This window comes from Homalodisca vitripennis, chromosome 4, assembly GCF_021130785.1.
Source record: "Homalodisca vitripennis isolate AUS2020 chromosome 4, UT_GWSS_2.1, whole genome shotgun sequence".
NCBI classification, from domain to species: domain Eukaryota; kingdom Metazoa; phylum Arthropoda; class Insecta; order Hemiptera; family Cicadellidae; genus Homalodisca; species Homalodisca vitripennis.
In genome coordinates this window covers 97,831,029-97,975,207 of record NC_060210.1, presented here as the reverse complement: position 1 = coordinate 97,975,207, position 144,179 = coordinate 97,831,029, and the positions used below count along the sequence as shown (strand labels likewise).

The window sequence follows — 144,179 nt, the reverse complement described above, 5'->3', positions numbered from 1 at the left end:
TCTGGACGTCGTTCGAAAACGAGTCTTCATATAGTACCAGCATTACTCCTGTGACTTGTGCATTTAGTTCTGTTGTGTTGGCAACATTATTATTATTATTATATTCTATTTGGTGTCTAGCAGACGGCAGACCTGTGTGTTGTTGTTATTGTTTATGTCAGTAAATATAGTGGACTTTACAACTCTTAACATTACAAGTACAGTAGAAGAATTTTGTTAGTTGTTTTTAAAAGAAGATATGACGAAAGAAAAGTCAGTTTTTAAGAAAAGAGCCTTTCAAGGTAACAAACATATAAAGGTTATAGTTCAACAGAGTTCTACCCCTAGTGAAACCAGTGTTAGTCCTGCTTCCAACCAAAATGTTGTCAGACCTAGGCCTACTCCTCCTAGTGCTAGTAGAAAGAAACTAGGCCTAAGCCTTGTTAGTGAGTGTGATCACTTTGGTGAATTTGAAGCTAGGTCTAGAAATTTCATTGTAAATTTTGTTGCCTTGGAAACATTGATTAAAAATTTTGGATGTAAGAAATGTGGTGGTGTTGTAAATATTGAGGAAGTTGAGGGCGAACGGAACGGCTTGGCAAATTTTGCATTATGTGTACTTCTTGTCATCATGACTTTAGTGTGTGGACTTCAGACAAATGTACTGGTAGGCCTAACATGTTTGAAACTAACATTAGATTATTTTATGGCCTACGCTGTATTGGTCGAGGACTTGATTCTGGGAAGGTGTTATGTGCTTTACTCAATCTTCCTCCTCCAAGTACTGCACGCGGTAAGTACACAGATTTACTCCATGAATCGATTGAAACTGTTGCCAAGGGTTCAATGGCAGCAGCTGCTAAGGAAGCTGTGGAATTGAATTTAAATGAGCCCAACACAGATCTCTCCATTGCATTTGACGGAAGCTGGCAGAAGCGTGGGTTTAGATCCAAGAACAGTTACGCTACTATTACAAACTTAGATACAGGAAAAGTGCTTGATACTGAAGTTTTAACCAATTTTTGTAGTGGCTGTTCAAAACTACCACCAAAAGACAATGCTAAAAAAATTCAGCATGAAAGAAACTGTGTTAAAAACTATGAGGGAGCTAGTGGTGGAATGGAGGGTGTAGGCGCGGTGACAATGTTCAACAGGTCGATAGCAGAGAAAGGTGTCCGGTACATGGAAATGTTAGGCGACGGTGACTCAAAAGCCTTCGAGCGGGTTAAAAGTGCACAACCTTATGGCCCTACCTTTGATATACGCAAAATTGAATGTGTAGGCCATGTTGAGAAGCGAATGGGCACACGCCTTAGAAACTTGAAACAAAAAATGAAGGGAATCAAACTTAGCGACGATAAGCCTCTAGGTGGAGCCCATAGGCTTACAGACAAAAGAATTGATCAGTTGCAATCGTATTATGGCAAAGCAATAAGGGACAATTCTGGAGATTTACAAGGAATGAGAAGGCCAGTGTGGGCAACTTACTGTCATTCCCGTTCAACGGACGAGAAGCCAGAACACCAGCTATGCCCAGAAGGCCCAAACTCTTAGTGTAAATACAACATTGCCAAGCATGAAGGTACCCTCAGCTCTTTTCAGCACAAAAACTCTCTTCCTGAACCAGTTGTAGAAGCAATTAGGCCTGCATACACAGCTTTGGTTGCCCCAGATTTACTGCGGAAATGTTTACACGGCAAAACGCAAAATGTCAATGAGTCATTTAATAACGTCGTGTGGACCCGTGTGCCCAAAGGAACATTTGTTGGCAAAAAACATTGGAAATAGGTGTTTGGGACAGTGTTCTGACTTTCAATGATGGAAAAAAGGGGAGGCTTCACACTCTACAGCAGTTGGGTGTGAGAGACTTGGGAAAGTTCACCGTTCGAGCACTGCATAGCTTGGATCTGGAGCGCCTACGTAAAGCTGAAAAAGCGGCTGAAGACATGACCAAGGATGCCAGAGTCAAGAAAAGGAGACAAATGCTAGCTGAGGAAGAGGACCTTAATGAAGATTATTGTCCAGGAGGATTTTAAGGTAACTTTTTAAAAGTTTTGCATGTTTTAAAATAACATTTTACTTTGTCGCCAGTTTTCCGGAAATCAATTTTTTTCAGGACTAAAAACCCATTTTCTCAGAAACTACTAAAGATATCTCTATGAAATTTTTACTGATTATAAATGAACCATATATTGATACACTGTAGTAGATTGATGTGTAGTAGACAGAAATAAAAAATGTTATGAGCAAAATTGTTTTCAATTTTATTACAAAAAATTATATTAAAACAAACAAAAACTTTTTTATATGAAATTGTTAATGTAACAATCTAATTCTACTACAGTACCTTTATAAAGAGTGTATCTATGCTGTGCCAAAATTTCAGTTCTGTGGGAATAAGTGCTGCTGAGGTGATGGGTCTTAAAGTATTCAAATTTAACATGGAGTCTTATGAACCGTTCAGCTCCCCAGACTATTGATTCGAATTCATCCATCACAGGCAAGAAATTGCTTCAGGAAACATGTCTATTTCTAGTCGACGATAATCCCTGTTCGCGATACTCAGAGAGGTGTCGTCATCTAAAAAACAATTTTTGAAATTTGAGCACAAATAAAATGTCATTAATTAAAAGGAGAAACAACATTGGCCCCAAAAACTGATCCCTGAGACACCCCAGGTTTCACAGGCCTCGACTCGGAATTTTTAAAAACCAAGATAGCCTCTACCCTTTACATAATAAATTACACTAATACGACGACGGTAGCTCAAACATTACGAGTTCCAGTCACGAGCAATAACCATAACCCAAAGAGACCCCAACTTACTGAGATGAAGACCATGATTTACCACAACAAACCCCTTGCTCAAATTCAAAAAAAGACCAGTCGTGTAAATTTGTTTGTCCAATGCAAAGGGGATAGTAGATATGAAATCAAAAAAGGCGAAGAATGATTTGGTTGAAAACTGAAATATTTGCAATAAGAACATTATTATGCGTCGTGAATGAAGTAAGCCTTATATAAAATATATTTAAGAACAATTTAGAATAGGTAGGATTGAGATTGGTCGACAACTCTCAGTTACTTGAGGATTGGTTTTTTGACGATAGAAGACTTAACAAGACTTAAACAAGAGGGAAACTTTTCCTTAGCAACATATTCATTAATTGGAAGTGTTAGAGGTGGAGAAAGTACCGAGGAGCAAGATTGAAGAACGTGGGAGGAAATTCCATCTTTACTAGATGGGCTACGGACCCTCAGCGATTTTATAACCTCTTCAGCACTAGATAGAGTGAGATAGAAAGTAGATTTTACAACAACGCTGCTATCTTAAAGTTGCAGGGAAATCCCATTTAGTGTGCATAGTTCCTTTTGCTATGCTAGAGAAGAACTCGTTGAATTGAATAGGCTACACACAGACTTTGGGTCCCGCAACAAATTTCCATAATTACTCAAAATGTCACCTTGGAGTATATGAATGAACTCTTCTCAGGAACAAAATTGTAAACGACGACCCACACAGACTTAGTTACGTTGGTCGAGCTATTCATTTTGGCTTTCTACAGCCAAAATGAATAGTTCCACCAATATGAGGCCAAGAACTTCATGTAAATATTACTCTCAATGAATGATGCAGTAAATACAAAAATGAATGAGTTCTTAACTTTTTATTTTTGATTAAATTGCACGTGCCTTTTCCCTTAATCAGTTTGCATTTTATAGTTAATGTTTTGGCTTAAAAACATTTAGTTTGGGTTGTTTATGCTGGTTTTTTGTATGAATTTGAGGTAAATAGTTGTGGCAGCATTATTTTATGGTCTCTAACATTCATGGAAATCATCTTTATATCACTTATTACAATCATCGATACGTTATACATAGAATAACAGAACTATCAATCGATATCAACCTATATAAAATACCAAATTAAAGTCACATGGTTCAAATTAATAGAAAAGATTTAAACAATTTACGTAACGTCATAAATAATAAAAAATCCAAAACCATTATTAAACGAAAAATTGGCGAAGGTAATAGAGAAAATGTTTTTTCAAATAATAAAGGGAACGCAATAACAAAACAAACATCTTGAATCCGATAAAGACACAATAAATCATCTTTTAATATTATTTTGCAGTTTTATAAATTTGACAATTACATTTTTTTTACAAGTTAATTAAGAACAAATTGTGTTTAGAATATGAACATATGTATAATAACTTGTACATATGATTTATTTATTATGTAAGTTGTTTACTCTAGGTAATTTCGATAGATAGGTAAGTTTCGGTATAAAAACCCGAATCCGCTTATCGTACTCTACCCTTAAAAATATTCACATATTAAATGACATACGACTTTAATGAAGCTTACTGCAAAATTAACTATACAAAAGAAGTTAAATAATTTTAAAAGGTCATAACTTTTTCAATTGTATAACCTTAAATAAGTGTTACAATGAAGGTTATCAATGGTAAAACTTGGCATTTGTTATTTTAGTAGGCTGCAGCTTTTAAGTTCATAATATGCCCTACAATACTTAAAATAATAATAAAAAGGAAGCCAACAAGAAGTTTTAAAGTTTGCCACCATTCGGCTGAGTTATAATTAAAATTTGTAATTGTCTCTAAAACTTTGTGGAATCTCCCATTTACATTTCAGTTTATTTTTAGTTGTTTTGAGGTACCAATGATCACGCAGTTAACATGGACATCCTGTTTATTCTTGTTTACAAAACACTATAGAACTACTGTATTCCTGGCCTTACTTCTTTGTTTCTTAATACATTCATATGTGCACAAGTTTCAACTAAAAGAAAGAATCTTCAATTTCGAAACTTACTACCTAGGTTATGATTTAGGATAGGAGATAGAATTGATTTAATTTGTACTATTTTTTTTGCTAAAGCAGCACAAGTCGTAATAAATCATAATCAATACAACTATATTCTTAATCAAATGGTTTTGTAAATTTATTGTTGTAAAAAATGTTGTAAATTTATTTTTATTGCAAGTTAACAATACCAAGATAAGTAAATAATATCTTAATAAATATAGATTTTATTATTGTATAGTAGCATTAATTTCTAGTTTTGCTTAGCAAATCTAAACTGAATTGAAATTCGTTTTACCACATATTTGACAGCAAACACATCGCTTGGATGAATAAATCTCTTTTTGGTCGCATAACCTTTTACATTAATGATATTAGATTGATTTTATAGTATATTGAAATTGAGTAATTAAAATTATTGAATCATTTAAACTTACCTACATAATAAACATTTATATTTTTTAACTGACAAGATTTCTTACATTTATTAATATTAATTGGCCATCGTTATAAAACCACTCTTAACCAGGTCTATGTATTATTACACCTTGCATAATCAAATATTTTTGATTTAAAGAATAATTTTACTGGTAAATTTTGTTTTATTCTACGAAAATTGGAAAACAATTATTATGTTCAGTTACACAGTGTATGTAACAAAATGGGTTTATGACATAAATTATAGGCTGCATGTAATCTTTTTACTTAAATAATACCAGTCTATATCGAATTTTGAAGATTTATGCCTTGTGAAGAATGAGCTTTCAGAACCGACTGCTGTATTTGTAGATTGTCCTTTTAGAGGAAACATAAACCACAAGGTTTCTAGGATTGATCCAGGGGATTGACCTGGAACGACCATGCATATACGTCTGCTAATTCATGCTATGGCATAATTCATCCAAACTTAGCGTATGGAGTGATAATTTACTGAACCTGTGCTGTGAACAAATACAAGCAATTCTTCAGACTCCAAAAAGCTACTGCCAGAATAGTTTGAAAGTTAAATTACAGAGGGTCGTGCAGGAAATCTTTTGAGGAGCTTTAATTTCTGACTTTTCCCTGTCTCCACACATTTAACGTGGACATGTACTGCAGATCAAAGTGCACTTTGGTCCGTGTAGGGGCATTCCTCGACAAGAGGCAAGGACAACTATCGAGCCCAACATCACAGACTGACACTGTCGCAGCATCTGCCAAAACAATTTGGTGTCAGGTAGACCAATAAGCTCCCGGAAAGTATAAAGAAATCCAACAACAAAAATCAAATAAAAACTCGTATAAAACAGCTATTGGTGTCTAGTAAGTTTTACTCTGTAGATGAGTTCATGATGAGCCGCTGCGATTTATTGAAAGGCATATGGTTTGGGGTCAGTGAGAGTGTACTTAGTGTAGAAGTGTAAGTTTGGGCGTTTCTGTGAGTTAATAAATATTTAAAATTAATTATTTACTGACATTTGCCAAGCTATTTAACATTGTAGAAATTCCGTAATATGTGATTTATGATCAGAGTGCGCCCACTGCTGTTTAACGTTTGCTGAAATAGAAAGAAAGAAGAAAGTAAGAAAGAATGATTTTATTTCTTGAGAACACATTTTTACAACAAATACAAAATACAGCACTGATCAAGAATTAGTTACATTTGAGTATTCAACTACACACTAATAACAATGTATACTTATAAACTACTAATACGTATTTTTTTTAAAAACACTGCAATTTTTCTCAAGAAAATTTCTTTCTTTCTTTCTTTCTTTAAAGTTACTGAAACCTTGAAGTTACAGTTAAACTCATAAACTGTTCAGTACCCTCAATTTCATAAACGATGTACCATAGGTCAGCAATATAATCTAAACTAACTGTAACTTCATAGTTCCAATTATCCATATTAATTAAAAAAAAGATCCAACAAGGAATTACCTATTGCAGGATTAGCCACTGAGTACTAGAAGTTAAGACTCTGGCAGGCTGGTAAAGTCTGTGGTGTGTTTATTTGGGATCAACATATCTACATTTTGATCAGATCCAATTACATCCATCATATCCAGTATAATGAGGTAACTAAGGCACAACTGGAGCAAGTAAAAATATCTTTCCAAACAACCACTAGGAGATATGTATATAGTCACTGAATTGGCGTAAGTTCAAGGGTTCACAATCGTAAGAGCTATTTACATATACTGCCACCCATCCTCTGGAACTGTTATGGCAAAAAAGTTGCAATTTTAAGGTGATATAAAAAAAACTTAAGTACAAAGTTTCATCTTCTACTCTCTCTTCTACTCTCTCTTCTACTCTTCTACATAAAATTCATTAACCATCTCCCCAGAATCCATAAATATTAATAGTTTCCTTGGACTGCAGCACACGAAACTGAGATAGAACCAGAGTCGTCGGGGTTTATAGCATCAATTGGTGTACGCCTAATGAGTCTTATGCTTGTGATCTGAATGTGTCTACTACTACTGTTTGATTTTCACCGGAGATCCTGACCAGCTCTTTAGCAACCATAACTACTATATGTTGTTAGTTTGATCTACAGTGGGTTTGAAGTAAAATCTTTTAACTCAGAACAAGTGTTTGTGTGAAAGGAATTATCAATCTTTGGAAAAATCAGACGAACTTCACGAATGTAAAGATATGAAATTTTTTCATAAAACTTTTATAAATACAATTTTGCTGCAATTTTTAAACCTTGTGCCTGAACTTGTGTCTACTGATAATTGACAAAATGTTTATGAAAAGTTATGCAAACATTGGTCTGGATTTTACGGTTTACTAGACAAGAGAGAACGCGGCTCTGGTGACAGCATGGCGGTTAATGCTCATATTTTTTGATGAGATTGAGGTTACTCCCTGTGGTATATTCAGCAAAATACGTGTTTCCCTTGAAAACATAAAACTTCAATGCCACTAATTCATGTTTTCTTTACAATTTGGTACAATATTTTGTTTTGAGTCTGTTCTAACTCAGTCTTCAGATAAAAAAAAGTATTTTAGAGGTTTCGAATAATATGCCTAAATATAAAAGAATACCTTTATAAAATCACATACACACAAACATAATTAATTTTCATAGGTAATGGAATCTAGCAGCAAATAACAACTTAAACGAGTAATTCTACCCAAATACCACGCTACGTTTTCACATATTTTCAATTTGAAGGTGGTAAATATTATATAAAAATTATATTACAACTATTTATCCTTTATTGACTTAAGTAATAATTTTTAATACTACTATTTAAGAGAAGAAATTTTTGAAAATATTGTAACTGAACTTGCTGATCTCATGCTTTTAAGGTTAACAGTTTAAACAATATATCAAAGTTTACATGTAATAATTTTTAAAGAATTAAACACAATTGTGATAATTCTATGGTAATTTAGTATACACTTAATTTGAAGGATAGTTTAGTTACGTGGAACTTTTGCATATTATTTGAACAGAAAGTTTTCAGAAAATAAAAAAAACCCATTAGATGACGAAATTTTTCAGAGATCTAGAGTTTTGTTTATAATAAGGTTGGAAATTTCATAAATAGAATGTCTTTGAGCACAGGAACTTCAATACGTACACAAAGCTTCACGTTGAAGAAAGGTTTCAATGGACGGACGTTCACTTCTAGAGATTTCTGACAGATTTTAGAAGCTCAAAGAGGCTTAGTACTCGTAGGTCAGGAAAATGTATTAAAGCAAGAAGTTCTCAGTAGTTGGAGACGAATTTAGTATATTCGTCAGAGTAAGCTGGAATTTTCTAAAACCTAAACGAAACAATATATGTTTGATGCTAATAACCGCTAGGTAGTAAAGGTTTTGGAGCTCAAAGGAATGTTATTAATGAGGCAGTGCACTGAAGACATTACGTTCGTATACCGAACACATAGACTAGGGTTTTGGGTCTTGTACATTTAAATTGTTAGTTCAGGATGAAATACAACGAAAACTTTCCTAAAACTTGTTTCTAGCGATCCTGAATAAAGAAGTTTGTTACAAAATTATCCATATTTACAAATATGTTCTTTATGTTGTATACATAAAGAAACTAAATAACATTAGTTATTGTAAGCAGTAACACAAAGATACCTTAGATCAGCCAGCATCTGTTCGGTCTAATTCAAGAAACAAAGGACTATCGTGGCCAATTTCTCTCGACATGTCTCCAGTTCCAGTAGCAATCCCAAGCTGAGCTCGTTTCCCTATATGGCTCAACTAAGATTTGTGCATAATTAAAAAAATACTATTTCGATTTATAATATGATTTGTACTTAATTTTTATCCAAACAATCAGTATTTTATATTTTTCGGTTGTCTACTTATTTTAATTTTTCACATATTAGATATAAACTCTGAAAAAATTTAAATATTTTAAAATTATACGTATACCAATACGAGTATGCATTAACAAGTAGGGAGGTAAATTATCACTAGCCATGACCAAAATAGTCAGCTGGGCTGACCTATTAGTCATAACTTTAACAATGGGAGCCTCTGCAGTACTGTCTGCAATACTTCAGGACTGGTTCTGGGAGGCATATTCCTGCTAACCATAGACATGATATCAGGGCTGGTGTTATGCGGCTATCGTATGGAGTAGGACGGGTTGTTGCGTAGATTGTGTAGGCCCAAGTTCCATAATTAGAAAACGTTCAGAATTATATCTAAATTATTAGTGTTTATTAATCTTATCAAAGCTGATTAGGTGTATATAGAGGAAATATAGGGCGTGGATCCACTTTAATCTTTAATCCACTTCATCCGGTCGCGACAACAAAACTTTCAACGGAGTCATACCCAAACTATAAGAGATTACAACACGTGTTGCTAAAATGACAGAACTTGTTCTAGTTAAATTAAACATCTTGAGTCTGGCCCACCTCCTCTACTGCATACATCTTGAGTCTGGCCCTCCTCCTATACTGTATACATCTTGAATCTGGCCCACCTCCTCTACTGTATACATCTTGAGTCTGGCCCACCTCCTCTACTGTATACATCTTGAGTCTGGCCCTCCTCATATACTGTATACATCTTGAGTCTGGCCCACCTCCTCTACTGTATACATGTTGAGTCTAGCCCACCTCCTACACTCTACTCATATTGAGTCTGGCCTTCCTCCTCCACTCTACACATCTTGAGTCAAGCCCACCTCCTATACTGTATACATCTTGAGTCAGGCCCACCTCCTCTACTGTATACAACTTGAGTCAGGCCCACCCTATTTATTGTAGGCTATACACCTTGAGTCTGCCTCACTAGTTTTACAACAGGTCTGGTTTATTACAAAAAATTACAATACTTTTTACATTTTTTAATAGCATTTTATTACGTTACAGTCATAATCTATACACAATTTAGTACTCAATACCATATCTTGAATAATATACCTAAATAAATACTGACATTAAGGTGCAACAAAACCGTTCGTTAAATAACCAGGCTGACACCATTCCTTCAATAATCAGATATTATAAATGTTATTAAAAATAGCAACAGTCATAATGTAAATACCAGCATTAAAATTTTTATTCTGTACAAAGGTTCTCCAGAATATTAAAGGGATTAATCAGAAGGCACTGTTATAATTGCAGAATGTAATATGCAATAATGTTAATTACGTTTGCTATGCCACACCCGTTAACAAATATTCCCTGTATGATTAGTTTTATTTGCTTCCTCAGAAGTAGGTTTAGTGAGAGTGTTTGTTTGTTGAGCTATTTACTTACATTAGCTAGAACGAAAACATTGCAACAAATGTGTACACTAAAATCACGGACCCATCGTTTCAGAAGTAATTTTATATTTTCATGAATTACTAAACTCTTTGCTAAACAAGATACCGCTAAATCCACAGATACCGAATTTCAATAACTAAACCATTGTGTTTAGTTTAAATACTTAATTACACCAGATACGTATAACATTCCTACTTAAAGGGTGCTGTGCTACCAAAGCCAAAAATGGAGGATGTGTTGATATTTACAAACCAAAATGAAAACTATTGTTAATCATGTTACAACTATAGCCACAGAAATCAATATTTTTATGATAATTTATTTTATTAATTTGTAAAATTACAAATATGATTATTTTACTTACCTTTGAAAAAAAAGTCTCCTACCATTCCAATTTCATTAAAACAATTTCAGTTTTTATTTATTTAATATTACTGTTTCAAAACAAAAAAAATTAGAGGCTTTATTCCAAATTTTATTTATTTACATCGGACTTTGTTTAGTGAGTTATTTACTTAGAAAGAAAGAACAAATAAAACCAAATTTATATTACTACTAAGACTACTAAACTACATAACTTCATCTGAATGATATATTACATTAATATTGTGTATAAACTAATGTAGTTCTAATCGGATTATTTCTTGAGTCATATTACCATCCTAGCAAAGCTTTTAAGGTATAAATTTGTTATAATTATAATGATCTTTTACATTGATTGTGTAGTATGTAAGTTTATAATGTAATGTTTGAATGCAACTGTATGGTTGCACGCTATGGTTGCCGGTATTGTACCATCCAAGCTAACTTTATGAGATAAAAGTCATATGATATTTGTGGTTTTGATTATTTAGTATGTAACGTTCTGATCTAACTGTTTTTATAAATATACTGTTTCTGTAGGTATCGCACCATCCAAGATAACTTTCTAGAATATACAATCATATTACTTTACTCAGTTTTATATTGATTATATTGTGTGTAATTTATATATTCAAAACTAGATAGATATCTTACATTCCAATACAAATCTATATGCTATTTAATCACACTACATTATTGATATTTTTCCCTCGTATTTAGTTTTTAGCTTGTTTATAAATCCATATTACTCCTACAAACTATGTCAAATACTCGTATAAAGCTTCAAAGGCTATAAGAATATGAATTCTTGATCTTCATTATATCTAACTTTCCATTATTTTACTTACTTTTACTTGTAATATAACATTACTTGAGCGATACAAACTGAAAGTTGATATTTTACATTACGTATTTAGTATTTTTCTTATTTAAAAAAACCACAGTACTACTCCAAATTATGTCAAATACTCGTATAACAACTTTGAAGGCTATATGAATATGAATTCTTGATCTTCATTACATCCAACTTTCCATTATTTTGCTTGCTTTTACTTGTAATATAACATTACTTGAGCGATACAAACTGCAAGTTGTCTCGTTAGCTCAATACACCGTGATGAGTTGTGAATTATTGTTAGAAGTCGTGTTGGAAGTTAAATGTATAGTAGACTAAAACTTAACACTTTTTAATTCTTTATAAATTATTTGCAGATTCATTGAAGGAATTATCGATTAATAATTTTAACTTAAACGTATTGTAGTAAATACATGATTATATTGCTGGGTTTCTTTAACTTTTTATTTATTTTAGATAAATAAATCTCAAAATTTCGGTATTCACGTACTGTATGACACATATTGTCTCTTCAATACGTTTATCAGAAATAAATATGATCTTTTGTGTATTATCTAAATTAATTAATAGAAAATGAGTCATGATAGTAATTGTAATTAAACTTATAATTAAAATGTGATTAAATATTAAAGTGACACAAAAAATACAACAAACTTTGTAAAAATCATGAAACGTGCTAATTACACCTCTATTTGACTTTTACACGGTGCCGGGTTAACATTTTGTCGTGTCGACTTCTCATTCCCCTCTAGTAAGTCTCGAGTTTTACAGTTGAAACCTAACTATTCATCCACTTTTCCCTCAGTATTAACTTTGATATGGTTTGCTGTTGCATAATGTACCTAGTCCTAATTAAATAAAGTTTAGTATTAGAAACATTTGAAATTCTAATAATTTAATTTTACATAGTATAAAATATACATTACAGATAATTCAACGGTGAATTTTCAAACTATAGGATAAATAATTACCTTCGTTCTAGTAAGTGGAATAGGCTAGAGGCGATTCACAAAATACGGGAAACTAATTACAAAAAGTTGTTGAAGTACAGAACCAATAAAAAAACAATTTGTTTATTTATATTCTTGTATTTTATTTTATATTTTCAAACATTTGAATATTGCATTCAGATACCAGTTTCTTGATATAAAGTAACGAAGTACATAACGATCTGTGGCTTAGTACCCATTGTTAGGTCAAAATGAAGAATGTCCCAGGAATTGTAAAAAACTACTAATAATAAGGAGCATCCTTTCAGGAGCAATAATTTTCATGACTGGCACAAAAACGTAAACCCTAAAAATGAGACTAGAAAATACATTATATATTGTTAAAATTATTATTATTATATAAAATACAAATATATTGTAATAGCTGGTAGTAGTCTCTTTTGGTTTTAAAAAGTATGCGTTTTCCTGTCCTTGGCACAAATGCCACGCTACTATGGTACCGAAAACACCTCAGATCAGAACTATATTACAATGGCTGAAAGCAGAAGATTTTTGATTGACCAAGAGCTTTTTGTCCAACGTGTGTGTATATATATTCATTATCGAGGTAACAATAAACACACTAACGTTAGGTATATTAGATTAGATTAGTTTACTTTTGTTTCATTAAACTAGTAAATGTTAATTTGGGTTGGAACATTATACATATTGTAAGTTAACGAGAAGACTTTTTATTATAAATATTCGTTCAATATATTTTGGAGACAATTAATAACCATTCCCGAACAGTTTTAGTTTTTATAAGTTAATGAATAAAGGAGTTTTTTTGTGTGTTTAAACGCCATCATATTGAGACAAAATCCGTACCAACATGGCCAACGAATTTAGGTGACATATTTATAAGATTGAGTTTCGTACTGAGCCACTTTATAAATCATACATCAAACATTTTTGCGGACCATTTTTAGTTTTTTTGCCTGGCGTCATTTTTGGTTAAATTACAAAGAAGTAATTGAAAGTGTTACTGTGAGGGCAGTTTTAATTCCAATTGGACGACTTAAATAAAATCTACTTAATGTAGTACACTTATGTGAATAGTTGCTTGCATGTGTTAAATGAAACAAAGCTTTCGGGTATTAGCCAGAAACCAAAATAAATTATTTATCGAACATTTATCTTGGATACTGCAATATATTTGCAGGAACTTTTATAATAAAGTAAAAATATATAGTTAAAACTATTTTTGACAAACTAGCAATACATAAGGCTACATTAAAGTTATATTGTATATAATAACAAATCGACCGAAAATGTTGAACATAGATTGGTTAACATTACACCTATTCTGTAATTAAAAGTTTATTTGCCAGTTAAGAAGCCCAGGGTACAATAAAATATCCACCGTGAGGCTAGGAGAAATATTGCAAGAAAACATAAAATATTAATTTTCCTATTTTACTTTGTTTCTTTCTCCAAAATATGGAAAAATATCAAATAAATTACAGAAATATTGTTGAATTCTTTCAGGATGTTTTACTATAAATTTACTGAGGAAACTGTACTATTAATAACAGTGGATATCAATTATTGAGAGTTGAATACAAGTTGGATAATATTTTGTTTAGCTCGCTTATAAGACAGTCGACAATTGGACTACAACATTACCTTGACCCTGTCCTTGATTGCCTAATGCATACGAGAAGTTGCCTTACCTGTCCCTACATACATTTCATGTTACAATACGATTCTCTATACTGTGTAGATCTCGTATTGACCAATTTTAATCTATAAAGAATGGATAATAAAATTTGTAACAAATTAAATATTTCTATTTATTTCCATGAAAGACTTTTTCGGTCTCATAGTCACTCCTAAAGAGCAAAAGTTATTTTCATTATTTATTTGGTTGAATAAATTTTCGGATATTTGTTCCATTAATCAAGGGCTTTGTCAAAGGACTGTTTTGTCCATTGTTTATTTATTTTGAAGTTTTAAAAGCTTCAGTTTGTAACCGAAAACAGTATGTGTTTTCTATTCGTCGCATGTTTGTAAGACCGTCGCATCATAAGTCTTCAGAGCTCTTCAGCGCTTTTCGCACTCCTTTCCTCCAGACATTCATATCACTGGTATCTAAGATTATAAAGTTCATCTGATCAAAATGTTCCGTCACTTCGGAAAGTAGGCTACCAATGAGGTCAAATTTCATTTTATGACCAAGCCGTCATATTTAATTTATTTCTATATATTATGAAATATCTGTGCTATATTCATCTATCTTGAAACAATTATTTCACATTTAAATCAGTCCTTTAAAGTTTACTGGGACTGGGGTTTCATCCGGTATACTATATACTTGCATCCAAATAATACAGGAAAATTTAGTGTTTGTTTGAATTCCAAACACTAGAGAACATAATACATTATTAGATTTATGGACGAAATTGGGTAACCTAGTAATAAATCGATGGGCACCTATGAGTAAAGTTGACGAAGACTTGAAAAATCCGAAGAATCTAACTTTCCGAAGACAAATAGTTTTTACACAACGTAGCTATGGTGGGAAGGGTTAATTCAAAATGAATGTTGAATTTAGATCCAGTTCACCTACTTCTTAGTGCAACGTCTGCAACCTAAGGCTGTCACAGACTTGACTCCTATTTACTTTTGTGGTTAAAACAAGAATCCTATACGGAGGTTTTTGGTTTTTCAGAGGATATATTCTGTGCATTCAACTAAGTGGTACTAAAATAATATATTTATGAAACATAATAATAGACGAAATGATTTACAAATAATATATGGATTTGGTGGTTTCCTTATATTTACATCGTAATCATGATTTGTCATGGTCATAGTAGTTTTACTAGGTTAATGGAGATAGAAACACTAGTATAGGAAATAAATAACACTTACAGTTTGATATTAAAAATAATGTGAATATGTAGCACAAAGAATATTGTTGGAATGTAGTGGACACATTTTTTTGTGAACGATGGATAAAAGTATTGTAATTCATAATGCTTCTTAAAAACTGTATTATTAAACAAACCTACTTTATGGGTTAATGACAATGTAGGCAAACAGTTCCGTCCGAAATAACAGATTAGAAAATACAGAAGGATAGTTATATTTAGATTTACCTGTATATCATTATAAGTAGAAAATAAGGTTAGATACAATATGAACAGTTACAAATAAGAATTGATAATTATTGATTATTAACAAAACAATTATTCTTTTAAACGTACAGTATAAAGTAGACTATATGAGAAGGTCACGTTAATATTTAGCGATTTCTCCATAAATTTATCTATATAATAATGCATGTAAAATAATAAAAAGAGATCAATGCATTTATACTAAGTATTAATTATTTTATAGATTTTAATGTCATAGTAGTTATGTAATAAAAGGAAATTAGCTTTAACATAAAACAGTTTTTATACATAACTGTTTTATCAAGAAAAACCAAACACCCCGAATATCCCCATCTTAGCACGGCGCGGGAAAAGCCCCCCACCACGCGGCCGAGTGAGGCTACCATAACGACAGCCGACTCCTCGGGGGCCTAGTCACTAGCCGCGAACGTTCAGGGTGAACTACTGCGATCGCTGCTCCTACGATACGACTCAAAGATTTGCGGCACGAAGCAAGGGGCATTGACTGTCTTTAATACATTATTTCAACAATAAATTATTAAAAAATTTTTTATTGAAATAGATTTTCATATTTGTGTTTGCCATCTAGCATATTTAATAAATTTAAATAGAATAAACATTATATTCTCAACGCAGTCCGAAAATATTAAGTCAACTGTTCCTTTCAATTTAACTTAAATGTTTAACTCCATTTAATTAGATTATTTTTTAATCCAATTGAATCTTTATTAAATATCTTTCTAATTTTGTTTCTAATTTTCTCAGGCAATTTTTACTATTTTTGTTTTCTTTCCAGTGATTGTCCTGTAACCTCATCCTTAACGAGTTTCCTTTTAAAAGTATCTATTTCCAGCCAATGATTTCTTTGACAAAAAAATTATAAGTCGGGACACACCTTGCTACTTGCTTTCTTTCTGGTGATTTTCTGGCATCCCACGCTTTCAACTCCCTTTAAAGTATTACTTAATTTTATACTATTCGATATTAAAGTATATATTTCCTCAAATTATTTCTTTGACAAAAAACATTTACAAGTCGGGACTCACATTGCTACTGCTTTCTTTCTGGTGATTTTCTGGCATCCAACGCTTAGAACTCCCTATAATATTGTTCAAAACTATTTCATACACGTTTACGTTAATACGTTTCCCCGGTGATAATTGTTTATTGTGTATTAAAAAATTGTTTTTTTAGACCCACTAAACACACTATTCATTGAACTTATATTCCAATAATTTTAAAGTGAATTCGTAAATATCTTCCAATAACCTTAACTTATCTAAGCAGTCTTAGTATATCGATTAGGCTTTGTTACCCCTGTATTTATGTGCTTTAAAGATGCGTAAAAAGCTGGGAAAACCAAAATAATCAATGTCATAAAACGAAACAAGGTTTTCTCATGGAAGTTGCCTTGATGATTGATTTTCCCTTTATGGTTTAAAAGGTTATAACATAATACTTATTAGAAAAAATACTGCTCAGTTATACAGTATACGGGCAAAAAGAAAACTTATAACTTTAGCACTTTATATACTTATGTAAAGTATAATACACTAAAGCAAATAGTTCAGCTTCACATAATATATATTAAATGACGTCGAAATTCCGGGGCATTTACATTTATGAGTATACAAATCAATGATATTTCACACAAAATTTATAAACCACAAATACTCATTATTTTGCAAAATTATATGTACGCTTTCAAATAAAGAAACAAATATATCAGAACTTTAGATTCCTTACATGAACTTACTGAGTTTTTGTTGATACTCAGTTCGAAAATTCAGTATTATTACTTTGCAAAAGCCAGTTATTTAGGGTATGACAAAACGTTCTTAGTTTACTACATAATTTAATTGTATTTGAAAACTGATCAAAGTAGCCTATTTCCAAAACCAGTATATTCCAGTGTATATTACAGTATGTCGATTTTATTCCAATCCTTGCATAAAACAGATATATTTACTTTGGGTATTCTAAATATATTGTGATATATATTTCAATTTTTATATATATATACGAATATTGCATCTTAGCACTCTCTTTTCTTCAATAAAATTGTATTTACCTTGTACTAGTTATTTTACACGTATCACTCACTATATATTGGGTTCCATTTTAAACCTCCAATGACATTGAGAATACATATACCAGAAACACGTTAAATATATACCTCATATCAGATATATTACATCAAAATAAACTACTTATGTACGCGAGAAGAACGTGAGAACACCATTAAATACAGTTATGTGTATTTATCATTAAATTTATTTCTCGTTTTGATCATCCAGCACTTTCAAAAAAGGCCTTTGTACTCCGTATGATATACAGAACCTTGTTATTACTCTTACTACAGTTCTATAAATATGCATAGTTTTATTGTATATGAACCTTACTTATTATTTGTAAACCGTGTCTATAGAAGTAAGTAAGTACCGATTCAATACCAAGTGGTGAGATTTATGGCTCCATTTACAGACCCAGTATCAATGAAAAGAAAACATTTGTCTGGGTTTTCCAATATTGTGCAGCAATATATTTCAGCAAAACTTGTTTATAGCCAGCTTAGTGTGGCTGAGTGGACATTCTTCATTAATAACAAAATTTATATGAAATACCTTAAATTAAAATAAGCAAGCAAAGATTCATAAGTAAATACGCGTAATTGTTCCAATAAATAAGTATTTATGACGTACTTACAAGAAATGCGATATCCGTTGTATAACCGTCATGAGGAACCACTTCTAATAGGTCTAAAATTAGTTACAGGATTATTATAATATAACTAGTTTTTAATTTATTGAAATTGCATGAAACTAGTTCTTTTCGAATTGCAATACAGGTGTTATATATTCCTAGAAATGCTTTGCTACAGAAAAATAATATGAATCATTAATTTAGAAAAATAAGAAATATTATAAAACGTCAAAAATTTACGAGGTTACCTTTTGTTAAGGGAATTATATCGAGGTATAGGTGAAATTAATCGTAATATCAAAGTGTGTCCAATTTAGATAGTTTAAGAATCTTCATTGATCGTATTTTTATCACGCTCAGTTTTTACGCGTTAAATATTAGAAGATAAGTAAAACAAGTATTGTATTTGATGTCTTTGAATACTGTTGGTACAAGACGATACAAGAACCGGGCATTATCAAAATTTACATAGTACATAGTATGTAGCCTATTATATAAAAACCTTCGTATTAATATATAAATAAAAAGGTGCTGGAATGTATACAAGAATTGATTGAGATATAATCTTTGATATTGGAGTAGCATTATAACGACACAATGAAACGGAAGTTTTGCTCTAAGAGACTTGCAACTAAGTTATATTTAAATTTCAAAGGTTCAATCAGTTCTCTCACTGCTGAATCTTCCCGTTACATGTTACTTTTTTACATACAAATTTAAATATCGATTATTTTCATTGTCAACAAAGAACACATAATGCGTTTTTTTTCTTGACATTACAGTATAATATAGCGACTTGAGTTTTATAGTAATCTAAATTTAAATTAATTAAATAATTGTTTTACCAACTGACAGGTCCGTGTTCCGGATATCACTGATTCCCCGTCTTAGCGCGGCGAGAGGGCAAAGCTCTCCCCACGAGTGAGGCTACAGAAAGATATGTGACTCCTTGGTCAGCAAGTTGCTAGCCGTGAACGTTCTAGGTGATACTAATGCGTTCGCTGCTCCTACGACTCGACATTTAATGGTCTTTATTCGGTTTTTATGGTCAAATATGCTTGTCGTATTTGTGCGCATGCGTGTGATAGTAGTGTTATTCTTACAACCAATATATGACGTCATTTAATTTATTATTGAGAGAACTTGGATTAGTCCTAGTTCAATCAGATGTCTCGTTCTAACATGTCGAGAAATCACCCGGAACCTGAAGTCCAGACCAGATCATCCTCACATTACGGCCGGACCGATCTCCCTTAACACTTCTCTACCTCGCCTATGTTCATTCTGCGATTTACCTAATACTTACGGATATATATATATATATATATATATATATATATATATATATATATATATATAACCTATAGAAAGTACTCTAAATCCTGTAGAGCTCCCAGGTTAGAACCATCTCATTGTATACATATACTTACGGTGAAAATTAACCGTATAATACAGTTATAGAGTTTTTGTATTCGCTCATTGTCACTCCATGAAACGTTATTGCCATATGCAGGACATCAGTAAAGCACAAATAGGAACAGTGACTGCATAAGCTACAGTTTGGTAGTCTCTGATAGTAGATTTTGTTACCTGTAAAGGACTCTGAGCCTGTCTAATGCACGTAGGATGACGTTTGTGAAATGGTGAGCAAAAATGAGGTTACTATCCACATAAGCTCTCAGAATTAGATTGATCAACTCTTAAGGAGCTTAATTTTTCTTTCAACACACTGTGGTCGTTGGTCAAATCATTTAGTTTTACAATTAGCAAATAAATTTTGAGGATACGAGTTTTACAATGTCCTCACCAAACATACAAATAATTGGTCTGATGATGGTAAAACATTTAGATTGCCTTATTAACCTATAAAACCGCGGTCAAGATAATACAAAACATCTTATGCATTCAGCTGCACTTGTAACGGGAGGCATTTTAATTAAAAAAAATTATCTATCACTAAACTAATATACTGAAATATGTTAGAATTTCAATACATAATAGTAGAAATCTAGTTATACAATAAATTAAAAATGAAATAATAGTTTTTTAACCAATACAAATTTTAACCAAACCACAAAAAACTAATTAAGACCAACAACTTTTAACACAGTATAATAAATAAAGTATTTAACAAAAATACGCTTCAAAGTAAACAAATGTCTAACAAAAAAATTAAAATAAATAAAATCTTACATAAAATTTTAAAAACAAGGTTGTGATATTTAAAAAGCAGCAAATTCAGAGTGGTAGTCCTGTATATATATATATATATATATATATATATATATATATATATATATATATATATATAAACATTATCTATATAGCAACAAACATGTAAGGCGCAGGATCAATCCACCGCGACGGAGTCCTGCCAAACATCGCAGGATACCTACGGTAGTGGGGAGTCAGTTGTAAACAGATTTGGCAATGCTGGCAGTAGCACGGACTCACACAGAGGATAACAGTCCGTCCTGCCAAGATTTAACCTCCCCCCCCCACTTCACCCTTTCACAGTGTTTCCTCGTACAAACTTATTCAATTAAATTAGAAAATTCCCCACGTAACATATCTAACTAAAGGGAATTGAACAAAAAACTTTCTTATAATAGCAAAACTTTGTTTCTATACATTACTGTTCCTTTCTAAAAAAATATAAATAACGGGTGGCCAAAAACATCTTTATTAGCAGGAGATAATTGTTTACATTAAAGTTCCCAATTCAGCACCAAACCACTAACTCAGAGATCCAAAAAGCAATGTAGGCCTACGCCATCACACATATTAAATTAGAGGTCATTAAAAGGATTGTTGGAAACACAAATTTAAACGAATAGTTCTTTTAAAACCAAAATATATTCAAAACTAGCATCTCAACGTCAATTATATGCCCTGTATATAATTTGGTTCTTTCTAGATCATCTACATTACGTAGATAGTATTTCGATTCTATCTACATAAGTTACGCGGTAGATATGGCTGTTTGAGCTGCACTGTTCCCAAGACGTTAATGTAATATGTGTGGATTTGCACAGTTGAAAGATTTCTAGTTGAAACTGAATAGTAGAGAACTATTTAAGACTTAATGATTATCGATTCCATCTACAGAAACTATACGATAAATATGGTTGTATAAACTGTACTGGTCACTGGTTATGGAAGAGCTTAAGGGAAGGAGTCATAAAAATAGCTAGAGGTAGATTAGTCCTCTTTGACTGGGTTTATTCAGTGCGAAAAGAGTCGTATTTTGATGAACGTTCTCGTGTTAAAATGACTAAGTATCGAGTAGTAAGAATTAATGGAAACCGTATGCACTTGTTCTTTTGCAGGAAACTAATTAAAGTTGGATGGGCTGAATATCTATGAAATTATTTCAATTGAATTAAAACATTTAATCTTAAATATTAATTAAGAAGTTACAAATGAAGATCTGAACTCAAGAAAACTGTGGATAAATAATTACAGTGACTTAATTCTATACATATTTAAATTACGTACTTTTTTATACGAGCAGATATTCAATTTCAGGAATTCTATTTTAGTTGATAATTTTTGTCTTGTTTAAAATATGATATGATCGTATGTTTATTTATCTTAGATATTTGAATGTTTAAATTCTTTCAGTAATTGAGTAGAGAATTAAGACCCTGAGTATTGCCTTGCGGATAGGAAGCAAGTCAATATTGTTATCTCGGAGTTTACTGATTAGTATGCTCAAAGCAGATCTGATTGTTGTGCAATACGCTTAATATTGATACATTTAGGTTACAAGTTTCAGCAAAGTGAGCACTTTGCTCCTAGTGGGAACGTTATTTTTAATCTCATAAGAATGTCTTACAGGAACGGGATAATCTTTACATTATATATTTCATCGTACATTATACAGTATATATATATATATATATATATATATATATATATATAATATATATATATATATCATACTGCTCAATCAAGCAAGGAAAATAAAGATGGGAATAAAAACATTATCGTTTTGAGGGTGCAGTTACCTAGCAAAAAGACTCTACTCATAAATTTAATAGGTATAATATTTTATAGGCGTACTAGTTTTACTGAAGTATTTGTACAGTCCTATTTAAAGTACTTTTTTCTTACTCCCTTCTCATTACCATAAAAAGTAGGCTACAGTTGAGGAACCGATGGCATGTGAGACAAAAATGTAATTTTAAACTGATAGTTACTAGTTTGTTAATTTGAAAGTAGATTGTATTAGTTACTAGTTTTAGCCATTTAATTTTTTAAATGATGATTGCGATACAGTAATCGTAAATAGCCAATATTGTTTCCCGCTAAAGATGTTATTATTACTATTATGACATAATCGATCCTGAAACGTAACGGATTAGTTTCAATCTCGAACTTTCAGAAATTGAACACCTAAGGAATAGCGGGAAGTGTTTTGTGTCGTAGCCACCTGTCGTTCTCGCGCAGACCAGCGGCGCAGACCACGGCTGTCGTTAGTTAGGCAGGGAGCTGTAGGCGTGCGTGGGCGTGAAATAATTTGCGGCTGGCATCCGGGGCCTATTAAGCGGATTTAAAGTTGCAGTGAGAGAGGGATACTGAGGCCGACATTCCCAAAATATCATATTGTAGACAATAATGCAGCTCTTACCTTATCGAATTGAAACTACTTATGAACGGTCTAGAGAGTTCAGACACTGGCCCCACACACGAAGTTAATTATATTACTTATTAATTAATAGAGATCGGTATAATGAAAGCCATTTTTGTAGGACCAGGCCTACCAACCCAATAATATACGATGGGTTTGAAATGAACATGGTAGGACGTCTTTTAGAAGCTAGAGATGCGGCAATAAGGCAAAGTTTAATAATGAAGCTTTACGAATAAATTCCTTGTCGTCGTCTCCTATAAGTTATCCGCTATATATTAAGTATCGGATTATCTGCTGTTTATTTAAAATGAAAGGAAAGTGGTTTTAGTCAGTTTAATCATTACAGTTATAGACATACAGACTCATCTACGCTTGATATAGATCCTATTCGTTTCCATGTTTGTATCTGTTACTACTGTAACATTTCCTAGAAAGTCACAGAAGGATACAATGATGTACGTACAATGTTGAATGAGACCACAAAGAGAAGTCTTTATGACAAAATATGCTCTCACTCTACCTTTATATTCATCAGCTGGTATATATCAACCTTGAAGTTATAATCATACCCTTCCAAAAACGAAGTAGCCGAGTTGCATATTAGTAATATGATTCCAATACAAATATACTGCATAACTAAGCCCAATATTTACGTTTGAATGTCTATAAGTATGTAACAAAGGTGTCTTTAACGACTCTTGACGAATTTGCTTTTTTCATGACTTCCAGGTGTACTTAGAAACAGAGAATATCATACAAATCTCACTATCGACGATAACGTAATTTTATGAGGTTATAAGTTGCTGGGATATAATAAAAAACGTGATATCTCTAATAACAATAACAGACCAAAGCGATGTTCAGAGACCTCCTTCGTGCGCAACTTGCATGCACTCATGAGCTTCCTAGTGTTTGCAAAGATTATTTACAACTGCCATCACAACAGCACATATTCTTTTTCCAGTTAGGTTTTGAGTATGAAACTTAAGTTTAATGTTGGCTCTACACAGTATAACATTTAATATTAACGATTTACCAGTATATTTAGTATAAAACCGGCACGTACGTGTTGGTGTGTTCAGGTCTTTTCTATACATCTTTGGGTAATTAATATTGTTAAATCTTGTAACATAAATACTAAGCAATCATAAAGCACTTTGATAGTAATAAATTAAAGTTTGCCTTAGTGTGCAATAATATAGCGAGGCGAATGTAGCGCTGGAAATTTATTATCAGAGTTAACCTACTTAAAGGAGTCTTTATTAAGATAATGGACATTTCCTCTGTTTAACATTCTACTAACAAAAACGTAATATTATGGAGATTAAAATACCAGTCCTTATGATCTACATTTATAGAGAGCTTCTAGTAATTATTACTCCTTCGACAGAAAAGAGTTATAAAATATACTACTAAGCTCTGAGAGGCTGTAGCCGATTATAATTCGTGTAAATTTAACAGTATGATTTTGCAAGAATAATATTTTCGGTTCATTGTATTTTAACCCGACAAATCCGAGATTATTATTATTCATGACTATGTTCTCTGTAAGTACTGAGTGTTCTACTGTGTTCATTTGGTTACACTATGCTATTAAATATGAAAATATTTATATATTAACTAATTAGATCCGTAACTGCCAATATTATTATTGTTCACAATAATGTTCTATGAAGTATTAGGTGTATTCAATTTTTGATTTGATTACACCAGGCTTTGTTTACAAAATTAATATATTACTTTTTTGAACCCGTCACAGCCAAAGTTTATTATTGTCTATGACTCTGTTCTCTGCAATTATTGGGTGTAATAATGAGTTCATTTGTTTACTCTAGGTTAAAAATCATTCAGTAAAATTATTTTAATTTTTAATTTTGCATGAATGTAGATTTTTTGCACCTGCTTGTGATAAATACAATCCTCATTTCAGGAATATTTTGTATAACTTCTAAAAACAACTTTTAAAATGCATGAAGTGATTGTCCTATGACAATTTCGTTAGGTTTAAATTGGTGTTTTTATGTCAATATATAAATAATAATAATACTGTGTATGAATGAGATAACATCGCCAATAAGAATGTAACATAATATAAAGATTACTTTTGTTTGCATTTTTCTAGCCATATAATTAGAGGAATTCTATATTTACAGATAAATAATAATTTAAAACTGTTATATTTGAAGGAATACTAATAATGCTTAATTGTTTTTGTTCTAGAACAAGATAGTGTCCGTTTTTATATAGTCCATGTTATATTTTAGCTCCATAACATAATCAGCGAATTAAACTGTTGAGTAGCACAGTTGTTTATTGCTTTGATACATTACACTTCATTATTCAGGTATGTGGCGCATATTCATCTAGTTACTGATAAATTGTTTGATCACGAGATACGGTAAAAATATGTTTGTTTAATTGTGGTACTTCACATTAAAATATTGATTCCAATGAATTAAAAATTTACTAGAATGAAATTTTAAAATTCAGGCATGGTCAGGTTGACTACTGAGGAATAGAAGAGAAGGGTTAATATGATGATGACAACTCACAGATATTGTTCTAAATTCATGCCTGGGGTGGCATATGCAGCTCGTCCAGGACCTCAAGGGTGTTGACCCGACGTTCATTAGACAAACACGTCATTATAACAGTCATTGGCTTCAGGGTGGCAGACACGAGATTTTGGCGGCACTCATACTACACACGACGGAACAAAGAATGGTTTTTGGAATTGGTTTTTAGAATGACCTCCACCCGGAAATGTCATTCTCAGAACACCTTCAACAATACTGGCAGGTCGGGCGTCTAAGGACGCTATCTTGGACGAGGATACGGGGGAGGGAGCCACGCGAATCCACCAATGAGAAACGGCCGTTATATCGGACTATAGGGGCAAAGTACACTAAATCAACTAAATGGAATTCCCAGGACTAATTTAAATTATAAAACTAAGACATAAGCTATCTTTATATATATAATATATATATATATATATATATATATATATATATATATATACATATAATATCATGGATTGTTTAAAAATTGAAACATATATAAGTACCTTAAAGTTGCTATTAGTTGCAATTATAAATGATATTTGAACGATTAGACCCTTTCTCACATTTTTCCCAATGGAATAAATTATTTTTAGTTTAATAATTTAAAATAGGAGTGTACATTTGTAACTACATTTATAAGTGACATGTTCATTATATGTTTTATTATCCAGAATCTTTTAGGATCTACGGAATAAGTGATAACACACGATAAACTGTCCAGGCTCTTTTCGCAAACCCCTCTAGACATCTAATAGATACATTTCTTTCCACAAGCCCCTCTACACATCTTATAGGTACATGAGTACGAAACAGAAACTGGCATACATGTACTATAAACAATTTTTTACCAAAGATTATGAAGGGTTATTTTATACCAAAGACTTGCGCTCTATCACCTAAATAATTTGTTCTAGAACTTATACAATACAATACAATATACTTTATTGCCAGAAACAATTTTAACATTGCATAGCATGCGTCACATAATAATAGTTGTATATTCATTAAAATAATGAAATGTCTTATGCTAACGAATTAATTTTTAAAATATTGTAAACAATATCGATTTAAGTTAACAATAAAAGTTGTCAAGCAGTAAAATTAATATATAATAAAAATAACTTTGGATGTCAGCGCCCCTGTACTACCGCACATTGGAGCTAGTGAGATGGTCCATGAATTCACTAACTGTATAAAAAGAATGAGACACTAAAAAGTGTCGCAATGTAATTTTGAACCAATTTAGATCATTTATTGATTTTATTTCTTCAGGGAGCCCATTTAGAAACTTTATGCCGGCTTGAGAAGGAAGTTGCTCGTATCTTCTCAATCTATGCTGAGCAGGTCTGACATTTTCTCGATACCTCGTATCGTAGTTATGAATGTCACGACCTCGAACCATTTGGCTCTTAAACCGACAATGTACAGTAGTCTCCAGTATATACAAACATGGCAATGTTAGTATTTTGAGCTCCCTAAATGAATTTCTACACGACTCTGTAAAGTTTAATTTAGCAATAATTCTAATAGCTCTCTTCTGTAAGACAAAAAGTCTGTGAAAGTCGCCATTTGAACAGCCACCCCACAATATAATACCGTAGGATAAATGTGGGTGGACCAAACCGTAATATGCAATTTTCATTATTTGATCTGAACAGTATTCGGCAAGACCTCTTAAGAGATAAATATTACTTGATAGTTTCGCACAAACACTGTCCACATGGTTCCTCCAAGTCAACCCTCTATCGAGGTATATTCCCAGGAGTTTCGTACAGTCAACTTCATCCAGGACCTTGTCGTCCAACATCACAGTAGGTCTGTACTGAAATGTTGCAGTGCTTCCACCAAAAACCATGTAATTTGTTTTCGAACAATTAAGTTTCAAGTTTATGTTTTCAAAGTATTGTGTACATACATTTAATTCTTCGTAAGCTTGAATTTCAACTTGAAATTTTGATTTGCATGTGAAAGAGAGAGTCGTGTCATCTGCATATTGGACTATGTGTCCTTTATGAATCTTTGAATTCAAATTGTTTACGTACACCAGGAACAAAACTGCTTATTAATTATACCCCAAGCGGTTTTTTGTACATTTTTTGTTACCTTAATTGCTTTATTAAATTCATAGGCTTTGGCCGCTTTAACAACCTTTCGATAAATTAATTTATACTTTTTTACAACATTTTTGAATTCTACACTTGTTGATAGTTTTGATTGTTCCCAATACAACCGTAAATTATTTCTAGAAACAACTATTCCTGGAGTAATCCAATTACTTTTTCTTTTCTCTTTATAATTATTTTTTTTTAATGGAAAATATACTGTAGATTGTAAATGAAGCAATCATTTAAATAATCGAACATTTCCGACGAGTTTTGGGTTTTTTTGAATTGCCAAAGTTCTCGATTCAACCGTTTGTTTAACAGGTTAATGTTAGAAGGACGTGTATCTCTTCTATATATAGTGACGTCTTGTGTTTTTTTAACCTGTTGACTGATTTTGATTAATTACGCATCATGGTCAGATATGGCAGTGGCTACAACGGACACGAACGTCCCGGGTATGTCGGTCACAACTTTATCTATAGCTGTCTGAGAACCACCAAACACTCTCGTAGGTGAATTCACCAACCATCCCAGATTGAAGCTAGCCAGTAAATCTCGGAACATTTCTGGTTTTGCTACAACCCCGATTCAATACGTTAATATTGAAATCTCCAGCTATCAGAAATTGTCGATTTTTTGACGTTAACTCTACTAGAAAATTCTCAAGATATTCAAAGAATTTGCTTTCCGAGCTTTCTGGAGATCTATAAATCACATAAACCGAGATTGAGCGACCATTGCTGAGACTAACAGAAATACCCGAGAGCTCAAATACCTTTTCCTCCACTTGAGTACCATCCAACTTTTTAAATTCAAAACATGGTTTGACAAAAACAGCAACGCCGCCTCCTTTAAAGTGGGTCCTATTAAGACTATTGGCAAGTGTGTAGTTTTCTATAACAAAGAGATCAATATTTTTGTCATTAAAACCGTGTTCGGACAAAAGCAGAATTAATATCCGGTTTGAGCTCGTCACAGAGTAACTCCAGCTCCTGGAGTTTATTAGTTGCTGATTGCGCATTTTGGTGTACGATAGTTAAAATTCCCGAGCTTGAGACACTTTGCAGGGGCGATGACAATCCTTTATATGTGTTAAAGGCTCTTTTACGTTTACTAAAAAATGTTTCTTTGAACTTCTATGGTCATCTAATGAAACTGATTGTAGAGTTGATAGTAATATTTAAAAATACTAGTGAGCGTATTAAACAACAGTTTAAATTCAGTATTGTTATTTTCTTGTTAGAAATTAGAAATATCAAAGCGAGAAATCAATATCGATTGTTATATGTATTTGTTTATACGATCACATGTGTTATGAAAGACAAATACAACAAAAATAGGTAGATGGACGTAGGACCAAAGTTAAAAGTTCCGGATTACTAAATACAGTCTCTGATATGCATCGATGAACAATCACGCCTGACAAGCCAGTGCTCCCTACTCGAATATCGAGCGTGTACTTTTTGTTCGATTAATGTAAAGGACATAATTAGGTCTGCTCCACTTTGAAAAATTAAGTTACACGAGTAAGTAAAAATTAAACTCTACATTGTATATTGGCTGTGCTCTAAAACTATAAGAAAGGAAAGCAGCTTACATAATCAAACTCTTACTCTGGGAAAGCTTATTTATGACCGGATGCAAGCTTAAAGGCTTCCGCTTGGCCTCTACCCGCAAATTTCCTCCTTGGAGGTGATCTTCCTTTTAAGTTTTGTTTCTCCAATACCAACGTAAGCATTTTGATATTATTATTTCATCAGTATTATTAAGAAAGTGCAACCACACACAAAGCAAATTTAAATAACAAAAAATCTAGTATGGTATAGTAATATTTATTTAGAACCCGTAATGCAGGTTTTATAAACAACTATTCATTTACAACATTAAAATTATTCTTTAAACTACGATAAAACATCTTTTTTTTTCAAATGATACCTAATATAATTTGTACAATAACTTATTTGTATAATAACTTGCACCTTCTTTATTATTACAATTTTATTTCATTATACTTAACCACTAACTTTAAATATTTTGTTTTAGATCTCAACACTATAAATCAGCAGTAAAAATACGAAACTCATGTGAACAAGTGGTTAAAAACATGTTACTTTTATTAATTAAATACAGTATTAATCTTTTTGTTAAAAGCAGACTTTTCGAACAGTATAAAAATAATGTTAACGTGTGTAATTTCTTGAATAAAACGTTATATTATGTTTACGAGTATAATATGATTATTATTATGTCATCAGAAAACTTTATCTAGATTTTTCCCCAGATATTCATCCAAAGACAACGTAATCACCTGAGATTTTGACATAACTTTGTCACGAATAATATCATGATTCTTGATTTATTAGTAAAATTAAATTAAATTTAAGCTTGCGCAACAATTCAGACTTTTAACTAAAGAATTTTCACGTATATAACGGTTGAAGGTTATAATGTAAATATAGATTAAAAACGTAACAGTATTTCGATTGAAAATTGTGACATAATATAGAGATACCTTATGAATGGGAAGTTAAATTTCTTTGATATGGCGTGATGCGAGGATCAGCCACATTTTGTTGGCAGTATCTGATCAGTGGTGTTGTTAATGTTGTTTTAAAATAAAAACATGTTTTAACTGGTAATCCAGTACACTTTTAAACTAATTTGCAGTGTTCTTAGTTCATCTAATAACATGGAAAAATCTGGAAACCTCCAGGGAAACTAAAGGGTCTTTTGAGTTTAATAGTGAAAAGAGAATTTAGTATGGGTAAGGGGGCAGAAATCATAGGCAGATAGTCATGAGGATAGTCTCAACCTCATCAACTGGTTGCTGAAGTGAGGGTAGCACTGTGTTAGTGGCCATGATTATAGCCTTTTGGTGTTCTCAGTAACAGTGTCTCAATAAAAAAAAATAGTATGGGATTTGATTGAATTCATGACATAATTTTAAATACATTAATTTGTATTTTAGTTAAATACATTTGACGTAAAAACCCTAGGGTAAACTAACGGATATCAGGAATCTCCTGAATTTTAGGTATGTTATTTAATATGTATGTTAAAAATTGCTGTATTTAATGTATGTACAGCTAATGTAAAATTGCTAAACGCCTTCGGTATGTTCAGGTTGTTCTGTAATATACGGATGTGCATGATGCTCAACTCGGCCGCGCTCCCATTGCGTTTTGAACCGTATTTTTATATGACGAACCCGCCAGTTTAAATACTTATTATAGTATAACACTGTTTAAATATAATTTCGGAGAAAAACCTGTCATTGGTAATAGTAGTAAAATTGAATATAATATATGAAGTTCGTAAAACTTAAGTCAGTTTTATCTGAACGGAATAAAAGCTGCTAATGCATAGGAATACTGTAATTAGAATAAAATCATAGTACTTGTATTTAACATGCAGAACGTATTGAGTATTAAAACTATTAAAAGGATACGTTTGAGTTATTAAAAGGAACACGATGTCCAAGTTCTTAAAAAATGTTCTTTTATGACTTAAATTAATTAAGATACGAGGTTTTCATTCGAAAAATAACAAAAATATTACTAATAACTTTGAAGCTATATAACATATCGGGATTGTATGATGGCGCCTAAGAGTGGTTATATCTGTTGCAAATATACGAATAATTTATTTCAAAGTGCTGACCTAATAGTGACGTGAAACTCATTTCGAGTGCGAAAATTTGATTTATGACCACTTTCAAACCTTGCAAATGCTTCAAGGTATTGTGAGGCAGGTGTTGCTAAAGCGAATTATATCTTTTCCTATGTTGATAACAGTGAAGAAAACTTTATGTTACATTCCGTGATTGAGAATCTTAAAAGATCGGTGAAATGAATTGTGAATTACAACTCTTTATGAAATGATCGTGTATATTAAGTTTAATCAAATTTAAGGTTAGTAATTACTAATGTAAAGACCACTCCAGTATTATCAGCAGTCGTAAAATATGAATTCCAGCCTTTTCTGCCATTAGTATGCAGTCACAAAAAACAGACAACCCACAACACGATCCATGTCTAAATCAAAGACCTCCAGACAAATCTAAATTTTTCTACATAAAGGTAAGGCCAATACTGATTGCGCCATTACTAGTAACCAACTCACAGAAACTCAGACCGAAAATTCAGTTGTGACGACACTAAATTGTAAAATGAAAGACACCGAAATTGAAGTTAATAAGAACATAGGCAAGTTTGACTTTGATGATCTGAGTAGTGTTGCCAATCACTCTGCACCGAGTTACGTAAATTATGATTTACAAGTAGTAAATCATCAAAATAAACGAGAACAAAAGTACAGTCACGCTACATAGTCTAAGCGTGATCTATTTGACAATGATGCAAGTGATCGTACCAACATTGCACTTCAGCAGACGGGTTTTCATGTGGAATGGGATAAGAGTTTGAAAACAAAGATTATTTAAATCGACAAGCCCATAATATTAAATCTAATAAATTGAAATCATCTAAGAGTAATCATATTATTGAGGGTAGTGGTGACATTAATGTATTATCAATGGGCGAGAAACGTGCATGGTTTCACTTGGGGAAAGTGAGAAGAGGACTGACCGAGGAGTCGGTAAGAACTTGTCTTACTCTTCCATTACTAAATACTACTAATATTGTGGTTGAGAAACTTACGATCAAGGGCCTATATGAGTTTAAAACTAGGTGTGGAATTTTCAAAGACGTATGAAATAATTAAAATTAAAAAGTTGACTAGAGTTTTAGTTAATAAGCACTTTTTTATTCCAGAGATATCCTAACAACACAATAAAGTAGATAAAACACCTGACGCATCCTTAAATTTGCTTCAACCGTTAAAACTTTTACTAAATCTTAGAAGTAGGAGCTAAAACAATGTAAGAAAAATTAAGCTCCTGAACTTGAGCTCATTTGCGAATGAAACGACATAGATACAATATGCATACATTAACACCGGTGAGTAGAAGATGAAACTTTGTATTTAAGTTTTTTTTATATCACCTTAAAATTGCAACTTTTTTGCCATAACAGTTCCAGCGGATGGGTGGCAATATATATAAATAGCTCTTACGATTTTGAACCCTTGAACTTACGCCAATTCAGTGACTATATATATATATATATACTATATATATATATCCTAGTGGTTGTTTGCTTGCTCCAGTTGTGCCTTAGTTTTCTCATTATACTGGATATGATGGATGTAATTGGATCTGATCAAAATGTAGATATGTTGAACCCAAATAAACACACCACAGACTTTACCAGCCTGCCAGAGTCTTAACTTCTAGTACTCAGTGGCTAATCCTGCAATAGGTAATTCCTTGTTGGATCTTTTTTTAACTAATATGGATAATTGGAACTATGAAGTTACAGTTAGTTTAGATTATATTGCTGACCTATGGCACATCGTTTATGAAATTGAGGGTACTGAACAGTTTATGAGTTTAACTGTAACTTCAAGGTTTCAGTAACTTCAACGGTAACTTCAATAAAGGTATAACTTATGTCTAGCTAATCAAGGAGGATAAGTTCCAGAATGTTAATGACTGTTTTGCACTGCACATTGCATGCTGGTTTAATATTGCTCCCCTCTTGGTGAAGCTATTACATATTTTTAAATGCTTTAAACTAACCTTTGATATTTATTTTCCAGGTAAACTAAAATCCGTTAAAATTATACTTTATAAAGCATATCCCATTAGTTCTAGGATTATGATATAGGACTTGTTTGCACATGAGTGGTCAAACATGGTGAAATATGTATATCGGACTATATCAAATCTCACCAACGACTTATTACTCTCCTTCGCAATATGAATACAAATTATAAGTGTAAAACTAAAGAAGCCAAACAGTTAGCCTATGGTCGTTTTGTCGTTTGTTCAAGTAGTCCCTGTAAGGCTGTGATAGAACTAAAGCAGACGCATCAAACAACGACTTTTGCTAGTGCCTATGATTTCAATGACTATTTTATCACTTCTGTCGGTGACATTATCTCTGGTATATCTCACAGTAATATCTCCACAGAAGTGTATTTTGGGCTAGCTCCAGCAACAAACTCTTCTTTTGAATGCCGATTTGTAAATATTTCTGATATTGTAAATAAGTCTAATGCTTAGTGTTGAGTTGCTTATTATATTTGTAATACAGGACTTTTTGTGTTCTTATATCCCATGTAGCTTATGGTATTGTACTCTGGGGCCATTCTTGCTATGTACAATTTTCCAAAGCATTGTAAACCACTATTTGTAGAACACGAAATTGTAACAGTAAATAACCTTTATGTTTTATTGTGCTTGTTAGCTATTAAGAAGGAGCATGTACTATTACCTCTTAATAGTGATGCTCACTCATATGATGTCAGGTTTAGGAGCAATATTTGTATCCATAGATGAAGATTACCTAACCTCCAAATCATTTCCTGTAACTGGTAAGAAATATTTAAATAAACTACCAGCTGCCAACGAAATATATTAATACTAAATAGATTTAAAACTCTTATGAAGTCTTAACTTTTAGACGATATTTTCTATAATTAAAAAAATTTTGGAGTAGTAACTACGCTAATATCTCATCCTATCTGGAGGACAACTAAAGTGTCATTTGTAGTTTACAACGGATTTTGAAAATGTCCCTTTCAATGCTTGGCATTGTAATGACTAATAGTAGTTGTATTCTAAAGTTGTATCACAAAATAGTGCAATTAAAAAGATAAAATGGGTAAGAACACTTTTTGTGATACTGTAGATACTTTTTGTTTAACGCTAGTTCTTAAACAAGAAAGGCAAACTTTACTTCGTAAATAACAGTGGTGTATGTGTGGTGCAAGGAACAAAAGAAAATAGTCGTTCCGCAAGTTTTGTTACCGTTACATTACAAATGTCTTATAATTGACGTTTCAAAACTTTTACACATAAATGGTAAACCAGCTTTTTATTGATAAAATAATAATGTATTCATTTATTAAAATCTATTTTAAGTAGTACTTCATATATTCATAAAATTATCTCTTGTAACATGCAAGAAGGTTATTCAATAACTACAACCAAAGTGATGTGGAAACTATTATACGTTTAATAGTATAACATATAATAACTAGAAAGAATCCACTTTCGTGTGACTATAACATCTTTCATTTTAAATTAGGACAAGTCTTGACAATTAAATATTCAAGAGAGGAAAATATAGATTTTTAGTGCATCTCAATGATACTTTTACATTTATTTCACTGATAAATTAAGGGATGAAATACCGATTATGATTTCCTTTGTGTGATTGCAGCAACATGTTGGCTTATTTTAATTCTATATAGTCATATTAAAAAAACTGTCATATTGAAACATTATAAACATAACAAATAATCATACACACGCCAAAACGGATATCAATTATTTGTCTTTTAATATCATTTTGGTCTTTTAGCGTGATAGAGGAATGTTAGTTATCTTTTTAATTTTTTAAATAGTATTATCAATTTCCATCTAGGAGGAATTATATATAGTAATAAATCATTTATAGTTGGAATAAACATTTTGTGATGACTTTCATCAACAAATGATTGTCTCATCAAATATTTGTACTTGGAAAGGCGACTGGAGAAGATTTACAAGTTTGAATACGAAACTAGTTACCGTAAAGGATGAAAGAGAATAAGTAATGCTACAGTTAAAACTTGTATTTGAGAATTTCAGTCTTTCAGACAGAACATCGTGCATGAACTTAAAAAAGAACGTTCGTACAGCAGTATTATCACTATAAATTTTATACATGATTTACTTTGTAAAAGTACAGAGGACATCAAATTTGGCTATTGCTTGTAATAAAGTTAAATATATAACTAGTTACATTTTCTAAGCAAAATGCAAGTTCACCGGCTAGAATTGCACACTTGACTAGAGTTGTACAAGCCAGTCTCGGTTAGGATTCCTGTCCAATAAAACCCACTACCTATTATAAGCGGCCTGTTGTTGGCCATAGCCAATATAAGTCACTGTTATAGGCTTGCGATCATAGACTATTGGTAGGGCCAATAAAACCCACTGTTATAAACAGTTGGTTATAGTTTAACAGGCATGGCCAATACAACCCACTTTTATAAGCTGACGATTGTAGACTACATGTTATGGCCGATAAAACCTATTTATCTATGCTGCCGGTTATAGGATAGGGAGTGCGCGATTAAGAGTAAATGACATGTAATAAAATATTATATTTTTGTTTTGGTCATAATTAACATCCTTTCGATAATGAAATATTATAGTAAAATATTTGATCTAACATATGTTTAAATAATGTATTAAAGAACTAAATGCGTTAATTATTCAAATAAATATATTTTTAGAGGTAGTGAAAAAAATCTAGAAAACTGAATGTGAAATATATTAATGTATTTTAATTTGTACATAGAAAACGAGCAATAGTCATCTTATAATTATTTAATTACATATACTACGCTACTAACTGTTACATGAAATGAGGTAAATTGGTAATGAACTGTTCTTAATTTTCGTTCATTAGAAATGATTTTATTAGCACTTCAAACTGATGATAGTTTGTCACTTCATTATCGAGTAGCATATCGAAAATCACAAATATGAAACAACATGAAACGCGTTTATAAAAGTAAATCGAGATTAAGTCAAATATTAAACACTTTATTTTATTGAAAACTATATAAAACATCGATTTTTACGAGTATATTACGTCAGTATTTCTTAATTCAGAAAGTATCTCAACATGACATATCACAAAAAGGAACGAGTGAATTTTCCTACGTAGTTATGATGTACACTTGGTTGATACATTTAGGAAAGGGTAAATAAACCCCAAAATGTCCTTATGTTTTCTCATATAAAAGCTTCGTTATATTAAAAAAATAAAATATCATATGAATTAAATGCAATAAACCTTGCATTATAAGTAGGGTTTATATATGTTAGGACAAAAACTGTTTTTGATAGTAGTAGATTTTAAGGTGACCAGGAAATAATATTGTAATTTATACACATGAAAGTTTTGTAGTGTCATTACGATTGCTATATATAATAAGAACATGAATTATTATATTTCCATTTAACACTAAACTGTCAAAAAATGGAAGGTTAAGTAGAAGGATTTTCATGTTTGCATACCTCATTCCTTGGTAGGGCTGATAAAACGATGTGCTTTTGCGATGCCTTATATTTAAAAAGTGATTAATTGATCAATAATCTGATAAAAAAAAAAAAAACAATTGAAACTTAGATAACATTTGGGAAAATATTAAAAGAACTTTTGGCCAATTATTAATGCGAAAAAGTTAGCCTTATATCTCACTGCTTACAAGAACCAATAAACTTATGCCTTGTTGGATGTCACTTCATACAACCAATCAGTGTATGAGCTGTGAGTGATGAGAATACCAAACAAGTTCAAAGTACTTGAAAACAGCTCTTAAAAACATGAAGAGCTTCCCCTGCATAATGCGAAAGAAATTAACGTAAGATCTCATAGTTTGTAATAACCTATAAAACCATGGCCTGTAGGATGTCACAAAATACACTATAAACAATACCTTGAGCTGTGAGTGACGTACATGCAGAGAATTCATCAAGACATGGGAACAGCTGTGACTAAACATCAAGATTGTTGTGTTCCTCCCACAATGGGGACTATTAATGGTGACTAAACATAGATTTCCATTAAAAATAGTTTTATTTAACTGTTAAATAACATTATCTGAAATTATGTATCACTAAAACTATCATATAAACTAAACGGTAAATATATTTTTAGTATTACTTAATGTTTCGATTTAAAAATAAATAAAAAACTGCTAATGGAAGAGACAACTACTATTATGTTACTCAACTCTTATATTTGTTATTATAGCTATGTTAAAGTAGTAGGCGATATGTATGCATATGTAATTCTAGTTGTGTCTCGTTTTTCAGTAAAAGGTTTGGTACCATGTAACAGTCCTCATACATAAACATGGTGGCTTTGCACCTGTCATGTAGACTGTGGAGACGTTTTATCGATAAATTGCGCCTCTACCTCTTGCCATATCATGCCATTGGTTACTCTTTACAAGTGTTGTTTACTCTCATACATAACCATGGAGGATTTGCGCATGTAGTGAACACTGTGGAGACGCTGTAACCTTCTACCCTTCGGTGAGTCTTTCCAGTGTGACTCTTTAAAAGTGTTGCCTACTCTCATACATAAATATGATGGCTTAGCTTATGTAGTGAAAACTGTGGAGACGTTGTAACCTTCTACCTCTCAACGCGTTTTTCCATTGTTACTGTGTACAAGTAATGTCTACTCTCATACATAAACATGGTGGCTTATTGCTTGTCGTGAAGACTGTGGAGAGGTTTTATCGATAATGTACCTACCTCTTGCCTTATCTTTCAATTGGTTATAAGCCTTTTCTACTTTCAGAATTTTTGGAAAATACTACACTATCATTTTAATTTAGATACTTTAATAACACTATTTCTCATTTATACGTTCAAGAGACTTATTTATTTTCTTTATAAGCGATGTCTTGCCGTGTTTTGAAAAATATTCACACAAATCGTTTTCATATACTCACTGTTTATTCATTAGATGGTAAATGGATTGTAACTCAAAAGCTTTAGTGATATCATAGTGTCCTCAGCCTTTCTTTACCAACTTTTATAGCAGTCTTAGCTTTCAAACCCGTTATCAACACACAAAGATATATGCATACATGCATGCTATATTGAGCAGTTTTTTAGAAAATAGTCTATTTTATATTTTCAGTCCAAGCTATTATAGTAAATTACTCTTTATCATGTTACTGCATCCTCTTCGAAATGTATATTATTACCTGTATATAATCCAAGCAATAGCTCTAAAAAGTCCCTAAGCATATAGTAAAATGTTATTGTTAAAAACCTTGAACTGAAATAACAGTTATTCTCAAACATTGTATTAATAAAAAAGCGCATAATAATAAAATAAGGTAGAAAGGATGCATTTCATTTTTAAATCAAATTGATTCTTGGAGAAGAGTGGGAGCTGAAAGTGACAGTAAATCGATATAGTTTCTGCTGCCATTAAAATGATAAATTCAACAACTTATATTTTCGAAGTAATTTATTTTCAACAATATAATATATCCTTATATTTATATTATTAGCAAGATTTATTATATCTATTATTTACTAATAAATCACACGTAGAGGTTTTAAATAGGGCAATTTCCCTGTTTATGATGAGCCATTCCATTAGTCCTTCTAATTACAAAATACCAGAGAATTATTAGTGACAATTGTAAAGCTTAATATCTGTATACACAATTAAATAGAAGAGTCTACGTTCATAAATAATAAAAATGTGCTTATTTAAAAATTGAAAGTTAGTTTTCACAAACATACAGGAATATGTTTTTATATTTGTCATATTATTAAGGATACAAAAAGGATTCTCTAATTACAAAATGATTGACGTACAAAGCAGTAGTTTCGAATATCACAGCAAGTACCATAGCAATAGTTTAAAAACATTTATAAATTATTATTACAAGAAAACACTGTGGAAGTGAAATGTACCGCTTTCGTGCTGTTATATGCTTTTTTACTTATTATTTTATTAAAAAAAAATAATATCCGATCTCAACGAACGAGTGTCAACGACAAATGGGTCTGCTCTGTTTATGAATTATATGAATGGTTCTATTTAATTAATTTTCTTTTTTTTAATACGAAGTTTCCTAGATTCTTGCAATTTGAAACCAATTACACTTGTAACTAATCACGTCAAGTCAAGTCCCGCTGGGATAAATATAAATTCGTACTTTCTATTTCTATAAATTTCAGTTCGAATCCTCGACCTATGGATAGATTAAACACATTTACAAATATTTTATATGTATATAAAATATATATATATATATATATACAGGGTGAGGCAAACCACCCGTATAGCGGCCAAACCAAACGAGGTAGATTATTCGTAACAACTTAAACCCCCCTATTTCCAACCCAAAGAATTTGTAGAAATTATTTTGAAATCTCTAAAACTCCCCAAAAGGGTAGTTTTTGGGGAGTAGGGGTGGTTTTTAGAAAATTTTCAAATATAAAGGTATGTTGAGATATACCTCATTTTGAAGGTATTTCTTCACTGATTATTTTGATGCAAAATCTTTGAACCTATCTTTCCGCTTATGTACAGGGTACACCAAAACGTTAAAACATCAGGGGTTTGTGGGTAAATGTATTGCAACTACCTGCACAAATGTAGATAGACGATATTTTTATTGAAAACTAATGATGATATGGCTTATCGAAAAATATCATCAAATGCCACCCTACCCCAAAATTTACACATTTTAAAAATACATAGAATTTTTAAATACTTAACAGCCCCAATCTACTAATAGTATTTACGATTAGTTTAATTCCCTAAAATAAAATGTATCTATACTTTGTGGACTCCTTTCCCAGCTGTTTTTCTTTGTACCCTATTGTTAGGTATTTGTTCTTCGAAAGTATAAATATCGATAAACCTGATACAATACAGTTAGTTCCCCTGCTTCCCAATATTAGTAAGGTAATTTATCCGATTTTCATGAATCAGCATACAAATTATATCTAATTATCATAACCATCAATATATATATATTCGATATATTCTGTTAGTGCTCGCTCGTGCGTTTTTGTTTCTTCAGCTACTGTAAACATGTACTCCCACAATGGCAAAAGAAACCAATTTCTAGCATGTTACACGCACGCATTCATTATTTAAAACCTAGAATAAACTGGTTGGTTTGAATTTGTCACTGCTGCCATACATAATACAAGCTAGATAATATTATTTGTCATTACTATACTATATGCATTCTACTGTGACAAATGATACTTTACTAACAGAAAACCTTGGGTCTCTCCGTTATAAGTCAACATCTGTGACTGGATTAAGTGTTAAAGGTTAAAATTATCTTTACGGTTAATAGATTTTCTTTAAATTGCTTATAAGAATATTTATGGCTGGTATTTTAGAATAAATTATGTCTGTGTTATATTCTTATATCTAAGTAATGTTTACGCAAAATACCGTCCACACCTGTATACAGTTAAAGTTTGATGTAGGAATTGGTCTAAACGCATCTTACTACCGAGCCATAAGAAATGGCAAAGTAGCAGGATTAAAAACAAAATTTAATTTTGCTGTGATTAATACAACAAATTTATATATATATATATATATATATATATATATATATATATATATATATATATATATATTTACATATATATACATATAAACGGTCACATACGTCGTATTTTGGATCTGAGTTCGAGATAGCACAAGTTCAAATCCTGTTCGTGACACTTAGACCTTTTATCCGTATCATTAGCCTTGTACCGTATCGACTCTCCCCCTTATTCTGTTTAATAAGATGCTCGCCCAGGCCAGTGGCACATGATGACGGTCAAGATAAGCCTTAAAGAGAGTCGGCCTCTCCTTATTAAAACAATTTTACGAATATTACATTTTTTATAGAATAAAAATTAATCCTTAACGTTTTAAAATCCAAATCGTTCTGTTAAATTGTAAACGAGAGTGTTAGTAAAATAAATGATATTTCTATATTTAATTTCATTGCTATAAATATAGCATAAAAGTTTCGAAAACCTGTTTACTTTTTTAGACGCAGTTGAACATTGTTTTCTTTAATTACATATTTTAGCTTTTGTTATTATGTTTGATTTTCCTTCAGTTATTTAATCGTTTCTTTTATAAAATTCTTAAACTTTCATGCCATGTTCTTATTCTACTCTTCCTATCCGATTATATTAGTTAGTTTACTTATATGAATAGAATTTAGTTCTTGGCGAAATATTATGTAAAATATTGAATACTTTGTAATATTTCTAGCAAATCTCTGAATTTGTTACTTTTCAGATTTTTATTTGAATAATTATATTGAAGTATTTTAGAACTACAAGAAGCATGAAGTTGAACATTATTACTTGCAGCAATTATGTATTATCCTCATCTTCCATTTTTCGTTTGGATTAAGGTAAAAAAACAAAATAATATAGAAAATAGTATATTAAATATCACAAATATATAAACACATTTAGATTACAAATATACAAAAGCGCCCAGGCGTCACCTGATTGCTAACACAAACAGCACTGAGCCTGTCATAATCGAAGTGTGATGAACGATGGGGGCGGAGGTGGCCGTGTTGTTAGGGGCGGCAGCAGTGGTGGCGGCTAGAGGGGCGGCTGCGGTGGCGAGACAGTTCTGATACTCCAAGTAGTCGAGGCGGGTCACAGCGCAATAGTGTGAGTGAGCACCCGCCACGTTGGTCTGAGGACTCGAACTGTATACGGAGTTGGCCTGTAGGTACCTGCAACACAACGGATACTGTGCCATAGCTCAGTCAGGTCGGAGCGTAACAGACTATATACGAACATTATAGACCCGCTCACGTGTCTTTTTCATATGTGTAACTGTTACAGCGATTGTATATATTTTGTATATTATTTGTGATTAGTGCATTCAAGTATCAATTGTTTCCTTCATATATTTTACAAATTACTATATTATAGTTTAGTTTCAGTTATAATAAACGGACAAATGCTCCAACATCTACGCATTTTAAAATTATAACTATGCAGTAAAATTATCTAGTACCGTATTTCATATCCCAAAATATAAACTAAAGATAAAAAGCTTCTATATTTCGTGCGACTCTACACCCACATATTCAGGAAGCAAAATAAGAATATAAAAAGAACAGTAAAAACAATAATTAAGAAACAATAACCAGAAAATTAATCAATACGCAATTTAAACATTGACAGACCCAGCTTTTATACTATTATAGGCACAGAAGGAAATTAGGAAAAGTTACTTTTATCTTAAAATTTAAACCATTTGGATGTTTAGATTTTTGAGTTAACTGATGGGTTTGTTTTACAATTTTTATTATAACCTATTTAAATTTTCTTCAGGACTAGGGAAGACCTTATTAATTCCTTTAAGATCCTAATATACTCTTTAATTTTGTATTTTTGTGCTCAGCAGTATATTTGGCCAATGGCTTCTCCTTGAATTTATGAAAAATATCAAATCTGTGCCCTGTTATTCTGACGCTAAGGTGAATACATGTTTGACTAACTTACTGTTTGCTACAAAATTTAAAACTATTTAATAAAATACACTCATAGAACAATAGTTTACTTTATTTAGAGTTACAATTTAATAAATAATGGTGGAAAATGTTAAAACGGTTATGCTGCTTTTAAATTCCCTAGACTTTTTCATAATTTTGCAAGAACCATAATGTGATTTGTTGCACGATTCACATCCATGGGTAACATGTTATGGTACTTTAGGTAGTTTAGGTTGGACAGTTTTTTTTTTTTTTTTTTTTTTCAAATTTGGGGGTTTGTGAAACATTACATTATATGCTTCAACTATAAAAGTTTGGCTAACTGGAGAAAAAAGTAAGACATAATGGGCAACTTTCACAATACTGATTTTGTAGTTCTAAAAAAGTGATCATTCCATCAGCATAGTTCCATGTACATTTCAAAGGTGTGTAACCTTAAAGACTATTCAGAAACTCTTGCAAGATTCCATCTCATTATGCCTCATGAAAAATATATTATCGATGAAACGTAACCATTTCAGTGATTGAAGATTTTTCGAGCATAGAAACTTTTTCTCAAATTCGCCCATGAATATGTTGGAGCATATGTAGGAGCCATCCTGGTGCCCATTGCTATGCCACAGCAGTATCAGAAATATGCAGATAGTTTTTGTTGTTAAATTTTAAATTCTTCATTGCGAGGATGAATAGAATTAAATTAATCAAAAAATTAGTTGACGGAATAATATTATCTTTTCTAGTGAGTGAAGTCTTTTGAAGTTCATCTTTGTTAGGTTGACAGTTCGATATATTTTCTATGCATGTTTAAAAAAGATCACTGGCATTATTTATATCTTGGTCTAAATTTGTGTTTGGTGAGTGTTCTACACAAGATTTTGATTCGTCGTATAAGGGTGGTGTAACATTATTAGAATCTGTATCACTGAAGCATTTCTATTTATTGGGTATTTCATCGCCATTATTTATGGGTTTTATACAGACTTTTAACAGTTTATTTGAAAGTTTTGCAGTTTTGAAAGTCATGAAATGTGATTATGATGAGTATTAATATCACATTGTGATAATAGACAATCATATATTATTATCAATTCTTTACCATTGTTTTCTGCCATGGGTTTATATGATTTTCAAACTAATTTAGAAATTTTTACGTAGTCTCGATAGTAAGAATTTTAACAACTTGAAGTATAGCAGGTGCTAGACCTGAGTAAGGGAATTTATGGCTGAGACCTTGAGGGGTTTCAGCTGAAATGCAATAAAGTGCCAATGAAAACACATGACAGTTTATATTAACAATTTCTTATAATTATTATTTGATCTTTTTTATTAAACGCTTTTGGCTAGTTTACGTATTCAATTTCATGAACAGCTATTGAAAGCTAGAACAGAAAATAAACGTTGGTGGAACACAATTTAGAAGAAGCCACAGACGTAGTCTTTAACATTAATTATACATTATTGTTTTTACAATGAAAATATATATTTTCATAGTAAATGTTTTGTCCTCATCATATTACTTAATTTATGTTCACAATTTTCACCCATGCGTTCACCGCATCATAGAATTTTCCGGCTGTGAATAAGTGAATTCTGTTGAATTGGAAAAAGCGTAATCAACAAGATATAGGAGTACGCAATACCATGGTGTTTGCGTGCAAACTGTCCAATCTATAGGTCATTTCATTATTGAGATGTCCTCAGGGCGGAATAACAGACATACAACCGTACATAAAATACTTTTTAACATCAATCTCCAGACAAAAGAGATATTGCATGAGCCTACTAAGTGATAAGCTTCAATGACGCTTAGTCAAATTCCATGGTTTCACATACATCACCAATGACCTACTCGTATTTGTGGAAATGAATTTTCTATACACAATTAAATGTATGGGGATGGAACTTTTCTAGATAAATCTTTCCAGATGATCCACCCGCATTTTTTCATTAAGTTACGGCTAAGGTAGGGGTGTTCGAATAATACAATTCTGGTTAACTAGAGAGAGTACTATAACGCTAGAGTGCTATGAAACCAATCTTGTCTCTAACATTTAATATTTACTTTCTACTCTATAATTTATCCTTTTACTCTATGCGTAATAAGATCAAGTGTTACTATGCCATATGATTAGTCTCAGATTAATTTACATATTATGTATTCTGCAATTTTCCCGTAGCCGCCACAGTAACCGTAATATCAATGAAAAAATATTTGTTAGCTTTCAGCCAAATGCCATTGAGTAATATTTACCATCGCCGAAGTCAGTGTTGCCAATATAGAAATGTAAATTCCTGCAAGATTTCAAGTACAGGTAAACTGTCATATACTGCGTGGTCAGACAGACATAGAGAAATGAATCTTTATAACCCCAAGTGCTTCACTAGTGCTCAACTTAACCTTTACATCACCCACTCTCTCCTTATTATGTTCATAAATATTTACATATAATACTTTATGGTAATACAACGCATTGTATTGATTACTACTAGAGTCCGTTCAAGACTCAGCAATAATACTAAATATTTAATTACTCCATATATTACGTAAAATATTGTTACACCAATAATCATAATTATATATTGTATAAATGCATACAACATATAGCTGGGGAAATAATGAATTGGGTCGCACTTACAAGTTTAAAAGTGATATTGGACTATGTGCTTCTAAAATGGTAACAAAAGTTTCTCTCGACTTTATTCCCATTTCTCCAGTACACGTGGTGATATAATCATAATATTTTTGTGGACTGAGAATATTAATAATGTTTATGCAAATATTTTTTAGACATTTTCTTGACCAATCTCTAGATTTATAAAAATTTCTTGCAGAATATCAATGTATCTGCATTCATAACAAAATATTCACTCTTTAATATTTTGTTTGTATTTGAGTAACTGTCTTTTCTGTTTACAGTATTGTTGGTGAACATAAACTTTAAGATTGTGTGTTGGATAGAAATTAATTATTTGTTAAAGTTCGTAATTGATTAAGTTAAAGTTATAGTAACCAAAGTAGTTACTTTCAATACAACCAAACCATCAACTAATTGTTACCCAAACAGTTGCAATTATGGACAAATAACTAATTTTAATAACAAATTTTAAATTACAGTCTTGGAAAACATGGAGTTTAACCCCTATTGACTTTTTATAATATAAATGTCTTTTGTACCACTTATTTGTTCAAAAATAATATAAAATATATATAAATTTCATATACAAAACGTCATATAAGGATAAAAAGGAAAAACAATGTCACATAATAATGTATAAATTATTAAGAAATAAGTATGTATGAAAATTTTAAAACATGGATACATGAATGCACAGAACTAAAAATTCTAAACTTGGCGCTAACTTAACAGATATGCTGATAACCAAAATATAAATCGAATAGAAGTATAAAATTCACAATATTATTACAAAAAAAAAAAAAAAAAAACAGAAATCCAGAAAGGCCACAGAAGTGCTGATGCAACACGCATTTGTATATTTAATCTGGACTTTGTATATCATTATAAAAATAAAACATAAAAAAGATTGTTAAGAACAAGTCTGACTACATACTTGTTTGTATGAGAATCTCGACAAGAGCAGTGTTTGAACACTAACAGCAACACCTTTGAGTTTAATATTAACGATCAAGAGCGGCAAGTTTCACGGCGGCAAAGAGAACAGAATCCTTAGAAGATGCGTTTTATTGGAGCGCAGCGAATCATGGGATTGGACATCAGTAAACTGACAATCTCAGGTACGTGTGTATAGCCTGGGGGGCTAGGTGTACAACTCTATATGAGGTAATATCACTAAATAATTATTGTTCTTACACTGTAATGTAAACTTTTTATGATAAGAATTTTTTTTATATAATATATATATAGTATATTGTATATAGTATATAACATGTTGATAATAATTTAGGCTACAAATTAAATATTCCAAGTGACAACAGATAGTTACAATAACATATATCAACAGTGTATGAATAGTTTTTATATATTCATTTACAATATGTGTTAATATTGCGCGATTCATGACCTAGAACACTATAGAATAACGGTGGGCGCCATTAGTGGTGTACCGACGTTAACGTGTCCTTACCAATTCGTGGCTTTGTGCAAATGGTCACTGTGCAAAATATTATTATTTATCTCTACATTACCTCGTTGTAAACATTGCTAGACCTATAGGTCTACCATTGTCACGTTTGAATATGAAATTGTTCTAATTTGCAACTGAAGTCAAATTCACCACCCCGAATGAACTCGTGAGCTGAAAATTTGTTTTTACAAAGCAACATTTGCTGAATACAAATTTATTTATATTAATTAATAAAGTCATATGAGTTAATAAAGTTCAAAAGAGAAACCTACAGAAGCTCAGGGACTCAATTGACGAGAGAGGGATCTGGGATGAATGGCATGAGACGCACATTTAATGGGTTCTCGGACAACTTTTTCACATATCTGTGTGTCATTAAGTATTAGAATAAGCTATTTCTCGTTCACAAATATTACTGGCATAATTAGTATTTGTTTAGGTTCCAAATTTCAATACGCTGTCATTTTATTTCTCTCAGATGTTTTGTTACAAATAATGCATTCGTTACTATTTTTGAGAAAGAGGCAAAGCAGAACTATTATTGAATATATAGGTGCGGCGCAAATATAAAGATGAATTTTCTTGGTATAAAAAAAAGGGTTCCCTATAAAAAGCTACGCTTATAGAGTGTATTGCGTAAAGTACCTCATAAACAGTGTCAGGCCCTCTGGCACTGTAAAGCTCTCGGCCAATTCGTGAAACTCCTCCGGAGAACCGTGGCGAAAGCCGTAGTAATCGGTAAGGTTGTACAGCACAACCCACTCAACGTCGGAAGCATCTACGTTTTCATCCGGGTCGGCGGTGGGGGCAGCAGTAGGCGCGGCATTTGCGGCCGGCAAGTCCAGATAGAACTGAGAATAGTCCAGTACCTGCGGATAAATTTCGTGACTTCAGCAGTTTATATCATAACTAGCACATTTATGTAGTGTGTCAGATTTGTGGTATATATACAAGTAAATGGTATAAAAATGTGGTATAAAGTTGTTACCTGGCCAGTATCTATCTCTATCTTGTAGAGCCTGATGGCGGGATTGTTGAGGCCTGCAGAAGAGCGGCGGGGTGTGACGGAGGGAGCGAGAAACAGACGTGATATCGGGAACCCTGCGTCATAAAACAAGCGCACTGAGAAAACTTAGCACTAAATTACTATCACCTGTGTATTAGCGAGTCTCCTTAGCTCAAATCGTTCCGGTCATTACAGAGTCATATTTAGTATTCTGCAGTCGTCTGGATAAACAGGCTGCTTCCACTGAGAGTTGTTTAATTGGATTTGTTCACAGGTAATTTGTGACACAAAGTTCCGTTAGTCGTAGTGAATTTGTGACAAACAGTGGGGGTCATAAGTGTTGTAGAAAGCCCAGTACAAAAACCCAATATGATCTAGAAGTAAAACATATTTAGTTTTGTATTGAATTTAGAATATTTGAACAATTAACCTACAGAATAAAATAATCTAACACTCAAAAGCCTATATAACTTTTAAGAACAGTGACTCTCATTTCCAAAATTGTAGTCATGTATGTATACTGTAAAAGGTTTACATGTACTCTTAATTATATTATTGTGTTGTAAGATAAAATTAAAAACAGGTGATATATTGCAATATAGTAAATAAATATACGCATTAAATGTTACGTTTGTATAAGTTCCCATACATAATGTTTGCATTTGATTTTGAAGATTACAATCAATTATGAACTTTTCTCGGCAACTAATAATAAAAAGAACTTTTCAATAAGTAGTGTTTGAAGACAATACGTATCCTATATCACGGAAAACCGTTCCTGCTCTTATTTATAATATTTTATATTTAACATTTATATTTAATATTATGCGATATACCGTGTAATCTATGAATTAATCGCTGAGCTTTAATCACTCGAAAGACTGAATATTTTCATTTCTCTGTGTCTTTTTCACTGTCTGTCAGACTGTCCACACGATATCTTGAAAACTAGGTTACGTATATTTTAAATTTTGCATGAATCTTCATTTAAATATGATTTATGAGTTTGAGTTGTTATAATACTATACTTGATTGTACTAAGATTGTTAAAGAAACTTTATTTATTCTACTGTTTTATCGTTTGTGTAATGGCTACCCCAAATACAAATAAAAATATTTACCAACACTGCCAAGTAACAAGGAGTGATTTATAGGATCATCAAATTAGATTTTGTCTGTAAAATTACTAATCAATAGGTCAGTTGTTCTCATCCATACGTGCTGAGATATAGACAATCACAATTGACATTTTTCCATACCTTGAACTATAGGTTTTCCTACCTGTCAATCAATACAGGAATAAATCGATAAGACACGACCTTCAGTTTTATTCAGTTTCTAAAATTCATGAATATATTCTCGTCTTATTTAAAGTAATTGCAAAAGTTAAGAGATGTATATTTTAGGAAATATATTGTTTTTTTTTCTGCAACATGATTTTTCTTTCAATTTATAATAATTATAAATTTCTCTGGTATAACATTTTTAAATGTGGTATGATTTATTCAGCTAAACTTGAATGAAAATTTCCTTATTTAGGTATATTGATAGGTTCGATTTATGAACTCTAACGGTTCAATAAAATAATAATTATTGTCAGAAATTAATTTCGAGACCATATAGGAATATATTGCATAATCAGTAAATTTGTTGACCGCATATTAAATAAATAAATATTATTTTATCAAATAAAATATTATAAATTTTATTGATATTGAAATTTCAATATTTATTTACTATATGTTTTAGGAGTAAATATTTTTGAAAATTACTGTTATTACATAGTCATATTTTTGGCATAACGAAATGATGAACGTACAACTAATTATAGTTTTTAATGGATTGATATTGTAAACCCTTGGAACGTATATTAACATTTACAATTCGTAAAATATATCGAGATAAACTTTGATGTATTGCTGAAGAGATAAATCTTCGGCCCAATTTCAAAGAAAAGAAAGGAAGAGTAAACAATTTCTAATTACTTCACGGTACGTCAATATTGATGGAGTTGATTGGCACTTCAAAGCAGTTGTATTGGTGCTGTTTCTTGAAGATCAAATCTTTACTTACTAGAATTATCGAAGAATATGTGTAACTTTAAAAGAACAATGATTTCATAACCTTATAAATATGGTTTTTTTTGACGTAATAATATCAGTACAGATAAGTAACCACTGGTTTTCGCTTGATAAGCTATAAATGAACCTGCAGTTACCGAGTTCGCTGTACACGAGCCTGAAGGTGTCGGAGTGCAGATGCCCGAAGAACTGCCCTGTGATGATGTCTGCGTACTTCCTGATGAGGGACAAGAACTTAGTGTTATGGTAGCTGGACATAGAGGGCTTGGGGGGACTGCCGACTCTCTCGTCCACACCTGGAGCTATGTGGCCCGCCAGGTACACCTACATATCATCCAAGAGAACAATGAGGAGAAGTTGTCTTATAGCCCTTGAATATACATTGAATAGCAGTTAATATTTTCAGAAAAAATTAACTTGAAATAACAGAAAAACACGTATGTTATAGGTTGCTTCATTATTGATATAATACCGAATTGATTACGTTAAGTAATAATTGAGAGCTGCTTAAATAGTAACATTATTTCCAATCAAAAAGCTTTCTATTTTAAATCTAGTAATTTATCAGTCGAAGTAGGAATATAGTTCTAAACAGTTATTATTCAGTTATTGCACAGATTACTAAAATACACTAATTCACTCTAGTAAAGCACTTTATAAACTCTTTAGTATGAATATTTTCAAGTACACAACATCTTTAACTCACTGTTTCGCCTCGCAGCTTCGACTTTGCTAGGACTTTCTCCAGCCATGCCCATTGGCCAGCCGGATCTAACTCGGGTACACTTCCGGTACACAGGTTCGTGTTGAGCGCTACCAGTCTGAGTTTTCTCTGCCTCCGCTCTATCGTGTAGTAGCCACCTAAACAGAAATAAGAAATTGCAATAAATAAATAAAATAAAATTGTTAATAACACTTAATCCACAAATGAAAATACAATATAAGACAAAAAATAAATATCAGAACGTACAACGTCACGAAATTCCAAGTAAATCCTTGTATCAGATGAAACATTAATACAGTACACATTATAGAGTCCATCCTTATCGTAAGGCATAGGTACTTCGTTCGGTCCTTGCCAACTATTGCTTATTTTAACTTATATTTAATTAAAATGCAAAATTAAATAAACAAATAATGCTTGAAACCTGATTTGTTATTAGATGTTTTTTAATTAGAATAATTGTTTTAAACAGTCTACGATTGCGTTGTAAAGTAACAATTCACAGTTTTTTTACAAATTCTTTGCTCCAGTTACATCATTTAAATTCACCAGGCAATTCGATGCAATATTTTAGTGTTATGTATTCCTAACAATGATTAAATATTGATTTCTTTACTTTAAGACTTTAAAAGACGTTATTCATTGAATTTCTAGTATTTGAAGCAAGGTTAACTGTTCCATTTATCTTACAAAACTTGTTCAATACTTTAAAAACAAATAGGTATATAATATTATACCAATACAATATATGCGGTTGGTGAAACAATGGAAAAGACCACTCTTTCCTATATTTCTTTATAATAATTTTAACTAATTGTTTTTAATTTGTTCATAATTGTTCCAAGTAGTACTTGAAATGAACTCCCTAACATTAAACAAAAATCTGCATTCTCTAATTAACTAACGCGTAATGTAATGTTTCTTTAAATACGCATAAAATTTTCTCATCGAATATAATTTAGAGAATTAACTACTTGCTAGTAGATACTAGTAAAAGAAATCCAGTTATAATATTTAAATTACGCATCAAAACCATAATCTTTAATATCAATATTTATATATTGATACACACACACACACACACACACACACACACACACACACACACACACATATATATATATATATATACATATATTTTGATTCATGAACAATAACTTTCTTTCGATTGTCATGACACCAGCCAGCTCCTTAAAAGTCTAAATCCTGTGCAATTGCCCTCCTAAATACAGCTTCATCGATAGAATATAAAATGCAATTTCATCTGCAAACACGTTTGGAAGACCTGCGAGTCCCTTTCCAAGTAAACATTTTTAAAAACCAAATAAAGAATTACCGACTAAGATGAGCCTTGCGGCACTCGTAACTGAATGTTCAGTTGTTAGTTAAATGAATTTTTATATATATTTTTCTTTCCGTTTGTAAAACGGAATATATATGTATGTTACTATATATATATGATTATTACATATACAATTATCATATAATAATTCTGCACTGGTTTATTTATAGCTTTGTGAGCACATAGACAACATTTAAATTACAGCAAATAAATACCACAATTATTCTTAAATTATCATAACTATCCTACTATTCCCAGATGCTGAGAATGTGTGCAAGTAATATATTACGAAGAAGAAGAAATAAAAACTATAAGATCAGTTTTGATGTATAACTAAGTATTATTGAAAAATTCATAAAATTTGGTTTTTCTATTAAACAGATACACGGATGTTACATTTTGGTAGTCACGTGGGTTACGAAGTACGTTTAGCAATCTTGTAAATACAGGCATTTTTATTTGTGGATCCTGGAGTGTTATTATAGTGGACAAATTGTATTAAAGTGATTTGTACCTTTTACGAAGGTTGCCAATGCCTCCGATGGTAGCCACAACTTCCACAGTTCCGACAGGTTCTGGTAGGGGTTCTCCTGCGTCACAGACACCTCAGGATCATCGTGACCCAGGACAGGGAAGACGAAGTGGCTGGTAAACACTTGACTGAGCAAGTGAGTCAGGTTGGTTAGAGCCGCCATCTTGTTTATGTTACGACTGTTTGTCAAGCTATCTCTAAAACAGTTAGAATATTAAGGACATAAGTATTATATATCTACATACCAATCAATTTAAAGCATTATTTATTTTCTAAATAAAGCAAATTGTGTATTGTATTCTTTCTGACAAACATAGGTAAGAAGAATTGATAACGAGATATTCACATGGAGAATTTTACTACAATTCACGTGGATAATATATTACTATTGTCCTCAAACTGTCATTATGCAGTAACAAATAGAGAGAAGTTTTGAATTAAAATAATATTTATATGTATAGATATTACAATAATTAAATTACAACATAATCTGTGTCATTAATAAACGCATTGTAATATTGCATTGCACCTGAAATAATTATACTCATCAATTAGTGTTTGTATGAAATTTGATAGCTAATTAGTTTAAATTGCACATGGTTAATAAAATAAAAGCTATAGTGTACCCAGTCCAGAGTATGAACTCGATGTCGTCGCGCTGTTTGTTGGCCATGGCTTCCGCAGCTGACTGCACCAGGGACCACGGGGAGTCACAGCTGTGTTCCCCGTACTTGCCGCGAGGACCTGAGGATCCTACCCTCAGACAATCTGCCAAACACGATAATAGTCTTAATGGCATTACGTGCCACAGAAAATAACATAAGTTTTAACCTTGAGTTTTGCTCCATAAGAACAATGTTAAACCTTATGCAGCTTTATGCCTTAATTTCGAAATATTGAGACCCTAAAAAACGCCGTAAAGATAAATTTCTCTGCTCCTTCGTTTCGAATTATGCTATTTTTACCTATTGATAAACTCTAGCCGGAATTTTCCCTTCCCTAACGATATAACGTATGAAACCACGTATTTTGCACTTGGCTGGAGATTAGATTGATATGTTTCATAACATTTATTGTTGTCGCATGCACTAAAACCGATCTTGTTACGGAGATGAGGCATCAGGCTACACGGCAGTAAAGATTTACCAGGCGAAGTTAAGGCTAAGAAGCCCTCTGTAACCTTGGGACAACGACAAAAGGTGACTTCCGAACCATCGTCAATGGCCGGGCATGTGGGCTGCTTGCAAGGACAGGAATGTTAGCGGTTACCAATCCAATCAGCAGCTACGCTCGACAGCAATGTAGGCAATATGAAGAAAAAAATCATTCTGGCCGTGAGAGCCGCAGTACACTTACTTTTTGATAAGCCTCAATACGTATTGAATACTATTGTTTTTTCAATGTGTGAAATTTCCTTAGAATGGTGATTAAATAAAATTAAATTTTGAGATTTACTTCTGGATAGCTAATAAAAGTATAGTGAGTTTAAAATTGTGCATAGGGAGAAAAATTAAGGTTATTTTATCTAATGGTTTTACTTGCCACTGTCATATTTATTACACAAGGTATAGTGTTAAATATATAGTTGCTACACATAGTTTGTGACAAAGGATATTGAAATATCGTCTTTACCTCAGGCAATATCTCATGTAAGGTTTTGTAGGGTTGGTTTAGTTTAAGATTAAGGTTGTGACATATTTTGAGCAAGGGTTGCTGTGAGAGGATTTAATAATAGGTTAGATTGGCAGTACAAATACCCTCAAATGAACCAACACATTTATTTGTGACAACATTTCATTAAATTGATTAATTGATTGCGTCAATCGACATATTAAGCACAAAACTTAATGTCTTAATACTTTGAAGACAGATTTAATATTAAATTATTCATTACAATTTATTTTGAATTTAATTCATTATAACATTTACTAGTAATTTTGTAGTGTTGCAATAATAATGAGTTCATGGACTAACATGAGAAACTTTCTTTAAAATAGCTAAACATTTACATGAATTTATATTTTCGAAATTGTGAACATTTAAATAGATATGGAATTGAAAATGATTAATGAACCCTAAAATATACTAAGTTCTTAAAATTACTTACATTTTATTTCACATCACACTTATTACGCCTAGAGATATTTTTCCGCACACGAACACAAACACTCCCGAACTTCACTTTTCGAATTCCCGGCCTCCACTTCCTCCCCTCCTCCTTGTTCTTCAGTTTTGATGTTCTTCTCCCGCCAGCTCATTGACCACGCCTCTGCCAAATCTCTCCATCATAATTGGTGAGTAACAATTTTCCATATCAGCATGGCTGTCCCTTACATTGTCGCACGGTTTTTACAAATAAGCATTTCCTGTTTGTTCACCATCGGCGTCTGGGCGGATGTGCGTATCTACTTACATCCGGAGGATGTTTGTCTCGAATTGCAATACGAGACTTCCTTTCCAGCAACTATCTGTACATATATTCTATGAATTTTATTTTACTAATAATACATATGTCTTATATTCCCCTGGCTTAATGACGATTCTACCTACGAATCGTACTTATAGTCTAATTAAGGTTATCCATTGGGTAGTCACGTTCATGTACTGTAGGCTTCAGAAATTTTTATTTTGATGTTATTAATGTGGATGAAGTAGAGGGCTATAAAAAGAAGTAGTGTTATTATAGAAGTCCAGGCTAATAAAATGTACAAAATGAGTTCCATGTTGTTTACTATGTTTTTGTCGTCGTGTTTTAGCTGGAAGTGGTGTTGTCTTTGTAGATTGTGAACAAAGCAGGTTTTGCATAATAGGTTGTTCAATTTCTTCCATCTTCTTTAAGGGTGGGAATTCTTGATTATAATCTATGGCTTTAAATATCACTTCTGAACTGGTCTTTCCTGGGGTTGATAGTGGTATTACTTTGGGGTTAGTTGGAGTAAATGTCATAGACTTTATACATTTGTAAGTTTGTCGATTCCTTTGGTTAAAATCTATAGTGTTATTTGTTTTCGCTTTTAGTAAGGGGGAAGTTCGGTAAGGGTTAGTATAACCTCCCCCTATTTCCCGTTTTTTTGTTGATTCTGTTTATAATAATTAGACTTGTAACATGATTCGATATTGTGGTTTGTTCGCTTGCAGTACCTGCAGAACAGCTCTTGTGTATTGTTGGTTTTAGGTGCTAAGCGGTTACTTTGGGGTTGAGAAGTTAATGAACGTTGCTTGAACCAACATTGTTCAGTATTATGGTTGTCTTTACGGCAAATAGTGCAATACCTATTTTGTCTAGCAGGTTGTATTTGGGAATGGTTTTGTCTTCTCCTATCACTGAAAGTAACGTGTTTAATCATAGGTGGCCTTTGGGTTTGTTTGGGGTAGTTTGGGCTTTCCATATGTCTATTCTGGTGAGGACTAGGTGTTCTATCATATCTTGGCTTATATTTTGAGTTTTCATACGGGGATGGAGACCTTTCGTACCTGTGGTTATGATTTGAAATTTGGTTTGTAGTTAGGGTAGCTACTGAATTGGTTAGGGTGTTAACTTCTGCTTGTAGTTTATGGATGATGTTTTGTTCATATAAGGGTGTACTATAGGGTCTGTTTGCTGCAACCCTATTGTATCTTTCTTTGTTTTTCATTTGTATTAGAACTAGCTGTTCTGTAGTTTTTAAATTAGTCTCTAGATCACTTAAGGTGTCGTTTTTCAGTCCTATAACTCGTTCACAGATTTCTGGTTTTAGTCCCTGTATGATAAAATGTATAATTTGCTTGTCCTGTATCGTAGGGTCATATCTTCGGCATGTTGTTAATATATCTAAAAAATAGTTTAGTGTTGGCTCGTTCTCTCCCTGTATTTTGTGTTCTAAAATCATTTGTAGACTCTGGGTTTGTGCTAATGGAGTGAAAGCCTCTATGAAACTTTTAGCAAGTTGATCCCATTGTATAACTTCCCCTAGTTGTTTTTGCTTATAGTATTTGAACCAAGTTAGTGCTGTGCCTGATAAATGCGCTGGGAATAAATTAACTTTAGTGTTGTCTGTCCATCTGTTTGAAGTTGCTGCCACTAGGAATTTGTCTAAAAAATCTTGTGGATTTTCGCTCTGGAGACCTGTGTAAGTCCCAGCAGATATTTGCGGTATGTTTTCCCCCATGGTTGCTGTGTTCGTTCTGTCAGGTAGTGTGAGTGGCTCGTAATGTTGTGCTAAGGTTGGGGGTGCTTGTGTCTTGATGTCCGCCTCAGGGTTATGTACTATGTCGTATAAATTTGTTCTCTGCACTAGAAAATCCTCGATTGTAGCTAGATCCTTATAGTTTTCCCTGTCCTCTTCACTTAGGTGAGTTTTTCGTGTAGTTAAATAATTAAATATGGTTTTAATATTAGGGTGACTTGCGCTTATACGTGTTAAGTTCTTAAGTGCCGCTAGGATAGGTCTGAGGTCTGCTACAGTGTCTGTGTCTCTAGATAGAATTCCATTTTCATTTAATATTTTTATTATGTCACTTTTGGAAGTCCTATATGTGTCTAATGGTATTAAATCTTCATGTAGTATGGTTTCCATTTAATTATACATGTCCATTGACGTACCTCGTTAGTTTACTTGGCGTTACTCTAATTACGGGTTTGAAAATATTTTTGAGTTATTGGAAATTTAATTGATCTTTTAGGTAAATGAGTGGTTTGTCACTGAAGTAGGCTATTTTAGTTAAATACTTTCTTATAAATATTATTTAGTTCTAATTTATACCTAGCCTATGAAACTATGTGCTCGCCCATGTGAGGAATTTGAATGCCAATCGAGTTTTAGCGCCTCCACCATGTAAGGTTTTGTAGGGTTGGTTTAGTTTAAGATTAAGGTTGTGACATATTTTGAGCAACGGTTGCTATGAGAGGATTTAATAATAGGTTAGATTGGCAGTACAAATACCCTCAAATGAACCAACACATTTATTTGTGACAACATTTCATTAAATTGATTAATTGATTGCGTCAATCGACATATTAAGCACAAAACTTAATGTCTTAATACTTTGAAGACAGATTTAATATTAAATTATTCATTACAATTTATTTTGAATTTAATTCATTATAACATTTACTAGTAATTTTGTAGTGTTGCAATAATAATGAGTTCATGGACTAACATGAGAAACTTTCTTTAAAATAGCTAAACATTTACATGAATTTATATTTTCGAAATTGTGAACATTTAAATAGATATGGAATTGAAAATGATTAATGAACCCTAAAATATACTAAGTTCTTAAAATTACTTACATTTTATTTCACATCACACTTATTACGCCTAGAGATATTTTTCCGCACACGAACACAAACACTCCCGAACTTCACTTTTCGAATTCCCGGCCTCCACTTCCTCCTCTCCTCCTTGTTCTTCAGTTTTGATGTTCTTCTCCCGCCAGCTCATTGACCACGCCTCTGCCAAATCTCTCCATCATAATTGGTGAGTAACAATTTTCCATATCAGCATGGCTGTCCCTTACATTGTCGCACGGTTTTTACAAATAAGCATTTCCTGTTTGTTCACCATCGGCGTCTGGGCGGATGTGCGTATCTACTTACATCCGGAGGATGTTTGTCTCGAATTGCAATACGAGACTTCCTTTCCAGCAACTATCTGTACATATATTCTATGAATTTTATTTTACTAATAATACATATGTCTTACACTCACATTTATTATTTTATATTATTTTATGTGTTTTATATTCTACATACGAAGGGTAAGATAATGACTAAGTAACGGAAACTACATTACAGTAATACTATATCTTTTTAAATTATTATAATTAAGAAAAATATTGTAACGCAGAGGTTATTTAGAAACCTTTTTTTAAAACGTTGTAATGTCATTACTAACGTAATATATTTATGTATTAATTTTAGTTAGTATTTTTGAACACTGACTTTATCATAAAACTTGTAAATCTGCGTTATACACCCATAAACAAAACAGTTCATGATACAATGTTTTTTTTTTGTAAATGTTTAGTTTAGCTCCAGTTCGCCTTATTCTTTGTGCATCATCTTGGATCTAACGCTGTAATAGACTTAACTCCTGAAATCTAGAGTCATATTAATCTGAAGGGATGCAAAAAAAGACGGCAGTATAGAAGTTCAAAAGCTCATTATATTGTTTCGCTACGAGTATCATAGATACATAGAATACAAAACACAGGGTAGTCTGGGTGAATACCTCTTCCAGGAATCAAGTCTGTGACAGTGTAAGCTTCCAGACTCTGCACTAAGATAGAGCTAAACTCAACATTCACACTAAATCGGCCTTTCCACCAAAGCTACTATATGTGCACAGTGTTAAGGGTCGAAGTTTTCTCACGAGAAACATACTGAATGCGGTGGACGCACACTGCTAGTAGTTCTAAAGTGGGTCGCAATTAAGGTTATGGATGTGTCGTAAGGAATATATTAATAGTGGAGAAAAGTTACTAAACCTTAAAAGGGAGTCCATCATAGTCATAGACACTTCATGATTAAAGTTTCACTCTAAATGCTAACTATATTTAACCATACATGATTTATTTATTTTTTTATACCTTTACACGTAATACATTACTGACTTACTGTGGTCTTTTGTGTTATAGTTTGGGTCCCAGTGAATATCAGTAAGGTGCCAGAAATAACCTAAAACAGAGGGAAATTATTAAATCCAGTTGAAAACATTGTAGAAAACACACATAAACACAAAATATATGTTGTCAAATTAAAACAAAACTACACTTAGCTTGTTTAATGCCATTGGTACATTTTAAACATTATTAATCGTAATGGGTGAAATATTTATATAAGGCAATACAAATATTCCATCAGTCAGTGGCTCCCAGTCAAGTTCACTTCTTGCTGATTTATACTTTTCAGTTGAACAAACACTGGGTAAAGCAAAATAAGGAGGTCACTTAAATCTGGGCAAGTTTATGAATGTGCAAGATATGAAAATAACCGCAAATTTTGAGATATTGGGGTGCAAGGATAGATAGATAGGTCTAGTCTATTGAGGGAGATGACTGTTGGAGTTAGTGGGGTCCCCTAAGTGTTAAGAGCTGTTGCTAGTCTAGTCGAAAGCGCCTGCCACCTCCAGGAGAAGCTGGTACAGAGCTGGCTTCCCTTCTTCTAAGGAGACCTGATTGAGATTAATTCTTTCTCATTGATCTTGACAGAAAGCGGCCCCTACGTACAATCTTACCCTTTCTGAATATCCCTTTGACTAGTAATCCCGCAACGCATTCGGAAGCGCCCTACGCGCCGCCTGCAGTAATCCCGATAGCCGTGCGGGAAGGATTATGACGGTAAACAGTCTTCATAATAATTTTTCGTTTTTAATAATCTCTCGCTTTATTACAAATATGATCTAGCGGAATAAATGAGAAACAGTTTCAAGCAGTTTTCGTTGTCCCCGCTAGATCGCAGTTCTTTTATTTAATTTTTCAGATTCAATTGACGGTATTCAACCTGTTGTTCTAAGTAATCAGCTGATTCTATTTCTGTTTTTGCAGTGAATACCGTTTGTACCTTCAATTTTCAAGTTACCGGTTGCTTTGATTGTAAACGTTTTGTTCTGTTTACCGTTAGTAAATAAACGTGGCTGTTACTTGTGTGGAATTTCTGATTACATAAAATGGCGCGAAAAAGACTTACGGACGAATGTTTGGATAATATGCTTCGCTGAAACTTACTGCTCGGCATTTTCCCGCCACCATCCCTCATACAGTATGCCACGTATACAGACAGACCAGTGTCGGCGAGCAGGGGCGCGGTGCCCGGACACGATGTGCCGGGATTGCACCGTTGCGCTTTGTGTCCACTGTTTTCACGCCTTTTTCAAAAAAACTTCAAAAATGTTTAATTGAGCGTTTTTCATTACACATCTAATTAGCAAGTACTTTTTGTGATTCAATGTTTATTGAAAAATTAAATAAGGCTATTGCCATTCATACAAATTTAATTCATGTAAACAAAAGTCGTTTGTCAGGTATTTGGTCTTCCGATCATATGTTAGTTTAGTTATTTAAACGCATATATGTGACAGATGCGGCCAAATACAATATAATTGAATCGTAAAAATTAAGGGCTCTGTGGTGTAATGGTAGCACATTCACCCGGCAAGTGAGAGATTCGGGTTCGACTCCCGGCGGAGGCGGACAATTGTAACAATTGAAAAATTTTGTAACAAAATTGTAGGTAAAAAAAGAATAATAGTAGGTATTATAAAATATTCTATGTTTCATAGCCTCTAAAAATGTTACATTAAAATAGGAGAAGCGTTTGATAATAATTACAAACGAAGTATCCTGGAATATTATATTTTCTAAGCGTGCCTAAAGGGAATGAATGACAAAATATTTTTGACCCTTATCAGGCATTAAATTTGTGTTACGAAATTCCTCTTCACGAAATTGTTTCGAGTCTGAACTTAGCTGTAAATGACATGACGAAGGTCTCTTCCCTGGTGCTGTTACGAGCATACAAAGTAGCGTATTCCTCAATGCGCTAAGAAGTATATTCTTCTGGCAAAGGTAAGATCCTAAAGCATCTGTGTCGCTGTACAACTGGTTAAAAGACAAGAGCCTTTATCAGTCCTTGTTTTCACACTTGTATTAAAATGAGCCCTGTATTTTTCTCACTGATCGTCAGTAACAAACATTTTAGAAATACCTAAAAAATGTTTTAATTTATCTCATCATAAGTCTAAAAATACATTGTGGAAGCCAAATAATTGCCGATTATATCTTAAAAACTTACTGATCAAATTCACAAAATGTTCAAATTTGCTTTTAATTTAGAGGATTTACAGACATAATGCAAAGACATAAGTTGATATCTGGACAACTAAATATATCTATAACTGCAACTGGGCACAAGGTTATCTAGGATTAACTTACCACGTCAAGGGTAACAACAAAAACCATATGCATGTTCATTGAACTCGTGGAAGTTTTATCTATACAGTAAAGAATCTGACTAAAAAACAAAATGAATGGGAATCTTACCTTAGGGTTCCCATTCAAGATAAGAGTGCCAAAAGCAACCCTACTATGGATTGGTTCGAGAATTTACCACCATTAAGGACATTTTCAGGTGTGCATTCAGATTCAACGCCAATTAGGTTATATATACAACTATTTAAAAAAATTTACCGATAAAAGTAGAAGAATTTATTTAGGTGCTATTTTATATATATTTGAAATATATTTCATTTGATTTTGTTAGCTTTACATGCGAATGAACCAGACGCATTTATGCAACTAATTAATTATTCGGTACAATATAATAATAAAAACAAAACACAGATCTCATGCTATTTTTCCTTTATTAATATATCAATAAGATTATATCCGCAAAAGGTATTTTTAAAACTACAAACCGTGATAGAACACCAACAAGAATGATAAAAAAATATAACAAAGCTTATCGATACGTTTGACATCTCGGCTAACGAATACGCAATACAATAATAGCAGGTGATCCGCAGTGAAAGCTTATCTCGTCCATATATTTGTAATTGTCAGACAATGAATTAATAATTGCTAGTATTTTCCATTCAAGAGCTTACCGTTCTTTGTTTTTATTCAACTGAGTTAATTAATACTCTTTATGTGATGGTAAGATATCATATTATTATCAGAACATCTGTATTGTGTTGTTATCTATGTGTGAGAATTAAATTTGTACACAGTGAATTGTTACATTGCACGACTTCAAAATTAAGTTCTTATTAGCAGATTAAAGGTTATGAATGAGAAGTAAAAGTAGAAATAATAAAGCATTGAAAACAACTGTTTTCTTAATTCAAGGTAATGGAATCCTTACACATACTTATAAGAACTTTATGTAATTAAATGTATCATGTATAATTTATCATTTATTCCATATAGCATAGTCGTGCCTACTCTCGGCACACAAGCCTTCATGACCTTGAAAGTTATGCCATACTAAATTAAAGAAATCGGTTTAAAGAATGACATTCGATTTCAAATAAATAGGTCAGAATAAAACTGACCGTAACTTAAACTATAAGTATTTATTTGTTTACTGATCTTCCTTGACAAAATTGTAAATAATATATATAAAAGTAAATAATATTTTACTTACGACAACAAAAACTAAATTACAACTTCAACTTGTGTGTGTGTGTTGTTCTAGGAGGGTGAAGATTGAGTATTTTAGCATTACTTATAAAATAATTGAGATCCGCAAAATATCCAGGTGTTAATACAAAAAGGAGATATTAACAGCCCGATTTTTAACAAGGCATTTTATTATTAATAACCCTAATAATATACAACATATTCCAGTAACATAAAACCATACTGTTTGGATTCATCCGTTTGGGTTCTCATATTTAAGGGATGAACCTTTGCCTCCCATTGGCCAAATTTCATTAAAAAATTCCTTCTCTCTAACTATAGCAAACTAATAAGTTTCCTAGCATACATTTAGAGCAATATAATAGGTGCAGAGAACGAAAGAACAAAGTTTTACATAAATTTATGTTGACCGTGTCTTTTCTGCCCTGATCACTGTTTATTTTATTGCAAAAAATTACCAAGCTGGGAGAGTGCACTTTTTATATTATACTTATTTTTTATATTTGTATAAATAAGATAGAGAAGCTAACTTTACATCGCATGAGGACGTATTTAATAAAAATAATAAAAATATATTGTAAACAGCTAGCAAAATCGTAAATCTAGCTTTTATCTCTACGTAAATATTATCTAACTAACGGTACTTAAGATCAATTTCCAAGTTTTTAATAATTCCAAGTAGGGTCGCTTGCCATGAAAACAAGAACCAGAAATTTTCAAAGTTTACGCTATTAAATATTAATTACCGTAGAGTGGAATACGTTTTTGTATTCTCATGCAAAAAAGAACTAATATTGAACGACAGTGGATAATTGAATGGACAATCTATAAACGCATTTACGACCAAATTATAATTAAATTTACAATTTAGCTATAGTTGTGATTTGTGATAAGAATTCTGCTTTTTAAACCAATAACATAGTTATTAAAATGGCTAGGCTTCAGTAAGTCCAGTTTTCATTAAGTCCAGGACCTTGTATTTTGCCATTTTAATACTGGCTGTTTCATAAAGTCCAGTTGTCACAAAGTCCAGTTCTCTAATATTAATTTAAAATATAACGCAGTTTCATAAAGTCCAGTTTTCAATAAGTTCAGGAGTTTAATATTATTAAAATACAGCAGTGTCAGTAAGTCCAGTGTCACAAAGTCCAGAAGAACAGTCTGTGCCAGAGCAAGTCGCCGGCGACCGTCATGTTACTATGTTGCAGGGGCAATTCTGAAGGCGTTCCAGCCTCAGCGCAAATTTAATAATTCATGTGGATTGTTAAGTAAAGCAGCTTAAAAAGAATTAGTTTGAATTCAAGCTTTAAATATTTATCTTTATTTTATGTATATTTGCAATTGTGTATCTAACTTATAGTTTTAAAATGTGGGTTTTCATACAAATCATAGAATAAATAGAAAACAATATTTTAATTATTAAACTTTATTCAACCTAACATTAATTAATAAATATAAGTATACATTTGGAATGTTTATTGTATCTGTACTATGTATGTCCAATTAAATCACCGTAAATAACAAACAATACATTCAGAACAAAATGTTGTATTATTTTACTATATGAAAACTCAAATTCTCAATAATGCCAGACACTCAACAAATGTTTTGAAAGTATTGAGTTTAGCAAACACACATAAAATATATATTTTTGACGTATCATATGTTCGAATGCTAAAATAAAATTATATAACATTTTCCTGTATTAAATATGTTGTCTTTTATTAAGCAAAACAGGAAATTAAAATTAATCATTTTGCAAGCAACAACTGTCATTTCATTATGAAATTTTATTCAGGAGCTAGTTCTCATAACCAATTAAGATAACTGGTCTGTTACGTATTATGCATAAACCAGTGTTGATTATTTACTATTAAACGCTATTACTACAATGTTATTGATCAAAGTAATAAAAACTATAAGTCTTATATATTTTATATAAATATTAGCTCTGATAATGGCAGTAAAGAAAGAACCTGCTATATATTTATTATATATAATCAACCAAACAATAAACAGCATCTGGGATGTTAACCAGTCGGGCCCCTTTAGCTCAATAAACTACCTTGCCCCGATCATGAGGTTATATGACAATTGGCTTAGTGGGAAGCCTATCAGTCGTGGGGCTGGACAACTTTCATTTAAAACTGTCTTTCCGCACGATATATCAGAAACTAACTAACATATAGACGTTTGTTTATGCATGAAGCTTCAGTACTATATGAGGAACACTGCGTTCGATTGTGGTAAACGTCACACCATGAGATTTGGGTGACATTTAGCATGTATTACATTAGTCTTATGGGTAACCATTGTGATATTGGTAACAAAGCACAATAAATATATTTGTAAACAAACTCAATTTACCCATTATATATTTTAACGTCCTAATAATATTATATATGCGACAGTGCCTTTGTTTCTTTGTTTTGTTTTCACGCGTAAACTACTCAACCTATTGTACTGAAACTTTACATAGACATTCCTACGGTTCCTGGAACGAATATGGGCCTATTCTTATTTCGAAAAACTTTCCGGGCTCCACCATAATGGACTTAAAAATAGCGAAAGTTCCAATTCTTGGTCTTTAAAGTTTCGTAATTTTTATTGAATGAGCCTGTCAAGTAATCAACCTTTCTGTGTAAACATTATACTAAGGCAGCACACCAATATGTTTATTTAATTTAAGCACTATTTTATTTATATTTCATAATCAAATTTAGCTGACACTAAACTCCTGTTCTCAGTCTCTTAGGACTGTATATATATTTTTTCGTCAACATTTTGTTAATCGGGTAAATAAGGCAAATTCAACTATGGAACCGTAACTACATTACAATAGACTCGAAGTCAGTTGAAATGCTCGGAACCAGAGAGAGATTTGATCGAAGTAGGCTTCTCATTCCTAAGAAGGTAAATATATTTCCCTCGTCAGGACAACGATGAAAACTCATCTATGGCACTAAAAATACATTAGACCGGCAGTAGATCACAATAGCTGGAAATAAGCAGTTTTTTAAGCAAAGCTGTTTTCGGAGACCAGTGTAAATAATTTCATGATGAGAGCAACGAGATAAATTCAGTTATGGTATCGGAAATATGATGAATTTGAACGAGAAATGAATGCTCCTATACCAACCAAACATGATATAAGATTTTGTACCTCTGATCGTCTAACCATAAACACTGAAATTATATGAACCTAATCATATGACTACTTACGTTTGAAACACATTATAGAGGACCATTATATTACATCATACGTGTTTTGATAAAGTTGGCTTGGGACTTTGATTTTTTTTACCCGCGGGTAACAACTTGTATGACGTATTAACACATGTAGACTAATTATTCCAACACATCCCACACCATTTTTAAGGTGAGTGGTGACTAGATGTGTAGACTTTTATTATTTAAACACTAATATGAAACGCAATAAAATGAAAAGAACGTGAATGTATCATATGACAAGATCATGTGTATCATTTCGAAAAATATTTCATAATTAGACTTAATTGAAACTTCATTTCTACATAAACAAGAATGAGGTCAACTATTGAATTTGGCTGATAACACTGAGTTCGATAATGGTGAATGTCATTCCATGGGATATGGCCTAGCGTTAGCTATTATATTTTTATTGGTATTATATGCAAACATTGTGGCAATGAAAATATGGCAGAATAAATAAATTTGAGAACAAACCTAGTCCAATAAAGACTTTTTTACATGGAAAATTTTTATTCATATGGTAAAATGAAAAATTTACCAGAGTGGAAAGACAATGTTAAAAGTAGGTGACAATATTTAATATCAGAGAACTCTCGAGTTGTAGTTCCCCAATTTAGCTCACCGAAACTTTCATTACTGGAACACTGCTATAAAACATGATTCAATATGAGACTATAATGTGGTAAGTTATCTCGAGAAAGATTTCTTCTGTTAACTTCATTTTGATATAGACTAGGTTGGGTTGTTATCACTCAGTACGCCAACACAATTTTTATTTTATCTACCGGGGGTATATAAAAATGTCTCTTCTGTGCGACTGTTTATCATTCTATCTGCCTGCAGGTATATTGAAAATAAAATGTGTTATAGATTTGAAATTTTGAATGCAAACTCAGTTTGTTATGCAACACGTGGTGTGGCGTGTTGCTACTTTGTTTATATTATATTGAATTAGTAAAAAGCATTTATTATTAACACGCAAGCCTCTAAAACAAAGCGATAAATGTGCATTTTGAATTTTGCTCCATTTTAATTGTGCAGCTGATGAAACATTGAAAATGCCTCTTCTTGTGTGTATTGTTTCTGGGTAAACGAGACAGACACTCTTTTGTAGCGTATGTGGCTCTGTTGCGGAGATTGCGTTTTGAGCTTCTTCGTTACCGACTGTCTAGGCTAATTGGTTGGCCTAGGCTATTATGTCAGGACCCTATTTAAGCTGGCAAATTCAAGGATATCGAAATCATATTCCTAATGTACTCTGCTGTATTAATCTTTGTCGAATCCTTTTATACGGACGTGGACTCCAGATTCCAGTAGTCAAGGCTGTGACAGAATGTCAGATTTCAAACACTACACAAAGTGGAAGGTGAAGTAGAGCTAAACTATTAAAACTCCCTTTTGATTGAATCAGCCCTTCCAATAACAGTTGTTTTAAAGTGAACAAACTGTAGTAATTAATGTATGATGGCAGTAATGATAAGAAATTATTTCTGTAGACATTGATACCGATGTGGCATTTTTATGTACTTCCTACGTAATCTCATAGTTAATCCTATAATAAAACTTCCAGACATTTCTTAACTCACGAATATAATATAATAAGATACAATCTAACTAGAACACAATTAAAAAAGCTAGGCTTGGTAATACACAAATAAATGATGGCTCTGTTTAAAATTCCATGTTTTATTTTGTGAAATATAATTTTTCTTTTTAAAGGAGCATTTTTGGAATGATTACTAAAAGTATATATACAAATTTATTTAAATAACTGTTTTTCTACACCAGTTTCAATGAAAATACTGTGTTAATCTTTTTTTGTAGTATAGTTTGAATTCTTACTAATGATTTTCATTATACTTTTTATGTTTTTTTTATTCTGACAAACTGCTAAATAAAAGGCCTTCTGATCAGATATGGACATTGGTAAGAATTTGTCTCTTCTGACGGATCTGAGGTTGTTTCCTGTAATACGAGTAGTTTTCTAAAACTGTAACCAAAAGGACTATCTAGTGGAAACTGTTAGACTCATGTTATAACTATTAGAAAAATATGATAAACTCCAAACTACAAAATAGATTTATTTTCGTCGATTTATATTTTTTAACGTTCATCCATTATTACGATAGTTATTTACCGATCGATAACACGTGTTAATTTCTTCCTCAACCATGTCAGATATTCCACTACTGTTATGCCACCATAATAGAACAAACTATGCAATTTTGTTGAATAATTCCACAACACAAACAAAATAGTGAATTGCTTCAGTGTTTCAATGAAAACAAATGTACAACAATGCTCATGATTTCCAGGAATTTATTTAGTAATTTATTGTGTGTGCGAGACGAAAGCTATAGACAGTACAATGTGTCACAACCGGATACGGGAGGTCCTCCATAGCATGTTGCACCTGTCAATGACCCATTATCTCAAATGTGACGAGGGTGCAATAAACCAACACTCCCTCGCCCCTCGGTTCGAGCCGTGAGCCTGCCAGGCTCAAGGAAGTCCTCACCGAATATTTATATTGTTTGAGTTTATCCTACTCCAGAAATCAGATTGTTTTCTAAAAGTGTCTTATTGCTAATATAAACTAATCTATCAGAACTATTTATAAAATTTTATGTATAAAGTTAAAAGTGTTTTAATTTTTACATTAATGATGAAATTCTAAACGAGAATAATAAATTTACATGAATTGTTAACATAATGTAATTTATTCCTCGGGTAAAGTACCTTTATTTCAATGTATAATGTTGTATATAGGTAGATAAAATAAAGAATCAAAGATACAAATTTCTTATAAACTATGACTAGTGTGTATATGAACATTTTAAAATTATCTGGTTACTTTCAAATGACAAAACTACTTGCTGACGCTTTCAATGGAGTGTTTTTACAATTAAGTACACATAACCAAAATAAACTATTAAAATGATAAAAAATATCCATCTATAAAACAGTACAGAAATCTGCTTGATGAGGAGTAGTATAAAAATAGCACAAAGCTAAGGCAGTTTCCGGGTAGCCTACAGCTGACTTCACACAGTCCACAGATCTCACAGGTAGATAACGATGAAACGTTCTCTATCAAATTTGATTCATTCCATTTCACCCTTGACATTGTACTCAACTAACAAAGTATAATAGAAAACGGTGGATTAATTATAAAAAATATTTTAAATCAAATTACACGTTATTGTTTTACAACCTCTCGAAGTTATAAGGAGGAAAGAAGGCCTAGACAGGCAAATATCTATATCGTTATTAATGTATCATGTTTACCTTTTTACTTAGTAATATAAGCCTCTCAATTTAACCTTATATAACGTTGAATACATTTGAAAATTGCATTTAAATGTTTGATCGGCAGGTTTAGTGAGACGTGTTTTCTTGTCTAGTACCGTGCGGGCTGGAAGAGTTTTGAGCACTTTGTCACCCAAGTTCCTTTGGCCCGGTTCCCTTTTTTAGAACTTCTTAACATTCTTGAACCAGATAAAACTCTCCAGCGGCCCACCTCAACCATGACGTTTAGACTCATTTCGTATACTCCATTGCTTTTAATCTGGTTAATGGGTTATCTTCAAATCCGGATTTACTGGCTTTAGAGTTTTGGTAAGGAATACAAATTAACATAACAAGATTACAAAAATATGTGCATTTAATTAAATGTCTATGTTAAGCAAAAGCCATAAATAATTTCATATAGGTCAGTTCATCGCTAAACATATTTCTATTCAGACTAAAATTGTAACCGATTTGATTGCGTTTGATGGCAACTAATTGTGTATGCAATATTTTCCAAAGTACACAATTGCGTAACTGATGACTTGAGTTGTTACTCTGAGCTGCCAATTTTAATGGATAACGTTTTAACCAGTATAGTCAACCAAATATTCTAAGGAGGCTTCAACAGGAGCGCCCAACACCGGAAGTTCGTTTCCTTTCCCAAGCGTATAAACTTACTGTAGGCTATCGCTTAAAATTTCGTTGAGTACGTTCTACACTTACCGCACGGTAACTTTTTAATTGAACCCAGGGTTTATTGCTTTCGTTATGATTCTATTGTTTACTAATATTGAAAGGTTTATAATATTCTGTACAGGCCTACACCTGCACAAAACACAGATGTTTTGCAAATTGTTGTGTAGTAAAAATCAGGTTACAGAGTTATTTTAAATTTGGGTTAACAGGTGGAAAAATCTGAAGATTTTGTTAATGTGACTTGTACCTTAGCGGGTTATCACACGCTATTAGCACTAAGCAAATAAAAAAAACAATTTGGGTTATTGTTGATAGGCCGGTTATAGTGGGCTTTTTAGTGGGAATATCATATTTTTTCGTATTCGAAAAGTGGCTGGTCGAAAGGCTCGAAGTCATAGCGAAGATTGACAGAAATGAACGCTGAGCACTATGGTAAACGGACTGTAGGTCCACGTCATAAAACTGCCGGAAGCATTTCTTACTTCTTGAGGGATGGACAGTTGGTCCACGGTCCCGGCCTGGGACCCACTGTCCGACTCACGGGTTTCTTTTGATGAGGGGTTGACAAGGGATCGTCGTACTCACACTGTAGCACTTGAATGGATGTTTCGAGATCTAAACTCTATATCTGCTAAATAGTTTTCAGTACACTACATAAGACAGCTGCAAAAAGAATGAAACAAAATTATATACATAAAATAGTCAGGTTAGTTACGCCATTTCTAACTTAAGAATGTCTGTAACGATTATAGTGGTCTTTGCTTTATTGGATACGTTTTCGCTCCGACTAGGAGAACAACGATTAAAATATCGTAAGAATGCACAGAAAAATCACGTAAAGAGAACAAGACATTTATATAATAGTATAAGAGCCTCTTAACTTTAGTCAATTGTTCTGTGTAAACATTGTTTTATAGTAGCACAATCATAAATTACCTTACATTTAGTCATGAAAGCATAGAGTAAGCTTGATAATAACAACACTTCTCATTTCAAACTTTTTTGTGACCACTGTTGAGCACAAGTAAGACAAATATTTAGATAAATAAACTACAAGTTTTATTAATAGTCTACTTTTAACTGTACACTTTAGTAAATATTGAGTATGCATGATGAGTACTGTATGCAGACATCAAAAGAATGTACTATATAACTTTTATATAGTTATAAAACGCATAGTTTATTTGACTTTTGACAGATGAAGTAGGCTTCTTAGAAGTTTGTATGTACCTTGTTCGAAAAAACAAAGCAATATTAACTAGGGCTTTTTTATTAATTAAACACTAAATTTTAAAACTTTTAATGGTTAACGGTTTATTTTAAAGGTGAATAAAACTAATAGGGTTTAAGAATAAATTTAATAATTTGGAGCGTTCGAGGTCCTTATAACTGCTAGTAATTAAACATGTTATCTCCTGTCGTTCCGGGATCACTATTTGAAATAATGTTAATTTTTTTCGCAGCGATATATAGTGATGAATAGCAATTGGAAGTTTGAATGAAACTAGACAAATTTTTTAGCCGTTCATCGAATTCCTGTTTGAGTGATATTTACAACGTATCGTTAGCGGCATAAGGTCACTATTATGTAAGTTAGTATGTCTGTGTAGGCAGATGTTTTGTTTACTGTTTGGATTATATGCCAAGAGCCACTATTTAAGGTAATAAAATATTTTTTCTTCGTATCTATTTAACTTAATTTGGTACAACTTTAAAAATGATATACTAGATATGGACTAAATGGTTATTTTCACTATTAACAATGTTAATAAAACAATAAACCATCCATTGCAATTAACGTGTAGGTACTACGAGTAACGTGTTTACTGGTATATACAGTATTATACAAACGATGGTCCAATATAAGGAATAACTAACACAAACTTACTGTAGATGTTTATGACTCATTAGGACAATGCCAAATTAATCAGAAAGTAATATAATGCTATGTGGAATTCGTTAAGATATAATCCCTATTAGTAATCCACTTCATATGTGATAGCTTGAGTAAACTGTTGTTAATATTTACTGCTTTAGCAGTACGCTGTGCGAATGTAGTGGAAACATCACTGACCAGAATAAAGAATAAGTGCAGGTAGAAAAACTAATGCACGGCCAGGTCAGTTTTGAAAAGTAGGACAGTTAGTCCGCAGGTGTCGGCGTGGACTAACTGTCCTACCCTGCAGAAAAGTGACGTCAGCCACTCTCGTCAAACTATGCGTGGACCTACAGTCCTACAATCGAGATCCATGGCCATCTACTAAGGCACGTGACTTCTTTAGGCAGTATCAGTATAAACCCAATTGCTATTTCACCTCGGAGTACTTAAATACTTTAAGTATTTTAAAAAGGTTATTAAAAGGGTATCTATACTTTTTGATCCGAAGTCATAAGATGCAGCTTTGCTCTTGTTTAGTGATTGTACTGAACTATTTTGTTAAGTATCTTGTTAATTTTATGATTCAATTTTGTTTTAGTAGCATATACTTCATATTAACCTGTACTTGTAGTAGAAGATTATTCCTATATAAGCTTCCTGGTGATTGGTGGTATAAAGGTTTTATTGAAATCTTTATGCTCTGAGCTGATATTTTACCTCCTCTTATTAGTTGAGAAGTACTATAGAATATTATTTTAGGACCTAATGTTTCAAACCTTTCCCCAGGGGTGGCTGGACCCCTGATATAGAGTTTTTTATACCCTCTACTCTACTGTTTTCAGAGTACATTTCTTGATGCACCACTGCTTTTGCAATGGATCTAAATACCATAGTCTACACAATAAATAAATATAAAACTTCTGAATGGTGTACATGAAAATGGTCAAAGAGAGGAATGGAATTGTAAATGTGAGCAAAATCACATATTTTACTTTGGGTCCTTGCAATTAAGATAATTAATATTGTATAATGCTTTAACGTTTGAAGTGCAATTAATATTTATGTGTAAACACTATCTGGAACTGACCAGTGGTATCAAATGAATTTCAGAAGTGAGCATTATCACTTCATGGCATAACTTTAGTTTATAAGGGTAAAAAGTCTTAACATTGTTTACCTTATGAAGGTCCTACTAATGTTATATATTCAGATTACTTCTGAATGGTGTACATGGAAATGGTGAAAGAGAAGAATGGAATTGAAAATGTGAGCAAAATCACTTCATGGCATGACTTTAGAGTATGAAGGTAAAAAGTCTTAACATTGTTTACCTTATGAAGGTCCTACTAATGTTATATATTCAGATTACTTCTGAATGGTGTACATGGATATGGTGAAAGAGAAGAATGGAATTGAAAATGTGAGCAAAATCACTTCATGGCATGAATTTAGTTTATGAAGATAAAAAGTCGTAACATTGTTTACCTTATTAAGGTCCTACTAATGTTGTATATTCAGATTACTATTATATAATGTATAAGGAAATGTCCAAAGAGAGGAGTAGAATTGTAAATGTGAGCAAAATCACATATTTTACTTTGGGTCCTAACAATTGATATAATTGATATTATATAATACTTCAACGTTTGAAGGGGATTTAATATTTATTTGTAATTGTAACCCCTAACTGAAACTGACAGGGGGTATCAGATGAATTTCTGAAGTGAGCAGTATAACTTCATGGCATAATTTTACTTAGTAAAGGTAAAAGATCAAACATAGTTTACCTTATACAGATCCTGATAATGTTGTAATTTCAGATTACCTCTGATGGTGTACATGGAAATCGTGAAAGAGAGAAATGGAATTGTAAATATGAGCAAAATAACATATTTTACTTTAGGTCCTGTCAATTAAGATAATTAATATTGTATAATACTTCAACGTTTAAAGTGCAATTATATTTATTTGTAAATACTACCTGAAACTGACCAGTGGTATTACATAAATTTCTGAAGTGAGCAGTATAACTTCATGGCATGACTTTAGAGTATGAAGGTAAAAAGTCTTAACATTGTTTACCTTATGAAGGTCCTACTAATGTTATATATTCAGTTAACTTCTGAATGGTGTACATGAAAATGGTCAAAGAGAGGAATGGAATTGGAAATTTGAGCAAAATCACATATTTTACTTTGAGCCCTTACAAATTAAGATAATTAATATTATATACTGCTTCAACGTTTGAAGTGCAATTAATATTTATTTGTAAACACTACCTAAACTGACCAGTGGTATCAAATGAATTTCTGGAGTGAGCAGTATAACTTCATGGCATACTTTTAGTTTATAAAGGTAAAAGTTCAAACATAGTTATAAAGATCCTGATAATGTTTTAAATTCAGATTACTTCTGAATGGTGTACATGGAAATGGTCAAAGAGAGGAATGGAATTGTAAATGTGAGCCAAATCACATATTGTACTTTGGGTCCTGACAATTAAGATAATTAATATTGTATAATGCTTCAACGTTTGAATTACATTTAATATTTATTTGTAAACACTACCTGAAACTGACCAGTGGTATTAAAAGAATTTTTGAAGTGAGGAGTATCACTTTATGGCATGACTTTAGTTTATGAAGGTAAAAAGTCTTAGCATTGTTTATCTTATAAAGGTTCTGCTAATGTTATAACTTCAGATTACTACTGTATAATGTAAATGGAGATGGCCAAAGAGAGGAATGGAATTTTAAATGTGAGCAAAATCACATATTGTACTTTGAGTCCTTACAATTAAGATAAATAATACTATATAATGGTTTACCAATTTAAGTGCATTTAATATTTATTCGTAAATTCTAACTGAAACTCCGTCAGTGACACTAAATATAATGCTTAAATGAGCAGTATGCTCTTTAACTTTCGTTAAGGGTTAGTGTTTACATTTTAAAAAGTATATGGATGTTGGTTATTCATGGAAGTAGTGAAAGAGATGAAAAGAGCTATGAATTTCAGCAATGTAGTATATTGTAATATTGGCCCAGATAAAGAAGAAAAGTAATATAATATATGTCTTCAGTTGTTTAAGTGCAATCAATAATTATTTGTAAGTCCTACCTGAAACTACGTATTGGCATTAAGTGACATACTGAAGTAAAGCAGTATCATTTTATGTTATAACTTTATTTTAAAAGTAATAATCTTAATCCACGTGTATAATTCTGTAATAACGTCCATGAAAATGGTTAAAATTGAGAATTGTACTGTAATATTATGAGCAATACCACATATTGCACCATTAGTTTAGACAAGTAAGAAAACTGTTTTTGATAAATGCTTTAACAGGTGTTGTACATTTATTATTTATTTCTGAACACTATCTGAAACTGGTCAGAGACAACAGTATCAATTCATGGTTTAATTAAGGTTTATAATAGTAAAAAGTCTAACAGTATTTACCTTTTAAAGACACTGTGAATGTTACTTATTCTATGTAAAACTGTATGTGTATATTAAAATGGTCCTAGAGAGATATTTTACAGTAAATGTGAGCAATATAACGTATGGCATCTTTTGTTAGACTAGTATTAAAACTATAATTCATCAACGTTTCCAAATTTGCGTTGAGTTCATTGTTTATTTGTAAAAACTATCTGAAACCGTTCTGTGACTAAATTAAATACTGAAGTGAGCAGTATACATTCATGGTATAACTTAAGTTTATGAAATTAAGACGTTTATTTGTGTTTAATTTTTTTTAAGTTTACGAATGTATTAAATTCAGTGTACAACAGTCCTAATAAGATTATTGGACTTTAAATGTGAGCAATTTTACATATTACGGTATATCGTTAGTATAGGCAGGTAAGAAAATTATCATTAATAAATGCTTCATAAGTTATGCATTCATGGTTTATTTTTAAACACTACCTGAAAAAGAAACAGTTCAGTAACAACATGAAATGTTAAAGTGAGCAACATCACTAATATCAAATATATTTTATAAAAGTAATAAGTCTAATAGTGCTTACTGCTTAAAATTCTGTGAATTTTTAAAATTCATATTACAATTTTGTATAATGTATATGAAAGTGTCAAAGGGAAGTATTGGACTGTAGCACTACCTTATATTGTATCTTTGGTCCAGACAAGGAAGAAAATTAACATTGTAAAATGCTTCAATGTGCATATTATACGTATAATGTTTATTTGTTAACACAACTGGAAAAACTACCTAGTGACACTATATAAAGTTCTAAAGTGAACAGAATCACTTATATACACCAAGTACAGTTTAATTTAACAAAACAGTTCTTGTATTAAATTCGTACCAGCCTTTGTTCTTATGTACTTCCTTTTTGAGTACAGTAGCTGTAGAAATTCCTGTTTTTTTACAGCAAATTTTAATAGAAAACTAGAATATTTACAATTATTTTAAAGATGTTACAACACATGTCTCAAACATCCAACAGAATACATAGAAAATACCATTGATATTTGAATATAGAATAATTCTTAAGCAATATATCAACCATTCATTCTTATATTATGATTAATATATAGTAAACATAATTTTAAAATTTTATTTTTGTATTTTATTATTTTAATTCCATAATAGAGTTAATGATTTCATATAATTTTTTCAAACTAATTTGTCTTTTTCAACTGATTAATCTTTTTGTTGTAATTATTTAAATTATGATATTCTGATTAATCTAAAATGGTCAAATTAAAAGATTTAAACAGGGGTAATAAAATATTTAATAACTGGTGATTTTATTAAGTAAATTTTTATTTTTGTATGATTAAACGAATTTATTAAACTAGACTTGCATATTTATTGGAATCCCTTACTCCTGGAGATAGAAAATATGATTATCCAATAAAACTAAATTTTACTGTGTCAGGGATACTACTAGATTAAGTTTTTTCCAGTGACATTCCTTTGATATATTCCTAGTTGTGTGTGGAGTACTGCTATCATTTTGAGCTACAGGTAAGAAGTGATACTGGACATGGGTTGTAGCCAATGAAGTTCCTGGCTAGTGTGGTGAGGTGATGAGTTGAGATTCGGGACGTTGGGTATACTATTGATTTTGATCAGTATGAATTGTCTACAGAGATATTCTTACATGAGTGTTATCTGAATGGTAAGATAAAATTATTGGATCCCTGTAGAAGGGTAGATTCTGCACCTGATCAGATGGGTGTTTAAAAGAGAAGAAGTTTTGCTTGCAAAAACATCTAAATATGATGCCAGTACCTACTTAAGTAGTAATATTAAATCACAATTTATTAACCTTGGAATAAAAGATTTGCATACTAGTTACATATTGCACACATATTTTGTGTGTTAATACAATTTTAAAATATATAACAATAAAAATGTTAACATTATATTTATTTTTATGATATTTAAGGCGAAATCTAAACATTTATGAATGGAATAAAAAGAGAACAAGATGAAGCTTTCCTAAGCTGTAGTCAGGATCGAATTGTGAATTAACATTAATTTAGAATATGAATAAAAAATAAATTCAAATGCATAGCTACATATACTGTTAAAACTAAAATACACTGTACTTCACTGTTTCTAATCACCAAATAGGTCTACTTGTTGCGTAAAATTTCTTAAATGCCTAAGATCAAAATAATATTTTATAATGTCAAGATTAAATCGGGTTTAATAGGGTTCTTAAGTCTAACTGTATGTCAAAATCAATTTTCAACTATTTAAAAGCGTATAAAATCTACACATTTTGTCTAAAAGTGTGGAATCTTTTTGTAAAATGTTAAAAGTAAAACTGGGACTAAATTGATTTTAATACCATAAAAATCTAAAGTTCCTATAAATATAATATAATCTTTAATGCCAAATTTTGTCAAGATCAGATAATAATGGGGGCGTCATATTTTAATTTCAATTAGATGGAATGTATTGTAAATTTTAACACGAATCGGTTTAGAGAAAAAGTTTGTGTTTGTAATCATTTGAAGGATTAAAAAATATTTAGTCATTTAATCAAGGAGTGATTTTGAAGAAAAGCTTTAATGGTTTTCAGTAAAACAGAGGAAACTATATGACTATTTACTATTTTACAACCCCGTGATAAACGGATGAACGTCGATGTCCGTCCATTCGTTTGCTTACGGCCGATACTTATATTCTCAAAAGTATGGAAGGACATTTTTCTGAACACTTTTCTTTGGCTATCAGTAACGACTTATATGAAAATTATAACACTTCTATTTCATAGGAATGATATGTATGCTGTATGTACGATATCAAATACTGAGTGCCGACCGTTTAGTTATGAAATTATGAGGTATACAAAAGGGTAAGCCACATAGTATGCCTATATGCTATATGTAAACAATGGCGGGTCTAACAATAAAAAAAAATCCACTCCTCTGAAGGCAGGGTTGGGTAAAATTGGTGATGGCAGTATAATTTATAGGATTATATAGTGAAATTCTTTCACCAAAATACAGCAATGGAAATAGGAATAGCTTAAAATATTTGAATACAACTCTTGTTTATTGTCCAAACTTGAAAAAGTTTACTCATAACACTAATACACTACACGTAATAAACTGTTAGAAAAGTTTTAGTCACTCTACTAGGAACTGCAGGCAGTATTTTAAAATATAGGCAATTTCGTAATAATACCAAAATAAAAAAAAGCTTAACAATAAACTATAATAACTTTACAGTATGTATACGAATGAAGCTCCAGAGAGTAATTATTTATTAATTTATGATGTAAGGATATAGCATTTAGTAACTTGTATCTTTCATGTACGAGTATAGTCTACTAAAACCGTCCATATTTTTATTTTGAAGTTTTTCTTTTGGCCTTGAAATATCCATTTTTTCTGTCTCATAAAATTTACCAAAACTGTGGTCACACATTTCTTTAAAAACTTCTAAAATATTATTCCAACCAGCAGTCCTATTCGCCACGTTATTAGAACTAAGTATGTATTTTTTTTACATTTTCCGTTTACAGAATTTCGAAATCTAAAGATATAAACGCTGTAAACAATTCCTACTGCTGTTGAATTTCAAAAGCTTGAAAGTTTATATTTAAAGTGGTACATATGCTTCAATTATATAAATATACAAGAAATTGAATATTTATGTCATCAGATGCAATAAATCACTGGTAAGTCAACAAATGGATATCGATATATAATAAAACCACTGATTAGCAATTTATTTGACTAGATTATTTCCAAAATTAAAATGTATAAATAAAAGTCCAAATATACTTACGGATAATACAATTAGTAACCTAACATTGCATCACTGTGGTCGTTAATATGTGAAGATCATTAACATCAAACGGACACCGTGAACATTCAGACATTGTATTCGTAATCACAAAGGTATATTACGTGTGTGTTGTTTATTTGGGTACAAACTACAGATTCACAACATTTAATGATATTTAATTTTTTTAGTTTTACACTTTCAGATAATCGGTACAGTATATCTGGAGTTTGTTGACTAGAGAGATGCGGTACAATACACAATACTCGTATATTGTGTACAAAAATATTTCTCAATGGTAAACGCTACAAATTAATTTCAGTTATAACTAACCACCAAGCACTATTTTAAAAGTGAATATAAAGCGAAACCAACCTTAAAAATAAATCTATTAAGGTATAATTAATCTGAGTTATGAAACGCGCCTGCAGGTGAACGACGCAAACTACTTGCAGCGGCACGCGGCAATGGATGTCCAACTGCTGGTTTAGACTGTACTCCTGGACTCTATGCCACTGGACTTACTGAGACTGCTGTATTTTAATAATATTTCAGACCTGGACTCAGTGATACCTGGACTTTATGAAACTGTGTTATATTTTAAATTAATATTAGAGACCTGGACTTTGTGAAAACTGGACTTTATGAAACAAGCACTTTATTTAATGTAGTTTTTTTGCTGGAAATTCAGACCTGGATTCAATGCAACCCTCCCATTAAAATTCACATACCATTTAAATCCATAAAATTATTTTGAAACAATATTAATATGCAGCAACTAAACATATAAAGAACGAAATTCTGCAAAAGCTCTTTTACGGAAATAGTCATCTCCAAAAATAGAATATTTTCAATACAACTAATACACTTGAATATTTTTTTGTGTATTTACATGGTATTACAACCTGATACTCGTATCATTACTAGATCACAAATATGTAACATTAGGCGTACATGAAGTATTCTATCTTCTGTATAAGAGTGGCAAATAAGAACTCTTTTGGAAGAGAAAATTACAATATAGGTATATTTAAAGGAGGTGGTGTTATATATACTATCGTAAGAAGGTCTAAAAGCCATGCTCTGGCGGTAGTATGCAATGTAATAACGAATTCTGTGTGCTTTAGTACAGAGAGAATTGTCTTTCTGACATCGTGGTTTCTGAATTCTAATTAAGACGCCATTTATTACTATCCATCTGTTCCCAGATGCAAAAGTTCACAATATACTTATAACCTATTATAATTTTGTCAAATAATATGTTTTGTTAAAAAAGTAGGGATATCATCAGTTACGTAATAAGTTTTCTATCTGTACAAAAACGAATATAATACTGTATTTCATCCGATTTTAGATACACATTGCGTATAAACGTACTATGAAAAATAGCTATGTGATGAGAGATAAAATACGTACCAAAACACTTTTACAATCCTGTCTTTTACAATCTAATTTCATACCTACATTTTTAATATTGAAGTTCTTTGTTACATCACTAGTATAAACAAATTCAACATTTTCCAATATATATATATTGGAAAATGTTGAATTTGTTTATACTAGTGATAGTACGATAAACCCTTTTTTCCAATGCTCCTAGATTCTACATTCTTTGTTACAGTTTACAATTTATTACTGTAAATGTAGTAAATACTTTAAAATACAATCCAACTATTTAAATACGTTACCTATTGTTTTGGCTTCAACCTTGGTGTGCAGTAGAAAAGCAGCGTTGAGAAGAAACACCACATATTGCATTCTGAAAAAAATAAAGGTTTATAAATCATGTGAAAGCACTCATTGTATTATTAAACATGATGCGTTGTTATCATCCACAGTACGGCGAAGAGTAGCTACTCTTTCTGCTCTGTTACAGTTCACGATAACGTTACAGTGTGTGGTGGTAAAATCTCCTGGTTTCTTGTCATAACGTGACTTTTAGGTTCTAATAACACAATAATATGACACGTTAACAATGTGTTAAATTAACGTTTCGTCATCCGATGTATTAATATAAACCACGTATTGAAGATTTACATTTCTAGTTTGTTAAACAAAGAACGATTTGTTATTTTAAGATATAAATTAATGATAAAAATACTTACTATTTTGAAATACGTAAATGTTTTGAAACTTAAAACATCGTTTAGTCGTGCATATTCATAATAGTTGCGATTATTATTGAAACCGTAATTGAAAACCTAGTTACCCAAAAACGATGGAATCAACACCAGTACATCAACATGAATAATCCCCGTTTTAATTGGAACATGCAAGTCTAGACTTAATTGGTGCCGGGTTCAATTCATGAGCTTCTATCTGTAGGAGGAAGATTTACGTTAATAATAGATTTAATTTGGGACACTAAATTGATACCACGGCTTTGTATATGGATTTCATTCATTCATGTTATGTAACAGTTTTTTTGATAAAACATATGTAACGAAACAATTATTAGTCGTTCTCTCATGAACATTGCACGGGAAGTTCTAACTATGAAATCCAAATGTCAAGCAGTAACAGTTTGCCCCACAATACTTAAGAACTAGATGACCAAACAATATTAAACCACCACAAAATAGAGCACTGGATTTATCTGGAGCAACGGAAATCAGAGGCGTCTCTAGTTCTCTTTTATGTGAGAGTTGTCCGGAAACTCGAGCTAGCGGGGCTGAGGCTATTCTCATTGTTTAGTTTTGAAAAGCAACTTTTAATTAATCACAGAGCACAAGTAATAGAATTGTTTCTATTGTTTGCGTGTTCATTTACAAAGCTAAATATTTTTAAACTTGGTAATAAAACCATGCTCCTGTGTATTTCATTATACGTAATTAAAATAATGAGACTTAATAAAAATTGTGTGATTTAACGATTGCGTTGTTGTTTTATAATACTGTAAAATAAAGTATGAAAATTATTAGACCAAACGTTCAATAATAAAACCGAAATAATGTTTTTGTATTCTGGGACAAAATGTCTTCGATGTAAAATATTAAAGGTTACGAGTCTGAAGTAAATAGGAGGCATGTGTATTTACTTATAGTAAAAATACTAGTTTCAGAAATCAAAATCAGAAAATATAGATTGAATATAATTAAGCAGTTATAAACATGAGATGCATATGGCAAAATGGTATTTGTATCTTAGAACTAAGGTAGTCCAGGCTCAATTCCTAAACAATCTATAAGTGATAGACACTTGTGACGAAAATCAATAGTTTACATAAATTAAATTTCACCAGAAGTAATGATTATACAAATGTTACTTAAATTGTTTTTATGCCTCAGTAAGCTTTAAAGAAGCAACTAGAATGTGCCGATATTTATAATGCTCTATAAAAAAAATAATACTATGACAATACCAACATATCTATGACCAAAATAAGAAAGGTGTACAACCTTAATGTACGTAAAACACTTTTGCAACCCAGTGCGGAAATGTAGAAATAGGGCCTACTTACCTCACGTTTTATTTCATAAATTATAACTGTAAGATATATGTGCCTGCTGTATTATAGTAATAGAATTCACAATCAGAAATAAACTTAATGACATCCATAAGTAGATCAGCCTTTCTGAAAGAAATATTGGGAGTTCTAAAAGCTCCCCCCCCCTCCAACCACTTTACACAACCTGAGGAAATGTGACTTATTTTAACGTAAAGGTGCTTTTGAGATATCCAGTAATATAGGCTATAAGTATTTATTAACATTGATTAACAATAAACATATCATCGCTCCAAAATTAATTTAGTTTTTTATTATAAAGCAACACAGAATTAACAATAAATTTCATTCATATATTTTTAAAAATTTACACCTTATGGTTTACCCTAAAATGCAGTTTCATCATGTGTTCGGGGGCATAAAGCACATGATTATAAATCATACATTATACTAACTTTACGCTCTCCCTCCAAAACGTAACTCTTATGACATAACCCTGTTTATAAGTATACATTTTTACAGTACAACGCCAGATTTTTCTAAAGACGTTACCTCACCATTATACTGTAGCCTACTTAAAAAAATGTATATAAAATGTTATAGTAAAAGTTTACTTATTATAATAGTTGTATAGTTAGGAACCAAAGTAATGGTTAAAATATTATAACTGAAATGTTTTAAAATTTTCTTAATTAATTTAATTGGATTTAGGACAAAAAATATACCAAATTCAAACATATATCTGAAATATCTAGATTTTATTGGTTTTGGTGGCTAGAGCTTGATTTCATACTACCTACATTGTCAATTACAAATATATATATATATATATTTGCGATTCAATGTTTATTGAAATTATATATATATATATATATAAATGTAGATATGAATATGGGGTTCCTAGCGCACTTTCGGAGCCAACAGTAAATCAAGGGAAAATACTGTTTAAAGGACAATAAACGAATCTGTAAAATCAAACAGTAACTCACGAATGAAAAATTAACTGAATCCGTTCCAAAAGCGACCCAGAATCCCCTACTGACCAAAAATGAAAAATCACGAATGAAAAATAACCGAATCTATAGCCGTTTGCTTCTATTTTCTTAAGCAGTTTTAATGTTAAATCTCCTTAGAATCAATCTATTGGAAATGTTGTCAAATCTGCTACGAATAAACTATAAATTAAAACTTATAAACGGAAATGATGGAATTTGCTAACAATCACTCGAGAAGTCGGGGAGAATGTGAGTAAAACCACATTCTTTTCACGAGGTTCATTATTTATCTTTTCCAAGTGTACTATAAAATCATCAAGGATTTCTAGCTTAAAATCGTAGACAAATTCAACATCCAGATAATGAAAAAATACAGGTAAAATCTTCTCATAATAAACGTGTGTATCGATACCTACAAACCTAATGTATTCTTTGAAAAGGAAAATAATTTTTTCAAGTGTTATGAAAGATAAGTAAAAATGTTTATTTATTTTCCTAAACTCTGCAACAAATTTTGTTTGTTTTTTACCTCCATATTGCAATTTTGTAAGCAGGTTATTCAAATGTGTTAGTTTATTTCGAAATTTCTTAGGTTTAGGTCTTTCGTACAAAATTAAATTACAACCTCTACAAACTCAATATCTTTTATCAATAATTTCTCCTCTATTATAACACTTGTAACAGTTGGCATTATACTCTTCCATTAAACAAAAAAAGATTTTTTGTTATAAATGGAGATTATGGAACTAAGTCTGCTGAGATATAAATTTTTCAGCGCAAATGTTTGTGTTTACATTTCTACAACAGAGATAAATAGAAATAATTTCATTCTATTGTACAACTATTTAAGATATTTTGTCTATGATTACAAAGATTATTCCGGAAGAAATCGAGATTTTTCATCAGCGAAAGAGTATATTTTTGAAGTTTTAGAAGGAATGAAAGAGAATAATATGAACATCATCAATTATTGTTAAAGACATACAAAATAAGTGTTGTTAGTGTGCGTGTTTTTGCGATATCTACTTAACTTCTAAGAAATTGGGAATGGGAGAAGGAGAAAGGTATCATATGTTTTATTTCAATCAACTCTAGATTTGTGACGTCTGCTGAGAGCGTTTGTACCACTAACGCTTGACCTCGAATCTCATTTTATTGAAACATGTGAGAGGCGTTTGTGTCACTAACGCTTGACCTTGGTTTGCTCACGCGCCGTGAACAATGACCTTGCTTTGCTCACACTACAATGACCTTGCTTTGCTCACACACCGTGTGCGACAATGAAATCACTGTAAAAACACTTAATTCTGTATTACAAATGAACACTATTTTCACACAATGTTTTTATCACAGTTTAGAATGTCTACACAAATTCACAATCTTCTTGTAATGTCTTTCTTCGAGAATATAATAGAAACTTATTAAATATGAAGGACAATGCCCAGTGGAACACTTCACTTCACTTTTAACAAGAAACACAGATCTTCACAGCAATCTTCTTACTTTATAAAGTCCATATCTTCTTTCTTCAACTCACAAATACATTAGAATCTTCTAAATAATGATATATCTTTTTAAATTTCGTTAAAATAGAGGAGGATCACACATGGCTAGCTATACGTGGCCAACGCCCAGCAAGAGATGAAGACGAGATGTAGTGTTACCAACATGTTAAAATGAAATGTCTCAATTCCCTAGAACTGTTATAGTTTCCAATGTATATTAAATAAGTGAATATCAATATTTCTTTCAAACCTTGTTGTTCAAAATCCACTCAACCGATTTTAATGAAATTTGGTACACATATAGTAAATACTTAACTCTTTCGACTTAACTTATCCATAAGGGTGAAATCATCCCCTATTTCTTAATATTCATAAAAAATATAAAAAATTATCAGAAAAATCTGAAACTTGAAAAACAAGCGAGTTCTACTTAAAATTTCATGAAAATAACAAAATGTTCAAAATCTACCCCAATTATCCCTTATCTTTAAACTCTTATATCTCGAGAACTGTTGGAGCTTTTTTTGATGAAATTTGGTATATAGGATCAGTAAATATTAAAGTATTTTTTAAATCACCACTTCCGGTCCATGACCTTGAAACAGTTTTTTTCCTAATATCATCCCTATTTTTCAAAATTTTTTAATGCAATTTAAAATGAATACTTTTATTAATGTCTTTAACAATTCTGTAAAGTTTTAAAATTATCCGATGAATAATAGTGAAAATAACGCGATTTTTACTGAATTTCTCTAATATCGTTCTTAATCACATCATAGGCTAAAAATTTCTCAGAAACCACAACCACATAACAAACCGCGTTTGTAACAGCTTTTTGAAAATCCATATTGATAATTATATCGTTCTTTGAACCAGAAATATTTGTCAAATTCTTTGTTGTATCAATGACATAAATAGGTCTATTCGCTAAAAATTCTTTAGGATTGTAATACATTTCCTTATTATTACAGTAAACTTAGATCTTACAGTAAACTTCTTAAAATCTTGATACATCTGATACATGATTCTGAAAAGACCTCCTGAAATGTTTAAATTTTGTAATTCATCTGGATAATAAGAACCGTTCAATTTTACTCTGATATTTTTTACATCCAAACTATCAAACTTTGAAGGATTTTTTTCTTGATTATTCTGTCTATCTGTTTGAAAACCAATGATAACGAACTTGGGATTGAAGATATTTCTATAAATATTTGTGATATCGAACGAATAAGTTGTTCCGGAAATACCTTTTTGTTCAATACATTGCCAATCTAGAAAATTAAACATAATGTTTTGACTTTTTGTAATTTCATCAATCAACCTAATTTTACTCGTGGTTTTATAATCAATCATTGGAACTCTAATAAAAAAATCTGTAATTGTTATTTTTCCATCAACAGGCATAACATTTCCGGTTGCAGTCTTCAGAATCACATCATCGTCTTCTGCTCTTATAAAACTTAGATAAAATCCTCCTTTATAGATCGGAATAGTAACATTTTCAAAAAATCCTAATCCAAAATGAGATAAATTTCCAGCTGCTTCAAAAACACCAAATTTAAAATCTGATTCAAAGCCATTAGAAGTTTGAGAAATAACATCACTTTTTGAATACGAAATAGTTCCTTTAATTGTGCTTAATTGGCCACAGTTTTCGACTTCTTCTATCAATTTATTGCGAAAGCCTTTTCTTACTTCAATCTTAGAAAATAAAAACGGTATAAAATTATCGATTAATCTAACATTATCAGTTTCAAGATATGCTTGACCATCTTGTTTTGTTAAAGTTCCAGAAATATAAAACTGTAAGTTAGACGAGCAAAAATTATCTACAAAATCAATATTAAACTCAGTTCTTTTAGTCGGTTCATTCAAATGTTGTTTACTAATTGGATAGAAATTTTTAAACTCCGCCCTTTCAATATCACTAGCATACTTTTTGTAGTCCGCCATTTACTAAGAAAAAATTTAGAAATTTTAAACATCATGTATAAGAAAGATATAATTTTTTCATCGATCTAATGTACGTTTTTATAAGAAAAGATATACATTTTAGTCATTTTTAATGATCTACTTTGTCATATTCAGGATTCTCTTCCTTAAATTTTGCAATTTCGGCCACATATTTCAATAAAATCTGCACTGAATAGTAACCACTATCTATAATATTATTCCAATCAACTGTATCTTTATTTTCATCCAAAAACTTGATACTCAAGTGTTGATAGAGACAAAGAACAGACATATGATCTTTTAAATGATAATGTATATTTTCTTGAATGAACTCTGGAGACAGATTTTGATATTTTGCAATGTTATACCAATTTAACTTATTAATGTACAATCGCATCATATCTTCGGATAATTCGTATTTTTGAGAAATATCATCACAATGTTCTTTTTTCAAATCTCTTTCGTGTTGCATTTTAAAAAGATCGAAAGCACTGTAATGTCCCGCCATCTCTATTTATTAAGAAAAAATTTCAAGTTTTTATAAATTGGCTCTTTTTAGCGTTACATTCAGCACATTTTCCAGAAACTCTTTTAACTCCATTGATATTTGCATAGTATTTTATATCATTTGTTGCAGTTTTTTCTTTACATCTCACACAGTATATGAGCGCCATTTATATAAGGAAATTTTATCATGCATAAAACCCTACGCGAATACCTATTTCAGTAAGATCTTCCTCCCACTTATTAAGTTTTTCTTCTATTTTTTGAAATTTGTCAGCATAAGAATCATTGTATTCAACAAATTTATGACCAATATTCTCAAAAGTTTTCGTAGCATCTAAACTAAACTTATCAAAATACTCTTTAAATTTAGTAAGTTTTTCATTAATTTCACCAACATCGTCTACTGATCTTTTACTTCTTTCATCAAGTTTTTCATAGACTTCTGTTGTAAAATCTTTAACATGCTGTTTATGATTCTCATAATTTTGTTTTAGTTCATTAAACATTTTAATAGGATCTTCTAATTGAATCATTACAACAACATCAAATGGATTAATTCCTTTACTAACACTGCTAATTCTTTTTCCTTTAAAATCTAAGGCATTTTTAACATTCGGATCATGTAAATCAACAATATCGATGTTTTCTGATAATTTTAGAGGTTTTAAAATTTGTTCTTTAACAACAACATCATGTTTGTCAATACCAGGTCGAACACCGACAATTCTTTTTTTATTAGCCAAACTAACATAATTCTTTTCAACTTTGATCGCTTCAGTAAATTTATCAGCTTTTTCGATATGAGACATTAAATTGGTAAATATTTTTTCTGCACCATCTTCAAATTCTTTTTTCAATGTTTGTATTTTATCAGCAACTTCCCTTGAACTTATGAAAATTGCAAGTTTGTTATCATATTCTGCTTTAAAATCTTCAATCTCGACAGGAAACATATCGGAATCTGGAAGGTTTTGTATAAAATTTTCTAACTTGTTATCAAACTCATTTCTCAAACTATCAAAATTGAAACTATTATCTACATTTTGAATAATTTGTGTTCCAAATACATCAAATATATTTTGTGAATCCATATTTATTAAGTAATAATTTCTTAACAACTTCTTTAAAATCTTTACCATTACTCAGTTCATTCAAATCAAAAACACATAAATGACCACAAATTGGGGGATCTTTATAATCTTGAATCTGAGAATCATTGTAGTAGACGCTTGATTTTTTTCAAATATTGGATCAATTCTCTCGGTGGTTTGTCCTCAATTCTTCCATACGAATCAAAATAATACGCAATCTTATCATTTTTATAATAGCAAATCCAATGCGTTCCACTTCCCATAATCGAGTCAAAACTCACAATTCCACATTCAAATTTCTTAACTTTTCCAGGTAATGTATCTCTCATGAAGATTCCTCTAAAATGTTTAATATTTTTGCAGATTTCTTCCAATTCCCCGAATGTTAATGGTTTGATTTCAAATTTTTTTTAATGTTTGATTTTACGTAATTCAAAGTTTTTTCATCTAATCCAGATCCTGTAACATCTTCCAACTCTTTATCTAACCAATTTAAAATGTTTCGAACAATAGGAATCACATCTTTTTTAACAATTGGAGCAGCTTTACGAACATAAGGAACAACATTTTTAACAACTGGAATATTTTCTCCAAAATCTAATAAATCTTTCAAAAGTCGACCATTTTTAAGTTCTTTCAACTGATTATAAGAACATTCTATTCTGACGCCTTTATCGCTTTTCTTGTGTTTTTCGAGTTTATTGTATTGTCTATTTGTTAAAAATATCTTATCTTCGCCATTTTTTAGTTGATCTATTTTAAATTGAATACAACGGGTATTTTTTTTCTTAAAAGCGGATTTAATTTTTTCTTTCTGATTTTTGCTGAAGTTTACGTTCACCTCCATTTATATAGTTAAAATTTCAAGTTCTCTTCGATTCCCATTCCTAGTTTTCTCTTCAAAAACATTGCTTCAGCTGTCGGAAGCGCAACAAATCTTTCACCTAAACTAGCATCTTTTGATAAAAATCTATCCATTGCCTTATCTTGCAAAACTTTATCTGCTATATGTCTGGAATTTGTGTCTCTATGTTTTGCATAAAAAATATCGTGTTCCATAGCAGCTTGATCTAATTTATTTATACCAGGATCTCCTCGTTTTAGTCTTTTTTCGAGTTTTGTGCCAGGCCCCAGATACTGATAAGTTGGTACGTGTAATTCAAAAGGTAAATTGTTGATAAAATCATTCAAAAGTCCACTACCCTCAATCATAGATGAACTTATTGCCGGCAAAATTCGTTTTAAATATTTAATTCCATCAGGTTTTTCAATCATTTCATTAAGTTTGTTCGAAATAAAATCTTTAATCGCTTTCTTTTCATTCAAAAAATTGTTGTTTCCAGCCTTTTCTTGAGCATAAATATAATGATTAATTCCATCGAGTTTTGTCAAATCGTCGATATATCTGTATTCAATCTTATTATCACTGTATTTTCTTACACCTGATCCTTCGATTCGTTTTCCCAAATTGGTTTAATTAATTTCATATATTTTTTACCTCTACTTGACTTAGGCTTCTTAGTAGATGGATCATTATTTTTGTAAATTGAGTCAGATTCCCATAAAATTTCTGTATACTTTTTCAAATCTTCTTCAGAATATAAATTATCTTTTGGAGCGTCATAGTCTGTTAATAATCTCCATAAACCTTGAGTTCCTTCATATGTTTTTTCATTAATAATGATATCATTATGTTCAAAATTCACGGGCAAATTTCCAATCATAAAACTATTCTTTTTTTATCCCAATACAAACCAAATTTATCATCTTTTACTCTAGGAAGAAACTTTCTACCAATTGGACCAACTATTATATCCATTGTTCTAGGACTTATTGGTTCAACTATTGTAGATTCTTCAATGATTCGAGGTGTTGAAGATGGTAATTTTGGCAATTCAAACTCTTCTACTTCAGATTATGGAATCGAAATACCAGCAAATTGTCGTACAACTGGAACCAAATTCATCAAATTTTGATTATCGCTTAAAACGTTATCAATTTTTTAATTGCAGAAGTTACAGGTTGATTAATTTTTTGAATAAATTCTTGTTCTTTTTCATCAATTCGAATCTGTTCTTTAAATTCTTTGATTCATTTCTTTTCGATTTGATCAAGTTTTTTCGCTTCTTCAGAAGTTACGTTCACCATTTAATTAGAAAAGTTTTGAAACGTGAACGTGGAACGTAAAACGTGAACGTTGAACGTAAAACGTGAACGTGGAACGTGAACGTTGAACGTAAAACGTGAACGTGGAACGTAAAAACGTGAACGTGGAACGTAAAACGTGAACGTGGAACTTGAACGTGAAACGTGGAACGTAAAACGTGAACAGATTTACCGTTTTTTAGTTGTTTTCATAATGTAAATAAAAAGTAAAGATAATGTAAAAATAATTGTAACAAATATTTTATCAAGTAGATTTGTCAGATCACTGAGCAGCATTTATATTTACTCATATATTTACCATTTTTAGGCTTCAAAGTTAGATTAATAGTTAAAAATCCATAGTCTTCTTTCCAAATTTTATCACATAATTCATTAAAGTGGTTAAAACTCATATCAGATCCCACATAATTGTTGTAAATATTTCTCGAATAGTGATCGTCTTGCTTAAAAACACACAACATATTCAAATTATTTCTAATAACTTGTTTATCAACCTTTGAAAAGCATTGGGAAAGATAGATACAAGATATGTTTTTGTGACGAGACATTACGAAATATTCCTTAATAATGTCCTGATTTTCCAAAATACAATCATCAAAAACGATTAACGAATTGGGTTTACATTCGCTTAACGGAACTATGTCCTCAAAAGCATTATAAAAATGTGATATTTCTTTGCTTAAGTTCTTCTCAATATTTTTGAATCTTTGTTGTAATTTTTTGTATGCGTCTTGTTCTAAAGCTTTACTAAAAACATACAAATTGGAATAAGGAATCAACCTATTGTAGATAAAATTCAATAATAAGTTGTTTTTCCACATCCACTTGAACCAACAATTAACAATCTGATTGGTTGATCTTTCTTATTTTCTTCAAACGTTTGAAGTTTTATCTGATCTTTTTGCTTTAAAAATTTCTCCATTTAAATAGCTAAAATGAAGCTGTTCAAGTTGACTTCAGAAAGCTCTAAATTAGTTTTAAACTTAGAACATCCTATTCATTTAGAGGAAGAATCAAATTATTTTATCGGTTTAAGCGGTTTTTATTCTGAAAATTTTGTAATAAATATTAGTGAAAGTTCTCCTTATTGTATAGGATTTAGTGAGAAGAACATAACAAAATATTATGGTTTAAACAAAAGATATTATACCTTCGATCAAATAAAAAATTCCCTTAAAAATTATCTGAAAACATTCAAACAATCAGATAAATCTTTAAACTTTGACGAAAACAAGTTTGAAATGCAAAAAAAATTATCTCTCTAATAAAATTCAAATAAAATCACCAGTACGAATAATGTTTTCAGCAATTATTGTAGATTTGTTAGGGTTTGTTCAAGAAACTATTGAGCCAAATCAGGTATATTTAGGAAATAAAACGCCAAAATTTAGACCGTTCGATGTAATTGAAGTACATTGTAATCTCGTTGAACCTAGTTTTGAAAATCATACCGAACATTTACACAAAGAATCTGAAATTTTGTACACTTTTTTTCCAAATGTTGCTTATGGATCAAAAATGAGTGAAAACCCGAATGAAATCGATTATATTCCGATTAGAAAAAATATTTAAAGAATTCAAAAAATCGTTCTAACTATACAAGACTCTGAGGGAAATTTATTAAATAATGAGAGTAAAACAAAAATATATTTAAGATTGTCGAAAGAATGATGAATCAAGGGGGTAACGAATCGTTCTTACCTTCAAACTTTAAAAAAAACACCGTTTTTATCAATGAATCTGGACTTTACACTCAAAATAAAAATTACTAGTTAAATTTCTTTTCTATCTAAATGGAGACAGTTGTAGATCTAATAAATAATCAACTCAAATTCAATAATACAGAAATTTTTACGATTGTTGACGAAAATAACGAAATTTGGTTCAAAGCAAAAGATGTTGCAGAAATTTTAGAATATGAAAACACGAGGCAAGCTATCATAAATAATGTCGATAATGATAATAAAACAACTTGAATGTATAAATTACAGGAGTCTATCCCATAATAGGATAGAATAAATAAAGCAATAGTCATCTTTATTTTTGATATTTATACAAGCTTTTTTATCTTTGATTTTCTTTGGTAAATCGATATATGATCCTGCGTTCATCATTTCGTGTTTATTAATGCTCAAAACTAGTTGTTTGCATCTTTTAAATGTCCATCCTGAACCCCTATTTGGATGATTTGTCTGTTCTCGATGTGATAATTTATTAAATTGTTTAGAAATAAAGTCGTTTACGTCAAAGATTTCGTCTGCTTTTATAGTAAAATACATCGGGCAAGTTTGTGGTTCACCGTTTACTAAAGTTCGTTCATATTCACATTCCAAAGAGAGATAACCCTTCATATTTTTAACATTTTCTTGAAATTTCTCGATTTAACTTTTAATTTCTGACCGCATAATTGAAAGATATTTGTAAATTGACATGAAATTATCGTTCAAGTTTGTTAAAATGTATTGCTTGAAAAGACCGTGTATTGAGGATAAAACTTCTACATCAACGATATTTTCGGATTTTTCGTTAAGAGTTTTATCTATTTCTTCGATCATTTCAGACTTAGTTTTGTCGTTAGTTTCGATAGCCAACTTTTCAGCTATTGAATGAATTTTTTCATCATTAAATAGGTCGAGATTTTTCTTTTCAACTTTGAAATTTCTCTTTAATTCTCGTAATTTTTCTAAATTGTACATCTTTTCATGATCGACAATTTGATTTTCTTTAGCCCAATTCCTCAAATAATTTAGTTCTTTTTCATAAATATCTTTATTTTTCAGATGATTCTTTGAATTATAATGTCGATCATAGTTATGTTTTAGGATTTCTTTCTTACAAAACGGACATGTTAATTTTTCACCCTTCATTTATATAAGAAAAATTTGAGTGTGTCAAGTTTTACTATTTAGTAAAATATCTTTTTATTAAGGAAAAGTTATCAACTTTTAAGCTTAAAGTTGGCAATAATTTGAGATAATTCAGTAGATTTTCAGGATTTTTCAAAAAAAACTCCAATAATAGTGTGTAGGGACCTTAAAAAACCTTGATTATCTACTGAATTATCTCAAATTATTGCCAACTTTAAGCTTAAAAGTTGATAACTTTTCCTTAATAAAAAGATATTTTACTAAATAGTAAAACTTGACACACTCAAATTTTTTCCTATGTAAATGGAGCTACTAAAGGAATTAAATGAAGTTGGTGAGCTAAGATTTAAAGAATATAAGAAGTTGAATGAATTAGAAGAAAATAAGAAATACAAAATTTTGAATCTGGAGAAAATGAAAGATAAATTCGGGTTTACAATAATTGCCGAGTTGGAAGATTATAAAGTACACTTACCAAACAGATTTTTGACTGTTTTGGATGAAAAAAAGATTAAAGAATTGAATAAACATGATAAATTACACTTGGTTGTTACTGGGAAGAAGACTATTAAAGATAAAGACTGTGTTACTATCAATTTTGTGGAATAGAAGATTTTTCGTTTATTCGTAGCAGACATTTCAAATAGATTTATTTGAGAAAGTAGAAGCAAACAGCTATAGATTTCAGTAATTTTTCATTCGTGAGGTACAGATTCGTTTATTGTCCTTTAAACATATATATATATGAATATTTGTGTGTTTGTCAGATAAATTTCTGATTGAACTTAAAGTTTGAGTGTTAGACCACTTTATAATAAATTTCATGTAAGTGTATGATGGATATAAACATACACAGATTTTCTTGATCGTGGAAACAAGGCAAACTCGACATCGGCACTGGAAATATAATTCACTTGAACCAGAAGTGAACATACACGGGCAAAGTTTACGAAAAGCTTGCAAAGCCGCGGGATACAGCTAGTTAGAAATATTTTACTAGTCAATGGTATCATATCAAAAAGATGTATTGAAATTTACATTTTTAATTACTATAATATAAATTTGTATATTAAGATTTACAAAATAAATATATGGGATAACTGTCTGACCAATATATTTACCTGAATGAAAATGATTAAATAATAACTGGTTACTTCACGAAAAGTCTAATTCTTTGTAGTTTATCACATGTTACATCCAATATAGGTTTGACGAGAGTTTTCACTGTAACCTTCCTTTTGTGTGAGAAACCTTTCGGTACATTAAAAGCTCCCTCTTTAATTGAATACCTTTCACCCGTAAATAAACCCATAACCCAAGAAGCCTTACCTTACACCAATATTACTCGGGATTCCTTCCTTTCTACTTCTTCTCTTGTATCCACCCTACTCTGATATAGATTAAATGTACTTGACAAGATGGCCAAATTGTAATATTCGCGATACATAATAAGCATCACATATTTATACTATTGCTATTTAGAATTGTTAACAGTACTACTCGTACACGGTAACAAAATGTGAAAAAACATTTCACACGGTAATATACAAAAAGTTAATTTAGTAATTTACACAGCTTTGGAAATGTGTTGTGTAGACCTAAGTCTTATAGTTTAATAGATACCGTGACATTTTAATAGTGCCAGAAAAATATTCAAATGTTAAAACACTGTTTCAAGTATATTTAAAAAGATCCACAAAAAACTAAAGAGATGGATGATCCCACATTGTAAATTATTGGTATCAAAACCCTGTGTGTGAAGTATATTTTGTTGGTGATAAAAAATAGAGAAACGAAGAACTGTGCTACTTATAATGCAGCAACCAGTAATAGGAGTGCAGTAATAAATGGAAAACCTTATACAGGGTACTTCAAATTGTGATTTTCGTTAGCATACCGTCAATAATAAGCTGTTAATTATGTAAATATGTACAATTTAGTGGTTATTATTTGAATAATAAAATATATTTAAAAAGAGACAAAGATTTTAATTACAGATATATATATATATATATATATATATATATATATATATATATATATATATATTCACTTCGAGTGTATAAAAGCAGAATTGCTCTGTTATATCAATTATTTACTTTTGTAAATTTTGTTGCTGTGTTGTTATTTTGTATTATACCTTATTATACCTTTTTGAAAACGGCAAAAAGCCGAAATATTAAAGGAACTTTATATCAATATATATATATATATATATATATATATATATATATATTAAACAACTTCCAATCACTTGCTTCTGTGCTGGGTCAGGAATGATTTCTATAGAAACCTCACAGTTTTACTCCTGCCTGCCAGATGAGATACCTAGTGAGGACCCAAATCTTTGCTTTTTTAGGTATTTGTGAGTGTAGATTTTCCTTCATCAGTCTCGTTTCCGATGCCAATATCAGATCCAAGTCCTATATCTCTTACATGTTCTGAAAATATTTAAATACATTAAAACCTTAGCAGACAATATAAAACCAGCTTTCACAAACCGATTTAGAATCCAGGATATACATACCCAGGCATACCTATCAACCATAGATTGTTGGCAGGTGACTAGCAGTTCGGGAGTGCCTCTCTCGTACTAAATGATAGTCTATCTGCCATATAAGGAGTCTGACATTTACTGGCAGAATGTCTCGACTAATGAACCATGTTTCACAGGCAATCAAAGTGGCAATTATTTAACATGATGGTAGCGTGCGGAGTCGTCTTTAAACGCAGACAACCATATAGTTAGAGGGTCCTTTTTGGGTAATGAACTAAAATTTTAACAATATTTCAAAAATTATCTACGGTAATTGAATTTTTAATAAAACTATATTAGAAAGATAAGTGTAAGAAGCCGTCTCTAACACTTGGGGACCAACGGCTTAAATATGACTTCTGATCCAGCACCAAGACCGGTTATACAGGCTGCTTGCGAGAACAGGATCGTTCAGCGGTTACCCATCCAAGCAGCAGCCACACTCAATGTTGCTTAATAAATAAAAACAAGAGATTTTGGACAAACATTCCACTCACTCTGTTTCTTTATACCCTCTCCACCTGACTCTCGTGTTATCTTATTTCTCTTCTTTACAATGATAGACATATACATAAACAAAAATGTTCAGAGCCTGATTGTGAAGTACCAGCAATACATTCTTGATGAAATAACAACATTTTATGCAAAATGCGCAAACATCGTTTGAGGTAAGTGAATAAACCGACTGGTTCCAGGAGTATAGGAGGCGCCACATGCTTCGACCTTCCACGTCTGTCTCATTCAGTATAAATATTTCCTTCCACCAGTTCTTTGAAGCAAAGGGAAAGGAAACTTCCTCGACGTAATTAAAAATATAATTGTTACTGAGACATAATAGTTTAGAATAAATAAATAAAACATAAATTTTCTCTTTAAATCTAAATCTATAAGCGTCATATCTCCCTCATTATGTTCCTATTCGTTATTATGACATAAGACCTGTGTCATAGTCCTACGCTCGTAACACGTATAAAATTCAACCATTTTAAACTTTAACTATTGTAATACAATTTTATAATTATATTACTTTCAAAATATTATTTTTGCTGTCAATATTTGCTAATATTATGGGACAGGTAATCATAAAACCGTTTGTTTTCCACTTTAGTTATTCAAATTATCATATCCGCTAAACTGTTGATAGCATGTAGAAAAATCTGTCTAACAGTTGTGTAGTTTTCAGATTTGCGTACAGTAAATAACACAACTAGTAACCCTATCAGAGGAACTAACGGTTCATGAATCATAGGCTTAATTGATGTAAATTTAAAAAAACTGAACTTAAGGAAAGTGTTTGAAATTTCTTCAACCAGAAGTAAAAGGATGTGTTGAAAGTTTGCCGGTAAGAGTGTAAAGACCTGTCAAAATGAATAATACACTTTTCACTCCAGGTGGCAAATATTTTACAAGCCTAAACAAACACTTTACATGCGTCATGTTATGTATATGTTAGACAGTAACGTTAGTTTGATAGTATCATGGTATATAAAACATATAATGCGTAGTATAGAATTTAAAAATAAAGCAACTATAGTTTATTGAAATATAATATTTATTATTTTTAATATTACTAATTCATTAATAACTAATAGGCAAATATTTTATATTTATGCAGTAATAATTTTAAATTAATTAATGTATAATAAGAGTAAACCAAAAACAATGAAATGTGTTTCTCCCAAGAACTACAACAAGTTAAGATAATCATTTACCATTACAATCTCAAAGAACCAAAGTTGTCTGTTCTTCACCTTCCGAACGTAAATATTTCAATAAGTGAAGTCACTCAATTACCTTCAGTACGAACGTCAATGAATTACTGTTGATACAGAACTTACTGAAACGTCTTATTGTGAACCTCTTCCGACCGATGTGGACTCCATCACGGAAGACAATCTATACTAGTACCTAAACGGAAGGTGAAATGGAGCTTAACTCAATATTAGCATTAATGAAATGAATGTTCTCAACGATTGCAGCGTGAATTTTCACATTCCCAAATTTTCGATTCAAATTGGTGTAGAAGTATGGGTTCAATGCCGGATATTCATTGTGGTGTTGTTTGTTTTGTTTATCATAGTAATATTCGCATCACAATGTGAATATTACTATTAAGTACAGTATGTGAATAATTACATACGCGTATAACCAAGTTGGTAATTATAAAATATGAGAAAATTATTAAGAAATACATAGGTATATCACATTAATAGCAGTGTATCAATTCAATATAGACAACTGATTATACTGTTGTAATTAAATACATTGTAGCTTATATTCTTATTGGACATTTAATATTTTAATTGAAAATTTCAATTATCCCAAAAAACCCCGAAGAAGATTACAATTTAAATGCTATTCGGGGCTTTTTATTTTTGTTAGAGTGAGCTTGAACAAGGCTATTAAACCCATTGAGATATGAAATATAATAATCTTTACATATAATAGTAGTACTAGTCTAAACATATTTTACATTGAATTAATCTGAAGTGATTCAAAAATCTATTATAGTTTTATAGTATTGCACTTCTTTTTGAGACCCTTAAACCAATTTTACATCCTATTGATATTTTGGAGGGAGATTATATGTATTATTTAAAACAGCATAAAATCTATATTGGTATTTTAAACATATTAAACAAGTATAGTGAACTATGTTATATTACAAACAGTATAGTTAATATAAAGAAAGGTAAAAAACATTATCTTAAATAGAAGGTGAACTCCCGACACTTTCAATTTAAGACAATATACTTTTATAGATCGATACATTAAAAACAAAGAATCATACTTCTAACCCAACACGTTTTACTCATTATCCAATAAATAACATCTAAGGAAATATAAAACTTTACACAAACGGAATTTAAATTATACATGTATCACTCACTTCCTAAAAAATCCCTACTGTTAGCAAAACATATTTGCTAAATCAGAAACTGTTTCAGGTCGCGAAAAAACCCACTACCCGCTATATTGAAACCTCAATATTAGTTTTTACATAATTTTCTAAATATTGTTTTGTTAAACAATTTTATTTTATTTTATCTCATGAGAATTATTATAACTAGTGAAAAAGGAAATAAACATGAAAGTACATTTATTTAAGACCTACCTGATATAAAAGCTAAAAGGAGCGTATATAGGAAGTCTTGCAAAAGAGAGAATCTGTTACAGAAGACTTCAAAAATATAAGAATACACTTAGTGAACAGTGAGTCTACGGTAATATTACTCATAGAGATGTAATCCAAGGCCATCGTTTAAACTGAGAATTCATTATACACAAAAACTGCATGTGAGCAAGTAACATATTCTCATGAGGTCCACATATATGATTAACTGGTGTATCGGTGCAACATCTGGTGACTTTCAAAGAAAGACAGAAACATTTGAAGAGTGTGATTGTGTTTCTTTGTGGTGTAAAGAGTAGTCAGTATTTTTCTCCAATACTTGATACTAATACACCGTACTAAATAGTTGAATAATTGTAAAAATATATATATAGAAAACCAGACTTTATCCAAATCCATAGCTTTGCTTATTCGCTGTCAATAACTTTTCAGCATATGTGAAAGTAAAACGAGAGTCAATTCCAAATATAGTTCTTACCCTTTGAAACAGCATATCAGAGACCTTCTTTAATTTAAATCGTAATTATTAACTTATTAAAACAAAATGTTGTTACAAAGTAACTACGCTATTGGCGGTTTAAATTGTTATATTTATTCACGTAACGTAAATGCATTTCTATTTCACGCAAATAATTTATTAAGGGGCCCATTCCTGAAAAAGGTTTGCATTTCATAAAGTGAACGAAAAGTAGGGCCTAGATTAATTTAGTTACTTCATCTATCAAGAAACAAATATCTCAGTTTAGTGAAATTGGAAAAGGTTCCTTATATGTTAACGCGTGGGTTGAAAGGAGAAGGGTTTTATTGAAGTTACCCATCCGAGCAAGTGTGGTTTGTACCCTCTAGAATCTAATCTCGATTCTACTACTTGGAATTATCATTTTACCAGAGGCAGAATTCATTTCGAGTATTTTAATACTATCAATTTCCATTCTTTAATCTTTTTCTCGTTTCAATACATTCACACAATATTGGGCGCAGTTAGAGTTTAATATCAGACTTAACCCCCTCGACAATAGCATTATTAATCCTATTACTAAAGCTTATTCAACGCCTTCGCACCGTATGTTACAGTGATACCGTGTTTTCATCATTTCTGTCATTATATCAAATAAAATCATTCTTTATTGCCTTTCAACCATTAAAGCAATTGGGTTGATTGAAAAGGCTTAGACAAAAATGTACAATGTTTTACATGAATAAAATCTTTCACCTTATAATAAGACTTACATTTTAAGTTTTTAAGAATTGTGCCAACAATATTTTTTTGCCACTCGTGCTTTACAGCACTTTATTTGTACTGTATTTTGTATTTTTTGAAATAAAGATGATTTGAACTGTTAACTCTGTGAACTAACGGGATAACAAATCCCTAAGACTACTTTTGAATTTATTTCTGTCCTGAGGTATTTAGGGCGGGCTTTAAAAAAATCAGAGCATTATAATATATATAATTTTTATTACATGTTTTGTGTCGGATAATATAAAAATTTACTTCTATTTCGAAAAGTATACCGAGAATTGGGTAAAATACGTTGGAATAAATGAATTAGTTTATTGAAGATATTTAGGCACGGGAATGTAAGGAATCCTGTTTTAATAAGAAAAGGTTTGCATGATTCCATAGGCGTATAGGTATAATTCGGATTTTTTTCTATAAAATAAACGTTTGTTTCTTTTGTGTGATTCAAGATAACCGTAAGAATTTTATGAATTAGTTAGTGCATATCAAAAAGTAAACAAGACATCTTAAATGTAAATTATGACGTTTAAGAAGAACAAGCAACCCAGAACACAATTTCCTAGCTACGCTATTTATGTGGAAGTGGTATTTCAAGTTACTGCCAATCACGATACACAGAAATCTCTCATATTGTTAAGGCTCAACGACAGTGTCACCCATTTAATGACTGATCGGTCATAGGTGATGTTATATAATTGATTATACTTATAATGTTTGTATGTAAAAGCAAATAGTTCTCACTAAACAATTGTAGAATAGTATTTGACTGAATCCTCTAAAAACACTGAAGTATCATTTGGAAACAAATAGAGTAATGCATCCTAGATGGAGGTTATAAAGTTTGTTCATGTAGATCATAAACAATAATGGGCCTGAAATGGAGCCATGGGGTACACCCAAACCAGAAAGTTACCTAGTTCGTCCAATTCTCTTTTTGAATGTAAAGTTTTCACAGTAAACATATTTATAAGGTCAGGAAACTCGCCTTTCTTCAGAGATTTATCATATGTACTAGTGCGTGCATAAAGAAATGAAGATAATACTTAATTAGTTTTGAATACACATTTTTATTTCTAGCAGATGTTTAACGTTTTAAGGATTTTATTAAATTGATTATTTCAGGCAAAGATTGAATAGGAAATATATATAATTCTAGACGGCGTTAACATTATTACTGGAGCTCGGTAGTCTTCTAATGAATGCAGATGACTTATGATTTCTAATAAAAGCTCTGTACCCCTCTTCCAAGGAAAAACAAAGTTGTCTATTATCATCTCAATTATCTAGGTGTTTGATATAATACCATCACTGCCTTATCATATCAGTAGTTCTCAGTTAATTCTTACCCAAGGTCATTGTATGACTAACGGAGTTGTGTTTAACATGAATTTTTTTAATGCAAATGCCTGATCTAAGTAAAATATTACAATTCAGATGAATATATACATCTTGCTATTCACCGAGCCAGCGAGTACATGACTCAACATTTCCTGTCGTAAAAGATGTTGAAGTATCTGAATATTATTATCATTAAGATAACTCTTGAGTAGTTCAAATCGTTATTAATTTGACCCTGTTTATGAATACAGAATTACACAAATCTGAGAAACTCTACAGCACTAGGCAAATATGTTTTGTCGTCTACAATAAATCTACCATTTACTTAAAGGTATTATTGCATAAAATTTTATCACAGACATTTATTTCATGATTAAGAAGTAATAAAATTTTCTTCTTTATGTCAACTATCTTATTATAATATATGTATAATATATGTACCAAATTTATTATAAGGTTTTTTCTTACAAAGCAATCGCAAAGCGTGTAAAAGGAATCCCTAATCAGCAAAAACTTTTTGCTCAAATTGAACGTTACTTACATTTAACTTATCTATCTCTATTATATTCTTTACAAGGTCCAGTTTCTAAGGCATGTTTGTCATCGTATCGAATATTAGTTTCATTCATAAATATTTTCATTCTAAGCAACAGGTAAAATATGAGGCATTTCTACACAGTATGATAGGCCTGTAATTTGGCGTAACTTTGATTTTTGTTTGTTACGTTTTTCTTACTTTAACTTTTATGACCAGTTGTCCGTCTTAGTTTCATAGCTACAACAGCCTCATAAAACATAAAATAATAATACTAGGGCAAGATTGCTTACCAGTCCAAAAGAAATTGAAATACCATTATTACGGTAATACTTATTTATGAACTTAGTATTTAGGATGACGTTAAACCCTCACTCGAAACCATTTTTTTGCTAATAACAAGTTATCTTCTCATGAGCAAATTATCTATTTACACCTACATTGGACTCCAGATGGTACGCTTCAGAACTGGTTCTGTTCGTGTCTGCACGATCTATATCAACACTGTAATTCACACAGTATATGTATGAAAGGTAGACTGTGACAACAATGTATTTAAATCCTCCTAACAACTCAATTTGACAGGCTGTGTAAATACGGGACCCATAAACATGGTGGCCTTGTTAGCGCACTGTGACATGTTTACAAAGTTGTTATCGATAATGTCATCATACACCCACTCATCTTTAGTAATGCTTGCTTTAAATTTCACTACTTCATTATTCAACAAATCTAAATTATTGACTAAGAGCATTTCAAGATATTACTAATCTAGCATTCTTCTCTTCCAGCTCACGACAGTGTTTCTTACGGTCGTTAACTCCTTTAGATGAGAGAAATGATCCCTTGTTAAGCCAGACCAAAGTTCTAATTTTCTCATCTATTGTCGCTTTTCTTCGCCTATATTATGTATTTTGAAAGAGTTATTCATATCATATTCATGTCAAGTAGCTTTTGCTTTTTCTCAAGCTCAAGTTTAGACATCAAAAGTCGATGCAATTTTTATAACCCTGGAGAGGTACAGTGCATATTCGCAGTTAATTACCTAAATATTTTCCAGTAACTCAGATATTATGGGAATCGGGTTTTAAAATCAACCTCAGAGTAGTTTGAGGTCAAATACCCAAATGGTTTGTTAAACCAGAAATAATGTTATGAGTATCATGTTTGAACGATTCAACTGCTTCATGAACATTTCGCAATTTGTCTTGAACCACAATGACATATACAAAAATTTAACTATTTAAAAAACAAAATTACGTACAATACAAAACAAATATTCACAAAGTAAAGAAAGTTCTTCTGGTAGCAAAGCACAATAAATTCTGCACTACATATATATATATATATATATATATATATATATATATATATATATATATATGTAGTGCAGAATATAAATAAGGCTATTGCCATTTATACAATTTAATGTAAATAAAAGTCGTTTGAAAAGGTCGATCATGTATTGCTTATTAATGTTAGTTTGCTTTAACGCATATGTGACAGATACGGCCAAATACAAAATAATTGAATCGGAAAAAGTGAGCGCTCTGTGGTGTAATGGTAGCACATTCACCCGGCAAGTGAGAGATCCGGGTTCGACTCCCGGCGGAGCAAGTACTTTTTGCGATTCAATGTTTATTGAAATTATATATATATATATATAAATATTTCATATGCACACTCCTAAAATAATATTACAAGAGATTTTATATGAAGTGTGTTGCCTGCAATAATGAGATAACTCTTGCAAAATAGGTCATAAAGAATAAATAACACGGTGAAAACATTGAAGGCAAAACGGCAAAATAAGATGGTCCTGGGCCAAGCGCATATTTATTTAAATAACTGATAAATTTTGTTGGTGCAATTGGCACCATATGCCCTTATTGCGCATGCGCCCGCCAACTGCGAGAAGCATGACGTGAACCTTGTCTTCTTATATACAGTGTTGCTATTCTTAGATCTGATGACTCACTGAGGTACGTCATGCCTACAGTATAAAATAACAGCTTTCCTTTCGACCAGCTATCATCAATATCATCCTTTATAAAACAAGCGTATTCAATGTTTACAGAAAGTCCTGTTGCGCGTAGTAAACGCTGAAAAGTAAATATTTAATTTAAACGGACAACATAAATCTTGCTGACAACGTATACTGGCCAGGTATACAGTCCTTATATTCGTCTTTATTCATAGGTATACATATTTACCATGAAATACAATACCTAAATATATTCAAAGCAATGATTCCATCTGCTGTCTTATCGTTTAATGAATTGTGTAACTTACCTATTTAACATATCACACCTATAACACTCACTTACTCACTTTTTTAAGGTTTACATATTAAATATGGATACATACAAGAGCACCTGTGTATTTCCTCCAATTGTAAGAAGGGCAATAATTAAAACATTAATAATTAAATTTTTACTTAATATAATTAGTTGTATACGTATATTTAATAGTTAAACTCTATTTTTACAATTATTTTAAATAATTTTCTTGCATTGTGTTGAGCAAGGATGACTGAAGCACGAGCTGTGTTTGCCCTATCGGTGAAAATCTGATACAAACTTTTTCTGCAGTTTTGAATTTGTCCTTTAAAATTATCAGTAAGCATAATAAAAGTGCGCACTTACATATTACGTGATGCAGTATAAATTAATAATATTAATTAAATAACATTAGGTAAATTACAAGGGCTTCAGAGGATTCCAGGCAAGAGACCAGAAGAATATAGAGAAAAGTTTATCCCCCAAACCTCCATTCCGCTGACAGAAAATTCTTTATGACTCTAAGTACGGCTCGTGTTAGCTACATTTATTTCATATTTAGCGTTGTTCTATTTAATATCGAAGATTTGATAGAGAAATATTATGTTTATTTACTCGTCAGGAAAATTAATGTATACCTATATGTAATTTAGTGAGCTATATCTTCAGTAATTTTTCTCTTAAAACAATTTGTTCTGCACGATTCCCTAGTAATATATTTTCCAGAGAAGTGCAGCTTGTATATACAAGACATTTATACTTAGAAAAAATTAATTATATTTTGCTTAATATAAATCTTTCTGAGCTTTCAATTCCCTCGTATCTCACGTTAAAACAAGAAAAATACACTTTCTATAATTATATTGATTTAAAAACGTAATTTCTTTAGGTCATAAAAAAATAATAGATGGCTCTCTAAGTTGAACTCAAAAAGTTTCCATAGTTTATGGATGTAAAAAGGAATATACAAATAGTTGCTTGATGAATAGGTCTCTAAACCTCGAAATTATTAAACTATATTTTAGGGAGCGAAAATAAACGCACTTATAAGTTGTAGGCAACCAAAGATTAAACCAAAAGTGTATAACAGGGAAACCGTGAGATCTTTGACATCTTGAGAAGACTCATTAAAACTCTAACCGTAAAACCCTACTTATATGTATATAAATTCCTAAAGTCTAAATCATTCTGAATACTATTTTGGTCAAACTACATATAAAACCAGAAATATAGTGTGAGTACATTTTCATAGAGAAAAATGTTGCGTTTCCAAAATATTTACAACAGTATTTTCCTCACTCAAGATAAAACTAGATATTCTAACTCAGTATCTATTAAAGATTTGTCTGTGAAACTTTAATGGAATGGACCAGTATTTAATCTTGTATTTGTAGTACACAATACTTATCGCATAGGCGTATTATCTTCAAAATGATTTCATATCAACAGTTTCTTAATATAATTTAAACCTCGGGACATCATATAAACACGTCACTATTTTTTTAAAAAAACCTCTACTATTAGTCGGTATTTCATTGACATTTAAAGATTATTTCATCTATATATTATTGTTAAACATAATTTCATGAACAGACCAAAATGGCTGCTTGTAAGAGTAAAATGTCAATTTATCTAGTTGCAGTGTAACTAAACAGCACAAGTACACATTATCAGCACCACGTTATGTACGTGTCAGGTCAAAAACTATTTTCTAATTTTTCTTTCTTAAAATCAAATGGAAATATGTTTTAAAATATTGCACAATACCTTAAAGTAAGAACTACGTTTAATTTAAAATTGAATTTTTATTGAATAATTTAACGGTATTAAGTATCGTGTACTAAGTAATACAATGACCTGTTTTCCTAAATGTTTATACATTATTGTCATGGAAGAACAAAATTATTTCATATTGCTCCATTTGAAGTTAACTAGTTAATTTTATTTCTATCACTGTTTGAAAAACCACATCAGTCTGAATAAGAGTTTTCGAATACAAATTTATGGCAAATACTAAAAACATTTTATACTTTAAAAGTCTTAATATGAACAGATACAAATATTAATTATCTTGGGGATCCCTGGAGTGAAATAAAGTATTTACCAAACATTTCAAAATACATGTAGCGGTATAAATATTACTCATTTAAAAGCAAAAGAATGAAAGATTTCCTATAATTAAACGGGCTGGAATGACAGAGGAGATAATTTTACAAGAAATGTTTAATTTCCCTCTAATTCTATGGTATGTACACAGTTGGGAAAAGTCACAATGTTCATTTATGATATGTCAGTTATTTATTATTTCATAGCCAAATTAAAATCTGAAATAAAAGTTTAACTAAATGTCAGATTTTAAAGGTATTTATTTTTGTGTATAGAATAAATCAAGATGACGTAGTTTTCAAAATTAGTATTTCACTATTAGAAAGTGCATTAACACCAGTACAGGCCAGTAATAAAATTTAAGTGTTTTCGTATTCCTCATATACTATACATACCGATATTTAAATGTTAATTCCATAAAACCAGAGAAGAATCAAGTAATAGTCCGTGTTAAACTTATGTTTCTGTCGTTTTCAATCTTTTCGTTACATATATTTTGTGTTATAAACTATGTCACTGCATGTATTTAATTTTATCGGTTTACCCGTATAAATCTTTATTATCTGTAACGTAGAGCTACATCTCTACATTAGTAGTAAGTGAACTTACTTGGTAACTGGAGTTTACTGTACAGGCAGTTGGCACAAACACAAACACAGCAGAACTCGGAGTGGGCTAACGAAGAAGTGGTGTAGAGACCACCGCGCGCCACACTAACTGCGAGTCCGGCGTCCCGACACATTTCTACTGCCACCCTCTTCCACCCACTAGCCTCGCAATCGCTTACACTGTGCTCTCCAATGTTATGTTATATTTACTTTTTTACAACGTCGCGATTGGCTGAGCGTTATGTTAACCTATCACTGGAATAACTTCAAAGATTATATTTCTGTATGTCTGTCCTCATGATATCCCGAAAACGATGTAACCTAATGATACATTTACATTTTACATGAACCTTCTTTTCTACAAGACAACACAAGGTTCTATGATAATTATTGACACTCTCCTTGAGATTGTTGGTGAAAATTGTTACATTGAACTATTTGGTAACCATAATGACATATAGTAGTATAAAACTTATGCATTTGGAAACAAACTAAGCATAATCATTATTTACCCATTTAAACATGTGACGTTATAATTATAAAAAAAGAAAGAAATAGAGTTATAAGATTTTATTTCAGCGCACACTTTAGTTGTAGAACCCTTCTAAGTTAACCGGAACCTTAATAATTCGAACACTATTGTAAAATCTACCTTTTTAATTAAAAAGGGGGATTTTTTCATGTAGCAAGATATCTTAAGCAACATTTCATCTATAGGCTTTAAGTTTGCCGTAAAATTTTATTTCTTTATAGACAAGAATAATTTCTGTAACGTCGCATGTCTAACTATGATATTTGGCTGAGCGTTATAAAAGCCCACCACTCAGTAGGCTCACACAATTTCTCTAACGTCTGCCCGGAGCATGTAAACATTTTGTTTCTCAATGATTGTCTGCCTGTCAGGCCTTCTCGACATTGAAGTAAACCATAAAATAGGAATTTTGTAAGCAACCTCAGCTAAATCTGTCACGCGATACATGGTAATTTATAAAGATACTATATGCAATATCTGATGGCAATGAATGCCCTCTCTTAAAGTAGCCTATATTAGGAATTGTATTTATGCGTATGAAAATTAATTGCTATATCGTGATTTAGAAGGTAATACATCAGTGTTAGCAGTTAAAAAAAACTACAAAATTTATGGAGCTACAAAAGTTAACAGTAACAGCCAATCTAAACGTATAATTGCAATATTTGCAAAAATTATATGTATTTATATTTTTGAAAACCAAATTAGAATCATTAATACGATAAAAATTGCTAATCACTTGCGGGTCTTATTATATCTGCAATTTTAGGCATTAAAATAAGCTGTTCCCAATATTGTTTTCTAAATTGATTACGCAAAAAGTTGAATGTTTAATTTTTTTAGATAATATTGCACATATTTACCATTTTGTGTATTAACTTCTGTAAAGTTGCATTGTTGAAACAGCAGATCATATAACTGTAAGGTATATTTGATTATCGGTTTTGCGCATAATTCGGTCACACAAACACACCGAAATAGAAGAGGATTTATTCTATAATGTATATTATATAATAATATAATATGCATTTTATTATACTATTATAAATGTATATAATAGACTTATATCTTTATCATATTTTATTTTATATAGTATTGAATAAGTAACAAAGTTGAGAAGTTTAGGTGTTTCATGAAATATAGTTTTGGTATTCTCACGTATTTTTTTATTTAACCATTAATTTGTTATAATAAAAAACCGTTTACACGAGTATGACTAGAGTAGCGTGTACTGTGTGTGACCTGAAACTCCCTGAGGTACTTACAGCTGTGATTGCAGTTGGACCTCAGAGTTCACAGCTTGTTTACGTCCGTACTCATCCTATACACGACCATGACAGTGTGCGGCTTGACATTCCCTGACATACTAATAGGTCTGATTGCATTTGGAACTCAGAGTTCACAGTTTGTTTACATCCGTACTCATCCTATACACGAGAATGACATTGTGTGGCTTGACATTCCCTGACATACTAACAGGTCTGATTGCAGTTGGACCTAAGAGTTCACAGCTTGTTTACGTCTGTATCCGACCTATCTTCGAGGTTGACAGTGTGCGGCCTAAAACTCCTGAGGCACATACAGCTGTGATTGTAGTTGGACCTCAGAGATCACAGCTTGTTTACGTCCGTACTCATGCTATACACGAGCATGACATTGTGCGGCTTGACATTTCCTGACATAATAACAGGTCTGATTGCAGTTGAACCTCGGAGTTCACAGCTTGTTTACGTCCGTACTTATCCTATACACGAGCATGACAGTGTGCGGCCTGAAACTCCCTGAGGTAATTAAAGCTGTGATTGTAGTTGGACCTCAGAGATCACAGCTTGTTTACGTCCGTACTCATGCTATACACGAGCATGACATTGTGCGGCTTGACATTTCCTGACATACTAACAGGTCTGATTGCAGTTGAACCTCGGAGTTCACAGCTTGTTTACGTCCGTACTTATCCTATACACGAGCATGACAGTGTGCGGCCTGAAACTCCCTGAGGTAATTAAAGCTGTGATTGTAGTTGGACCTCAGAGATCACAGCTTGTTTACGTCCGTACTCATGCTATACACGAGCATGACATTGTGCGGCTTGACATTTCCTGACATACTAACAGGTCTGATTGCAGTTGAACCTCGGAGTTCACAGCTTGTTTACGTCCGTACTTATCCTATACACGAGCATGACAGTGTGCGGCCTGAAACTCCCTGAGGTAATTAAAGCTGTGATTGTAGTTGGACCTCAGAGATCACAGCTTGTTTACGTCCGTACTCATGCTATACACGAGCATGACATTGTGCGGCTTGACATTTCCTGACATACTAACAGGTCTGATTGCAGTTGAACCTCGGAGTTCACAGCTTGTTTACGTCCGTACTCATCCTATACACGAGCATGACAGTGTGCGGCCTGAAACTCCCTGAGGTAATTAAAGCTGGGATTGCAGTTGGACCTCAGAGTTCACAGCTTGTTTACGTCTGTATCCGGCCTATCCTCGAGGATGACAGTGTGCGGCCTGAAACTCCCTGAGGTAATTAAAGCTGTGATTGCATTTGGACAGTTGGACCTCAGAGTTCACAGCTTGTTTACGTCTGTATCCGGCCTATCCTCGAGGATGACAGTGTGCGGCCTGAAACTCCCTGAGGTAATAAAAGCTGTGATTGCAGTTGGACCTCAGAGTTCACAGCTTGTTTACGTCTGTATCCGGCCTATCCTCGAGGATGACAGTGTGCGGCCTGAAACTCTCTGATGTAATTAAAGCTGTGATTGCAGTTATTTACGTTATTTTATTGAATACATTAAACTTATTGACAATAGTTTATACGAACTAATTGTATTTACTTGAGTAAAAAAATTGAAATAAATGTTTGAATGTGTTATAATAATATTTTTTTTTCTTTAACTTACTATAATTACTCTAATACACATAAAGAAGGTACATTATTTTGTCAAACTATAATTTTGAAAACAACATATTTTAAAATATATTTTTTGTATATTTCAGTTATTTTACGGGTTTTAGCAAAGAAAAGTTAGGTTTTTTTGTGAACAAGATTTTTTCGGTCTAAGATCAATAGAAAATAAGTATAATTTGATGTATTTCAATGCGCTGGCAAGAAGTTACATATAGATTAGGAACTGTACGAGTAAAATTAATTAGTGTTTTAAAAATATGCTTTGGGTGCACTTTATCTACATTTGTTTTTGTTCACAAATTAGTAAATACAAACACACTGTATGCTAATTATTATTATGTTATCTCAAATACATCAGTGGTACGACTAGTAAATATATCGCACATTACAGTAATAACTTGGGTCATGTACAACTAAACTCGTGTGTTACTCACGATGTTGCCTGTATACTGTAATTAGGAAACTGGCTGTAAGGCTTCGAGCTGGGAAAACATGTACACAACCCCAGGTGAAAGTTCCGCTATTTGAACACCGGTAATTGATGAACAAGTTAGAGCACAATGTGTTTCCAGACTATTTCAGTCAATCGAATTACGTCATCATTGTTATGCATGTGATTGCTACATTAATATTGACAATAGTATTTCTGCTCCCACTTCAAGTGCTATAATATAACCTGCACACCCTCCAGAATTATCGTTTGTTCCAGTAACAATTTCGAAGTTACTTCAAAGTTTTGAGTCACCAAATCTGATTATACTTAATGTCGTAGTACAGGGTAAATTTATCATTTCTCGGCAGAGTTTTAAATGATTATCTTCTCCTTAAAATTGCACGATTCTGTGAAAGAGTATGTATATCCGCAAGTAATACATTGTTATATATGGTTATATTTCCATACTGTATTAAGTTTTGACTTTGTTGATTTAAGCGTTAGATTTTTACGCAGAACTATTTAACTTTTTCCAAAAACTAGGATAAAACTTGTAACCAGTACTTTCCGTGTAGGCTGAAGATAAATAGGTGTCTTTACGCCACATGTATTCAGTTTTTTAAATTATAATTAAGAATTTTATCACATATAGACGCAAAACACAAAGTCTAAGTGGGACTGGTACAGCAATCAATGGTACATTTATAGCCAGACTAAACATAAGACGATTACTCTATAACTTTTTGATATTAATAATAATAGTTCTTAGTTATTAATTACATTAATATTATTGTTATGTATTTTGAGCGCGTACTTTTAACACAAGAATTATATTCACAGGACACAACTAAACTAAGATTAACCGACTGTAAAGTGTTCCACACAGCAATCGAAGGGTGCAGAAGTATGTAACATATTGTTTTGTTACAGATCAGAAGGCCGCCTATCTTGACGCCTCACAGCACGAACTGCAGCATTGTTTCTCAAAATAATGTATATGATATCAAACATTAACAATTTTAGTATTAGTTATTGCATATTATATACTTATTAATTATAGTTTATTAATGCACTTTTAGATCTGATTTTACTTTACCTAATTTAATATGTTATACAGAGGAAAAATGCTCACTTTCGTACAGAAGCGTCTATAAAGTTGAGACTGAGTACTTTTGAATGTTTGTAACAAGCCTTAACATCGTATATTAAAATCTTCTCCTATATTGCCTACTAATGTTCTATTTTAAACAAAAGCTATTGTTACTAGAAAAATAATGGGTTATATTTTTCTCTTAACTGTAATAATTACAGTTAAAGCTAATTATTAGCTTTATTATTATGCACTGTATAAAAGGAAAAAGGCATGTGTATTAGTATTGTAAAAGCATAGTAAGATAAATCAGTGCTTAATTTGGTATTTATTTGAGTTTAAAAATCTTCCAGTTTACTTAAAAGTGTATTCTAAAAGTTACTTTATTTTGTCAGATTTGCCAAATTTAAATGAATTTCCTTTGTGCATAATGATAAGTTTAGCCGTAAATGATAAAAAACAAGTAACCGATAGCATACGAATGAAAAAAAAATTGTAATATAGTTTTAAGTTGGTTTATTGGTATCTATGCAGGAAGTATAGATAGGATAGTTGCTATAATAATAAACATTGTATACGTGCTTATATAAGCACATGATTACACGAATAGTCTTCAGTAACTCCTTGCTTTTTATACAAATGATTAATAGCCGAGGATATTTATCCTATACAGACAAATTAAAAGCACGGGTAAGTTTGTAGAGAGGAGTTAACTAAAATGAAAAGTAATATATACACTTTTGATAACGACCCCTGGTAAAAATATGATTTCTGGAAATTGACGTTCAAGAAAATCGTTAATATTACATTTTAATACTCTAACTTTAGCGGTTCTGACGTTATCGCTCAGTGAAATATCTTATGTTAGTTGAACATATAACTTTTCACAAACACTTTACCTTTATCTGTAATTACTGGTTTTCCATTCTAAATTAATTTGCGAATGGTGAAGTCAATAAGCCACTAAAAGTTAACCTTTATCAAACAGACGAGTATTAGTAACAGAGATGGCATTTCCTCTGTAATTGTTATGACAGTTAGTTGTTTGTTTGACAGTAACTCAACACTTGGAACGGTTCATATCTGATACTATTGTCGTCTCTCCTGGAAGATTTAAAAGCGGATTTAAACGGTCATTGTTTTACCTGAAGTCGTACATAGTGGGCTTTAACTTTACACGCTGCTGAAATGTATATCACAAATGTTGTAGTAATTTATACATATTAATCGGTTCGCTTCCACACATTATTTGTAGAAAATTTCAAAAGAACTGCTTTTAATAATTATTGGATACCTATTATTTTGTATTCTAACTACTGAGTTCTTTTTAAGCATCAAACTCAGAGGAAGTAACGCCCGACACACTCGTGATAGTGTTTGGCAACGACTGTGTTGGTATTACGAACCGCGTTTATAGAGATGTCATATCAGTACCCTTCTTGACTGAGTGGATTATGGAGTATGGTAACAATTCTTTAACAATTTACAAACAAAGTACTGGTTTTGAATATTTAGTAATGAAAACAAATCCATCAGCCTTTCCTCAGGTTCTAACGCTATTTTTAATGCACCTCTAAATTTTCATGTGATTCTTTTGTAAGTTCAGGGTAGAGAATGGAGGTATTTATTATGCTTTCAGTTTATTTTTATGGAGGATAAAGATGAAAATTAAATCCGGTATATCAGCCTAGATATTAAAGAGAAAAGTTGACAGTCTGAGCGACCATCTTATCTGCATCCATAATGTTTACGTGGTTACGGAGTAGCTAACTGAAATACCAGCTAGTTTAAAGAGAATATTGGCCTCAAGGCAGTTGTTAATTATATGAAAGAGTATTTTACAATAAAGTTGGATGTTTCTTGTAGTTCATTTAAAACTCTGTCACTGGACACACGGCTATAAACATAACTGTAAAACTGCAATAAGGAAGTTACTGGAACATTTGTCGTTGTTGATGTCACAGCCAAACTTGTGGACTCGTGGATGTTTAACTCGTTGAATGTGGATTTAGCTATCATTCACTGTCCACAGGTCTCGAAGGATCTTTGAACCTTTATCTTTAAGAACTGATGAAAGGGAAAGAACTGAAGGACAAATCATTTAAGCTACCATGTAAATAAAATAACAAAGTAGATAAAGTATCATTAACAACGATAAAGAGCTCTGATGTTATCCAAGATCAACCCTAGTAATACGGAATAAGTTGCAAATTAGTTTTTAAAATGGTTTTCGGAGTTAGCAGGCTAAAGAAAGACGGTACAGTTCTTTGTGTGTAGGTAAATATAACCTCAGAAAAATTAACAATCTAGACATTTTCACGGAACAGCGTTTTATGTATGCTTTTCAATAGCCACAGTTATGGTAACATGAAACTATCCGTTGGTACGAACGTAAATATGCATTATTGGAACTCACTATTCATTACCGGATATACATTGTACGGAGCACACCAATGGCATTTTTCATTATTATCATTTACTGTTTAAAATATAGTTTTTATCTTTCTCAAAAACGACTCCAATTCGATAAATTGGAATGATAAACACAGACATTAATTTACTCTTCTTTGGTGTCACCTCAGAGCTTGATGATAGATTTTCTTTTGAGAAATCTGATCTAAATATTTTATCCAAATATGTGCTGATGTTTGTGTGAGGCATGGATTATTTTATAAGCAAATTCTTCTCTCTAATAATATTTAAGTTGGATCCATGTAGATGGTAGGACTCTCTGTTATTTAGAAAGATTATTTCTCTCTGTTCCTAGTGCGAAACTTATGCCAATTTTTGTATTTGTTTACAAGTCGAACCTCCAACGTCGACATATCTGAATCAAACATTATCATTCGTCACGAAACAGCTGTGCAACGTTGCTTAATTTATAGGATTGAAGATATTTCTGTGTTTATCGTTAAACGAGCAGTTACCCGCAGCTTCGCAAGCAATTTCGTAGGTTTTGCACCAGTATGAGCACTTCTGGTTTGAGTGATTATATTTCCGACGGCAATTGAGTTTGCCTTCTTCTCACGAGCAAGAAAATATGTTTAAAAGTGTACATCTATTGTCATTTTAATTTACTCCGGTCTTTAAATATTTTGTTCCAACGCTGAGTTTGACTCTCTTCCGATAAAGAATATATATATATATATATATATATATATATATATATATATATATATATATATATATATTTAAATATATATGTTTGAGAAGCGTAATTTTGTCAAAAGATAACTTAGATAGGTTTCATAACGCTTTTAAATGTATAGTAAAGTTTAACTACAGTGTCTTCTATATTTGCACTTTAATAAATGTAATAGAAATTACAGGTTTATGACCACTGCTGGTTCCCATGAATTATATTTAAAACGCCAATGTTGAGATTATCTTGTTGCCACGATCAAGAAAATACGTGTAATTTAATTCGTTCTTAATATGTTTTATTGTTATGCCTCCAAGAAACAAAAGCACTTTCGAATTTATAACATTAATTAGGATATATATATCTGGTAGCTTTTAACTTACGCCCTGTCACATGGAGTTTGTTGCTAGGGCAGTGTTTCTATTTGAAATAAAAATTTAAAAAAAGCTTATAAGTCTCTTCCTAATTTTGAACCAATATATATTCCAGGCATTGTACCAGAAATTCTCTAAAACTAGCTATGAATTTTTGTAATAGACATTGTCATCATATCTATAGACGTTAGCAGGGATTTCATGATAACCGGTTAACTACTACAACCTTGTTTTGATTAATTGGATGTCGTTGGTCCTGAGGTTGAATGACGATGTCAGATTTATGCCATCTTCCGTGATTTATAAAAGTCGTTTTTCAAACTCCTATATCCACATTTCATAAGGAAGCTGTCGGATTTAGGATGTCTCCGGTAGCTTAAGATAGGTTAGCCCATAGATTTTATAATGATAAAAAATATAAACGTAAATAATCATTTAATTGACATTTCATTTTAATTTTAATCCTCAAAAGGCAACTTTAAATAAGCTTTAGGTCATTAAAAAAACTGTAATCCTCTTGAATCTATTTATTAACATCCAGGTACCACATTGTATCTTGGTACATGGTTAATGTCTTAGTAAATATCTATGGTATGTTGTATAACTAAGACTTTAAATAAAATGTGTAACCTGTAAATTTATATATGTTGACTTATTTAGAAGTTTTAATTACCTCCCACGCCATTAATCAACTGTAATTCCCTTCACTTCTTTGTGATAAATAAAAGAACGTGTTTTTTCCACTCCACGTCAGCATATTGATGTACGGATACATCGCACTTGATATATTTACTTGATTATGTAATTATCTCAATGAATGAATAACCTTTTATATCACCGTGGCTTACAGTAGGTATATATTTCAGTCATATTCGTAACTCAATAACGTATTTTTAAAACTCAACTTCAATGTTGAAGTGTGCCGTAGTGTATTGAAAGGACTGACCTCTTGACATAGTATTTTATTCAAATTTTATTTTATTGCAAGCTGATATGAGCACTGATATTTAATTAGAAATCTACTCCACCTGTACGAGAATGCCTACTAATTCAAAGGAAGAGAGCTGCAATTTATGAATATTAACTAAAAGATGAATGTTGTGTTCGATAGCAGGGTTTGGTAATAGTGGTGGTGGTGGCGTGTTGTGGGCTGTTGGCTTCGAATCACTTGGCAACGCTAACAATATTCAATTATAAAACAACGGTAAGTGATTGCGGTCTCAACATAACAAACTTAACTTTAGAATTCACTAAAACTTTTCCAGCGAAATATTTATACAGTACTTAATTTATAAACAAACACTCCAATAATTATTTTATTTCATTTTTGTGAGGCCTCCCGTGTTCAATTAACACATCATCAGATCCACATAACAGAAATAAAATTGGTTACAGTAATACAACAAACAGTTCATAGCCTACTTAAATAAATTTATTTAACCAAACTTAACCAAAATGCGCTTTATGTGGGCGGGTTTTGCTCACATTCATCACTTACGGCCGCCCTGACCAAGAGAAATTTTGACGCCAGGGAAGTCTCTCCCTCCCTTCAGTCGAGCCGAGTGAATGTCAACAACCACCTGACGAGCTCTAACATGGCCCTACCTGTGACGCGCACGTAAACTGGTCCGCGAGAAGTGACCGTTGTTTGCTGGCTACTTAACTGGCAAGGTCACGAGTGTTTTAAGTGGATGATCTGGACAAGTTTGATCGCTAGGGCTGAGGCTGATCTACAGTTTGTATTGATGTGATAGGCGATATACATAGGTAACTGTAAATGTTATTATCTTCTTTATACATAATTTTTAAGACATTTGTCTTATATCAGAAAGATATTTTTATTTTGATATTGTTTGAAATTAGCCATAGAAATTTAATGTTTTATTAAAAAATTGTATAATTAAATTACTTATCTTGTTACAGTAAAATACAGATATAACTAAATTTATTTTTATTCTACTCATTGAAAAGTATATAGGGGCATTTGCTAGTTAAAAAACTATTTGAAAGGCGTGTGTATTTATGTATACGAAAATGTTTTTCTTGTATAGTTTCTTCTTTAAGTAAAGCTAAACGTTTTAACTAACGTACGAAAATATATAATTCGTAATATAAAAACTTAGTTTTGTTTTAAATTAAAGCCAATTCGCTTGAAAGGTAAATAATAAAGCTCATTTTGGTATTGGTAAATATCTGCCGGGTATTCCGACCGCTCATGATAAAGGGACGTAAAGAGACGGCTAAGCGGCTAACTAATTTAATACTTTTGACGTGACAACGTCTTAAATTAGGTTGCGGCTCGGAGTCACTCATGAAAAAGTGTAACGCCCGGTAACGTTACGATGCCCGTCCAGTGGGTCCGCCGCACGGGATCCGCACGGGATAAAGCAGATAACTGTGGGTCCGCCGCACGGGATAAAGCAGATAACTATGTTTATTCGTGAAAATGTGGAGTGCTTAGATTCGTCATTTACAACAACTACAACAATAAAGGTAAATAATTGTACACTGATATTTCATTATCGTAAACTATGATTGATTGATTAATTGTTAGATTGACACAAAAGTTGAGAAACTGAGTTTATAGGTTATGTCATACTATTGACAAATGTTGATAGTGTTAAGTAAATTATTAGTTTAAATCACTCTGCAATCAATCGTAATTCAGTCGATTGAGAAGAAACAGCGCGTATTGCTAGTCAAACATTTAAAATAACAAATTATAACCTCTAACCTGTCATAACAGTGCGACCAAACAAACGAACTAAACCGACCAATCACCACGCGCGGAGTTAGAATTTAACTGTGTTTAGCAAGAATTTCAAATTCCAATTTTAGTAAATGTTTTATTCAACTTTACCATTTACAATAAAAAAGTTTAATTAATTTCAAATTATGTACAATGTTTTAGTAAACAAAATATATTTCTATAGTTAAAATTTGTGCAATTCTTATTTTCATTCAATTCCTTGTTCCTATTGTGCAATTTAATAATATTCATATCAATAAATATTCTACCGAGAAAAAGACGTTGTCGCGTAAAATCTTCGCCCGTAAAACCGACTTTACAGGCAACCATAATTTTTTTTTTGCAGTAGGCCACAAGTGCTGTTGACTGCGTGACTCGGACTTCATACTTCACACTTACTGAACTCGATCTAGAACCGCTAAGTGACTGGAATGCGCAGCAGTTCCGGGTCGTGACGGAGTCTCAGTTTTTATGCAGAAATCCTACACATTATTTTACAGCCTTATTACACTTAATAAATCTCAGCTTGACTACCAACTTTGTTCCAGATAATTTTAGATTTACATTATTATTTCCCTGTATAAAGCTTATGATCAAAGAGACGTAATAATTATTACAGTCCAATATCTATATAATAGTTATATATATATATATATATATATATATATATATATATATATATATAACTATTATATAGATATTGGACTGTAATAATTATATTATATATATAATTATATATATATATATATATATATATATATATATATATATATATTGTACCAATTTGTACAATAGATTCGGTATAAGAACATTTTATTAGGATATCAGTATCGGTTTCGACAGGACTGAAATATTTTAAATGCCTTATTTGGAGTTCAAAAGAAATCAATAATGCCATCTCGTGTAATTCTTGTGCAATGCTTATTTTCTTAGACGTAAAAGTAGTTTCTAAATATGTTTACAAAGAAAACGATTAGTTAAGTTGATAGGAGTGAGTGGAAGGGCCCTCTCATGGCTAAAGTTAACTTACTAATACGCAACAATATATGACCATTTGTTTAGCAAAGAGCGAACCTTTTCCAGTAAATTACATCCAACGGGCAGTATTCTAGGGCCAATTTTATATAAACAACATTTCTATATTGAATTGAATGAGTAAGCTTTCCTATATGCAGACAACATACTATTTGTTGAATAAAAAACTGGAATGAATTTAAATAGAATATGAGAGATCTCTAAAAGTTAAAAACATGGTGGTATTAAATTGTTCATTCATTGAACATACTGATAGCTAAATTTATACAACTCTCGCTGTCTAAAAAGTCGTGTTACTTTCTTCAAGATCTTTATCTTCTCGTGTCAATTATCTAGACACTACATGTGAAGGTAGACCTACAGAATAGTTGAGTGATTACAAATACTTATTTGTCATACTTGACCACCGATTAAAATGGATAGAGCACATAAAATAAATCAAGAATAGAAAAAACAACCTCCATATATATATATATATATATATATATATATATATATATATATATATTTATATATTGTGTATGTGTGTGTGTGTGTGTGTGTGTGTTTGTGTGTGTGTGTGTGTGTGTGTGTGTGTGTGTATTTGTATTTCGTCAGCTGAGAGATATTCAAAGCAGGTGAGAGTACAAGCGCCGCTCTCTTTTGGAATAATCGCTTGGTTATGTGCTTACATAACAATACTCGAACCGTTAAACATATTTTAAAAAACTACATTAAAATTTAATTTAAATTCCCAACTGACACTCTATACATAAAATACGAAAATATTTACCATTAGGCTCTTTTACATTAAGAATATCCTATTTTGTATTTACAACAATTCCAGTAACCTCTCTTTTCCAGAATAAAAATTCACTTAATACCTGCTATTCTAATCGTACTCGAAGTGAATAAATCGATCTAAAATAGTAATTGTAGTAGAATATGAAAAAATGTTTTAATGGAATATTTTTTTCAAATTTACATACTACTAATATTTTTTTCTGAACACTAAATGTTTCTTTATAAAAAACACACACCCAAATAACATAATTTTTTATTTAAATATCAGTGGTCGAGTCAATAATAAGCCATGAATTCTAGATTATATTCATTGCTAATAGCGACCAACAATAGACGGATTTTACTGTTCTCCCCCCCCCCCCCAAATATCGACTTCATCAATGTTGGCTGCGTATAGTTACGGATTTGTGGCTTCAACCAATTAGCTAAAATAATAATATAATAATTACAAACAATAATAGTTAAGTATAATCCCTTTTGTTCTAAATACAGTAAACTAATACCATTCAATTATAAGTTTTATTTCACCTAAAATTGAATGGTACATTGTCGGGTAGTTTATTTATTCATAATTTTAACTTGTTCTAGGTGTACGTCATATAGATAAACGTAATGATATTTTTTTTAAATTTTACACTGTTACTTTAATCCCGTATTTAAAAAATATTTTAATATATTGTTATAATAGCTAATATACGCAAGAGCAGAATCTGCGTAATTACAATTTCTTGCAAAAAGTTGTTTAAATGCTTAGTTGTTTATATCATCAGGTTTATATAAGTTATTCTTGGTTGATAAGAAACAGACGGCCTGTGTAGAGTCTGTACCTTGTTCATCAATTAGACTCATTTTTTCCTCGTGTTACCTTTGGGTTCCCCATCTGTCTCTACCAATCAATCGTTCATAAAATTGTTAGTAAAAGAACGATCGTTTCATTTAAAACTGGACAACAAAATGGATATACAGCGTTTACCGAATACTCAATTTATAAAGCATATTCAGATATACTACAAGGCTCATGTGGAATACGCAGAACTGATTCTGACAGCTATACCAATTACCTGCTCTGTCACAGATGTCTCATTGTACGTATATTTACTGTGCATTTGCATGTATAAATTACACCAGGCCCGACACATGCGAGGGGATATGCATTACCAGGAAGTGAAGATATATCGCTTGCTCAGTGCATTTCTATGTATAATATAAAGTTGTTTGTCTCTAACTGTTTGGAACTATCTTACTTTATCACATAATCTTATTTAAGGGTTTCTAACATTTATTCAATTACTCTTGCAGATATACGTATATATTTTTAAAGTTATAAAAATCATTTTTTACGTTGTAATATTTAATGAAAATACATCAATTAGGTAATGTGTTAAGGTTATCCTATTTTATGACCATACATATTGGTCCTAAGGTATATTCAATGAAGCATTCATTCAACTAATATTTATTACCCAAATTCTGTGTTTTTAAGTTTTCATGCAATAATAAGTGTTTGTTGCAATAAATTGTTGTATTATAATATTGTTCGATTATCTGACAGCTGTAATATGAAATTTTATTGTTTTTATACGGAGGCATTTGACTATTCCAAAAAAGGTGTAGTTAACTACTAATTCATAAATTTACACAAGTTTACACACACACACACACACACACACACACACACACACACAGTTTAAATATAATAATTGTCTATCAATATGAACATTATTCAACTGTGCAACAAAAATTAAGTTAACTTCAAATACTTTTTAATTATAAAATTGGAAAGCACATAAAAAAGTATTTGAGCAAAATATAGTACAATAATAATCCAACGATTCTAGTAAAAAAAGAGTTACAACACGCCTTTAAACTTGTTTAAACACTCAATGGAATAAAAATGGCTTCCACTTACAGATTTAATAGCATAAATGAATCAGTATGATATAAAATAGATATTGAAAATAATCTGAAGTAACATGGAAATTACGATCTTTTATTTTATAATCCCGTGGTCAACAAACAACTCCCTTAACCTTTAAAAATTTGATTTTGCCTACGAACAAAAATATACGGAACAAACTATATAAAAAGTTACTAGGTTCCTCGAGATAACAGTTGAGTTGAAAACTTGTGTCATTTATGGTGAAAGTTAAGACAAGTTAGACTTTTGTATTCTGACGCAGCATATGGACACCCATTCAAACTGATATATGCAAGCTGTTGAAGCTTGATTTCCCCAACGGTTCTTGTAGACTTATGCATCGCTTGGTATACTTAACAAAAAAACTATCAATGTTAAATTTATATAACTTTGGTTATAATAACAATAATGTTATTTCAAATACCAAAAACGTTATAAATACAGAGATGTTCACATACATTGTTTGCACCTTTTTTTAATTACTATTAATAATGAATTGAGTTTAAGCTATTTCCTTTTGTAATTCGCAGCTCAAACTATATACATTTTAGTACGATGATATGTGTGCATGTCTTAGGGTAAAAGTTCTTTTTCAGAATCAACTAAACCGTATAAAAACCGAGTAATAGTCTGAGAGACAACGGTTTTCGGACTCTACATCTCGTTTTCTGTCGGTCGGTTTTAAATTGGTCAAATTTAGAACAATATAATACTAGGAATATTATTGCTTAATTTATTATATTTAATTCTTTTTCGAACCTTCCACTTTGACTTCTACAAAAATTCGCACGGTGAAAAATCGATTTCTTTCTTTAGAAAAATTCCTCTACCGATGTCAATAAAACGAGGTTGTGTGATTATGCAAAACAGAATTAGTATCTTCTTCTAGATTTACGCGTCAATCAGGGATATTTATTGAGATAATTCATGAGTATTCTCTAAAAATGTAAAAGCTCAACTTTTATGGGTTGATAAGTCTTATTGACTTTTATGGATTTTTGATAACAGTATGGTTCATTTACTGTATTAGTAATTGATAGAGTCTCTTTTAAGAAAATAAGGAATTGAATGTGTTTAATTGGCCACTATTGTGACGTCCAATTATTAATGGATTATGCAACATTTATGGATTATTATTGTTGAAATGGGGCATATTTGTATTGATAAAACCTTGCTCTGGGCTGAAAATTAAATATTTAAAACATTATTAAATGGCCAGTATACCCCTAAAAGGCTTCTCTACTAGTTAAAGCTTTGTTAATTTTGGCTAAAAGTTTGTACTGATACAAATTCAAATTGATTACAAGGAGTAGACAAGCCACGTCAACCGAATCATCTTCCACAAAAACATTCCTGTCTGATACGCATTTGCTGGTTCCGAGACGAGAACTTATTTGTAGCGTTTTAAAAGCTACAGTGATTTATTTTTTTAATTAAAACTTAAATTAAATAAAAATTTTGGGATCGAAATATTGGGATTTAATTTTAGATTAGATTGTGAAATGTCAGGGTAAAAACGAACATGTAATCCTTTGACAAGTTAGCACTGGTAGTTTAAATTGTTAGGAAGGCAGTTTGACTGCCTTGAATTGATTAGAACTTGTCTTATTGTGAGTATTGTTCTCCTGGTTTGATACAGCTGGACCAATGAGAGAGCACCACGGATGTCCTGCAAAGTTGATTGGAAAGGGAAGTATTTAAGCGCCCGTTCATAATTTTCGCCCTTCTTTTGGTTATTTTCGTGAGTAAAGTTAATTGCAGTGCGCCGTTTTTCTTAATTTATTTCCGCGAGTGATTTTGAGGTAAGCACCACTTTATTGTACGTTTTATTGAAATAGTCATCCTGATCTGATTTTAAATTAATTTTGTTGTCTTTTTTATAGGAAAAAATTAAATTCATAGAAACTACAGAGCAATCTGAATAACTTATTCTCGAAGAACAATAGAGCATAATAGAATCATACAAGTTACATTTGGTTCATGCTTGCAAGAGAAGTGAATTAAAATTGAACTTTATTAATAACTTTAATTGAGATTTGAAAAGGTAGTAATTTATTAATATTTAACTGGAACTGTTTTATTGTGAATTATTAATTGAAAATTAATTGAACTTTAATAATTGTGAGAGAGATACTTGTAATCTGAATTGCAGAGACTTGAAAGTTAAGGTTCAAATAGTGTAAAGAGAAGTTGAAATTTTTATTTTGAATTTTGAGTGAACTTAGAAGTGAACATTTTTATTTTTATTATTTCCAAGTGGTATTTCATTCTTATTTTAAAACTTTATTATTTTATTTTAGAAGAGAGCTCTGATTTTTAGTTTGATATATTTGATTAATATTTTTATTTCTTGCCAAAGGAATTTTTAAATTTACAAAAAGGTTTGTCAATTCTTTGTGGAAAATAGAGTGATAAAAATTCTGAAACGTTGAACTTATTATTTTGCCAGTTAAAAATAAATCCATTGTTTTGATTTAGAACTGTGATTTTTATTTTAGACAAACCAGATAATATTTAATAGGTAACAAATTTAGTAATACATTGTACTTAATATTCTCTAGAATCTTTACTAATCGAAAAATATTTTATATCGTCTTGGATGTATTATTGATGATTTGAATATTAATACTCTGGAATATTAATATCAACAATCCAGTCGTTATATTATTGAAATGAAGGTCGAAAAAATTCGCCAAAAATACTATTTCACTCAGAAAGTATAATAATGAATAAGACCTCTTGGAAACTGCAGAATTTGTTTTGCAAAATATCTTAAATTTGAGAGTATTATACAAATTGCAATTGTACATGTATTTAAAATGGTGCATAATAACAAACTATTACTGAATACTATATGTCCCATTTAACACCTAATAAAACAGGTAATACTCTAAAATTATACCATTTATACATCACATGTAGGAAATTAGATTTATTAAATAAAACTTAAGTACATAATTAAACGTTTTAGCTTCAATTAGGTGTTTAACAATAAATTGTGTATTTCTAAGTATAATAACATTTGAAAAAAGAAATGGAAATATATGTTTTTTATTATAAAACAATGTACATTATAAATATGGATAATATATAAATATCACAATGTATATTCTATACCATGTAACTAAATAAATGAAGACGAAGGTAGCACACATATAATGAATCTACGTTCGAATGATGTATACGTGTCTAAATGGAGTAATACATAAAAGCCACATAGGACGAATATTTGGTTATATTTTTGGCTACAGCATGTACCTGTGGTCGTACCTCTGGGGAAATCAAACTCTCAGGTTTACCCCGAGAGCAAACTGTGTATCAATTCATCAGCTGTGTGGAGTAGAAGTGGCAGAGTTATTGTTCTAGATCAACTAACACAATGTTGCCACATATGACAAATGGCTGGTTCTGTTTCACCCCATGTAACTGTGGTCGTACCTTCTGGGAAATCAAACTCTCAAGTTTATCCCAAGATCAAACTGCTTATTAATTAATCAGCGTTGTTCAATGTAAAAGGTTAAGGTAATGTTCTAGTTCAACTAATAAGCCACATATGACAAATATTCGGTTCTGCATTTGACCACAATGTGTAACCGTGGACGGCTCACCAGGGAAATCATACTCCCAGATTTAAGCCGCCAGTTAGCTGCACGATAATTCGCGCAGTAAACTGGTATAGTCATTGATAAATTCATCTAAAGCTTTTTTAGAATTTTTACATCTAGTAAGTCCTTTGGCAACCCAAACAGCCTAGTGTACCGAATTAACATTATAATTTATATGTAATTTTAATTTACAACAGCATTAGGTAACAATTTCATTATTGTAAAAGAATAGAATGTTTGTATTAAAATGATTACGTACGAAGAAAGATGCAGTAGCTTTATAATAAAGTAGCTATGGATAGTATGACTTAGTACTTTTTTTCTGTTGTCCGCTCCTCGACAAGATAGATGTTTCTCTTGTTTTGTCTAGGTATAAATTTAGTTAAGGTTGTTTTAAAACATTTTAATATAAAATTTTTCACTGTAGAACGTGTGAATTACATTTGGTGAGTAAGATTTAATTATATTAACTCGTACCTCCTTAGTTTTGAAACTTTATTTCCAGGGAAAACGATGAGACGAATGTTGCTTTGTTTGTTAGATAAAAATGTACCAAGACAACCTTTCCGCACCTACTCAGATAACGTCAACCTACGCTGGGATTTATTCCAGGATTTTCGGGTTGATATGTCTACCTCAACGTACTAATTCTAGGCGTTTGTTAATTCCAGGACTCAAACCAACAGATCATAAATCACTCTCACTATCGTCAAAACCCAAAGAAAATAATTCTAATGAAAAATATCGATGAAAGGTATCTCCATACAATAGGCGTTGAGGTCACAGATGTCGGACTAGGTCACTCTTTAACAGTTCTAGGAATACCTAAATAAAATATTACCACTCACACTTGTCAGTTGAAACCAAAAGTAAACTATGTTTAGACTACATCGTTCGCAGCTTACACCGAGTTGGTCATCAGGCCAGCCATCAGCTATTTGCAAGAAACGATAATTAAAATTATAAATCAAATTCTATCAACTTTCGTTGGTGCCATTGATTAGGCAGGAATTTGTGATTCAATTAATATTTGAATTATATACGTATATTAATAGTGTATATATATATATATATATATATATATATATATATATATATATATATATATATATATATAAAAACAATAGTGTATTTATATATGTATATAAATAATAAAAGAAAAAGACTTCACATAATTCCTTTAATATTTCTACTAATATTGTCGTTTTCAAAAAGGATACAAAAAGTGTATATAAGCAAAGAATTAAAAGTGTATATATATATATATATATATATATATATATTATATATATATGGTAATATATACATGTATATATTTATATATATTATATATTTATATGGTAATGTATACATGTATACATATATATATATATATATATATATATATATATATATATATATATGTACCAAGTTTAGAACAGGATTGGCTTTAGACGCATAGTTCCATGTTCGGTTAAATTAAGTTAAAGTTTTCTCAGTACTACAACAAGGTAAATTGCAATGGGCTGATTATGTAGATATTCCTTGTAATGTTTGTTGTGTACCAGGTTTTATTATCTATCACTTATTATTTAAAAAGTGGCCATCTTTATTTCACAATATAAAAACAATGTGAACTTTAATAATTTTTTAAACCTAAGTGTTGTTAGAATGCCAATTCTAGGATATGGTTAATTTAAAAATATTATAATAAGGATGCGAGTTCCTTATAGTAATTAGTCATGCTATATTTAGTATGGTTATTGGGAAAAAGAATCAAATACGTTTTGTTATGTTATTAATGAAATATTCCAAATATAGCTACTCATTTGACAAAATAAATACATTTTAAGGTATATTTATGTTCTCTTTATAAATAGAATTTATTTTTTGGTATCTCGTTATTACACTTAATAACATAAAAGGAAATTAATGATTTTTTCCTTTCACACTAATAATCATGTATTTGTAGCAAAGCCTCGAGCATGTGCAGGACTATTATTAGTGGTTGACTTGGTCGGTAGCAGAGGTATTCAAAGTTGATCAATACACTTAAAAATAAAATTGAACATTATTCTTAGTCCCAAACACTCAACAGAAATAATAATATGGTAGAGAAACTTCACAGTGATTATTAGTTGTACTTTCCCATATAAGGTCATGCAGTCATTCACATACTGATAAATAATCATATGCATACTTTCAAACATTTACCAATGCATACTTACAGAAAGTTTACTTCTGACGTTCTTATACTGCAAGTAATACACCCTTATTCACACGTGTATGATTATGTTAAGTAGGGTTATTTTAGATTTACTTAAATTAAATTTTTCTCATGTACAAAGATATAGCTGTCAAAAGCAGACGTATTCGTTTGGGACATACATTTAATATATATCAAAATCGTATTTCAGTTGGTTTTGTATTGCTTCTCTAAGAAACCGATTACTTTAATTATATAAATGACACAGGATAACAGTAATTTAATAAATATTTAAAACTATGTTAGACATGAGTTTGATTCATTATGGATCATTCTAATACAGCCGTTTACTCATTAAGAATCTCTGATAGAAACATATTAACGACAGTAATATTCTATATCTATAGTGGAAAATGTTATATAGTTTTATAAGGTCATTGAAACTTCACTTTATTGTAATTTATAGTATTTAAAATAAGAAAACGTACATGATATTAAATTTGAAACAGCTGAAAGTAAATATACAGGGTGAATTTGAAACGGGAGATTCAAAACTAAATTTTACATATTGATTCAACAAATTAGTTTTGTAAAAAGTATCTATTATTTAAGTTTTCGCTTTTAGAATCTGATTTTGTTTATGGACCGATTTCATGTCATAACAATTCTTTGCGATGTCATATAAAACTGCAAATCTGTTGTAGAGTTTTGTCATAATATTGTGCTCGATAAAGGTATTTTGAAAAATATTACATTAAATAATAATACTTTGGGGTCTATGTGGATGCAGCTCTCTAGAATATGCACCTGGATTTATTCCAGGCTTCACTACACTCTGCTTTTTATATTCCTGATGTGATGATAAACAGGTTTACAAACTCGGACACGCCATCATCTTTAATAGGAAATATGTTAATACATTTACCAAATAATTATTCGTTAGAACTTAAGCACAAGTTTATAAAATATCCATAGTATGTTACTTGTACATTTCTGATAATTGTGGATAATCTGTGTTGTACATTTGTTAGTTCTGAGAATGTTGAAACGAAATCACAATATCACGATTGTACATTAACTTCTCAGTTCTTGAAAGTCATTATGGATTCGTGGGTATTAAAATAAACATCAGAATTCTATATGATTCTATAATTCTATATCATTGTAGCATTTGTCAGCCCCGACTGCCGGCAGAGTTGCTGGTGACGTGTGATACAAATATCAATTATATTTATGAAATCCTGTTTCCTTTACACTTGAATTTCTCAGCATTCTTTCTTATAAAATGTTTATATTTTTACAACTGACGTTGTAACATAATAGCAAATAAACATTACTTTAAAAATGTATAAGTTACACGTAATTTCGTAACATTTAATCCTAAACTTTTATGGCTCAAAATATTTTAATTCTAAATTATTCCTACCCGTGCTAGGCTTTCAAGAAATTCACAACCTTATGGTTTTATATGTACCTCTTACCTATATACCTATAACTTTTAAGTAACATCTGGACCAGACCCTAATAGAGGTAAAATAAGTTAATTTTGTAACGCACTTAATGACTAAAATATCCGCGGTTTATAATCTGAATATATAAAAATTCATACATAAAAATATGTAATACATTAATATGAGCACACACATAAAGTAACAAATCAATAATAACATCGTAATACAAAAGGTTTCCAAATACATACATACGAGTACGTGTTTTCAAAGTCATATCTCATAATTTGGATAATAAATTAAGGCGAATGTATACAGCCTTGAAACATAGAGTTAGATTTTGTAACATAGTAGCAATGCCGTATGTCGAAAATCCTGTTCTTGTTGTAAATATAATTTGATCTATTATACTCACAAATAATTCAACTACATTGCTTCTACGCAGTTTGAGTACTGCAATATCGGATATGCTGGTTCTGTGGTTAAAGTTCATTAGGTAATGCAACCGAAATAATTACCCTTGTGTTAAACGCTGACCAATATATTAGTTTCCAAGAGTAAAAAATGATACAGGTTAAACTGTAGCACCAATGCATCATGTGATATTTATGCGCAAGAAAATAATAAACAAAACTCCTAAAAGTATTATCCTTGCTTAACATTATTATACACAATAATTCAATAGCTTATTTTTATGGCACCAAGTTCACTTTTACTTACAACATACATTTTTTGCGTTTCAACAACTACTCCTGCCTATACAATGTGGTGCTTGGCGAATATGTTTTATTGAAACCAAAATCTACCATTTAACATAAAGGCGTAAATATGAAATTGATGAGATTGAATATGTTGAAGGAGCGTAAAATTTTGGAGGCTGGAGGTTTGGAAGCAAAGTATATTTTAAAGGAAATTAATCTATTGAAATCTATATACCAGAGCGGAAAAAGTCTTAATTTTACCAGGGGCAATTAGGTAATTTCAGAGATTAGAGGAAATCGTATGTTTTGTCGTAGTGGTTTTATACTCTAATATAAAACATAACTAAGTATACAACACTAAATATATTACCTTGAAGCCAGAGACCAACAACACTAAGCCTGTAAAATTAAATTCCTAATTTTATAAGACAAATAATACACACACACACACACATATATATATGTATACGAGATATATATACATATATATATATATATATATATATATATATATATATACATACTATTTTTTAGCTTATTTAGTATATTTAAAATTATTTATTTAGTTTATTTTTCTCTTTTTTAAACTTTAAAATAGTAAAGGTTGTATGTATATGAATTGAGTCCAAACTCTATTCTTAATCATTCTTCTAAGAAGGAAAGAAATGTTGAGTTCAGCTCTATATCACGTTCCAATTAGTGCAACGTCTGAAATCTGATACTGGTACCTATTGGGCTTATGAAGTTAGGGAACCCACGCCGTTTGAAGAGATAAAAAAACTGTCATCCATCTAGGAAACAAAGGGCGAAATTGAGCTAAATTCAATATTCCGATTGCATCAACTCCCTAAATATCTACACATAGCCTAGGTACGTTACGTGTAGAAATGAATGACATAAAAAATGTTCTAATTATCTTCTATTTTTCTAATTTGCTATTTTCTTAATGGGGTAATCACCAGTTAGAGGTAACTTCTATTTACTATTTTATAATTTAATTTTATTGGTAAAGAATACTCAAAATAGAGTGAAAATGTATTCTTAGTCTGAGCAATTAATTTAAGTGCAAAGTTCACTCCATATAAGCGTAAATTGAAAGCGCTTCAAGGGAAACCCACGTGGAAAGTGGAGTTGTAAAAGAGATTACCTCTTTGTGACTGAGTATCTGCTGACTGTTGAATTGAATATCGCTGCTGCCTCAAGCGATAATCCATAAGTTTGACACCTTGCGCAAAATGTTTGATGAGTCGGTTAAATCATGACTGGATTTCAATCCACTTATTGAATGTTATGTAGATTTACTTACTTTTTTCAACATTTTTGTAACATTTTTTCTGCAAAACTATTGATATTTTCTTAAAGAAAACATTTCAAGGAATCAAAATATGCAAAAAGCAAAAAATAAATAAATTGCCTTCCTGCTCCCCTAAGTAATGAAATGTTGTCTCACACTTCGAATATTTAAATGAATTATTGAGATAGAGCCATCAGCGTCCGAAAAGGATGGTGAGAAAAATGCATCATTGACAGAATTTAAATATGATTGTGAATCCAATTGAAATAAAATCAAAGCCACCTGGTTGCTTACTTATTACAAGCTTTAGCGGTATTTTTCCATTTCATCAAGGCTAGTGATTTTGAAGCACTTCTCCCCATCATCCCTACTGAGATATAACTTGCCATCCTTAAACCAGACATACTTGACATTGCACTGCTTGCTTCTTTCCTTGAGTTGAGCCAAGAAGATCTTGTTGTCCGGTGACAGATGTTCATTGATGTACACCGTGGTGTCCGGAAAGGCGTTGTTCACTCTGCGGGCTGATAGGTCCTTGTTCTTCTTGTAATTGGTGATCCATACATCTCTCTGCATCTTGGTCTGGAACTGGACGACCATGGGTGGAGCTCGAGCTTGCTTGTAGCTGGGAAATCGATGTGCAGCCATCACCTGAATGTCATGAAGCTCGACTCCTATGGCAGTGCCGATGTCACGCAGGATCTTCATAGTGTCCTCGTTCCGAGTTACAGGGATGCCGCTGATCTCCAGATTGGTTCTTCTATAGTACTGCTCCAGCTCTCTGACATTACTTTTGAGCTCATTGTCTGTCTCGCCCAACTTCAAGTTTGCTACAGTTAACTTCTAGTTTTGTTTCATAATCTCGGCATAATCCAGCTGGACCTTTTTAAGCACCTGGTTCGCTGTGTCAATATTTGCTGACAGGAACTCAACCGATTTAGTAAGCTCTTGCATTTGGCTTGAGTGAGACTTAAACTCTTGAAAAATTTATATTTTGAATGCCTCCATGGTAGATACAAGACACTCCTTTGTAATACTTGTTGAACTAAATGACTTACTGCTTACTGAAGATTGTTGTTTTAGATTTAACACATTTCTCACATTTACAATCCTTATGGCCCGTACGAGTTTTGATTTAATCTTTGATACAGTCTATATGAAAATACATGTTCACAACCACCAACGCACTTCACAGGATTGGAATCCTCTTCAATACAGTTGCCGCACTCGCCACAGTTAGTCATAGTTACCAAAAAATAATTAAAGTAGACAAAATATTCAGGCTAATAAGCGCGCACACCCTACTGTAGACACGTGTGTAGCTGTGTGACCTTGACTGCGGGGCACACAGAGCAGTGCTGTTATCAGTCCGACTGCCGGGACTAGACCGAATGCTCTTTATCTTTGCGTTTGCTTAGATTAGCTCAAACTTGACCATATAATTTATTAATAGAATGTTTATGCAAATAATCGTAAAGATTCTATAAAATTGCAAATGTAGTCAGAGAGTGAAGATTTATTGAAAAGTCGTTCACTCTCGTTGATTTGTAAATCTAGGTAAAAGTGTTTTTAATTCATTTGAACCTCACTTGAATTAATCGATCTGTAATTTTCTAGAATTCTGTCCACGCTCAAATGAATGCTCAACTAAACGTGATTTCATCAGGAAAACTACAAAGCACACTTCCAAATGAAGTGGCGTGCTATTACACGCTAGCCTTTGAAGTCAGATGTAGTGGCCCCGGGGAAATGAGCAGAAACGCCCAACTTTCTATAAAACAGTTGCCTGCCGGTGCAACTTCAGAACAATGTTCACCGTTTTTATAAAGACCCGTGAAGACCGAGAGATGACGCAATGTATGACCCATTGATGACGGATGTGAGATAGTCTCTAGGGAAATATAGGGTACTGGCCACCTGTCTGTGTCAAGCTCTTGCATATGGCCAATATTTATGATGTTCTCATACTTTACTTCGAAACTTAATGTCCCTCCCGTTATAGAAATGTATATATCATGTGTGGTTTTCATGTTATTATTTTCGTATATTTTTTTATATACAAGTATGTTTATATATATATATATATATATATATATATATATATATATATATATAAGAAATCTAGATCATGGATGTAAAGTTGTCACAGAATCTAAATCTCCTAATAGAATAAATCTTTGGTAATGTATTTACGTCATTTGAACACATATCACATTTATCCAACTCTGCTTAATATATATACAAACTTTTTTTACAATTATGTGTTTTATTATGTTTCATTGTACCTAAAAATGCTACTAAAACAGTACATAATTAGTAACATGTAGGAATTTTTATATATTTATCACATATGAAATACTAATACTCTACTATCCATGTATTTGGGAGTGTATTGCTCATGTACGTCAAACCTACTTAACCGATTATACTGACGATTTCTATAGACATATTTAGCGTCCATAGTTAACGGATAAGCATATTGTTATCTCAAAAATCCCTCCGGGATACGCCCTACTGTCATGTCAATTTACGAATATTTCTATGATAAATGAATTAGAGCAGGAAAATGATATTAATTGTAAGATTATATGAACATTTATTTAACTGTTATACATATAATCAATATAATATGTTAACACAATAACATGTTTAGTTTATTTAAGTATTACAATTTTTTTACACGTGAGATCTATAAAGCTTAGAGTAAGCATAAAAGTAATAGCACTTCTTTTGTAATATATGTTGAGCAAAGATATTATTTAGAAAATAAAACTAGAGGTTTTATTCAAAATACAATTTTTACAATACATTTGATAAATAAGTATGTCATGCTTCATAATGAGCGTGATAAAACGTTTTTTTACAAATTTTAAAACTGTTATAAAACCCAAATTAGCTGTTTTTGACACGTTTTGGCACAGTGCATACGTATGTATATATTTTCTTAATCAGGCCAACAAATGAAATTCAGCCAATATGTAGGAAATGTACTTCATCAGAAAAAGTGCGTTAAACGAAAAGCTAAGGACTGCTACTTTATGAATCCTTCACAGTGGCCAAAAATAGTTCAATTGGTACTGATATCGTTACAGCTATTCAATCTAATATACCGGAAATAAATTTGGTTATTTTAAAGGTACTTATAAAAACTATATCACTCCGACCTCAGGGTCAGGAAAAGTATGAATGTATGCAATATTTCTAAAGGAAATCAAGAAAGTTATAGTACATCCTTGATATGTAGTATCAGAAAATACTCCTACCTACTTCCAGCCTCACTCTGTGGAAGTTAAGCTGTTTGTCATTATGAGTGCTAGGTTGAGAGATCTCATTCAGATATAGGACAATCTCGCACAGATACTGCGGATATCTACGGGTCTCATGGCCTTGTAAATCATATATTTCGTTATTATATTGCACATAATTTCTATTAGAGGGATATATTTAGTTTATTTCTACAAGAATAAACATAGTCTAAGGGCTTCAGGCGGAAATTGAAGCGTAATGCAAAATGTTTAAGTGAACGTTTAATTTCTTAACAATGCTTATACTCACAATTACTGTTGGCGAGAGAAAAGAAGAGACCTGGCCCGTGCCGGCGCACAGCTGTGTACTAGTGTGTTGCCGCCCGGTAATTTCAGGCGCTTCGCCCCACAGCCAACCCTGCGAATTGTTTATCCTAGCAATGGAACAGTGAAACAATAATGGAATTACGAAACAGGGCGCGGCAACATACTAGTAGTAACGCCTACAAATTTCAGATAGGCCAGAATCCAGGTCTCTTCTTTTCTCTCGCCATCAGTATAGCGAAAAAATAATAAGAAAATGTTCAATTTACTAAAATAACTCAAATACTTTGAGTGCTTTGTGAGTGAAAATACCATTATTAAATATCATCTAAGCATGCAAGTTCAAACTGCAGTAAATCTGAAAAACTATTTTTTAATATTTGCCGTCCTCATTGGACCTCTAATTACGTGGTTCATATTGTATACGTACGGCTATGGACATTGATTTAGGATTATCTTTAGAGAATCAGATCCAATACATCTGTGTTATAAGATGCACATGATAAAAACACCTTTTTTCAAATCATGTAGTGTTAAATATTTACATAGTGAGACTCAACAGCTGTAGGTAAGTATGTTAAGTAAACTAGCAACCATCGTGTATAGTTAGGTTTATAAATTTAAAAACAATCAGGGAATTGCTTCTTGGCCTACATGACCATATATTGGCTATGAACTAAAATAACTCACTTTATATGTTATTTCATAATATTTCAATCGACTGCTGTATCATAACATGTGTATTGTTAAAGCAGTTGATAGAAGCAATTTTCATTCTGTTTAAAGGTTAAACACTTTTAAAGAAGTGTCGTAATTTTTTATATCAGACGCTTTTGTTGGGCTTTTAAAATTATCCTTCCAAATAAGGTAAAAGCACTTTGTATGTGCATTGCAATTATAACATTTATATAATTCGAAAAACTTCAAGTGAGTTTACTTTTAATTGCATTTTAGTATATAATTCACCTGTTGATAGTTATAATAAGATAGTATATGAGTGATTTTTTCCATCTCCAAGTTTTAGGAATGAATTAGGTTGGTGCTAAAAGAAAAACTTTGCCTATGACTCTATAGATAAACATATGAAACAGCACCGCCATGGTCTTTGGACAGCGAAAAATATAATATTATTCGTTAAAATTATAGAACCATATTATTTTTATTAGTTTTCTTAAACCTATTACTTTATTATTGCTTTTAATCATAGCACTTAGATAAGAAATATTATTTAATTTAAGGTGTCATTTAAAATGTCTTGACAACAACACGAATTGATAAGACATAGGCAAACTTTAACACGTTACTGAATTGACGTATGGTACTTAATGTACACCGCAACGCTTAATACCCTGATGTTTTTATTGTTTTTAATATATATGTATATTTACACCACAGAGGATTGTAATAGACGTTAGAAAATAGTTTGATAGATATTATGTGATAAAATAAGGAAAATAGGAACAGCTACAGTTAAAGATATTTATTTCAGACTAGAAAATGTGCTGAACAAGCAATATATCTTCACTTCCTGCTAATGCATCAACCCGCAAATGTGGCGGGAGTGTGTAATTTATAAATGCAACTGCACAGTAAATATACTTACAATGAGACACCTGTCACAGGGAAGATAATTGGTACAGTTGTCAGAATCCGTATCGTGTGTTCCTCATGTGCATTGTCATATATCTGAATCCGCTTTATAAACTGAGTAATGGTTAAACGTAGCCTATCTATTTTGTTCTTAAGTTTTAAGAAGTGAAGTTTTAAGTTTTTAAAGGATGATAATTACTTTAATTTTCTCAGCTATTAGAGAGAAACGGAAACTCAATGGTAGAACGAAAAAATAGTCTAATTGGTGAAATAGGTACAGACGCAAGAACACTGTTTCTTAGAACCCAAGAATAATTGTTTTAACCCCGATGAACAATAGCAATCGAGGCATTTCAAAAATATCCATGAAATATTTTAATTACACAGATGTGCTATTGCTTATATTAGCTGTTATAATAAAAATATGATAGTGTATAAATATAAATATTCATACTGGATTAAAGAGGTTGAAGGTACTGTGTTAAATGAAATAGTAAACGTCTCCTGAATCAATATATATTACTCATACAGTACGGTAAAATAACTATAAAATAAATTACCTGTTAATGCCACACCCTTGTCATATAATGTATCACAGTATTCCTCATTGTCAAGATTGTTTATTTTAGATGATTGTTTAAGTTATGCTTAGTCGTGTGCATATTCTGGTATAATTAAAATTTAGAATATTGTTTGTGGGGATAACCTAAAATGTTTAGTAGGCTACAAAGAATATTGTAATACTTTAAATATTCTTTAAGTCTTATAACATTTTAAAATTCACAACAAAAAAGAAATTATTTTATATTTTATTTGGTTTTAGCAAGAAGGTTACATGGCGTGTCATTACACTAATAAATTTATTTATATACAAAATAAAATATTCTGTACTAATATTTCACTGTGTATGTTTTTATAAATTAAACAGTATAGTTTGTTATATGCAGTAAAGTTAGTGAGGAATGAAAGACCGCAATCACTTGCCATTGTTTAATAATTGAATATTGTTAGCAGTGCCAAGTGATTTGGGGCCAACAACCCACATCGCGCCACTACCACCGCTTGACCCTGCTTGTAACGAACAGACCATTAATCTTTTTTGTTAATGTCCATAAATGAAAGCTCGCTTGTTTTGTATTAGTACGTATTCCCGCACGGGTGAAGTAGGTGTTAATTAAATATTGGTGCTCATACCATGTTGGAATAAAAGATTATTTGAATAAAATACTACGTCAAGTGGTCAGGCCTCTTAAAACTCTATCGCGTACTTCAACATTGAAGTTGAGTTTTAAAAAACATGTTATTGAGTTATGAATATGACAGAAATATATACTTAAGCACAGTGTTATTGAAGGGTATTCATTCATTGAGGTAATTATATCACCAAGGAAATATCTAGTGCACCGTATCCGTACATTGCTCACGTACTTGTAGCATAACATATCATGTTGTTTATTTATTACATAGAAAGTGATAGCGATATAAATTGAGTAATAGCATGGAATGTTATAAAAACTACTAAATATATAACAAAATTAAAAAATAAACATGTACATATTTATAAATACTCTTAGCAACCTGCGTGTTTTTTTTTAATTATTTTATAAATTAATATTGCATGTTGTAGCGTTTATTCAACATTTTACATGTTATTTTGTAAAGGAGCGACAAAACACTGTAAGAAGAATGAGGGCTGATGGTTTTCTGTATATATATATATATATATATATATATATATATATATATATATATATATATATATATATATATATATATATATATATATTTATATATATATATATATTTCTTCCGTATTTATTATTATTATTTATTCACTGTTTATTTTCTTTTGTTTGTACTGTTTTTTTTATTTTATACAATTTATGCACCTGAACACGGTTTTACCGAAATATAGTGCAAACTTTTTTAAAACATTTTATTTGTACAGTTGTTAATATTTATACCAATAATATATATATATATATATATATATATATATATATATATATATATATATATATATATATATATACGAGTACACTCCAAATTTTACACACGGCCTGATGCCTTTACCTCTTTTCACACCAGGAATGGAGGGAACATATTCTTGAAACTATTCAACACATTTCCAGAAGTTGCCATATTAAGTCTTCTATTCGTGTTCAAAATCTACAGATTGCTACCACCTGCATGGATCCAAATAGGTGACACCAAGAAGAGATTCCATCCTCTCTGGAGTATATGAATTGGAGTGATTTCACTCCAGGCAGAGAAAAAACAATATTGTAGATGGTTTATGTGAGAAATGAAAATACCCCATCGGATTTGTTTTTTACAACGAATATTCTAGTAATGTATGGTGAATTCCATTACTGCTTAGTCACGTTTGTATTATCTTATAGATTTTCGTAAACATCTTTTTTGTTGTTTAGACGCATATAATTAACGATTTCAGTTGAATTTTACATAATGTTAATCTTCCGGAAGTAATATTTACATTCATTTAAATACGTATTAGTACCGGCTTGCATGTGAATTTAGGCTGGTCACACTTGGCTTACATTTGATTACGATCAAGGCTTTTTTCTTACTGACAGTGTAGCCTTATCCTATTACCTATTACCTTACCTATTACTTATTAAAATGGTAGAAGGGATGCTCCTACCCTTTAGTTCTTTCTATTTTAGCTGTTCTTAGATAAAAACTAAGACGGTCATTTTAGACCTTTTGACAGTGAATGATGGCTAAATCCTGATTCCGTATATAAGAAAATCAACGAGTCCTTGAAGTTCGTCTGTGATATCAACAAAGTCACGCTTCTTCCAGTGTTTCAGTTATGTTCCTGGCGTGCACATATTGGCAGATTTCCAAACAAAGAACGAGAAACATTCGCATGTATTATAGTTGAATAGATATAACCTCCGTATCGGCGTGCTGGGGCGTTCTGACGTTGGAGTGAGAGGGGAACTGCCTGGTTGGCTTCCTGACCAATAGGAGCGAGGAGCGTCTGACGCGGTTGCCATAGCAACAGGCACTGTTGCCACATCGCCCGCGGCGACCGCTTCTCTGCGCAGTCCTCAAGTGCTACACTAGAGTGACTACTTCGAGTTTACTGCTAAATTTGTTGTTTGTGTTCGGTGTTTTTTGCTGTTCGTTGCGAATATCAGGGTGTGAGTGTGTGTTTTATATACTGTACCGTAATGGAAAGAAGAGGAGGAACCAGTGCTAATAAAAGAGGCCGCCCTCGCGTTCGCCCAGTGAGACCATCACCATACACCAAAATCGCCAGGGGCTCTGCTTTGCGCAGTCAGTCACGAGAACTTGTGGTTAAAGTCCGGAATTTTTTTCAGCAAGAAAAGGATAACGGGGCTATTTTAATACCAGTAGAGAAAGTGGTAGAAAGTTCTGCAGCTGCGCTAGGCATAAACAAAAGCACCGTAGTTGCAATTTGCAAGGAGAAAGAACGTTTAAATGGGGTTAGTAATACGACCTTACAGACTCCTGGGAAAAAAGGAGGAAACAGAAAACCGTTACTGCCTTAGATGGTTTCCAACAGGACGCTATTCGCCGTCATGTATATGGTTATATTATGAGAAAAGAACATCCGACTGTAAAAAAAACTGTTAGTTTCATTAAGGGACGCAAATTTGTTTAGAGGCAGCATTTTTTCTCTCAAGAGTGTTTGAGTTACTTTGGGGTTTCAATACAAAAAGTTGAATAGGAGGAGAATTTTATTAGAGAGAAATGACATTGTTGCTTGGCGTTGCCGATTTCTGCGGGAGGTGAAAGACTTAAATTTTGATAACATAGTGTGGTTAGACGAAACATGGGTAAATACCGGCCACACTGTCTCTCGAGGATGGACTGATGACACGCCTGAAGGAACATTAGCCGCTCCTATTGGCAAAGGTGGCAGACTGATTTTACTGCACGCTGGTACATCTGGAGGGTTTGTTCCTAATTGTTGCTTGTTATTTGCTTCAAAGCAAACCACAGACTACCATGAACAAATGAACCATGAGACTTTTTCAAAATGGTTCAGAGAATCACTTCTACCTAACCTTTCTGCTCCATCGGTTATTGTTATGGACAACGCCCCATACCAACCCAAGATTTTAGATAAGGCCCCAACGCAAGGTAACAAAAAAGCGGAAATTCAGGCATGGCTTCGCGAGCATAACATACAATTAGCAGAATATTTTACAAAAGCCGAGTTGTTAGAAATATGTGAAATCAATAAACCACCGGTCCCCAAGTATATTATAGATGAGATGACCAAAGCTCAAGGACATAAAATTGTCAGACTCCCACCTTACCATTGCATTTCAATGCAATAGAGATGGTTTGGGCACAAGTTAAGGGACACGTTGCCCGGAACAATAAATCATTTAACATGACTGAAGTTAGGAGGTTAACCGAAGAAGGACTTCAAAAATTTACAACCGTAGAATGGACGGATATCGTAAAGCACACAAAAAAATCTATTTTAGAAGCGCGGTCACAAGAAGGTCTCATTGAAACAGCAGTAGAGGAAATGATAATTCACGTGAGTGGAGATGACAGTGACAGTGAAACTAGTGACCTTGAAGATTTTGCTGACGAATATAGAGTGCAAACTGACCAAGGAACACAGGAAATATACGTCAATAGAACGTATGCTGACGAAGCAGATGATGACGATGATGATTTGGATGGAATAAATCCACTGAAAGCTACGCACGGAAACGTCCTAGAGTTTTCGCAGTATTGGGTAAGATTCTTGTTGCAGCTATATGTATGTTTATTTCAATAACAATTACGAAAATTTCTGATAATACTAGTGAGCCGGTTCAATACCTATATCTCCCCGGCTCATGTGTGTTTTATATAGTGTATGTGTGTGTGGTTTATTGGCTGCAGAGGCCACTGACCATTTGAAGGCGTTTGGCCTTTCCGGGAGGGTGGCGTCAAGAGTCCGAACCGTGGTGTACAAGTTAGGAGTAGCTCCAAATTGAAAATTTTGTTTATTTAAGTTGTTTTGTTAGTTTTACTGAGCTGTTTTCCTTCTGACATGTGCGGCTAAGTTTACGGCCCCTCACTGATGAGTAAGTTTTGCTTTCTTTTAAATTTTAGTGATTATTTTTATTTTTCAAACTGTGAAGGTTAAGAGCACATGGTTTTCCAAATTGTAGTTTTGCTTATTATTAAATTTGAGTACTTCTGGCTGTTAACTAAATTTTTAAATTGGCTTTCAAATTAATTCTCTTACACTTTTATTAGTATTCACCCTTTCTTTTCGGCTTAAATTAATTTTCTGTCTCTCAGTGAGGACCAGTCCTAGGCTATATGTTACAGTTCATTTTTATTCTGCAGCCAATATTGTTTGTAATGTGTCACGTGTTATGTAGTTTTTGTAAACAAACCCAGAGAGACTGCTGAAGGTTCATTTTACTAAATTTTTTAAGCCTTTCTGAGAGATGTAACGTTCTTCGGGTCTTTTAGCCCATAACTCCCCCTTATAGCCTACTTGGTTAATTTAAGGCCTTCTGCCATCAAATTTTAAATTTAGTTTCCTGTTAATAGGCTGCTACTTATGGCCATCAGTTTTTTTTTCTAATAATTAAAATTTTTTTTTTTTTACCAAGATTAAAACGCTTAAATTTTTGTTCTGTGACAGAGGGGATTTTCATACTAACTTTCTTTGGGGTTGTTGTTTTGAGTTGGGAATTTTATTTTAAGTGCAGGATGCCCTTCCCCTGCTTTTCACCAATTTTGAGCCAATTCTGTCAATAAATGTCTGTTTTAATAATGTTTTAACCAAATTGTTACGTATGGTAGGCTACTGCGTATACCTCAAATAAATTTCTTTATAACTTATTGTTTTAGTCTTTTAATTAAATGGAATATCTTGTTTATTTATTGTTTTCTAATGTTACCAGCTTCTATATTAAGGTTTATTTTAATTTTTATCAGTAATTGATTGGTCTGTGATATTTTGAAATTTTGGTAATTTAACTTAACTTAAAATTCTTGATAGATAACTTTTGGCAACTTTACTTTTATTAAAATCTATATTGTTTGGCAACTATTTATTAATTATTATTAACTTTAAAAGGGTACTAGGCTGAAACCTGGTTTCAGGGTCCAAGAGATGAGTTGATTTTCTCCTGTCATCTCTCCATCATGCGTGGTCCCAGAGAACCTTCGCTTTTGCGCTCTGCTGAAGGACGGCCACCATGATGGACAATATCTTCTAGTCAACATCTGTGATACCCTGCTCATATTCTTTATTTATTTGTTATTGTTATTGTTGCCATTTATATAGTTTATATTTTGTTATTTAATTTTAAGTTAGTTTTAGACATTATTTAGTTATTTCTTGGATTTCATTAGGAGCCCGCCCTTAGCCGAAGGATACCGGGTGGAATTGGCATTTCTTGTTTCAAATTATGGCTTTTCTAATTTTTTGTATGCAGGTGCACCTGACAAGGATTGTTTGAGGTATATACTACTGCAGGCACCCTTTTTTTATTATTTTTTTTTATTTTTATTTTATAGCCTATATATTTATATTGACAGGAAGGTTCATTTTGGTGTGAAATTTGTTGAAAAATTTTGTTTTTCTCTCGTTGGATAGGCCTATGTTATGTCATAGTAAATGAACCTGAGTATACTGACCACGGTGTTCTTTATTTTACCTAGTTTAGTTTTGATCCGGCTTCCCGTTCGCCACCATGGGGGCGCGCTTCCCTGATGGTTTGCTGTGGGTGTGCGAGCGGCGATGTACGGTTTCAATGGTAGCAGAGCGTGGTTAGCTGCTCTCTCAGCTGTCTCTCAGTTGTTGTTTTGTTTGTTGGTGTAGGTTAGTGTATATTTGCAAGGTATCCTTCTATTAGGTAGCAGGTATTAAGTTCTTCACTTTGGACCTCGTCAGTGTAAGCCCTTTGTGAGTTGAGTCCACTTAGGTTACTAAGTAATTGTTGCGTACGCTTTGTTGTTTTATTGTTGTATTTATTTTGTCTTAATTGTTTGGTATGGCGTTTTCCCTGGTGCCTGAACATCTACGCAAGCCCGAGTTGGTTTTTGAGGTCCTGGCGAGAGGACAGAAGCCCGAGGGAGATGTGAGGGCATTAAGAGCTCAATTACGGGCTTGTATAGCGTTGGACCGCAGCTGGAATGCAGAGTTCCAAATTAATACAGAGTTTTGTAAAACCCGAATGGA

General features: G+C 31.6%; 1 protein-coding gene across 1 annotated transcript; it reads right to left on the bottom strand.

Annotated features, from left to right (window-relative positions):
- Positions 1 to 41,936: 41,936 nt before the first annotated feature.
- LOC124359820 (acid sphingomyelinase-like phosphodiesterase 3a) lies at positions 41,937 to 107,719 on the bottom strand. The gene is made up of 10 exons (XM_046812875.1): positions 107,619 to 107,719; positions 80,996 to 81,066; positions 59,414 to 59,473; positions 53,442 to 53,583; positions 52,798 to 53,012; positions 50,924 to 51,078; positions 50,355 to 50,541; positions 48,119 to 48,231; positions 47,776 to 47,999; positions 41,937 to 42,258 (listed from the first exon to the last, which is right to left on the bottom strand). The coding sequence occupies exons 2-10, from the start codon at positions 81,063 to 81,065 to the stop codon at positions 42,015 to 42,017; spliced, it is 1,410 nt and encodes a 469-aa protein (XP_046668831.1). The 5' UTR covers position 81,066; positions 107,619 to 107,719; the 3' UTR covers positions 41,937 to 42,014.
- Between the last annotated feature and the right edge of the window lie 36,460 nt (positions 107,720 to 144,179).

Bases quoted from the DNA above. Each gene is read 5' to 3' on its own strand.
- LOC124359820 (XM_046812875.1), bottom strand. From the start codon at position 81,065: ATGCAATATGTGGTGTTTCTTCTCAACGCTGCTTTTCTACTGCACACC. The intron at 48,000-48,118 runs GTAACAACTTTA...ATTTATCCGCAG, and splicing joins TAGAGATAGATACTGGCCAG to GTACTGGACTATTCTCAGTT. The intron at 42,259-47,775 runs GTACTTTACGCA...GTTGTGTTGCAG, and splicing joins GGCCTGACACTGTTTATGAG to GTACCTACAGGCCAACTCCG.